Source organism: Theropithecus gelada, chromosome 5, assembly GCF_003255815.1.
Source record: "Theropithecus gelada isolate Dixy chromosome 5, Tgel_1.0, whole genome shotgun sequence".
In the NCBI taxonomy this organism is placed as follows: Eukaryota; Metazoa; Chordata; class Mammalia; order Primates; family Cercopithecidae; genus Theropithecus; species Theropithecus gelada.
This window is the reverse complement of record NC_037672.1, coordinates 100,239,642-100,383,820: the sequence shown is the minus strand read 5'-3', so window position 1 is coordinate 100,383,820 and position 144,179 is coordinate 100,239,642. Positions and strand designations below refer to the sequence as shown.

Sequence of the window (144,179 nt, the reverse complement as noted above, 5' to 3'; positions counted from 1 at the left end):
TTTGCCATAATGTTCCATATCAGAGGTAATGTTTCTACCATTATGTTGTTACTTTGCAACTCCATAGAAAATATGTTATATATTGGTATTTAATTCCCCAAAATTTTAAGGCAATTTCATGCCTAGATGATTAAACACAAAGAAGGAGGGTTAGCAAGAAATTTGCTTTATGTTATTAAAAATAATGTGGTAGAAGGTAACTAGGGAAAAAAACTTGTGGCCCAGTAAAGTCATTCTAAAACAATAACTTCAAAAGAACTCATTCTCTGACCTGGCAGGGGATGAGGAGTGAGGGAGAAAGAAACTTACTACTATCTGAATACCTACTATGTGCCAGGTGTTCTTTGCATTCTCATATTTAATTTTCACAACCGTCCAGTAAGATAAGTATTTTGTTCTTCATTTTACAACTAAGTAAGTAGAAGTTTAGAGAGTGTGAGTCATTTGTAAGTTCACTAGCCTCGTTGCAGCAAAAATAGAATTCAAACCCAGTTTGCTAGATTCCAACCCTGCTGTCAGTTCTACTATAACACAGTGCCCCCTGAATAGGGAGAACAATGAGAAGAAGGGCAAGAGATCCTAGAGACCCATAAGAAACCTTAATATTTTGTGTTGTCTTGTCACCAAGAACCACTGGTACATGGTACAGGCAACTAAGCAAAACTGGTTTCATTAGAAATCCTGGTGTTATTAGGGTAACATGAACACTCAAAAGAGATATTTGAATAGACGAACACTGAGAGGACAAGAGTGCAAAATCAGCCCAAAAATGTTTGCCTGCTGATTTGTCACTATTGTACTCTTCCTCCACATATATTTGCTAGGAAGAACATAGAACTGATGAGTAACTTATGAAAATTACTGAGTACTTTTTTTTTCTAATAGTCTAGTACTAGATTTTGTTTATTTTAAGAGAGCCATTTACATTATATATTAACTCCATTTAACGTTTTTCTTTATGCCCCATTTTTACCCCTAAATGCAGGCTGTGTTAGGTCCTCTGGCTCTAGAAACAGCAAGAGTCTCCGCACCCCACTTGGAACCATATTCGAAGGATGTGATGACAGTAGCATTTTTAGCCATCTTGATCACAGCTCCAAATGGAGCTCTACTTATGGGCATTCTGGGGCCTAAATTGCTTAGACGCCATTATGATCCAAGCAAAATAAAACTGCAATTGTCAACATTAGAGCATCATTAAAAAGTTTACCTGTCATCATCTGCCTGCTTCTTTTAATGATTTATTTCACATGACAGAAGAATTTTAAAGTAGAAATATGTGGGGACTGTACAGAGAATCCAGGATTTAGTAAATATGTGATTTCAGTACAGGGCTTTTCTTGGATTTTTTACTCCAAAGTTAATTTAATAAAAATAATATTAAATGGAATGCTCTCTTGGTATTTACACACTGTAAGAACAAATTAAATCTGTAAATACCCTAGGAAAGTTTAAAGTAATCCCTCAGGCTGAATTTTATATCATAACAAAAACTGAACTTAATATTAAGTTAAACAAACTTAATGGCAGAAAGAAAAAACTTTGAATATTGAACTTGGTAAGATAGCCTAAGTTTCCAAACAGGAGGAGTAGAACTCCCCATGATGTCCAGTAATTCAGTTAAAAAGATCACCACAAAAAGAAAAAAAAAAAAGGAATAAAACACATCAACTTAAAATGAGTTAACTAAATAGATTTTAAATTCTAGTTTTGGTGACTACCTGAATAAATAATATGTTAAGTAATACAACCAAGTTACTCTTTCCCTACTTCTGCCATGCCCTTAAAATGAAAGTCTGGTTTAGCAGTTTTTAGATGAAACACTATCTATATTTTTATTTATAGAAATAAAATTAAATCACAAATGGAAATAAACTGTATTTTTTCAATTAGTATTTTAAAATCTAGGCATAAAAGGCAGCCTCCAAAAATGAAAGATTTGGAGACTACTGTCATGTGGCAGTTTCTTCTCCTTAGTAATATTGAATTACCTTTTAATTCTGGCTGATTAAATCTGCCATGTTAATGTAGAACCCATCACAAGCAAAGTGAGTTTTAATTAACTCAAGACTCTTTATTTTAAAGTTATAAGAGTCATATAAAGTTAAAAGAGTCATTCTCAAATGGCCTTATTGAATGGCATCTTAGAAATTGTTTAGACTTCTTTGGCAAAACCTCAATGCAAGGACTGAATATTACTTTCGTTCCCCTTTTTTCCTCTTCTCCACAAGCAAGCTATTAAAATACCACAGAATATGAAATTTACACATAAATTTGCCAAGTGAAACAATTAAAATTTAAGGCAATCGAAACTATGTGTTATTCCATTAAGACTAAGGGCTTTCACAGAATATATCCCCAAAACTGCCAAAAGTTCTAAAACCCTCTGGAAAATAACTCTTTGAAAATACACTCTGGGAAAATAACTCTGGGTAAAGATAAAATAGCTACTGTTTTAGTGACATTTTCTCCTTGTAGTTTTACAACAAAGTACAGACTCCATTTTCAAATATTGTAATTCTAGTACTCAAATTCTAAAAATTTAAACTGTGCCAGTGTTTTGACTACTATTTAAATCATGAGGGCATCTCATTGTCACTTATAAGAAAATAAAAATATAGGCAGGGCGCTGTGGCTCATGCCTGTAATCACAGCACTTTGGGAGGCCGAGGCAGGCGGATCACAAGGCCAGGAGTTCGAGACCAACCTGACCAACATGGTGAAACCCTGTCTCTACTAAAAACACAAAAATTTGTCAGGTGTGGTGGCACGCACCTGGAATCCCAGCTACTCAGAAGGCTGAGGCAGGAGAATAGCTTGAACCCAGGAGGCCGAGGTTTCTGTGAGCTGAGATCACACCACTGCACTCCAGCCTGAGAGACAGAACAAGACTCTGTCTCAAAAAAATATATATATATGTATATATTTACATTTACAAGATAGTATTTTACATTCACAAGAGGATTAGATTTCAAAGTAGAAAGTTTATTTTAATAAAAGAGATACAAGAAATCATTTTCAAAATGAGGAATTGTGTTTTTGATTAGGAGGAAAATTGTTGTACCTATTCTTTTTATTCTTTATATAATGTTCTCTAAGTGTCTGTGATACATGTTTATTATACTGAAATAGTCTCCCTTTTAAGGTAGTGTTGCAGATGTTGTTATTTATTTGAAATTTTAAGTTTTTTATTTATAAAAAGTTTTCATAAAAATTTACTAATATAATTTAAAAATTACAACCAGTTAACCATGTGTATGATATTAGTGTTTATAGTATTTAAACAAATAAGGCTAGGCGCGGTGGCTCACACCATCCCAGCACATTGGGAAGCCAAGGCGGGTGAATCATGAGGTCAGGAGAGGGACACCATCCTGGCGAACATGGTGAAACCCTGTCTCTACTAAAAATGCAAAAAATTAGCCAGGCCTGGTGGCACACACCTGTAGTCCCAGCTATTCAGGAGGCTGAAGCAGGAGAATCACTTGAACCTGGGAGGCAGAGGTTGCAGTGAGCCAAGATCACGCCACTGCACTCCAACCTGGGTGACAGAGCCAGACTCCGTCTCAAAAAAATAAACTAAAATAAAATAAAAAAACAAATAAATACAATATTATTGTTTTTTATAAACTTTTTGTGTCTTTGCCTTTTTTTTTTTTTTTTTTTTTTTTGAGATGGATCTCACTCTGTCACCCAGGCTGGAGTGCAATGGCACGGTCTTGGCTCACTGCAACCTCTGACTCACTGCAACCTCTGCCTACCAGGTTCAAGTGATTCTCCTGCCTCAGCCTCCTGAGTAGCTGGGATTACAGGCGCCCACCACCATGCCCAGATAATTTTTGTATTTTTATTAGAGATGGGGTTTCACCAGGTTGGCCAGGTTGGTCTCGAACTCCTGACCTCAGGCGATCCAGCCGCCTCAGCCTCCCAAAGTGCTAGGGTTACAGGCATGAGCCACTGCGCCTGGCCTGTCTTTGCCTATTTTTTCACTGTTTAAGGAATTGTTATTAAAGCGAAATTTTATAATCCAAATTACCTTTCCTTGCTCAGTTATCAATTCTGTTACTTAAAACAGAAGTGACATTATGAGCTATTCCACACTAAAGAATTACAAAATTGAAGGAATGCTTTACATTTCTATACTTTGCTGAAAATTCTTTATCCCAGAGTCTGAAAAGCATTACAGTGTTTTAATATTTTATTTTGGGGGGATTTTTTGTTTTCAAATCAATAAGTAATCTAGGACTGTCATTGCATTTGTTAGATCTGACATTTGCTTGGTATGTAAGGTTCAAAGTTTCCTTTTTAAATTGACTTTATACTTCACAAATTTTTCCCATAGTATTTAAGGTTTTCGATATTGAGATACTTTTCTTCAGTGAAGCACAAGTTTCTTTCTGTGGTCCCTGATCAGTTTTAAACAACTGGAACACCAGTGGCACTCTTAACTGCTTTCTGGGCAGCCTGTTTAGCTTGGTGGTCTTGTAGTACAGCTATACCTTTGTCAGCCTTAGCACAGAGAGGCTCTGGAGATTCAAGCATACGAAGAAGTTCTGAATTACCAATCTCCAACAACATGCCAATGATTTTACCAGCACGACTAGGGCATGGCTTGAAGAAGAGGAAACAGCCATTCACTCGTTTGCTTTTGCTTTTGAGGAGGAGCAGATGCCATCATGGAAGTCAAAGGTTACTGACCTTGTACATGAACAGCAGGCTGCTGCATGGTACCTTGGGGCTGTACAAGAAAATGCCATTGAGGATTGTGAACTTCCATAGCATATTTATACTGTGAAATGGTGCAAACAGCAGGAGTATCTGTAGTAGCAGTAGCGGCAACTGCAGGATGTGCTCCTATTGTCTGTGTTGATGTGTTGTAACAGCTGTGTTGACATGATCATGGAAGCTGTGAAGAAGCTGGTCTCATACGGTTAAATGCAGTGATCTAGGAGTGGCTGGGCATATTTGTCAATGGATGAGGTCTGGCACCCTGAGCAATTTAGGGAGGATTTTATCTTAGTTGAGCAGTTTGGCTAGGAGAATACTTAGCAGCAGGAATCTCAGTCTGTGGGACAATTGCCATGAAGTAGATTGAAGAAAGTGCTGGCTGATAGGGGATGATTCCCAGGTTGAGCACAGTTTTTACACTTGCCACTCTTTGCACATACTGTACTGCTTAATCAGCTGAGCCTGGGGCTCTTCATTGCTCTTCTTCCCATTGAGTTAATACTACATACAATGGCTCAGTGCCCACAATTCTACCATTAATTTCTAAAAGTGCTTTAGTTGCTTCCTCTGGAGTGGAGAAACATAACACAAATCAAACCCTTTGTTGTGACTACCATCCTTCATAACCTTTGCATTAGTGATTGTACCAAGTGGAGAAAGTTCTTTCCAGAGACATTCATCAATACCATCAAGATTTTTTGCATAAATGTCAACACCTTGTTATCTGGTGATCCTACACTCTTTGAGCTTTTCAAATTTGCACACAAGTTCCATCTGCCATTCTACTTCTTTCTGAGCCTGACCAACATCAATTTGTTTTCCATTGAGCTTCTTTCTGTTCATCTCATCTGCGCATCTTTATGCCTCTCAAAGCTGACAAATCCAAAACCTTTGGGTTTTCCACTTTCATTAACCACTACTTTCACACTTAAGACAGATCCCAACTTGCCAAAGAGATCTTTAAGGCACTTACCACCCATATGTCTTCTCCGAAAATCTTCCTGTAAACATTGGTGAACTTTTTAACTCTGAGTTCTGCTTCTCATTGTTTACAAGACTTAATCCAACAAAGACTTTTCTATCATTTAGAAGCATCCATTTCATTTTTTAATAGACCTTTCAGCTGCTTCTGTGTCTCAAAATGTACAATGCCATCACCGTTGAAACCATTTTCACCACAAAGCACCTAATGTGAAAGTGATAGAGACAGGAGGCAGCCAAGGGTCCCCCGGTAAAACCCCACCTTCAAGACTAAAACAGCCTGAAGGCTGATAAACTGGACTGCAGGTCCTGGATAAAGCCGCCCTTGCCCCGCTGATTCTGAATGATGCCCACCTGCGCACTGGGATTACGGGGTGGAGCCTCGGGAAGTTTGTGCGGTGTGCTGTGGAGAGGAGTCTGGCCTCTCCTGTACCTATGTAGTGACCTGGGATTTAATCTATGAGGGGAGGAACCCACTAGCAGGACTTTCTCTCTTTGCTGAGAGTTATTTTTCCTTTTTCCTTTCTACTCCATAAATTCCGTTCCCCCTCACCCTTCAAGTGTTTGCATGCCTTTTCCTGGTCGTATGACAAGAACCGGGTTTTTTCTACAACAAGATGTTACCAAAAGCAGTAGATACATCGTGCAATGCTTTATAATCAATAGATTTGTCCAATTTTTTTATGAATATGTTGCTCACTCCATTTTTGCGAAGTGATAGATCATGCTGAGACCACTTAGTGTGTATTGGCTAGTCTTTTCTAACATCAAAATTCATTCCACATCCTGCGTTTCCCAAAGAGCGCCGGTAATCTGGTTCCTGTAGCCCGGGATGGAGAGGACCTGCCAGCAGGCTTGGTCACGTGCGGTGCGAGGACAAGGGATGGCGGGGGCGCTGGGCTCACCTCCACACCCGTCTGCCGGTAGGGCCACAGGCTGCGACCTTTGGGTTAAAGGAGAGTAAGGGCTGGGGCGGAAGCCTGAGCCAGCGCAGAGAGACAAAATCACCTGGAATCCAAAACTGCTCCACGGCCGAGGAACTGCGGCCCGCAGCGGGCTGGGACGAGGGTGGCGGTGTAGGGTCCAGGGTCCAGGCCTCGGGATCCTGTTCCTTCTTGAAGCTGCTTCGGCGCTGCGAGGGGGCGGGTGGATAGCTCTCGGCTGCCTCACCGGGTTATCTTCTACAAGAAGAAAAGGAAAATGTCTCTGGCAGTGAAGACAAGGATTTTTTTGTAAAGTGTTTTGCAGGGGTGGCGGGTGTTAAAACAGAAACCTTTTTTTTTTTTTTTTTTTTAAGTTTTTTTCACGGGATTTTTTCGGGAGAATGGATTTTTCAAGATAATGAATATGTGCTGATCCTGGAGAACACACTCCACACTCTCAGCACTAACCGCCTGGAAGAAGGGACCCATTAATGTTGAATTGTACCTTCTTTCGTGGCCTCATTTTTTCCCTTTTAATTATGAAACATTGGAGCCTACAGAAAGGTAGAAAAAATGGGCACCCACATAACCACCACCTAAATCCAATTAATTGTTGATATTTTGTCAGGTTTTCTTTATGTAATTTTTCAATTTGAATTAAAAGTAAATTATAGGCATCATGCTAAGTTGCCTCTGTATACTTAAGCCTGACTATTCAAAAACTAAAGCCATTTTCTTGCATAACCACAATTCCCTTATCCTTTCACACCAACTTATCAGTAATTCCTTAAAATTATTCAACTCCCAAATACTTTCAAATATAAACAGTCATGCCCCATGTAAAACATTTCAGTCAACTAGTCGACCATCTACACTGTGGTGGTCTCATAAGATTAAAATGGAGCATATATAGAAACTTGGTAAATGGGATATAGCCCTTGAAATTGGCATTGCAGATCAAGTAGAGGAAACGATTGATACTCAGTAGTGGTGCTGGAACATTTGATTTTCCTTATTAAAAATACATAAGTGAAAGTATACAGGGCCGGGTGTGGTGATTCATGCCTGTAATCCCAGCACTTTGGGAGGCCAAGGTGGGTGAATCATCTGAGATCAGGAGTTTGAGACCAGCCTGGTCAACACGGTGAAACCCCGTCTCTACTGAAAATATAAAAATTAGCCTGGTGCAGTGGCGGGTGCCTGTAATCCCAGCTACTTGGAGGCTGAGGCCAGAGAATCACTTGAACCTGGGAGGCAGAGGTTGCAGTGAGCCAAGACCATGCCATTAATTCCAGTCTGGGTGACAAGAGTGAAACTCCATCTCAAAAAAAAAAAAAAAAAAAAAATTAGCTGGGCCTGGTGGTGGGTGCCTGTAATCCCAGCTACTCAGGAGGCGGAGGCACGAGAATTGCTTGAACCTGGGAGGCTGAGGTTGCAGTGAGCTGAGATCTCACCCCATCCTGGGTGACACAGTGAGACTCTGTCTCAAAAATATACATATATATATACCTTCTAGGTTTGCATAATTACACCCTATGATTCACATTTTCTTAATTGTTCCCCAATTATAGCAATTTGTAAAAGCCCGGATCCAGTCGAGAACTGGACACTACATTTTGTTTTTGTTTGTCTCTTATTTTGTAATCCAGTACAATTTCTTCATACTCAAGCCCTTGCTAAATGGCATTGACTTTTTTTTTTTTTTTTTTTTTTTTGAGACGGAGTCTTGCCCTGTCACTGGGCTGGAGTGCGGTGGTGCAATCTCGGCTCACTGCAACCTCCGCCTCCTGGGTTCAAGGAGTAGCTCCCGAGTAGCTGGGATTACAGACGTGTGCCACCATGCCCGGCTAATTTTTTTGTATTTTTAGTAGAGATGAGGTTTCACTGTGTTAGCCAGAATGGTCTCGATCTCCTGACCTCATGATCCGCCCTCCTCAGCCTCCCAAAGTGCTGGGATTACAGGCGTGAGTCACCGCGCCCAGTCGGTATTGACATTTTAAAGGAACCATGCTAGTTGTCACGTAGAATATCTCACATTCTGAATTTGTGGGACTGTTCATGGTTTCATTTGGTTTATCTATCCCCTCAATTTTCTGAAATTTGAAGTTAAATTTAAGGACTTGGTTACATTCAGGTTAAAGTTTTTTGACCAGAATCATTCGAAGGTGATGTCGTATACTTCCAATAGCAGCACATGGGAAGTTTATGTCTGGTCGTCCCACTGCCGGTGATGCTAATTTTCATTCCTAAATTAAGGTGGTGATTGCCAGATGTCTATATTGTAATGGTATATTTTCCTCTGTAATTAGCCAGTGATCTCTGAGGTTAAACCTTGGTACCACATGAATAATCATTCTTCATCAGGTTTCTCAAAATTAGTAGACTTTGTTTTTAGAGCAATTTTAGGTTTACAGAAACAAATGAGCAGAAAGTACACAGAGTTCCCATGTACCACTACCTTCCCATCCTGCTCCCCACTCAAACCCTACCTCTGCACGCAATTTCCCTTATTATTAACACCACGTATTAATGTGGTACATTGGTTCCAATTGATACGTATTGGTACATTATTATAACTGAAGTCCATAGTTTACATTAGCATTCACTCTTTGTGTTGCATAGTTCTGTGAATTTTGACAACTGTATAATGACATATATCCACCAGTATCATACAGAATAGTTTCATCACCATAAAAATCCCCTGTGTTCCACCTATGTATCCCTCTTACTCTCCTCAAATTGCTGAAAACCGCTGATGTTTCTACATTATAGTATTGCCTTTTCCAGACTGTCATACACTTAGAACCATACTATACATAGCCTTCTCATGCTGGCTTCTTACTTAGCAGTATATATTTAAGTCTTCTCCATGTATTTTCTTACCTTAATACCTGATTTCTTAGTACTGCATAATATTCCCTTGTCTGGATGTAGCACAGTTTGTGTAGCCATTAATCTACTGAAGGACATCTTGGTTGCTTCCAAGTTTTAGCAGTTGTGAATACAACTGTTATAAACATCCATGCGCAGGTCTTTAAGGTTTTAACAAACCGTCACTGGCAGTTTCTGTTTTTCCTGACTTTTCAAGCCCATGGGCTATCTCCCAGTGCTGTTTGTTTTAATGTTCTGCAGAGTACTTAAGCATTACAGAATATAGAAGCTGGAAGATACTTGGCAGTCATTTAGTCCCTCATGTTCTAGATGAGAAAACTGAAGCCCTGATACCTTGTTATTTGTGCAGTGCCCCAATATGAATGTCAAATCCACCTCTCCCAGTTGTTTTCTGTTCAAATAACCCTGTGAACTTCAGTGACCCTCACTGACCACATCGTCATTATTCACCAATAGTTCCCCAATAGATCCACTCTACATCAGCTCATTTCAAATGTTCTTTTCCTTTCATGCACATACAATATAGTACTTAAAATTCTGTTGACAACAATCAATATGAATTCAAATTAAGTTCTTGCCCCAGGGATGTGACTTCTACTACACAGTTCCTTTTGGCCTGAGGGCAATTCCTAGGGAGTGAACTTAGTCATGTGCCCTCAACAGACAGCACTCTAAGGAAGCTGGGGAATGAGTGTCTCCATTCTGAAGGGAGTCCTGGACTACATACCACAGAACACACTACTCTGTCCATCCCTCGTGTCATTTGGATCCATGACTTCATATAACTTCTCTCCATCTAGGAACAGCTCCTCCAGGATTTTGGTTGGTTTCTTTTGCTGAGGAAACCTGAAAGTAACATTCATGGAGTGAACAATAGCTCCTTGGCTCTTCAACTGGTCTTTCACCCTAAACTGATCATCTCCCTTTCCTACTATACAGGTACTATCGGGTTTACATTCTTACACTCAGCTAGCACCTCCACTGGTCTAGGTCATTTACCTGGTAATAGGATTGCTCATTTAAATTGAGCAATCAAAATTTAGTAAGAGACTACTTAAACATCACTTGGCTGCCGAACACATTCCTGTCTCCTTCTATTGTGTAACAGCATTGAATTGCAGAGATAAGAAGCAAAAATTTCCCAAGTGAATCCCTGGGGGTGACGGTAAATAGTGCTACTCTTTCTTCAATCCATGGTCCTCTTTCTATTAGCGACGTGGGACCATATAATGATTATTGATCTAGGATATATGCTTGTATCGCATCCCTGCAGCTTCAAAGGGCTACTGGAGGCTGTTACATCACTGCATCAGTTTGACAGCTTCTAGTTTTTGTGATTTCATGATTTGTAATAGGATCACTAAATTGCATTTTCCTGTGTCCACCACTGCAACTACAGTGCTATAAAGTACATTCCCTTTATACAGTGCTATAAAGTACAATGCAAGGATGTGCAGGATTCCATATTAGAGGATTAAACATTCTGTCAGCCATTGGATAATGGTGCTGGTTGAGGCCGTGTAAGTAGGAAAGATAAATCCATACTCAGAATAAGTGTAGGTTCCAGCCAAGATGAATCACTACCCTTCCTGTGATGGAAAGAATTCAATGTATTCAGCTTGCCACCTTGTGGCTACTTGGTGTCCTTGAGGAATGATGCTATCTTGAGGCCTCAGTGTTGCTCTGTCTTTTTTTTTTTTTTTTTTTTTTTGAGGCGGAGTCTTGCTCTGTCGCCCAGGCTGGAGTGCAGTGGCGCGATCTCGGCTCACTGCAAGCTCCGCCTCCCGGGTTCCCGCCATTCTCCTGCCTCAGCCTCCCGAGCAGCTGGGACTACAGGCGCCGCCACCACGCCCGGCTAATTTTTTGTATTTTTAGTAGAGACGGGGTTTCACTGTGTTAGCCAGGATGGTCTCGATCTCCTGACCTCATGATCCGCCCGTCTCGGCCTCCCAAAGTGCTGGGATTACAGGCTTGAGCCACCGCGCCCGGCCTGCTCTGTCTTGATGACAAGCTTGACATTCAGAACAACAGTAGCTAGATAAGACTTAGTCAGTGGAGACTCTGCTGTTTGGGCCTCTGCATAGCCTCCATCCTTGTCACTACATTTATTCACCAATTGTGCCAGTACTGAGCTGGCCAATGGAAGAGGTTGGCTAACATCATCCAGCTGAGTCGCTTTTCTCCTTGGTTGTTGATAGATACCTCCTGTAGGTGTTAACATGGGAAACAAAGATCTTCATACTTTTTGTACATTCCCGTAAGTCCATCCATATGCCCTTTTCTCAGATATCTTTTTCTCCAGTCTTCCAAATGTTCTCCTTCCATCCCCCTGACCTGTAGCCAAGCCATTTGACCATGAGTCAGTACATTCTTACTTTGAGTCTCTTCTGTTTCCATGCAAAGTGAATGACAAGGTGCATGGTGCAAAGTTCTGCCAACTGAAATAATTTATTTTTTTATTTTTTATTTTTTTATTTTTTGAGACAGAGTCTCACTCACTCTGTCACCAGGCTGGAGTACAGTGGCACGATCTCGGCTCACTGCAAGCTCTGCCTCCTGGATTCACACCATTCTCCTGCCTAAGCCTCCCAAGTAGCTGGAACTACAGGCACCCGCCACCACACCCGGCTAATTTTTTTTGTATTTTTTAGTAGAGACGGGGTTTCACCATGTTAGCCAGAATGCTGTTAATCTCCTGACCTTGTGATCCGCCCACCTCGGCCTCCCAAAGTGCTGGGAGTACAGGTGTGAGCCACTGTGCCCAGCCAAGAATTTATTTTTGAGTTGACTTTTTAAATATTACAACTTTTTAAATATGCAAACAAAAATCGTATATATTTGTAGTGTACAACCTGATGTTTTGAAATATGGATACGTTGTGAAATGGCTAAATCAAGCTAATTAATACATGTATTACCTCACATACTTATCATTTCTTTTATGGTGAGAACACTAAAAATCTACTGTCCTAGCAATTTTCAAGTATGCAATACATTGTTATTAACTGTAGTCACCATGTTGTACAATAGGTCTCTTGAACTTGTTCTTCCTGCTTATCTTAATTTTTGTATCCTTTGACCAACATCTCCCTAGTGCTACCCTCCTCCCCTAGCCCCTAATAACCATTATTTTGTTTTCTGCTACTATGTGTTTGACTTTTTTAGATTCCACATATAAGTGAGATCACATGGCATTTGTCTCTCTGTGCCTGGCTTATTTCACTTAATATAATGTCCTCCAGTTTCATCCATGTTATTACAAAGGACAGGATTTCCTTCTTTAAGGTTGAACAGTATTTCATTGTGTATCTATACACCACATTTTCTTAAACTATTCATCTGTTAAAGGATACTTAGGTTGATTCCATATCTTGTCTATTATGAATAATGTTGCAATGAACATGAGGTACAGATTTTTCTTTGACATATTCAATCATTTTCTTTGGGTATATAAATAGTACTAGGATTGCTCGATCATATGGTAGTTTTATTTTTAATTTTCTGAGAAACCTCCATATTATTTTTCATAATGGCTGTACTAATTAACATTGCCGCCAACAGTATACAAAGGCTCCCTTTTCTCCACATCCTCGCCAACACATGTTATCTTTTGTCTTTTTCATAGTAGCCATTCTAAAAGGGATGAGTCATTGTGGTTTTGCTTTGCCTTTCCCTGATGACTGGTGATGTTGGTTATTTTTTCATATTCCTGTTGGCCATTTGTATGTCTTCTTTGGAAAAATGTTTATTCGGGTACTTTGCCCTTTTGTTAATCAGGTTATATGTTTTCGTGCTATTGAGTTGTATGAATTCTTTATATATTCTGGATATTAATCCTTTATCAGATGTATGGTTTACAAATATTTTCTCCCTTTTTGTAGGCTATCTCTTTACTCTGTTGATTGTTCCCTTTGCTCACCACAGCTCTTTAGTTTGATATAATCCCATTTGTCTAGTTTTGCTTTTGTTGCCTGTGCTTTTGGGGTCATATCCAGAAAATCATTGCCCAGACCAGTCTCATGGAGCTTTTCCTGTATGTTTTCTTCTAGTAGTTTTATGGTTTCAGGTTTTATATTTAAGTCTTTAGTCCATTTGCATTATATTGTTGTATATGGTGTGAGATAAGGGTCTAATTTCATTTCTCTGCATGTGGAATTCTCCCAACACCATTTATTGAAAAGATTGTCCTTTCCCCATTGTGTGTTCTTGGCGTATTTACTGAAAATCAATTGGCCATAAATGTGGATGTATTTTGAGGCTCTCTATTCTGTTCCATTGGTCTATTAGTCTGTTTGTTTGCCAATATCATGTTATATTTTTGATTACTATAGCATCATAGTATATTTTGAAACTGGATAATGTGATGCCTCCTACTTTGTTCTTTTTTCTCAAGATTTGCTATTTGGTTTTTTTTTTTTTTTTTTTTTGGTGGTTTCACATGAATTTGGAGACTTTTTTCTGTTTATGAAAAAAAATCATCAGAATTTTGATAGAGATTACACTGAGTCTGTAGATCATTTTGGGTACTAAGAACATTTTAACAATATGAATTCTTCAAATCCATGAACATGGGATATATTTCCATTTATTTGTGTCTTCTTCAATTTCTTTCACCAATGGTTTATAGTTTTGAGTGTACAGGTCTTTCACCTCCTTGGTTAAATTAATTCCTTATTATTTTTGTAGCTATTATAAATGAAATTGTTTTCTTGATTTCTTTTTCAGATAGTTCATTGTTAGTATATACAGACACTACTGGTTTTTTTATGTTGATTTTGCATCCTGCAACTTTACTGAATTAATTTATTAGTTCCAACAGTTTTTTTTGGTGGACTCTTTAGGGTTTTCTACATTTAAGATCATGTTGTCTGCAGAGACAATTTCACTTCTTCCTTTCTGACTTTAATGCCTTTTATTTCTTCTTCTTGCCTAATTGCTCTGGCTAGAACTTGAATAGAAGTGGTGAAAATGGGCATCCATCTTGTTTCTGATCTTAGAGAAAAAGCTTTCAACTTTTTATCATTCAGTATGATGTTAGCTGTGGGCCTGTCATATATGCCTTTATTGTGTTATGTGGACATTGATACCTAATTTGTTGAAAGTTTTTATCACAGAAAGATGTTGAATTTTGTCAATTGCTTTCTCTGCATCCATGGAGATATTCATATGGTTTTTGTCCTTCATTCTGTTAATGTGTAATATCACATTTATTGATTTGTATATGTTGAATCATCCTTGGGAGGATTTAATCTACTGCTATCTTTCCATAGCTGAAGTAGGCTGCTATCATTTTTTACTTACATCCACATCCTGAGTTGATCTTCCAATGAACAAGCTCAGCTTTTTTCCTCCTTTAGCAATATTGGAACTCCCACATAGCCAGAGTTGCCAGCTGAGGGAGGGAATCTAGTGTCACCATTTTTGATAATGTGGGGACCTGGATCACTTGATCATACTGCTTACTTGTGTCTTCTAGTCCTTCTCACACCCAATCCTTGATGTGATATGGTTTGGCTCTGTGTCCCCACAAAATCTCATCTCAAATTATAATCCCCACATGTAGAGAGAGGGACCTGGTGGGAGGTGACTGGATCATGGGGGCAGTTTCCCTCATGCTGTTCTCATTATAGTGAGTGCGTTCTCATGAGAGCTAATGGTTTAAAAGTGTTTGGCACATCCCCCCTTGCTCTCTGTCTCTCCTGCTGCCTTGTGAAGAAGGTGACTGCTTCACCTTTGCCTTTAGCCATAATTGTAAGTTTCCTGAGGCCTCTCCAGCCATATGGAACTGTGAGTCAATTAAACCTCTTTTGTTTATTAATTACCCAGTCTCAGGTAGTTCTTTATAGCAATGTGAAAATGGACTAATTCAATGTGCTACTTCTATTTTATTATGATTTGTTGCTGGGCCAGCCTGTCCTTATGATCTGGTAGATCTAACAAAGCCAAACTCATGGTGGGAACTTCTAGCCACATGGTCACTTAATATCTGTTGTCAGGTAGTCCATCTCTACCTAGGTGCAGTAGCATGCCAGGAGCTATTAAGGTATATAATTATGCTATATATTTATATAATATACAATTACTTGCAGATAGCATGACCGTGATAGTGAACCCCACAAGACTGTGTGTGAATCTTCTATTAGAGTTTGCTATAAACTCCACATGGTGTTTTTTCCAACTGCATATGCTCCCAATACCATAGGGCCTACTAGATTGTATGGCTCAAACAGTAGGGCTGCTTGCACTGGAGCCTGGACCTGCTGCAGAGCCTTTTCTGCCCTAAGCTTTTGTCAAAGGTGGCAGCCTTCTGTGTCACTCAGCAAATGTGTCATAACAGTATTCCTTAGTGTAGGGGGACCACTGGGCCCCCTAAAATCTTCTGCTGCTGATGTCGCAGGTCCTTAAATCTTCAAACGATTTTCTCTCTCAGGGATGCATGTGTCTCACCAGGCCATCCAACATGCTATTTCTTACCCAGTCTATTTTAACTGGTAAATATAATGGACAAATGTAACATTCTACAGAATGTCCAGACAGCTCAGGTCTCTGGACTATATTAGGACAGAGAGTCAAAGAACTAATATACATCTTGGACAAGTCTCTAAATGTATGCTGTTGTCCTTCCCATGAATGTGAATTGCTTCTGGTAAATTCACTCTAAGTACTGCTTCAGTTATTTTACATATATATTGATCTGTAATCTTTTCATTTTCATTTAATTTTAAGCATGTTCTAATTTTTATTGTAGTTTCTTCTTGCTTCCATGAATCATTTGGAAGCTGTTTTTAGTGTCTAAAATTCACAGATTACTTTTGGATAAGTTTTTGTTACTGATTTCTAATAGTGCTATTACACATTTGTTATACCAATGTAAATATTTAATACTACCTTTAGGCCTAATATCTGGTCAATTTTTGTAAATACTCCAAGTGTGCTTGAAAAGAATAGAAATTCTTTAACTGTTGATTAGCCTTACTAATTTTATGTTTATTTATTCAATTACTAAAAATGAATTGTTAAAATCTCTCACTGTGTTTGTGGATTTTGTATTGCTCTTTCCAATTCTAATTTTGGCTTTATGTATTTTGAGGCTACATTATTAGGTATTCACAACTTCATAAAAATTAAGAAAAAATTAGAAAAGGTTAGAAAAACATTAGGAAAATATAGAAAAAGATGTGACAGAAAGCACACATGGGCTTATCTGGACAATCTCTCGTCAGGTTTGTATCCTGGGGAAGGTCTTCACAGCAAGAGATGGACCAGAGGATTGAGGCAAGGGGGCCACCACTCAGAAGGAGAGGAGGGCAAAGGAACTCCTGAGGGAGGAAAGTATCAGAGAGGAGGCTTTCATGTCTCAGTGATATCACTCAGCAGCATGGCATGGAGTCTACAGTTCAGAGTTCCAAAGAGCAGAAGCAGCTTGGGGTCTTCACAGTCTAGAGTTTATCTGTGGCAAGCAGATTTTGGACATAGTTTCCCAGGGGATGTAAATCAGGCAGGCTCTAAATGCCTACAAATCTGCATGTCTGGACTTTGTTTAACACAATTGGATATTTAAAAATTTGAGTTTGGTGCCAGTTGACTTTTGAGCTAATGGGTCTCAGCCTGCTGTGAAGAAATAACCTAGGCGTCAATACACAGAGGCCATCCTTGTCTCATTTATGTAACATGTAGTGACTCTATCCTTTTTTGCTCACAATTGTTTTACTCCTTTCTTTTAGATTTGTTTACTTTACTGAGATTATTTGGTAGATAAGATTTCAGTTTATTGTAGTTTGCTAATTCATTATTCAAAGTGCTCTAATAAAAATTTTGCTCCATCCTTAGTCCCCATTTAAACAAAACTGCTGTGGGTAAAGTCATCAATGGCCTTCGTGTTATCAAATCTGTTTTGTTAACAAAATTTTTATGTTTAAAATTTTCTTATGTGTACACGTTTAATTTCTGTAATTTCAAAACGGGATATCATACATGAAATTTGGTAGTCTTCTTTCCTTTTTTGTTCACTTACTCTGTTTCTTAATGCTTTATTGTAACCCACATGGCAATGTCCCCAATATTTATTATGTATAACTGATACTCACATAAAACATATTTTGTCACTGTTATCTTTTGCCACATAGGTGTTCCTGTCTTTAGTCTTCTATTTTCTCTCTCTCCTGCTTCTCTCCCACCCTTCCTCTCTCCATTTATGTACATATTTAAATCATTTTAAAAATCATTTTATGTGTCACTTCAAAGCCTTCAGTGTAAATTGAGGGTCCAATTTTGTTTTCTTTGAATTGTTTATTTTCATATATTATTTTTTCATCTACATGTAGATTCTCGAGTTTTTACCACTCTTGCTTATTCTTAATTAATACAATTGTTTTTCTTAATTGATCATTTCCAGTAGTTCTATAGTAGGTGCTGATATCTGGTGACAAAATTTCCTCTCAATAGTCTTTTTTTTGGTACAATTTTCTGACTATTCTTCTACATGAACTTTAAGATAATTTAATCCAATTTTAAAATGCTTTTGTTATTCTAATGTGAATTTCATTGAATTTATATATAATTTTAGGAGATTTATGTTTTTACAAGAGTTTTGTTTGTTTTTTGAGACAGGGTCTCACTTTGTCACCCAGGCTGGGGTGCAGTGGTGGGATCTCAGCTCACTGAAGCCCCAGCCTCCCACCTCAGCCTCCCAAGAACCTGACTCTATAAGCATGCGACAAGCCCAACTAGTTTTTTGTTTTGTTTAGAGATAGAGTTTCACAATTTGCCCAAGTTGGTCTTGAACTCTTGGGCTCAAGCAGTCCACCTGCCTCAGCCTCCCAAAGTGCTGGGATTACAGGTATGAGCCACTGTGCCTGGTCTCATGTGTTTCTTATTCAATAGCTTTTGGTAACATTTTTATAGTTTTTTTCTTATAGATCTTCTACTTTTCTTGGTAAATTTATTTTACCTTTATTATTTTTGTTATTGTGAATATTTTTACCATTAGCATTTCAAGGTGCCTATTGCTAATATATTTTGTTTTATCATATTATTTCCAAATACCTTACCAATATTCCTCTTTAAAATATTTGAAAATTCTGTTTTTCCTAATCTCCATGATTTCCTAGGCATATAATCATATCCACAAAAAGTCTTCTATATACTTATACTGATTATTTCATTTAAAAATCTTGTTACATTCATGGATCCGCCAAGATAATCTTTAATAACAAATAATGACAGTAGCTATTCCTACTAGTTCCTTGTTTTAATTGAAACATTGTTTTATGATTTAAAATACTTGTTTTGTAGGTGTTTCATAAATAACAGTTATGTTTAGACACTTTCCTTCAATTTCTATTTTAGTAAAGAATCTTCATTAGGAGTGGATGTTTAATCTTGACAACAGCCCTCTCAGCATCTTTTGATATAATCACATTTTTCTCTTCTTTGATGTCATTTATGTAATTGTATTAATATACTTAACTGATATTGAAATACCCGTGAATTCCTGAAATACAATGCTCTTTGCCATAGTTTATTACTGTTTTTTGTTGTTGCAATTCTTGATAACAGTGCTGGGTTTTTATTTAGAATATTCATTCATATGTATAAGTCAGATTGGTCTATAGTTTTGGTTTTTTTGTTTTTTTGTTTTGAGACGGAGACTTGCTCTGTTGCCCAGGCTGGAGTGCAGTGGCGTGATCTCGGCTCACTGCAACCTCCGCCTCCTGGGTTCAAGCTGGGATTACAGACATGCACCATCACGCCAAGCTAATTTTTGTGTTTTTAGTAGAGAGGGGGTTTTGCCATATTGTCCAGGCTGGTCTCGAACTCCTGACCTTAAGTGATCCACCCGCCTTGGCTTCCCAAAGTGCTGGGATTACAGGTGTGAGCCACTGCACCTGGCCTGTAGTTTTGTTTTGTCTTATGTTTATCAGGTTTTCATATTAATGCTGCACTGCCTATGGAAAATGAATTGGTTTTTCTTTTTTAAAAAAATTTGGGATACTTTAAATAACATTGGAATTATCCTTGCAATCCTAGTACTTTCTAAATTAAGGATTTAAAAAATCACTTTACATTCTCCTCTTTGTAACTGGTCTATTAACATTTTAAATTTCTTCTCAGATTAGTTTTGGTCATTTATGTTTTTCCAGAAAATTACCCATTTTCTTTAGATTTTCCAATGTATTGCTATACAGTTGCATGCAGCATTTCAAAGAGAATCTTTCTTTCTTTCTTTTTTTTTTTTTTTTTGAGGTGGAGTCTTGCTCTGTGGCCCAGGCTGGAATGCAATGGCACAACCTTGGTGCACTGCAACCTCTGCCTCCCAGGGTCAAGTGATTCTTCCACCTCAGCCTCCCGAGTAGCTGGGATTACAGGCACCGCCATCATGCCCAGCTAATTCTTGTAGAGATGCGTTTTCACCATGTTGGCCAGGCTGGTCTTGAACTCCTGACCTTAGGTGATACACCCGCCTTGGCCTCCCAAAGTGCTGGAATTAATTACAGGTGTGGGCCACTGCAGCTGGCCCTCAAAGAGAATCTTTCTACCTTCATCTTATTTTACTTCTTGGTAGCATTCTGCAGAGTTGAAGATTGTACTTGTGAGTTTTGAGTTCCTTAATTTGTTGAATGGATGTGACTAATTTATATCCTTAGTGTGATCATGCAGAGAAATATATGAGGGATAGTGATAGAAAATTACAAGAAATCTGAAAATTTAATAAATTGTTTGTTGACATTTTTATTTTCTCACTAGTACAGGCTTCATCTCAGTAATTATGAAATATACTACCCTTTTCTCCTTTTCTATATTATTTTGGAAAATTACAGCCTTATAATAGAGATCAGAAATGTGTTAACATTATGGCTGATCTATCTGACAACAGGGTTCTAAGAAAACTATCACAAATATACTCTCTCACCATTAATTGTTCAAAATAGAAATTTTGTAAGCAAAGAATCAAGCATTTAAACCAAAGGAAAATTAGAGTGATGTCATCTCTGGTTGAAAAACATAGTCTTTCTGAACAGAATTTCAATATCCTTCAAGACCATAACTAATATAAAATTACACAATACAATGGCTAATAATATGAACTGTACACTTTTTATATTAAAATGATGCTTGCTACAACATGACTTTAATAAATTGGATTTCTGTAAGATAAAACTCACCAGGCATGGTTGCTCACGCCTGCGATCCCAGCACTTTGGGAGTGCTGACGCAGGGAGGATCACTTGAGTCCAGGACTTTGAGACCAGCCTGGGTAACATAGTGAGACTCTGTCTCTTAGAAAAGTAAAAAATTAGCTGGGCATGATGAAGCATGACTGTAGTCTCAGCTACTTGGGAGGCTGAAGTGGGAGGATCGCTTGAGCACAAGAGGCTGAGGCTGTGGTGAGCTCTGATCGTGCCCCTGCACTCCAGCCTGGGTGACAGGGCCAGACTTTGTCTCAAAATACATGAAAGTAGACAAAATTAGTTTACTTGCTGAACATGATCAAATATAGCACGTTTCCAGTAAAAGACTGTTAGGACAAACTATAACACAACCTCAGTTGATGCAGCATATTTAAAACAAAACAAAACAGCTTTGGGCATATTCTATAATCCAACCTCTGTGGTGCAAAGGGACTATATGGCCAACTAGGTGTTGGGGCAGTCACAGAACTGCTGCACATATGGTTTTGAATTCTCCCTAAAGTGGAAGAAGTCATCTAACAAAATTTATTATGGCTTAAATTGCTATTGCTTTAGTTTTCCTCAAATTTTAACAAAATAAATTATGTAGTAAATTATAGTCATTAAGCTTGAAAAATGTTTCAATTGAATGGGAAAACTTCCTGTGATAAAGCCTCCAATCATCAAGGAATAAGTCAATATATTTTATGCATAAATTTTCCAACATGTTAAGCGCTAAGCTTTTAACTAAATAGCTAAGGGGAAATTGTTACCACTGAATTCGACACATATCCTGCCTTTTTAAAATAACACATACTACTTATCTTGATTCTAATTCATCACTAAACATCACTTGTATAATTTGATCACAGTAATGTCCTCAGAGACGGTTGTATGCAGAATCCTATAAATTGTCTCAAGCTGCTCTGCTTTTAATGTCCACCTTAAATTTATTTTTGTTCCCCTGCCTTGCTGTCAACTGTCACATTTTATAGTTCATCCCTTCTGCAAGACCTTTTTGATACTTGTGATTTGTTAAGAAGCAGAAATCAGATAACCAAACTTGTTAGAATTCAATGTGAAGTAAGAATAAATGGACTCTGGGTAGCTGCTGCCACTACCATTAAAAATTTTTTAAAAAGAAGACTTTTCAATTACCATTTAATTTGAACTTGACTTACCTAGACTACTGTTAGTCAATATTAGTTTAACAGAGGGAAAATTGTTAATAAAGTGGATGTAGTATGTAAACACATACATCATTCCCTTGTTCTGGATCTATCAATGATTTCATACTTAGACTATATCTAAATTATCTGCTTTTCCTGGCCTTCAAAATGGTCTTTAATTCAGCCCTACTTTCCATGGGTTAAATTTCCCACAATGCTGAGATGTTTATATTGGTTTCCTCCTGTCCTATGAAGTTCGTACTGATTTCTGCCACAATACATTTGAGTCTTTTTTTTTAGAAAGGGGTTCACTCCTGTTGCCCAGGCTGGAGTGCAGTGGCACGATCTTGGCTCACTGCAACCTTAGCCTCCACAAGATTCTTGTGCCTCAGACTTCCAAGTAACTGGGACTATGGATGCACCACTGTGCATTGCTAATTTTTGTATTTTTTTGTACAGATGAGATCTCACCATGTTGCCCAGGCTGGTATGGTACTCCCGAGATCAAGTACTCCACCCACCTCAGCCTCCCAAAGTGTGAGATTACGGGTGTGTAGTCACTGCCCCAAACCAATGAGGCACTCACTTCTGAATAGAGTACAAGCATTAGTAACATCTCCCCTGTCTCTCCAGATTGGTTATGCTGCCACAGCTGAATTCTAAATGGGTGAAGTATTATAGTTAGTTAGGTTTCTTTGGCAGGTATCAAATAAAACATCCACCTAAATTCTTAAGAACCTTGTTAAATAGTGGAATTTATAAACTCTCTATACAGAGTCTGATAGCACATTTCTATTGGAAGACTATGGAATCACAATGAGGAAGGTAGAACTATATATATATAGATCAGCAGCTGGCGTAATTGGCTTCCTGTAACTTATTAACAAATTAGGTTACAAAATACAAAGGCAACTTAATGAATCATCCTATTTGGCATTGAACTCAAAGCTGAATTGTGTGAATTTTGAGGTGCTTTCCATAATTCAGCTTGCTTAATTACCCATATGAATGAATCATTCATACCTCAAGCCTGCTAACACTTTTGGATACCTGATGTTTATGTAATGGTGGTGCTCATTTGCTGAGTAAGGCATGAGTAGTTTCCTAGGTAAGCAGAAGCAGCCCTCAAAACAATCATAATGTGACACAGTAACAACAGGGCTGTATTTTGAAGGCTCTAGAAACCCAAGACATGTATTTCAAGAACCAAGTTACTTTTTTTTCTTTTACCACTTATCCTCAAGTTCTACAAGTTACTTATATTGTATCAGTTCAAATACATTTGGTTATTAGATGTCTGTTTCTTAAAGATGGACAAGATAAAATTGCGTAAATTTACAAGAAGTAATGGAAACTGATAATGCTTATTTGAAGGAGTTATTGAAGCAACAGCTTACTACCAACCCTAGGCTTCTGAAAAATTTGAACAGGTAGGAAAAGATGTGGGCATAGCTCTTAGCATATTTTAACAACTGAAAATGTGGCAGGGAAAAAGTCTTTATTCTAAGAGTATAACCATCTTACTTTTGGGGTATTAAAATGACCTTTTATGAGATAATTGATTTTCAATTTTTAAAATGTTAGTTGACAAAATTAAAAGTTAGTCATTCATTTTAGTCTCCTCGTTTTTAGTAAATTTACCTCCTGTGAAACCTAAGTTATGGGAACCACTAGAACATGTGTGAAAACAACTTGCTGTGAGATGCAGTGATAGATTTTACAAAAAGAAAACCATTTCATGACCACAGAGCAGGATATCCAACATTTTGGTGAGGTGGATTTTTTCCAGTCTTGTGACCAGCTGTGGAAAAATAATTGGTTAATCTGACAGTGAGGGCCCTTAAGAGTGTCGAAGAAAAGGTATCTGAAAAAATACCCAAATAAGTGAGAGTAATGCTGTATTTATCACCCACTGACATGTGAGGAAAGAACAACAATTTTGGACATACACCTTGCAAAACTTCTCAAAAACCAGACTACATTTCTAACTTTAAAATACATGCTGCTGGTCATGAAGAAGTTACGATCATATAATTGAACCTGACATTACATGTAATAAATGAAAAACCCAAGTACCATGCTTAGTGTAGTGTCTGGTACATACGAGTGCTCAATAACCATTAGTTTTATTTCTAGAAGGATTACCTCTGTCTGCCTCTTGTACCTTCTTATAAAAAGAAAGCAAAGTGAACTGAATGAATTGTATCTTAAATAGACTAAAGAAAAGCTTTTCTATTTGTCTTTTCTCAACTAAGCAGTTTCCATAGTGCCTAGCAAGGTCTCAGAAACACACTCAGTGAAGGGGGTTAAATGATAACTCTTTCAGAACAGAAAGGATTCCCTACAGAGCCCAGCAGAGGCTGAGTACTATGTTGCCCAGCCTGGCCTTGAACTCCTGGGCTCCTGCACTGCAGCTATCCTTCCACCTCAGTCTTCCCAGCAGTTGCGACTACAGGCCTGTGCCATGGCACCTGGCTAAGGATAGCTATTATGAGAGTAGTAATGTAAAATGAAACTGAAGACTCATAATAGTAGGATTAAAAAGTACAAACATTTTAAAGATTCTCCAGTACATTTATTGTGCAAACTTTTTTGTACAGTTGACCCTTACACGTGGGTTTGAACTGGGTGGGTACACTTATGTGCATACTTTCTTCAGTCAAAAGCAGGTGAGGTCACACAGATCAGCATTCATGCATGGGATGTGAAACTCCTGTGTATGGAGGGTCAATTGGAGGGCCAACTTTTCTACATATGGGTTCTGCAAGACTTTCTGTGGGAGTTGCGTATGGGCAGATTTTGGTATACGTGCGGCCCTGGAACCAGTCCCCAGCGTATACAAGGGATGACTGTATTTTAATGGTTTATAGTGTTAAAAAGAGAAAAATGTCCATGTAAGCACACAACACTGAACTATCATTTTAATATGAATTAATATGTCTTATGTTTATTACTAATTGATCTTCAAATTGCAGCAGCCCATGACTTTGGTTGTGAGTGTTCTTGCCATTCCACCCCAGCTGTCACTGAGTCAAATAGTTTAAAATATATACACACACACAGACACAAGCCTTTTGTAAAGTAAACAAATCTTTTATGCTGTAAATAACTGTTCCTCAATGGAACTTTTTATATCCAGTTTACTTCTTTTCTAAAGTTAGGATATTCATATTAAATACACAACAATCTCTATAAAGTAGAGTCTATCTCTGTGAAAACACAAGTAATTCTTGATGGCAATATTTTTCTTAATTCATCTAAACAAATGAAGTTTGGAAGGCCAAAAGAAGAAAAACACACTTCACATTATCAAAACCAAAAGAGATATAAAAAAAATATATTTAACAATGTAGGTGGGAATTTTAAATACAAGATCCTGTTGAAAATATTGATATTCAAAGAAACAAACAGCTTTGGATCCATAGCCACAATTTAGGTTTTCCTAAATTAAAATCAGAAGTGATTTTATTGTTGGAAGATACATTAATTCTTTGAAGTCAGAATAAGAGGCTTGACAATTTAATTTCTAATTAAGTGACTGAATATACAAAGGATCAAATACAAACAGTAGTGCAGTGCAGCAAGAAAATAAATTGGAAGAGATAATTGTTCAACCAGCAGTAATAATTAAGACCACCATTTTAAAATTTTCTATACACAAAGAATGAGAAAATATTGTTATAATATTATTATTATACTTCTTTCTTCTTCAGTATTAGTGGACCCACATTATCTCCTGTCAATTCATTGTGTTTATTATGTGAACCATCGCAGGCAGGAAACTAAAAAGAAAAGAATTACAAGTGTTATTTTTAAAATATGATTCATTAGGTAGAAACATTTGTGAAATGCTCTCAGAAAGAAAGCATATCACTTGCTAAAAAAATCAGATCATTTTCCTGAGTAATAGTTACATTCTATATCCAACTGAACCATATTCAAAATCTAACAATTTAAACAGTTACTTCATTATTTGGTTTAGATTTTAAATAAAAACCTGTGAATGATTCCATATGATTGACTAAAACAGACAATAGGTTTAAAAGGGAATCAAATAAGTTCTTGGTCATTTGTGGAGTTTAAATTTCGAGCTCACCTACTGCTTAATTTTAAAAAAATGGAATTTAATTCAAAATAAATTATAATTTTTTCTTGCTATAAAACTCATGCATACCACACAATTTTTGAAAACAAAAATATATTTTAGGCTGGGTGCAGTAGCTCACGCCTGTAATCCCAACACTTTGGGAGGCAGAGATGGACAAATCACTTGATGTCAGGAGTTCAAGACCAGTCTGGCCAACATGGCAAAAGCCCATCTCTAACTAAAAATACAAAAGTTAGCTGGGCATGGTGGTGTGTGCCTGTGTCTTGGATACCTAGGAGGCTGAGCTGGGAGAATTCCTTGAACCCAGGAGGTAGAGGTTGCAGTGAGCCGAGATCATGCCATTGCACTCCAGCCTGAGTGACAGAGCAAGACTCTGTCCCCCGCAAAAATAAATAAATAAAAATAAATTTTAAAAAATTTACTCATAACCCATCCAGATATAGGTAATAATAATTAACAGTTTGGTATATTTTTTCCTCTGCATTTACTGTGTGTATTGTTTTTTTCCTGTTTTTTGTGAGACAGAGTCTCGCCCTGTCGCCCAGGCTGCAGTGCAGTGGTGTGATCTCGGCTCACTGCAACCTCTGCCTCCCGGGTTCAAGCAATTCTCCTGCCTCAGCCTCCTGAGTAGCTGGGATTACAGGCACGTGCCACCATGCCTGGCTAATTTTTTTTGTATTTTTTAGTGGAGACGGGGTTTCACCATGCTAGTGAGACTGTTCTTGAAACCTTAACCTTGTGATCCGCCTGCCTCGGCCTCCCAAAGTGCTGGGATTATAGGTGTGAGCCACTGCGCCTGGCCTGTGTGTATTCATTTTTTAAACAAAATTGGGATCATACTGTAATATGCTTTCTTACTTATGTTATATCAGGATCTCATGTCATTATACATACTTTAAAAACATGATCGTTTCCCTTTTATCAGATATTTAGTTTATAGAAATTTTGCTATTACAAAGCTGTGATGAACAATACTGTACTTAAAACCTCAAATAATCTATGACCAAGTACAAGAAAACAGATTTTGTCAACTACTTACAGTACTTATCACTCCAAACTCCTTCCCACATTAAAAATCATCTATAATTGAGGCTATCATTTACTAACTCACATTATTAAAGCAGTTTACATACATCATCTCACTTCTCAAAAATATGTAATGTTGATGTATCAGGTTAAAACAAACTAACTCTGAAGATTAGAGATTAAAAATTAAGTAACTTGTCCAACCAAACTCATACTGTGACAAGTATCGTATTTGACCACTATTTACTATGACACCAAAGCTTTCTTCCACTAAACCTTATGTCATCTCTCAAACAATGTGTATTTTAAAATACGTGTTACTCTAGATAAATGCCAAACATTGTGAAAGCATGAGATTTTTATTTTTCTTTGCTGTTCCAACTTTTCTAATGCAGGCAGTATCTATCATGACATGAAAACTTCAATTTAGGAATATGGTCTTTCAGTATCAAATGTTACAGAAAATTCTTTCATTTTAAAGAACTTCAAAACTGGGAATTTAAGAGGCAAAACAATCCTAGCACTGCAAAATTTTCGTGTACATGTAAACAGACATCTTACCGTTTTAGAACGCCAACACCTGCAATAAGCTGCTTTAGCAAGACACAAATCCTCAATGTTTATTTCATTCACTACTTTCGGATTTTCCTTTTGTATTTTAAGATTAATCAAGCTATCCTTCTGTTGTTTTTTCTTCTGGAGGAATGGACGAACTGCAAGGTAGCCAAGAAGTGCGAGTACACCAAGGAAAGGCAATAACCGAAGCCATTCTGAAACTAAATATGTAGATTTGTCAGAATCTGCAGTGCTCTTGGAAAAGAATTCAAAATAGCATGTCTAGTTTCATCCTTGAGCTTATTCTTTATCTGTTACTTTTCACATTAATTCCTTTCTAATGGATCCATAAAACTGTGAATAACACAATAAAGCCAGTTCTACCAAAGACCACCTTATTTTATTTATAATTTGAGACCAGTGAAACCAGAAACCTAACTTTCAGAAATAGGTTCCGGCTGGGCGCTGTGGCTCAAGCCTGTAATCCCAGCACTTTGGGGGCCGAGACGGGCAGATCACGAGGTCAGGAAATCGAGACCATCCTGGCTAACACGGTGAAACCCCGTCTCTACTAAAAAATACAAAAAACTAGCCGGGCGTGGTGGCGGGCGCCTGTAGTCCCAGCTACTCGGGAGGCTGAGGCAGGAGACTGGCGTGAACCTGGGAGGCGGAGCTTGCAGTGAGGTGAGATCTGGCCACTGCACTCCAGCCTGGGCAACAGAGTGAGACTCCGTCTCAAAAAAAAAAGAAAAAAAAAAAAAAAGAAATAGGTTCCATTTCAAATATCCTATCTCATTGTCTACATCAAGTCTATTTGTGTTTGTCTATTTTTATTTTAGAAATTATGATTACTATAACTATAAACAAAATTCAATGTATGACATATTTTATAGGTTAAGAAAACATTTTAACTTTTATCTCCTTAATACTATATCTAAAATCATACTACAGAATATCTGCAAAATTTTTACCACTGATTCATATTATCAGAGAGAACATGTCCTCTGATGCTTTAAGGTACATTTTTGGTAAATGTTGCTAAAGAGCACTGAAATGTTGTGTAAAAGCTACTATTTTAAAGAATAAATTGAAGCTTTCTATGTTGAATGTTCTCATTTTAAGATACATCTCATTCCATAAACTTCACTTAAAGCCTTTTGGAGTACCCAGTCTGTCTTAAGGGGACAGGGAATATAAGTGATATAAATGCAGTAGTCCCTATGCCTATGCAATAGTTCCCCATACCAGGAAACCAAGATAAATGTTTCAACACACATTTATCAAATGTCTGCTAGCGCCCTGCCTCTGATGGGCTCCTTTCTGTTCTTATAGAATTATCAGTTAACTTCCTTCACTGAATGCCTATTTTGATACCTTGCTAGGCACTATGTAGAAATAGCTCAGTTGAGAAAAGAGAAAAATAGGAAATAATATGCTAACGCATGCTAATAAACATTAAAGATAAATGAACAGATTATGCTAAGAGTATAATGGCCCTAGCTCATTTAACACTATGTTAGCTTAAACAACTATATGTGGTAGGTATCATTATTATCCCCATTTTACATGTGAGAAAACTATAGCCTAAGCAGGTTTAGTCCAGGACAGCCTAAATCCAAAGCCTGTTGTCAGTTATCATGAATGAAACCCAATAGATCTAAAATTAAAATCTGTTCCTCTCTTGGTAAAACTACTCTCAAGAGATAATAGTACTATTTAACTATTGAAAGAAAGACTTAATATGAACCCTTCCAAAATGGAATTATTTTTGATATAACATCATGCCAAAGAAATCTAAATGAAAAAACCTATTTATCTACCATTTGCATAGATAGCAGCTGTAAGAGTGGCTGGCAAAGAAGACACAATAAATGGTAGCTTTTATTCAGAGATTATAGAGATTGGTGAGGAAGTACGAGCAACTTCTTTGGAAAAAATATTTTGCCAAATAACTTGACAATGCTATATGGCAAAAATCTTCGAGAATATAATCTTGTAGTTACCAGAATAAAACTCTGTAAAAGTATGAACTTCGTCTGCCATGTTGGCTGTTACATTCTCATAACCAAAGTGGAGACACCCAAATAGGTACTTTGAGTGAACTAAAGCTCTGGAGATGACACAGAACTGTTTTTTGGGGGAGAAGGGGGCCTATGTATAAGATCTGTGCTACTCAATATGGGCACCACTAGCCATACTGTTAGATTTGTACCCAATAGGCTTGTAGAAACTGTCTTGAAATAACAGTTTATTACTTATAGTTCCCAAGAGGAAGAGATACACTATGCAATGCAGGGCCACATGAGAAGGCACTAGGGTTGATCAGGAGGAAGAAAGTGGAAAGGGAAAAAGCATGGGCACAGGCCTTTATTGTGGTTTCCACAGAAAAGGCAAGGCAGGAAACTGTTTAGGGCTGGGTAGCTTGAATAATTTCAGTGGGTTCTGTAATGGTCCCTAGTTGTCTTCTACCTATCCCTGGGGTGATTTAGGACAGGAGAGATACTGACTTCATGTGTAAGGGATTAGATAAAGGAGGTGGTTGGGGGCATGGGTTTTGGATTGGTTGGTTTGCATATGAAAGGCATGCTCACAGGCAAGTTATTTAATATCTCTAGGAATTAAATAGTCTCCACAGCCAACAAGGCCCCTAAAAAATATTAAAGCATAATAAAATACAGAAAATTGAAAACGTGGTTAATATACACATATGGGCTGGGTGTGGTGGCTCACGCCTATAATCCCAACACTTTGGGAGGCTGAGGGTGGATCACAAGGTTAGGAGTTCGAGACCAGCCTGGCCAACATGGCAAAACCCCATCTCTAATAAAAATACAAAAAATTATCCGGGCGTGGTGGCAGGCGCCTGTAATTCCACCTACTTGGGAGGCCGAGGGAGGAGAATTGCTTGAACCCAGGAGGCAGAGGTTGCAGTGAGCCAAGATTGTGCCATCGCACTCTAGCCTGGGCAACAAGAGCAAGACTCCATCTCAAAAACAAAACAAAACCAAAAAAACCACGTGGCTATTCACATGTAAATAAACTAAAATTAAGTAAAATGTAAAACACTGTTTCTAAGACACACTGGTCACCTTTCAGAGGCTCAACAGCTAGCTACATGTGACTAGTGACTACCATATTGAACAGTACAGAGAACATTTCCGTTACCACAAAGTTTTACTGGACAGTGCTGCTACAGATCATTGGCTCTATAAAGTGCCATTTCCGCAGAATGGCAAGACTACCTTTCCAGCTTCAACTCCCACAAATATGGTCTCTTCGTGTACCTGAAGCCAGTCAGGGCTATTGTCTAGTAAGCAGCCTTTCTGAGTTCTCTGCACATGGAGTTCCTTCTGTTTTATCTGACTAATTTGCATAGACCCTTCAAGACTAGAGTCAAATATTACTTCCTCCTGAGGTCTTCCTCAATTTCACAAAGCAGAATCAATCACTTCCTCCTGTGTTTCCAAGCTGCATTCCTCATGTTTCTGCTACCACACTACTGTAATTACTTGTTTCTAAAGTTGTCTCTTCTATAAATCTATGAGAAAAGAAATTCTGTTCTACTCTTCATGGCACAAAGTAGATGCCTCATATATGTTTAATGACTGACTTACAGATGGAATGAACAAGCACAAATGTCACATACTTTCTCACTCACCATATTGTTCTGTAATTTGTATTTACACTTATCTTCTAGGCAATGAATGTCTTAGCTCGCATTTGGCCCCGGTATCCAGTATGTAACTTGAAACAGCAGTTTAAATGTTTGTTCAATGTGGAATAACATTAAGTATTATTGTATATATTACAATATTTTAGAAGTCATAAAAGCTTAAATTTATCAAAAAGCAAGCGAATGCAAATGTAAAGATGACAACCTTGTTTATTTATTTTTACTTTTTTTTTTCAAATTATTATTTCTTTATTATTTTTATGTATTTCAAAAGCCTTTATTCATTTTTGGTCAGAGAAAAGGACAATCTCAAGGTCAACTTTTCACTTAATTATACATTTGAACTTACAGGATTCACTGTCCTAGATACTGTACCTACTGACAACACAAAATGAACTCCCTCCTAGTCCCTAAAGTTGCATGTTGAAAGAATAAGCAGAGTCCCTTGCAATAGCCACACTGGTACTTATCCTAGGTATAAGGTGAAATAGAAAAACAGAAGCAAAAATGGCCAAGAGCATCGTAACTTGATAGCCCGCCAAGTACAAATATCACTGGAACAAACAAAGTTGTAGGCACTAAATTTTTTTAAAAAGTTCATAAGCATAAAAAAACTTAAACTGGTTGCACGAGATTAACTACTCTGCATGTGGACACGTGTGCCAATCCCAGTAGTTAACCTGGAGACAAACATCCTTAAATCCAATTAACTATACTGAATGCAAAATTCAAAGTTTGTGTTTACGCAGGTCCTCTAAAACCTAGATATGAAATTATTTCTTTTCAATGCACCAGGAAAATCTACTGTAATGACACGAGTCAGGCACACTTGGATCAACATTAACATACCTAAGACTTAACCTTTTCCACTATTCCTTCCAACGTCTGAATATGCAAATGCTTACCTACTCGAATTTATTCACTAACTACATTAAAATGATATTTACTATCATGACTTTTTCTAAACTCACATGGCATTTGCAGTTAACTGTATTATTTATTTATTTTTGAGACAGGGTTTCACTTCCATTGCCCAGGCTGGAGTGCAGTGGTGCACTCTTGGCTCACTGCAACCTCCACCTCCCAGGCTTAAGCTATCCTCCTGCCTCTGACTCCCAAGTAACTGAAACTACAGGAGCACACCACAGCGTCTGGCTAATTTTTGTATTTTTAGTAGAGATGGGGTTTCACTATGTTGGCCAGGCTGGTCTCAAACTCCTGACCTCAAGTGACCCGCCTGCCTCAGCCTCCCAAAGTCTTGGGATTACAGGCATAAGCCACCACGCTTGATTTTTTTGTACTGACTTTTGTACTGATACATAATAACTGTACATATTTATGGGGTACATGTGATATTTTGATACATGCATACAAAGTGTAATGATCAAATCAGTGTAATTGGGATATGTGTCACCTCATTTATCATTTATTTATATTGAGAACATTCCAGATTTTCTCTCCTAGCTATTCTGAAATATACACTAAAATTACTGGTAACAATAGTCACCCTATTATGCTGTTGAATACTAGAACTTTTCCTGGATAACTGTACTATAGTGCCCATTAACCAACCTCTCTTCATTTTCTGCTCCCTACCCTTCCTAGCCTCTGGTAACTACTATTTGACTATCTCCCTGAGATCAACTTTTTTAGCTCCCACATATGAATGAGTATGTAGAATATTTCTCTGTCAATTAAGGCTGATTTTATATGAAGAAAGATAAAATACAGAAAAATCAAGAAACTTTAAAAAAAATTTAAACTGTGCTAGTCTCATTGGATCTGTTTGATATATGTTCAGCTATTACAGATATTTTAGATACTTTGAAAGGAAAATATTACTAACTGTAAATAATGTGCAAAATAAAATAATTTTTTTTTTTTTTGAGACAGAGTCTCACTCTGTTGCCCAGGTTGGAGTGCAGTGTCAGCTCACTGCAACCTCCGCCACCCGGGTTCAAGCGATTCTTGTGCCTCAGTGACCTCCCGAGTAGCTGAGATTATAGGTGCATGCCACCACACCCGGCCAATTTTTGTATTTTAGTAGAGATGGCGTTTCACCCTGTTGCTCAGGTTGGTCTCAAGCTCCTGACCTCAGATGATCAGCCCACCTTGGCCTCTCAAAGTGCTGGGATTACAGGTGTGAGCCACCATGCCTGACCAAATAAAATAATTCAAAATAATTTGTTTGTTTGTTTGTTTTCTTAACGAGGCAGTCTCACTCTGTTACCCAGGCTGGAGTGCAGTGGCATGATCTTGGCTCACTGCAACCTCTGCCTCCTGGGTTCAAGCGATTCCTGTGCCTCAGCCACCCAAATAGCTGGGATTATAGATGTGCACCACCACACCAAGCAAATTTTTGTATAAAATGATGTATTTTATTCAGCATACATTTATTTTTGTTTTAGGATTATAAAAAATAACATTGATGTATTTATGTGGTAAACTTATCTCTTTTTCAGTATGTAAATACATAGGCTGTAAATGCTTTAAAAATAAGGTTATATTGTATTTTTTACTTAATGGTATGTCAGATTATTATATTATTTCCCCAATTTCTTAATATCAGTTGGAAACATAAATTTTAATGGCTGCATCTACCTATCATGTTCCCCGATCACAATATAAGAGATACAAGGGGGCCGGGTGTGGTAGCTCACGCCTGTAATCCCAGCACTTTGGGAGGCTGAGGTGGGCAGATCATTTGAAGTCAGGAGTTTGTGACGAGCCTGGCCAACATGGTGAAATCCCGTCTCTACTAAACATACAAAAAATTAGCTGGGCGTGGTGGCATGTGCCTATAATCCCAGCTACTCAGGAGGCTGCGGCAGGAGAATCACTTAAATCTCGGAAGCAGAGGTGGCAGTGAGGCCAGATCTCACCACTGCACTCCAGCCTGGGAGACAGAGAAGAGACTGTCTCCAAAAAAAAAAAAAAAAAAAAAGAAAAAAAAAAAAAAAAAAAAAAAAAAAAAAAAAAGAAAAAGAGAGATACAAGGGCAGGGACTTTATTTGTCTGATCACCTGTGTCCCCAGTGCCTATATAATGTCTGGCTCAATTTATTTAACTTACTTTTGTTTGAAGTGTAATTTACAGTTCACTTTATTGAGTTTTGTGGGGGGGTGTGTGTGTGTGTTTCTTTTTTGAGATGGAGTCTCACTCTGTTGTCCAGGCTGGAGTGCAGTGGCATGATCTTGGCTCACTGCAACCTCTGCCTCCCAGGTTCAAGCGATTCTCCTGACTCAGCCTCCCGAATCACTAGGATTACAGACGCCTGCCAAACGCCCTGCTAATTTTTGTATTTTTAGTAGAGATGGGGTTTCACATGTCGGCCAGACTCTCAAACTCCCATCTGCCTGCCTCAGCCTCCCAAAGTGCTGAGATTACAGGCATGAGCCACGGCACCTGGCCAAGCTCTGTGTTTGGTAAGCACTCAGTTTGATGAGTTTTGGAACGATATGGACCTATAAACACCACCTAAGACAAAATATATTTCCATTGCCCCAGAAAGTTTGCTCTTGTAGTACCTTTCCAGTCAATCCCCCCTTTCTGATTTTTATTAAGTGCTTACTAAACATTTTCTGAAAGAAGAAAACAATTTCTCGTTAAACAGTTTTTACTATATAATTATTACTATAAAATTAAATATTTACTATATAATTATTAAGTATCTACTAATATGGTTTGGCTCTGTGTCCCCTTCCAAATCTCATCTCAAATTGTAATCCCCATACTCCCCACATCAAGGGAGGAACCTGGTGGGTGGTGATTAGATAATCAAGGCAATCTCCGCCATGCTTTTTTCCTGATAGTGAGTTCTCATGAGATCTGGTTTTAAAATGGGCTCCTCCTGCTTTGCTCTTCACTCTTCTCTCCTGCCTCCTTGTGAAGAAGGTGCCCCTTCCACCATAATTGTAACTTTCCTGAGGTCTCCCTAGTCATGCGTAACTGTGAGTCAATTAAACTTCTTTCTTTTATAAATTACCCAGTTTGGGGTAGTATTTTTATGTTTTTATTTATTTTATAGCAGTGTGAAAATACAGTAAATTGCTACAACAGAGAGTTGGGTACTGCTATCAAGACACCCTAAAAATGTGGAAGCAATTTTGGAACTGGGTAACTGGCAGAGGTTGGAACACTTTGGAGTGCTCAGAAGACAGTAACATGTGGGAAGTTTGGAACTTCCTAGAGATTTGTTGAATGGTTTTGACCAAAATGCTGCTAGTGATATGCACAATAGCATCAAGGACGTCGTCTCAGATGGAGATGAGGAACTTATTGGGAAATGGAACAAAGGTCACTCTTGCTATGCTTTAGCAAACAGACTGGTGGCATTTTGTGCCTGCCCAAGAGAGTTATGAAACCTTTAACTTGAGGGAGAGATGATCTGAAATAGGAACTTAGGTTTAAAGGGAAGTAGAGCATAAAAGTTTGGAAAATTTGCAGCCTGACAATGCAACAGAAAAGAAAAACCCAGCTGGGTGCTGGTGGCTCACGCCTGTAATCCCAGCATTTTGGAAGGCTGAGAGGGTGAATCATGAGGTCAAAAGATCGAGACCATCCTGGCCAACATGGTAAAACCCCATCTCTACTAAAAATACAAAATGTGCCTGTAGTCCCACCTACTCGGGAGGCTGAGGCAGGAGAATCACCTGAACCCAGGAGGCGGAGGCTGCAGCGAGCTGAGATCGTGTCACTGCATTGCAGCCTAGGTGACAGTGGGAGACTCTGTCCCTCCCCTGCCAAAAAAAAAAAAAAAAAGAAAAACCCATTTTGTGGGGAGAAATTCAAGCTGGCTACAGAAATCTGCGTAAGTTACAAGGAGCCAAATATTAATTACCAAGACAATAGGGAAAATGTCTCCAGGGAATGTCAGAGGTCTTCACATCAGGCCCTTCCTTAACAGGCCCAGAGGCCTAGAAGGAAAAAATGGTTTTGTGGGTCTGGCCCAGGGCTTTGCTGCTTTGTGCAGTAGTGGGACTTGATGCCCTGTGTCCCAGCCATGGCTAAAAGAGGCCAACATACAGCTTGGGCCATTGCTTCAGAGGGTGCAAGCCCCAAGCCTTGGTGACTTCCATGTGGTGTTGGGCCTGCGGGTGCATAGAAGTCTAGAATTGAGGTTTGGGAACTTCACCCTAGATTTCAAAGGATGTATGAAAACACCTGGATGTCCAGGCAGAAGTCTACTGCAGGGATGGAGCCTTCATGGAGAACCTCTGCTAGGGCAGTGCAAAGGGGAAATGTGGGGTTGGAGCCCTCACACATAGTCCCCACTGGGTCACTGCCTAGTGGACCTGTGAGAAGGCAGCTACCTGCTCCAGACCCCAGAATGGTAGATCTAACAACAGCTTGCCCCATGCATCCAGAAAAGCTGCAGGCATTCAATGCCAGCCCATGAAGGAGCTGCCCAAGGCCATGGGAGCCTACCCTGGCATCAGTGTGCTCCAGATGTGACACGGGGTCAAGGGAGAACATTTTGGAACTTTATGATTTAATGACTACCCCACTGGATTTCAGACTTGCATGGGTCCTGTGGCCTCTTTGTTTTGGCCAATTTCGCCCATTTGGAATACGTGTTTTTACCCAATGCCTGTACTGCCATTGTATCTTAAAAGGAATTAACTTGTGTTTTATTTTACTGGCTCATAGGTGGAAGGGACTTGCCTTGTTTCAGATGAGGCTTTGTATTGTGAACTTTTGAGTTAATGATGAAATGAATTAAGACTCTGGAGGACTGTCAGGAAGGCATGATTGGTTTTGAAATGCAAAATGGATGTGAAATTTGGGAGGGGCCAGGGATGGAATAATATGGCTTGGCTCTGTGTCCCCACCGAAATCTCACCTCTTATAATCCCCATAATTTCCACATGTTGAGGGAGGAAACTGGTGAGAGGTGATTGGATCATGGGGGTGGTTTCTCCATGCTGTTCGCATGAGATCTGGTTTTATAAGGAGCTCTTGTCCTTTCACTCCTCACTCTTCTCTATCCAGCTGCCTTGTGAAGAAGGTGTCTGCATTCCCTTCCACCATGACTGTAAGTTTCCTAAGGCCTACCTACCCATGCAGAACTGTGAGTCAACTAAAACTCTTTCCTTTATAAATTACCCACTCTTGGTTATTATCTTTTTTTTTTTTTTTTTCAGATGGAGTCTCACTCTGTCACCAGGCTGGAGTGCAGTGGCGTGATCTTAGCTCACTGCAATCTCTGCCTCATGGGTTCAAGTGATTCTCCTGCCTCAGCCTCCTGAGTAGCTGGGATCACAGGTGTGCACCACCACACCCAGCTAATTTTTTTGTATTTTTAGTACAGACGGGGTTTCACCATGTTGACCAGGATGGTCTTGATCTCCTGACCTCGTGATCTGCCTACCTCGGCCTCTCAAAGTGCTGGGATTACAGGTGTGAGCCACAGCACCTGGCCTCTTGAGTAGTATCTTTATAGCAGTGTGAAAACAGACTAATACACCTACTATGTAGAGATACTGTGCTAACTGCAAATACAGTAGCTGTCTTATTTATCTCTATGTAACCAGTGCTTAGTAATTTGCACAGAATAGGACTTCAGTAAACAACTAATTCAGTTTATCTGTGGTGTAAATTCAGATTTTCATATACTTGGAACCAGGTTTCCTTTGTCTGTAAAGCAGGAATAACAAATGTAAGTTCATTTGTTCAACAGTATTTACTTAGTACCCACGACACTCCACCAACTGCACTATGTGGGGATACCAGCTAATAGTTAGATAAGGTCCCTTCTCTCATAGGGTATATATTTCAGAGGAGAGAGACAATAAACAAGTGAATAAACAAGATGATCACAGACTGTAGTAACTGTTATAAAGGAAATAAAGGATGACATAAGAGAAAAACTAACCTGAGGCAAAGCAGTAGGTTGGCTGCAATTTTAGGTAAGGGGTCAGGGAAGATTTCTGAAAAAAGAACCTTTAAGCAGAGACCAAAAGAATGAGAAGCCAGGAGCTCAAGCACTTGAGAACAGAATTTTCAAGGCACAGAGAAAAGTAAAGAGTCTCCTAACTTCATAGGATTGTTGGGAGAAATGAATGAAGTAGGAACCCACTCAGTAAAAACTACAGAACACAAATCAAACTATTTATGCATTCTGCCTTAAAACTATATAATTAGGTAAATATTTGTCTCTTCCCCAACTAAACAAAAAATTCCTAACTCCCTACCCTTTAACAGAGACTTACATAAACCAAGACTTCAGTAAGTTTTAGCCTAACTGAGTTTGTACTCCAACAAAAATTCCTACAAGGTCTGGACTTATTTGCCTTTGTTCATGGCTTATGAATAATAACAGTATAAGTTAAAATACAGGAAGACTACTTAAAATATTTAAGAAAAAAACTTTCAGCACTTTCTAAAATTGTAATACCTCACTCTCATGTGTCAAGTAATGGGACACATACTGAAGATACAAAAATTATAAAACACAGTCCCTATCAGAAAGGAGCTTGCCATTTAGAATGGAATACAGACCTATAAAAAACGATTATAGTACTGTGTAGTATGAGCAATCATACAGAAGCAACGCAGAGGTACAAGTTATTCACTCTTTACTGGGATGAGCAAAAACTGTACAGGTTTTGATACTTAAATAGGTTTCTGAAAGATGAAGAGTACAGAAGTTCATGGGTATATGGGAGGAGGAGCTTCATTCCATGCAGAGGAAGCTGCATAGGCAAAGGTACAGAGATATGACATACATTAAGTGTCTGGGAAACTAAGCACCACAGTACTACCAGAATTTAATGAAAGGGAACTGTAGAACTAAACAGGTGCCATATGATGACCATATGATGACAAGCTCTGATATTCAACAGGTAAGTAGGAATCTACCCTGTGCATTAACAGGAAACCACTGAAATATATGAATATTAACCTAACTAGGAAATTGTTCACCTATGAAGTCACTCTGATATCAGATGGAAGATGGATTAGAGAGCCACAGGAATAGCGGAGAGGGCTAGTGGAAGAAGACAAGGCAAGACAACCTGTTGGAAATCCATGGAAATAGTCTGGAAGAAAATAGTTTGAGATAAAACTAAGGCAGTGGCATTAAAGCAGAGAAGAGAGAATAAATGTGAGCAGTAGTCTCTACTAGGATTCCCTAAACTGCAGAGAACAATGTGTTTGTGCTTGCATTTTCGTTTTCTTTTTTAGCTTAAAACAACAGAAATGTATTCACTCACAGTTCTAGTGGCGACAAGTCAAAAATCAAGGTGTCAGCATAGCTGGTTCCTTCTGGAGGATCTGAGAGAGAAGCTGTGGTGTCCCTTAGCTTGTAGGCCTATCACCCCAATCGCTGCCTCCATCTTCACATGGTGTTCTCCCTTTGCGTGTGCCCAAATTTCCTTTTTAAAATATTTTAATATAATTTCGACTTTTATTTTAGGTTGAGGGGGTAAACGTGCAGGTTTGTCACGAGTATATTGTGTGATGCTGAGGTTGGGGGTATGACTGATCCTCTCACCTAGGTAGTGAGCATAGTACCCAATAGTTTCAACCCTGGCCTCCTGCTTCCCTCCCCTTTAGCAGTTCCCAGTGTCTACTATTGCCATCTTCATGTCCATGAATACTCAATGTTTAGCTCCCAGTTATAAGAGTACGTGTTATTTGGTTTTCTATTTCTCTGTTAATCTCCTTAGGATAATGGTCTCCAGCTGCATCCATATTGCTGCAAAGGATAAGATTTTGTTCTTTTTTCCGTTTTGCCAATTTTTTTTTTCTTTTTTTGAAGACAGAGTTTCACTCTGTTACCCAGGCTGGAGAGCAGTGGCACAATCTCAGCTCACTGCGACCTCGCCTCCTGGGTTCAAATGATTCTCCTGCCTTGGCCTCCTGAGAAGCTGAGAATACAAGTGTGCACTATCACACCCAGCTAATTTTTGTATTTTTAGTAGAGATGGGGTTTCACCATGTTGGCCAGGCTAGTCTCGAACTCCCAACCTCAAGTGATCTGCCTGCCTCAGTTTCCCAAAGTGGTGGGATTAAAGGCATGAGCCACTGTACCTGGCCTGTTTTGCCAGTTTTAAAATATGAGTTGTTCATCTTCTTATCAAGCTCAATACTGAGCAAGGACCTAATATTCATAATGACTTTTGGGTCCCATATAAAAAAAAAATTTTATTATTATACTTTAAGTTCTAGGGTACATGTGCACAATGTGCAGGTTTGTTACATATGTATACATCTGCCATGTTGGTGTGCTGCACCCATTAACTTGTCATTTACATTAGTTATATCTCCTAATGCTATCCAGTTTTTTCTAAGAGATGGTTTCGCTCTGCCACCTAGGCTAGAATGCAGTGCCACGACTCAAGCAATTATCTTGCCTCAGCCGTCCACGTATCCCACTATTAAGATAAATAACAGGACCAAAAAGGAAGAATGAAAGAACCAGCACCAACAGAGAAACAAAATCTAGGCCACATGCAGTGGCTCACACCTGTAATTCCAGCACTTTGGGAGGCTGAGGTGGGTGGATAGCTTGAGCTCAAGAGTTCAAGACCAGCCTGGGCAACATGGCAAAACCCCGCCTCTAAAAACAGATACAAAAAAATGAGGCAGATGTGGTGGCATGCACTTGTAGTACCAGCTACTCAAGAGGCTGAGGTGGGAGGATCGCTTGAGCTTGCAAAGTCGAGGCTGCAATGAGTGGGTCGAGATCATGCCACCTTCACTCCAGCCTAGGCAACAGAGTGAAACCCTTTTTCAAAAAAGAAAGCCAAAATCTAGTCAGAAAAGAAAATTTCAAAGCAACTTGAATAGCTAACTTGGTTAGGCTTTGTGTCCCCACTGAAATCTCATTTTGAATTCTAATCCCCACGTGTCAAGGGAAAGACCAGGTGGAGGTAATTGGATTATGGGTGTGGTTTCCCCCATGCTGTTCTTGTGATACTAAGTGAGTTCTCATGAGATCTGATGGTTTTATAAGGGGCTCTTCCTCCTTTGCTCGGCACTACTTCTTCCTGCCATGATGTGAAGAAAATGCCTTGTTTTCCCTTCACCTTCCTCCGTGATTGTATGTTTACTGAGGTCTCCCCAACCATGCTGAACTATGAGTGGATTAAATGTCTTTCATTTATAAATTATCCATTCTTGCACAGTTCTTTATAGCAGTATGAAAACGGACTAATATGGTAGCTAGCAATTTTAACATAAATTTTCTGAAAGTTTAGACACGGTTAAAACGAAGTATCTCCTTCGGGAAACAGAATTAGGTTTAACCTTTTATTATATATAATGATACAGGCTAGCTATAACACCTATTCAAGACATATAAATACTATTATTAAAACATTTTTTTAATGTACCCATAGACAAACTCGGATCTCAATGAGGAATTACATTCCATAAACCTAGAACAGAAATTTTCCATTTCAAATTTTCAAACATCTACATATAATATAGCCATATCATCTTATGATACCATAAAAATAACACTGGCAGCTTGGTTGCTGGTTATTTTATAACGTATTTTCTCATTTATCATTTGTAGCTAAACACAGAAATTATTTCTATTTATTAACTATTGAAAAGATAAAATACATTTAATGCATGGCTTTACTATTACCACTTAAAACCTAAGGTAGGGCTGGGCGCAGTGGCTCACACCTGTAATCTCAGCACTTTGGGCGGGTGAGGCAGGCGGATCACCTGAGGTCAGGAGTTTCAAGACGAGACTGGCCAACATGGTAAAACTCCATCTCTACTAAAAATACAAAAAATTAGCCAGGCATGGTGGCACACGCCTGTAGTCCCAGCTACTCAGGAGGCTGAGGCGTAAGAATTGCTTGAACCCAGGAGGCAGAGGTTGCAGTGAGCTGACACTGCACTCCAGCCTGGCAACAGAGACTCCCTCTCAAAAAACAAAACAAAACAAAACAAAACAAAAACCTAAATTAAACATAAATTAGATACTCACAATAATTTATCTTGAACGCCTCACTCTTGAAAATGTGACAAACAAAGACAGATAAGTTGTTTCTGATAGGTAAGAATTGCCTGTACTTAACTAGTATATGGTCATTAAAGATCTCCATGTGTTTTCTAAGAATGCAGAGTCATCATAAAAGAGTCAATTGCTTTAAAAAAAAAAAAAAAGCTAATTTCAATAGGGAAGGAAATGTAGGCAATAATAATGTGAACTCTATTGTTTTTTGCTCCAATTTTCATAAAAGAAAATGGAAATATTTTTTGGTCTCCTAGACACTTTAAACAATTGCTAAAAAGTTGTCTTCCAGGTTTTTATTTTAACAAAAGTCTACATTATGGATTCTACATGTAACTCATTTAAGAAAGCCAAATGTCATTAACTACTACAATCTATTCAGAATGGGAGACCAAGAGTCGAAAGTAGCCACTGAAATTTTTCTTCTAGAATACTCCAAAATAAACCCTGCAATTGTTTTGTCCAATCCAAAAAGGGCTATCTCTTTTTTCATAAACCAGTTATTACAGGTATGTTCATGTTTCCTAAACAAACCAGCAATAAAATGAGAACTATTACCTATAGCCACATTGTAATGGGACTTAAGTTAAATGTATGTTATTAAAATACTTCTCAGAATGGTCATTATTTCTGAGAATCAGTCTTCATATTAAATATTTAACAACTTTAAAGAGGAAGTTACTATATATTCTTGATTTAAGAGGGAAAAAGTTTTGGTTGAGTTTTCTTAATGTCTTTAATAGGAATTAAATATTTGTTGACACTAGGGATCCTCGAGAAAAGAAAGCACACTTCTAAAATCTAGCCATTAAATCTAGTTTCATACTTTCTAATTTTCTTCAATTATACTTGATTTACAGAAAATTGAAACTAATATAAATGCAGCCACCATCTGGAAAAAATATACGTAATTCATTGGACGTTTTCCTTTCTTGACCGTTAAAAACTCAACAGTTAACTTATGCAAATTAGTAAGAAGGTAAGTTGACAAAAGGGTACAAATGTCACAAAAACCAGGTCAATACCGTTTTGGCCTGGTATTGCTATTTAAGTGAAGACATCCAAAAGGGAGAAATATGACAACTGGTATTTGCTTACTTGCCAATGAACTATTACATAGTGAATATTAAAAAATAGAAACATTTCTAATTTCCAGTTGTAAGGGAATGAATAGTTAGGCCCATTGTGATGTTAAAATTAAAATCAGCATTTAGTTGTCAGGGAAAAAATGAGGATTACATTAAAATATGTAAGTTACTTAAGTAAAAGAAGTGGGGAAAGTCAAAATTGTATGGAATTGCTGCAATTCTGTCAGAGTAAACTGGTAGGATCAAAAGATTTTGATGTTTATGAACACTTGATGTGAAACGTTTTTCATTTTATTTTACTTTTGCATTGCTTCTGATGTTTAGATGTTCCTTTTTAATGTTTATTATTGTTACCATGCTTTCTATTCAATTGCATATTTTCTACTAAAACTCTTAATATTTAAAAAATATTAAAATCTCACAATCCACTCAACAGAGCGGCTGTCTGAGCATAATTCTATTGATCTCTAGATTTGGAAGAGAATTTGTCATCTAGTTTATCCCTTCTAAATCTATCGACCACCCACCACCAGAGTCTTTTTGTTTGTTTTCTTCATCTTTGAGAGGGGCTATTACCAAAGCACCACATTTGTTTGGGGAAAGCATTCTTTAATTAAAAAAAAAAATCTTCCTTAAACTGAAATTCACCTCCCAATAACCTTCACTAATTTGGTTAATTTGGTATCAGTTCTATATTTTAGTCTACACAAATCTTATTTTTCTTCTACCAGACATTGGTGCGATTGCTGTATTTTAGGTCAGGTACTATGGATCTTTAGAACGTTCGCGGCGAAGCAACCCTATTTACCTCAGAATTATCTTAATTAATGTTTGCACTCCCTGATAACCTAGGACACAGGAGTTCAATACTTGTTCATGTCTTCACCATCAGTCTGAGTTCCGTTTAGAAATATCCCCCTTACAACCAAACTCGGTCTGAGTTCAGTTTAGAAATATCCCTCTTAACAATGAAATGCTTGTAACTCAACACCATCTCCCGAGTGCTGACTGCATTCTGGAGATTTTCATCCTTTAGATGTGAAATCCTCATGAGTTCTGTGGGTTAAGTGAGGGCCCTTAAGTATAGAACGTTACATATATTCACTAAAATTCATTTTCTAAGATTTCACCCCCATACCGGCCTTCGAATACTTTCTTGGGTAAGGTACCTTTCTTCCAACTTAAGTTCCCTCAGCAGGCCCCGGGACCTAGAAACGGAGGTGACCTCAAATACCCCCATGATAGGTCAATTCTAACCTGAGGGAATGGAGGTTATCTCCTAATTTCGTAACTAAATAAAACGGTCATATACGTGTTACGTGTAAGTCTATATTTCTCTCCCACACACTCCCACCCAACCCACACGCTGAGGCTACAACCCAGCCGATAGCTGGGGCTGCCTGTTACATGAGGCCTTAGATAACGACGACTTATCTCGCTTTAAAATAAACAAGTACGCTACAGAGAGCGATGAGCAGGGCAGGAGATGAAAGAGACTGGCCTGCTCCCAACTCAGCACCTTCTAGCACCTTCTCTGCAAAAACCTGGTATCTTGCCACGGAATGACACCGGAGACAACTCCGAGGACAAAAGACTCTGGCAATTCAAGAACCTGGAGGCAGCCTCACAGGCGTTCCCCAGACAGCTGCGCCTGCGCGCGCCCACCTTCCTCTGCGCGCGGGGATCACGTGCCAAGCGCCGAACTCCGTTCCGCCCCTTGGCCCTAGGATTTTTACGCCTCCTTCCCCCGCTTGGCGAGCGTGCAAGGATGGGGACTGGCTGATCGGGGAGGATTACCTGTGAGCCTAGCGAACCCGGTAATGCTTTCAGGAACTGGGAGCCGCTTCAGATATGCGGGGAGCTGCACCTTCACGATGCGGGCCACGCTCTCCAGCACCATCCTGGCCAGCGGCGTCCACTCCTCTCCTAAGCCCCCTCAGTTCTGGCCAAGCTGCAGCGCCTGCGCCGAGAGCGGAAGCGGCCAGCGGGCACTCGCGGCCTGGGCCTGGGCGGCGGGCGGGGCGGCGGGCCCTGGGAGGAGAGGTGACCTGCCGGGCGCCGATTGGCGGAGGGCGAGTGACGTACGCTCGCGGCGGACTGCCGAGCCGCGGGAACCGGCGGGTAGCTAGGCCGTCCTCGGAATCTTGTATGAAGGTGGCCACCCTGTTGGGCCTTTAACGTCTGTAGATGCTGGAGACCCGCAGAAAGGATACTGTGTACGATGAGTTAAGCATGTGAGAGTGCTTTCTAACCGGAAAGTGCCTTTCAAAAGTGAGTCTCTTGCTGTCTCCACTTCGTCCCCTCTCGCCCCGCCTCTTCCCCTACAGTTTGGGTTCTGTGGCCCTAGGGTTGCATACTCGTCCTTGAGTATCCTCGCCCTACCCAGACCCCTGTGCCTAAGTTTACTCTTTCACCCCAAAAGCCAGGCTTAAAAAAATAAAAATTAAAATATTTTAACTAAACCAGGAACTGCTTACATCTCTGCCCCTTGGCAACTTAACTGCAGTCCTGGCTCCAAAACCTTTTCTGGTTTTTGCCACTCAGAGAAGATTCGTAGTAAGCCGATCGGGCGTGGTGACTCACGCCTGTAATCCCAGCACTTTGGGAGGCCGAGGCGGGTGGATCACGAGGTCAGGAGTTCGAGGCCAGCCAGGCCAAGATGGTGACACCCCGTCTCTACTAAAAATACAAAAATTAGCCGGGCGCGGTGGCGGGTGCCTGTCACAGCTACTCGGGAGGCTGAGGCAGGAGAATCGCTTGAACCAGGGAGGCGGAGGTTGCAGTGAGCCGAGAATGTGCCACTGCACTCTAGCCTGAGCGACAGAGCAAGACTCCGTCTCAAAAAAGAAAAACAAAACAAAGAGTCTAAAGTCTCATGTACTGTTTTCTTTATGTTGCAAGGCTTCTGCTAAAGTCTAGAGCAGGGGGTCCAATGTTATGGCTTCCCTAGGCCACACTGGAAGAAGAAGAATTGTCTTGGGCCACACATAAAATACACTAACACTAATAGTAGCTAATGAGCTTTTTAAAAAGAATCTCATAATGTTTTAAGAAAGTTTACAAATTTGCATTGAGTGGCATTCAAAGCCATCCTGTTGGGCAAGCTTGATCTAAAGTATTCCTGAAGGTTTTAATTTTTTTGTTGTTGTTACAAGGTCGCGCTCTATCGCCCACGCTGTAGTGCAGTGGTGAGATCATAGCTCATTGCAGCCTCTAACTCCTGCTTAAAGGATCCTTCTGCCTCAGCCTTCCAAGTAGCTGGGTCTGCAGGTGTGTGCTACCACACCCAACTAATTTTTAAAAATTTTGTGTGTATGTAGATGGAGTCCCATTATATCCACCCAGGCTGGATAGTTGTTTTTATTAATATCTCTAAAAGATTTGAAGGGTAGGAGGAGAAAATTTCAGTCCCTTGAAATAACTTTCTTGCTATGACTTTGTTTCATATTTTGGCTGAAGTCAAAATGTCTGAAGTCGTGCACTTGCTGATTGGATAATGTTTGTGATATCTTAATAACGTGCCTCATTATTTACAGTTCTACACTTAACTAACAACATGTAATAACGAACTGCTCATGGTCCAGTGTTTCATTGTGTATGACAGTGTAACAGCCAGTTATAATAAATACTTTTTATTTTTCCCCTTGGTATTTTTATTTTACAGTGAGAAAAGGAAGAAATTTTTTAAAGCAATCTTTTAGTCTCTGGACTGTATAAATTTAGTGTTTGTGATTGTCCTTCACTAAAAAAGAATAACTGTCAGGGCCGGGCGCGGTGGCTCACGCCTGTAATCCCAGCACTTTGGGAGGCCGAGGCGGGCGGATCACAAGGTCAGGAGATCGAGACCACAGTGAAACCCCGTCTCTACTAAAAATACAAAAAATTAGCCGGGCGCGGTGGTGGGCGCCTGTAGTCCCAGCTACTCAGGAGGCTGAGGCAGGAGAATGGCGTGAACCCGGGAGGCGGAGCTTGCAGTGAGCCCAGATCGCGCCACTGCACTCCAGCCTGGGCGACAGCTCGAGACTCCGTCTCAAAAAAAAAAAAAGAATAACTGTCAGTAATAGAGTTGACCGAAATCTAGATTAAATAATTTTCTATCATTATAACATGTTCAAAATTGTTAAAGTAAAATTTACAATGGAAATGCTACAAAGATGTTTAGATACATGTTCATGTTTTTGAGCTAGGGCAGTACAGAAGATGATATATACAAAGTGATGTTTAAAAGGTCGATGGATTTCCTTTAGAGAGCTTTAAGTTTGGGGGTAAACCCTGGAGCTTTTTTATCCTGAAGATGATGGAACTTGAATATCCTTGTCCTCTGGACTATTCTGTTAGCTGTTATCTTTAATCTCTGTGGATCTAATGTAGAAGCACCTTTGGGTACAACTGGATACCCTAGTTGAGGTAGGGGTAGGTTGGAAGTGGGGTGCATTAGGGGAAGAAAATCTTGGAAAAGGCCATTACCTATTCGTTTCTTCTCTTAGAGGATCTGTCATCTTGACAAGGGCAAGACGTGCTGTGTTGAGTTCATTTTTCCCCTTGGTATTTTAAACTGAGAAAAGGAATTTTTTAAAGCAACTTTACATTCTCTGGACTGTATAATTTTAATGTTTGTGATTGTTGTGCGTTAAGAATAAGACTTCCAAGCAGTTTTTCTTTAAAGAATTAAAAAATACATACCTCAATGGTATAACATAGTAAAATGCTCAAGTGCCAAATGTACAGTTCCAGGTAACCAACATCCACATCAATACATAGAATGTTCAACAGAGGCGTTTTTAAAAAGTGCCCCTTCTAACCACATCGACCACCATTACTATTATTCTGTATTGCTGTGCATGTTTTTGACCCTCACATAGAAGTAATTTTACAGTACGTAATTTTTTATGGCTGGCTTCCTTCCTCTTAGCAGTTTATTTGAATAGCTGGTTTGTTATTTTCAAGTAGAAAAAATGTAGTGAATGCAAGTCTATACGGATAAAACTTTTTTGGGAGGCCTTGAAATTCAGAGAACAGGTGTGGATCATATATTAGGTATTCTGATGCATTACATGAGCTATGCAAATGTATAAAAGGAGATAATTCCTAACTCCACCAATTTAAAAAATCTTATTATCCACTTAAAAGGAATATTTTCTTAAATTCCCTTTACTTAAAATTTAACTCCTGTTTTCATTTATATTTGTATTTAATTTCTACAACCCTGCCTTCTTGGCTGCACATGAAACATGGTCTAAAGATAACATTGCTCTAAATAGAAGTAATAGGCTTATCTGATCACCTTATGAGATAGTGTTTTTAGACTCCATCTTTAAAAGACATAAACTGTGGTCAGAAAAGTCAAGATAAAGTAAATACGTAAATACAGTTAAAGGAGTCATTATTTACTCTCAAGCACTTGAGTGAGGATCACTAATCCTCTGCCTGTCCTAGCTAGGCCCAAGACTTTTATTTCTTTCATGCTTTTATCCCATTAGGTCATCCAGTGCCCCAAATTCAAATATGATCATTAAGTTGATATAGCCCAAATCTCTATTTCCAGCCCAGATTTCTTTAGGCAATCTCAATTCTAGGAGTCTAATTCCAAATGCCTACTAGACTTCTCTTGACATCTTTGCCCACTGTGCTACTGGTTTGTTCATCAGTTTCACTGGTACATGTTTTCTGGAAAATACTACCTTGTTGGTTACATTCGTTGCTTATCTCTTCCTGTTGCTTATCTTCTAGTGAATATCTTTTTGTTTTTTTGTTTTTGTTTTTTTTTTTTGAGACAGTCTCTGTTGCCTAGGCTGGAGTGCAGTGGCGTGATCTCAGCTCACTGCAACCTCCACCTCCCAGGTTCAAGTGATTCTCCTGCCTCAGCCTTTGGTGTAGCTGGGACTACAGGTGCCCGCCACAACACCTGACTAATTTTTGTATTTTCAGTAGAGATGAGGTTTCACCATATTGGCCAGGCTGGTCTTGAAGTCCTGACCTCATGATCCACCTGCCTCTGCCTCCCAAAGTGCTGGGATTACAGGCGTGAGCCACCGTGCCTGGCCATGTATGTCTTTTTTTTATACTGAAATTTGTTTGGGTGTAGCCAAATTTATTCGTCTCTTTCTTTATAATTTGTGTTCTGGGAGTCTTGTTTAAGAAATCTTTTTCTACCCCTAAATCACAACGTATTCATCTGTGTTTTTGCTAAAACTTTTAAACTTATAGTCTTCATATTAGGGCTTTACTCTACCCAGTATTTACTTTTTGTGCTTGAGAAAGGGGTCTACTCTCATTTGTTATTATTTTACATACAAACAACTAATTGTTCTGGCACCATTTATTGAAGAGTTAAACTTGTTTTTGTGGTTTGTAATGTCACTTATCTCAAATCAGGTTTCTAAACATCCCTGGGTTGCTTATTCTCTTCCATTGCTGTATTTGTATAACCTCTATAACAATACCTTACTGTCATAATTACTACAACTATGTAAGTGTTAATATCTAGCAAGATAAGCTTCCCCACCTGTTTTCTTCAAATTGCATTGAGAATGTCTGACCCTTTTACTACTCTATGAATTTGAGTCCTCTTGTCAAGTTGTATGAAAAACTTAACTTTTTACTGAAAATTAATTAGGGCCTCAGTTTTCTTCTCTGTGATATGGTGATACCAGTGGTTATGACTAGATACAATTAATTTTGTAATATACTCAATGAATGGTTATTATCATTATCGTCTTTACCATCAATGAATGACCCTTTACTCTGGCTTTGAGACCCTAAATTCAGAAATTTTACCTCTGACCACAATCTCACATTCTGGTACATTTTTACTGCCACTAAACATTGATTTAGTTTTGAAATCCTCTCTTTTTCTATTCTGTTAGCCCATTCCTGGATTTATTTATTTTTCTCATTCCTCACAAAAGTTGTTCAAATCTTCACTATTCTACATTAATAATTATGTCTTCTATTAACATTACCAGGCTTATTTTGAACTCAGATGACCTTGATTTTTAGTTACCAGAGAAGCTTTTTTCACCATCATCTCTACTTGGTCATAATCCCTTCTATACTTAGCTTTTGTTCTGTTCTCCAAATCTAACTGCTCCCTGTATTCTAGAGCTGAATCCCTTTAAGACCTTGCTCCATCAGTTACTTCTCAAATTTTCATTTTTTTGTTCTTTACTGGCCCTATAAATTGTTGATTTCCAGGCTTTTAGATTTCATCAGCCAATAAATTTTTAAATTGGGAAGCCAAGATAGGTTTAGCAATTTTTTATTTGGTCAAGAAAGGGCATTTAATAACAATATAACAAAACACTACTACCGTCTACTTAGTGCAAGGAATTACATACAGCATTATAGTTAAGACTGTAGACTCTTGGAGCCACACTGTTTGGACTACAATTCTGATTCTACTAGGATAAATTATATAACTTGTAAAAATGTAGGTAATACCTACATCTTAAGGATGTATTGTGTATATGCACTGAATTAAGACATAGATAGCAATTAAAACAGCAGCTGGCACATATACATGCATAGTTAGTATGATATTTCATCTTTTTTTTTTTACCTCATTAAAAACTCATCTTTTTTATTATTAGCTGCACCTTGTTTTTTTCACAGTGGTTGGTCTAGATCTACATGATCAATGTAATTATGTAATGTGTCAATGCTAATAACATGGATATTGAGTATGTCAGATTGTTATTAATATAAAATGCTTAAAGGAACCCCATGCAGATTTCTGGAGCTCTTTCTCTAGATGGTTTTTTGACCCCTCCAAGTCTCATATTGAAATTTGATCCCAGCTGGGCACGGTGACTCACGTCTGTAATCCCAGCACTTTGGGAGGCTGAGCCGGGCAGATCACTTGAGACCAGGAGTTCAAGAGCAGCCTGGCCAATATGGTGAAACTCCGTCTCTACTAAAAATACAAAAATTACCCAGGTGTGGTGGCATACACCTGTAACCCCAGGTGGCTGAGGCACGAGAATCACTTGAACCCAGGAGATGGAGGTTGCAGTGAGCTTGTAACACTGCAACCAGCCTGGGTCACAGAGTGAGACTGTCTCAAAAAGGAAGAAGAAATTTGATCCCCAGTGTTGTAAGTAGGGCCTAGTGGGAGGTGTTTGGGTCATGGGGGTGGTTCCCTCCTGAATGCTTTGGTACAGTCTTTGTGATAATTAGTCCTTACTCTGTTTGCTCCTGTGAGAGGTGGTGGTTAAAAACAGCCTGGGGTCAGGCGCGGTGGCTCACATCTGTAATCCCAGCACTTTGGGAGACCAAGGTGAGCGGATCACCTGAGGTCAGGAGTTCAAGACCTGACTGGCCAACATAGTGAAACCCTGTCTCTACTAAAAATACAAAAATTAGCTCAGTGTGGTAGCACATGCCTGTAATCAGTCCCAGCTACTCGGGAGGCTAAGGCAGGAGAATCGCTTGAACCTGGGAGATGGAGGTTGCTATGAGCCGAGATTGTGCCACTGCACTCCAGCATGGGCAACAGAGTAAGACTGTCTCAAAGAAAGAAAGAAAGAAACAAACAAAAAACAAAGAGCCTGGGCACCCCCATACCGCTAACTCCTGGCCTTTCTCTCTTGCAATGTGAACTGTGTATTCATGGGCTCCTCTTGCCTTCTGCCCTCAGTGTAAGCGGTCTGAAGATTTCACAAGAAGCAGATACTGGCATCATGCTTCTTGTACAGCCTGCAGAACCATGAGCCAAATCTCTTATTTAAATAAATGACCCAACCTCAGGTATTCCTTTACAGCAACTCAAACAGACTTGAGACACATACTACAAAAGTTAAATGTACTGGATTTCTTAATAGTACCTCTGGAAGTTAAAGGGCAATTCTTAAAATATCTGAATAAAAATTACCTATAATTTAGATTTCTATACCAATCCAAACTAAGAACCCATTGTGAAACTATAAAAAAGTCATTTTCAAACCTAAAAGATTTTAAAAATACACAATCTACACATTCTCTTCTCAAAAGGCTAATGGAGGATGTGTTCCACCTAAATGAGGAATAAACTAAGAAAAAGTAGGACATTTGATCAAGGTATAAGAAACCCAAAATAAGAGAAAGGTAAAAGGAATCACAGATTGATAGATTGGAAAAGTAGATGAAATTAATGGAATAACTAATATGCTTTAACAAATTAAGAGGATACTTACAGTGGACTATAGGTTGGGGTTAATGATTATATGAGAAGCTAATCAATTTTTTAAAAAAAGAATTATTAAATCTGTCTATTCAACATTTTAAAGAGATAAACTTTTTTATTAGAACATTTTGATTTTGGTGTTTGGTGTTCTTACTTTCCCTTTGTGTATAAGGAACTACATTTGGAACTGCCTTGCCTTAACCCCACAGTTTTAAGAGGAAGTCCAGCAAACTAGAAATAAATAGAAAACTAAAGAAACAAAACTGGGATCTGGAAATTAATAACATGGCGAAACTATTTTGAAATCACCTACCATAACACTTTGTGGTACTAAAAACTAGCAGTGTATAGAATTATCTATATAACCAAGGTGGGAGGATCACCTGAGGCCAGAAGTTCAAGGTTACAGTGAGGTATGGTTATGCCTCTGCACCCCGGCCTGAGCAACAGAGCAAGACCCTGTCAGTCAATCCATAATAAATAAATAAACAAGCAAACACAGGATAGAATAGAGTGAGCTCTGAAGAAACCTTTTCTTTCCTATAATTCTATAAGTATATACTGACATACCACTTTTGCAGTCATTGACTAGACGAAGATTATGGTTACAAAGCAAATACATGATATACATAATTGTATATGCATATGTGCATAATTAAAAGCTTAATTCCATAGATCTTTGAAGTTTCTTTTTCTATTTTGGAAGCCATCTTTTTTGCCTTAGAAATTTCATGGTTACTATAATCTGCATATATAGTCATTAAATAATAAAATAAGACAGATTCTTACTTACCTCAGAAGTTTATGGAACTAGCTACTCCAAGCACTGATGAACTAGGCATTAAGCAGGAACCTGTATAATGCTTTGAGATATTGTAGTTGTGCACGGAATAAATGTGAGATTTAATAATGTTACCTTATATATTTAACTGTTTTGTTTTTATTTTGCCTCTGAGCTAGTAAACTCAGAGATAGCATTTTGTGTGAAATAATACTATTCAGATAAAAGGCACCCTGACTGACATCAGCAAGTTGGTGGATTAGTAGGTTCCAGCCCTCAAACCCTGCAGAAATACCAAATACCGCTTGGGAGCCTGGGAGATCTGCTAAGAGGTTCTAGCACCCCAGTAGAATGAAAAACTCAAGAATAGACACACTGAAGAGGGTAAGAAGCAGAGTTTCACTTTACCTACATCCTTCTCCTCCAAGGCAGCAGAGTTGGCCCATGAGTTCTCCCAGGAAGGAAAGTAAGAGTCAAGTGAGTGCCCAGCTTCCCTAGCCTTGCATGGTGCCACCCAAAAGGCTCACTTCTGTTTTTCCCTATCCAGAATACTGAGGGACTCTTCACAGATGAATAGTCTAGGAATAGCTAGGAAAAGGGAAAAGAAGCAGAGGCTCATAGCAACCAACACATGATTCTTCAGAGCCAGATGTGGAGTCTACTAACTGGCTTGCAGACTCCACCATAGGCTCACCCATGAGCCCTACAGGACACTTCACCTGCAGAACCCCTCAACTAGCTGACAGGCACACCCAACACTCCATGCACCCATCCACTAGCCAGCAGCCCACCCTCCCCTGCAGATAGTGTATGCAGGCCCCGGCAGGTAGTACACAGATATCAGCAACTGGCTCCTACTGGATTGGAAGAAGGCACACAACCTTGAACACTCTGGGGCACTGCACTAGAGAAAATAAAAGGAGGTTCTCAGCACCTAGTCTAGCTTTGTGAGATTGAAAGAAATCACACAATCCTAAGACTTCCCCTCCCAAGATAGAACAAGAGGAGTGGAGTGGGCATATCCATAGAAAAGGTCTGAGAGACCTTCAGAATCTCTAGTCAGGCTGACTGGTGAATGTCTTTCCCTTCTGAAGCTAGTCAGTAAAGACAGGAGGAAGTGATTATTTCTTCAAATGCAAAGGTAGAAGGCAAGGCTTAAAGGATCACGCACACGCCAAGAAAACATGACAACCAAAGGAAGAAATTAAAGTTCTAGCAGTTGACCCCAAATAAACAAAGACCTATACATTACCTGATAGAGAATTATTCAGAACACTCATCTTGAATCTCAGTGAGCTAAATAAAATCAGGAAAACAATACATGAACAAATGAGAATTTCAACAAAGAAACCATTGAAAAATCTAATTCTGGCTGGGCACGGTGGCTCACGCCTGTAATCCCAGCACTTTGGGAGGCCAAGGCAGGCAGATCATGAGGTCAGGAGATTGAGACCATCCTGGCTAACACGGCGAAACCCCGTCTCTACTAAAAATACAAAAAAATTAGCCAGGCGTGGTGGTGGGTGCCTGTAGTCCCAGCTACTTGGGAGGCTGAGGCAGGAGAATGGCGTGAACCCAGGAGGTGGAGCTTGCAGTGAGCTGAGATCGCGCCACTGCACTCCAGCCTGGGCGACAGAGTGAGACTCCATCTCAAAAAAAAAATCAAATTTTGGAACTAAAGAACACAATAACTGAACTGAAAAATTCAAAAGTGAGCTTCAGTGGCAGATTCAGTCAAGCAGAAGGAAGAATCAGTGAACTTGAAGACAGACCATTTGAAATTATCCAGTCAAAGGAACAAAAAGAAAAAAGAATGAAGTAAGCCTACAGGACTCTAAACCAATATGCACATTATAGAAAGCAGAGAAAGAGAAAGGAGGCAGATAGCTTATTTAAAGAAATAATAGCAGAAAACTGCCCAAATCTGGGGAGGAAAATGAACATCCAGATCCATGATTCCCAAAGAATTCCATGTAGATTGAACATAAAGGTGTCTTCACTGATCTTTTTTGTGGTTCATAAGCATGATGATTGGGTTTTCATGCCATTGTGTGAGATATGCCTTTCTCAGACCTTGCTAAAACACTGGCACAGTACCTATCTGATATGAACAATTTTTCACTGAGACACATTATAATCAAATTGTCAAAAGTTAAAGAATTTTGAAAGCAGCAAGAGGAAAGCAACTTGTCATGTACAAGGGAGCTCCTATAAGACTTTCACTGGGTTTTTCAGCAAACCTTGCAAGCCAGAAGAGAATGGGATGATATAGTCAAAATATTGAAAGAAAAAAAAGCCTGCCAACTAAGAATAATTTACCAACAAAGCTGTCATTCAGAAAAGGAAAGATGAAGACTTTTCCAGAAAAACAAAAGCTGAGGGAGTTCATCACCACTAGACCTGCCTCACAAAAAATGCTTAAATTGAAACTAAAGTTGAAGTACTTCAAGTGGAAACTAAAGGACGCTAATTAGCAACATGAAAATGCGAAAGTGTAAAACTCCCTGGTAAAGGGAAGGATAGAGTTACATTCAGAATATTCTTAATACTGTAATGTAATGGTGGTACATAAAATCATTTTAAATTCTGAGTTAAAAGTATTAAAAACAACTATAGCTACAGTAATTTATTAATTGATGCACAATATGAAAATGTACATTTTGACATAACAATGTGGGAGAGGATAGATGAGTTAAAGTGTAGAGTTTTTGTATGAGATCTAAGTTGTCATTAGCATAACTGATTAGAATGTATCCCCAAACTAATTGTATTATATACAATATATACAGCTTTACATGTCAACCATACCTTAATAAAGTAGTTACTTTTTAAAATTACCATGCTCTTTCCAGAACCATTACTGTATGATTTATAGTGAGTAACTTGGAAGCTTTTACTACATTATCAATGGATATAAATAGAATATTTTTTAAAATTGAAAATGAACTCACCTTGTGTAGTTTCTGAACATCTTCATTTGATACTCCTAGAGATGCCAAACCTATTTCTTGTGAAAATTGAGCAAGGAAATACCAGGATCCACAAGTAGTGGAACACGTCCCAAGAGTTCAGCACACGTGTCTCTGACCAGAAAAACATCACAAAGAACCATTATACAAGAAGCCTTAAACTACCTCTGGTGGTAGAACAAAATTTAAAATCCCAAATATAACCTTGTTACTATAATAACAATACTTTTAAGTCTGAATTTCAGATTCATCTTATAATCAGCATTTTGAGCTGTATGATACACACTATTTTAATAAAATAGCCACTACTATTTTCAGTTGCTTACTATATGCCAAATCATGGTGTTTCATTATGTACATTATGTGTTTTAATAAAGACAAACTTAAAGAATTAAAGTAACTTATTAGTGCAAGATCCTATAGAGCAGACCACTGCCTATTTTTGTAAATAAATTTTTATTGGAATATGGATACACTAACAAAAGAGATTAAAGGCATCCAGTAATAACTTGGTAATGGCTGATCTTTTAAGAAAATACAGGCCGGGTGCAGTGGCTCACACCTGTAATCCCAGCACTTTGGGAGGCCAAGGCGGGCAGATCATGAGGTCAGGAGTTCGAGATCAGCCTGGCCAATGTGGTGAAACCCCATTCTCTACTAAATACAAAAAAATTAGCCAGGTGTGGTGGTGCACGCCTGTAATCCTAGCTACTCAGGAGGCTGAGGCAGAAGAATTGCTTGCACCCGGGCAGCAGAGGTTGTAATGAGCTGAGATCGCACCACTGCACTCCAGCCTGGGCGAGGGAGTGATATTCCGTCACACACACACAAAAAAATAAAATTGAATTAAAAGTGTATATATATATATATAACAGAAATCTGGAAATAAGAACATAAATAAAACAATACAGTACATGCATTTCCTGGTCCCTCTGTGTCATGTTAACTTTAAAAAATATATATATTCAGCATGTTATGGCTATTAGCATCTTTTCAGCCACATTTGCTTTTGTTCTCATAATTTTTATGCATATTTTTTCCTGCTTTTGATTTTTGACACATGATTTCTTTATATTAGAAACTATAAATTCCACTCAGTAATTTTTAATGTGAAATTTTCTTAGGTATTAGCAAACCTATTCAAAGTAATTTTATTTGCTACCATAGTATTGCCTTTAATTATTTTATGTTTGGACCATAACAACAGTCTACCAAATATGTGACCTCTAGCCTCCAACTTTAAAATATCCTCTACAAAGCTTTAAGAATAGTTTTTCTAAAGGAAGTTTTTTTCAAAGACTTTCTAGAGAATAGCTTTAAATTTACAGAAGAATAGGGCAGAAAATACAGATTCCTGTATGTCACCCTCTGTAACCCAAACACACACCATTTCTCCTATTAATATCCCGCATTATTATGGTACATTTGTCACAACTGATGAACCAATACTGCTACATTATTAACTAAAATCCATAGTTAACCTTAGGGGTCACTCTTTGTGCTGTATAGTTTTATCAGTTTTGACAACTGCATAATGTCATGTATCCACCATAATAGTACCACACATAATCATTTTATTACCCTATAAATGCCCTATGCTCCACCTATTTACCCTTATCTACCTTATACCCCTGGGTAACCAATTATCTTTTGTCTCTGTAGTTTTGCCTTCTAAATAAAATTTTTCCTGATATTTAAAACCTCAGTCTCTGGAGTAGGGCCATATGTGTGAATGAAGAAAGCAAATTGTAGAAAGTATATATAGTATCCTATTTATAAATTTTAAAAGTTACATGTATTTGATTATACATAGAACATTTCGGGAAGGATACCTAGAAAAATGATAACTTCTGAGGAAAGGAGGAGAGGCAGTGGATGAGGCCTTTTACTTTCTATTATCCTATTTTGTTTGAATTTCTTTCCATATACGAATATTACAATTTAAAATATTTTAATTATCAACCTAAAAATATCTCTGGATAAAAAGGTTTTTTTCAAAGCATGAAAGCACTAGAAAGCACAAAGGAAAAGTTCTAGAGATTTTAACTGCACAAAAATAATAAAATTCTGTACCTCAAAAGCATCATAAAATCCGATCCATCTGCTATTTATGATGTTCTTTATTGTTTTATTTTTTATTTATTATTATTTTTGAGACAGTCTTGCTCTGTTGCGAGGTGGGGGTGCAGTGGCGCAATTTCAGCTCTATGCAGCCTCTGCCTCCCAGTTTCAAGAAATTTTCGGTGCCTCAGCCTTCCGAGTAGCTGAGATCACAGGCTTGCACCACCATGCCTGGCTAATTTTTGTATTTTTAGTAGAGACAGGGTTTTGCCATGTTGGCCAGGCTGGTCTCGAACTCCTGGGCTTGAGTGATTTGCCTGCCTTGGCCTCTCACAGTGCTGGCAGTACAGGCGTGAGCCACCACCCGGCTATGTTACTTATTTTAGCTCATATTTTTCCACACCTAATAATCTCACATGACTTTATGATTTCTTGTTCACTCTTCACATATTACCAACCTCACTGCAACCCTGCATCTTTTTGGCTCTAATTTTAGGATGGGTTTCATTTTAAAATGGCAACCCTTTCATCAATCCCAATCTACCTACTCTGCATTGTTTTTGTAGTAAATATTACTTTCTAAAATTGTTTATTATTTAGTTATTTGTATGTTTTTGTCTCTGTCCCCCTTGCCATGTCCCACATGAACAAAATTTTTCACCTATCTTTTTCACTGATGAATCCTTAGTACCTGACACTTGGTAGGTATTCAGTAAAAAATTGTTAAATGGGCTGGGCACAGTGGCTTATGCTTGTAATCACATCACTTTGGGAGGCCAAGGCAGGATGACTGCTTGAGGCCAGGGGTTTGAAGCAGCCTGGGAAACGTTGCAAGACCTCCTCTCTATAAACAAATTCTAAAAATTAGGTGGGTGTGGTGGCACACACCTGTAATCCCAGCTAGCAAGGAGGCTGAAGCAGGAGGATTGCTTGAGCCCAAGAGTTCAAGGCTGCATGAAGTGAACTATGATTCCTCCAGCTTGGGCAACAGAGTGAGACCCTGTATCTTTACAAATTGTGTTGAATGAATAATTGAGTTATTAAAATTATTGGTATATCCTATTCTACTTCTGTTGGTATATGTTGTGAAATTTGTTGTGTTTGATGGTGATCATACTCCTTAGGTGTCTAGATATTTTGGTTCATGAGCCGTGTTCTCCTAGTGTTATCTACTACCCCTTCTAATAATGGATACAAAGGTAGAACAAAATGGCAGACCCTAGTTTTTATCCCTTCCCACAGGTTTAAGGAGCAGAAAGCAAGAGCTCTAGACACCACAGAACTGATGCTCTCTCTTTGCTACTATTTCTTTAGTAAGGATCTGTGTTGAAATCCACAATCCAGCAGCAGAAGGCTGTTATAATTTATCAAAATTCTGGCAGCAGGGAAGGAGTAGAGAGGTGAATGCCCCAATATTCTATAGTATCTGGTCAGCCCCACTTTTTCATTGGCAACTCACTTCAACAGACCCTTTATCTAATCCTACAGGAAGCCTGATCTGTTGCCGGTGATTTCTGTAGCAATCAGTAGTTTGGCACTGATTGTCCCACATAGCAAAGTGAGGCATGGCAAAACAGTATTTCAGAACTTACTCCTAACACTAACTATGGTTTCCTCTTAGTTTTTTATCTTATTCCTCAAGCTTTTGCTTCTTTCTTCTTTCTGTCATTACCCAGGGTTGATTTGGAGGGAGGAAGACAACAGCCTTTACTAGTTTTTCATTTTTTCAGGAACCATATGTAAGAAACTCACTTTAAATATAAAGACATAGACAAGTTAAAAGTAACTGAAGAAAAATCTGCCATGCTAAAACTAATAAAAAGAAAGCTGGAATTGCTATATTGTCAGACAAAGCAGATTTCACAAAAAGGAAAACTGTCAGGGATAGAGAGAAGCATTACATAAGGATAAAGAGGTAAATTCTCCAAAAAGATATAACAATCTTTAACATATATGCACCTAACAGCATTAAAATGTATAAGGCAAAAACTGATAGAACCACAAAGAGAAATAGACAAATCTTGTATCACAGAGACTTCAATATCTCTCTCTCAGTAATTCATCCAGCAGGCAGAAAATCAGTAAAAACTGAACTGTAGTATCATTAATCTACTGGATCTAGTTGACATTTATAGAATATTTCATGTAAGAACAGCAGAATATACATTATCCTCAAAAATATACATATTTGTCAATATAAAAATAAACTTTGTTTGCAAAAAACATCTAAACGAAATTAATAGATACACAACAAATTTAGAAAAATATTTGCAAGGAGGTTTAATCAGGGAACTCAGGAATTACATCAAGGGAACAGGCAATTCAACAGAAGAATAGATGGGCAAATAATATTAATTCAGAGAATAAATCCAAATGTGAAAAGAGGCTCAGAATCAGGAGAAATCAGGAAAATGCAAATTAAAATAAGATGCCAATTAGTCTAACAAACTGACAATTTTTTTTAAATTCAACTAAAACTTACTGAGTGCCTAATATGGGACAGACACTGAGCCAAGCACACCTCTAGTGTTCAGAAAGTACTGTGAAGTGGATCTTACCCCTTTTATTCAGTCGATGGAAGTAAGGATCATAAAACTCACATAGGGGAAATTGAATTCACTTTATAGGAGCTATTTTTCTTTTCTTTTTGAATAGTTCATTCAAATAGTGTATGTGCAGAGAGAGGTTTTGAGTTTCAGTCTTCCCTGTGATCTCCTGTTCACCAATTTCTCCTGCCAACACCACTTATCCCATTACTACTTTTATTAGTTTCTTGCATACCTTCCCAGAGATTTTATAGAAAAATACAAATTTATATTATTCTCCATTTTAAAAATAAAGATAACAATATATACACTGTCCTACATATGTTAGTTTACAATATATCTTAGAATTTTATGTAACTCCATAATGAGTTTCCTTATCTTTTAATGGCTGCTTAGTATTCCACTACATGAATGCCAGAACAGATTTATTTTACTAGCCCTTATGATGGACCTGGGCATTGTTTTCAGTCTTCAGCTTTTAAAAGCAGTATCATTGAATAATAATGTACATAATTTTGTCTCACACGTTCAAGATATCTGCTGGATAAATTCAGAAAAGAGATTGCTAAGTTAAAGATGTGTGTTTGTGTGTGTATAATTTTGACAGATATTGCCAAATTTCTCTCCGTAGGTGCTGTATAAACAGATGAGAGTGCCCCCACAGCATTGTTATTAGAGTATGTTATTCAAACTGTTGGATTCAGGGCTAATAAGTGGAAATGTTTAATCTCAGTAAAATTTTACTATTTTTTCTCCTGTCACAAGTGAGGTGAAACATCTTTTCAGACTGGGAAAAATGTTAAATGACCAATAGCAACTATGGCTGGTGAGGGGTCCAAGTAAAAGAGTATTGTTATAGATAGCTGGCATAAATGTGAAATTTTTCAACCTATTTGTAAAACAGTCTGGCAACCTGTATTAAAATTTTTTAAGCTACAAATATCTTTTGTCCTTGCTATACCATTCTTGGGAATCTGTCCTATAGAAATAAAATACATAAGGTTCTATTCACAAAAATACTCATAGTGGAAAAAAGGGTAACAAAGTGAAAGCTATCAGTAGGAAAATGGCAGAATAAATTACAACTCCTGCATCCTATAAAATATTATATAGCTATCAAAAGGAATGAATTCAAGTTGAATGAGTTGTCATTTCCAGATATTGCTAAATGAGAAAAAAGATGGAGAAAAGTGTAGGATCTCAATCTGTAAAACAAAATATATCATCAATACATATACAGATGTTCACATATCTGTGTGTGCACATACAGATATTTCTATTTGTAGAGGTATATATATATATGAACATATATATGAGGGAATGTGAAAAACACATATTACTTGCGATTATAGGTTTGCTTGCTCTCAGGTCAAAACAGTAATGATATAAGATGTAAATTTCTTTTTCTCTCATAGTCCAAGGATAATCAGTTCATGACTGATAGAGCAGCTCTGTATATTAGGTACTCAAGCTACTTGTAGCTTTTTAATCTGATTTACTCAATATGTGGCTTCTATTTCATGGCTAAGATGGTAGTTCCACCTCCTGCCATGATACATTTGAGAATAGGAAACAGAAAAAGAGTATACTTCTTCTTTCTAAGGGCATATTACAGAAGTTGGAGCCACCATTTCCACTTACAACCCATGGGCCACAATCTAGTTATGTGGCCAAACTTTCAAGAGAGTTAGGAAATTATAGTCAGTATCCGTGTAGCAATGTACCCAGCTAACATATGGTGGTTCTGCCAGGCATGGTGGCTCATGTCTGTAATCCTAGCACTTTGGGAGTCTGAGGCGGGTGGATCACCTGAGGTCAGGAGTTCGAGACCAGCCTGACCAATATGGAGAAACGCCGTCTCAGTGAAACCCCATCTCTACTAAAAATACAAAAAAATGGTGGTGTGCACCCGTAGTCCCAGCTACTCAGGAGGCTGAGACGGGAGAATTGCTTGAACTCCGGCAGCGGAGGTTTCAGTGAGCCGAGATCGCGCCATTGCACTCCAGCCTGGGCGAAGAGCAAGACTCCGTCTCAAAAAAATCCAAAAAAACCAAAACAAAACATATGAGGGTTCTAATATAAAAGGAAGAGGAGGAGAAAGGACATTGGGAAATAATAGTATTCTCTGCCACAACAGAGTAAATAGGTGAGCTAGGTAATGGAAAAGGGACTCTTTCCCAAAAGTTATCTTTTTCTGCATTACACATGCATTCCAAAACAGTGGCTTAAAACAGTGATTTATTATCTCTCACTACATTGATTTGGCCAGAAAGTTCTGTTAGTCTTCCCTGTGTTCACTCATGTGGCTCCCTTTACACTGTTTTTCACTCCCAGACTTAAAACATAGTGGTCTCAGTGCAGTGTTCCAAACGGTGAAAAAAGAAGTTGTACAAAGTCACATCTATTTGCATTCTATGGTCAAAGAAAGTCACAAAGATAGCTAGATTCAAGGGCTGAGGAAATAAACCCTTTGATGGGAAAGTGGCAAAGGCACGTTGCAAAGATGTATGAACAAAGTAGGCATGATTTATTGAGGGCAAACATTTTAACAATCCCATAAATTACACATTTTACATTTTTAAAAATCTTTATTTCAATAATTTGTGAGAAACATGTGGGTTTTGGTTACATGGATAAGTTCTTTAGTGGTGATTTCTGAGATTCTGGTGCACCTGTCACCTGAGCAATGAACACTGTAGCCAATGTGTAGCCTTTTATCCCTCACCCCCGTCACCCTCCCCCCACAAAGTTCCCAAAGTCCACTGTATCATTCTTATGACTTTGCATCCTCGTAGCCTAGCTCCTACTTATAAGTGAGAACATATGATGTTTGGTTTTCCATTCCTGAGTTACTTCACTTAGAATAATGGTCTCCAACTCCATCCAAGTTGCTGTGAATGCCATTATTTCATTTCTTTTTATGGCTGAGTAGTTTTCCATGGTATAAAAGCTATATATTTACATTTAATATATGTATATAGATTAAATTTAATATATGTATATAAATGTTCATATTTGTTGGTTAAACTTGCGGTGGGTAGATACAAGTCTGACCAAGTCACTCTTCTGCTTTTTATTGCCACACAGATTTATTGAGGGCAAATATTGTAACAATCCCATAAATTACACATTTTACATTTTTAAAAATTTTTATTTCAGGCCGGGCGCGGTGGCTCAAGCCTGTAATCCCAGCACTTTGGGAGGCCGAGACGGGCGGATCACGAGGTCAGGAGATCGAGACCATCCTGGCTAACACGGTGAAACCCCGTCTCTACTAAAAAATACAAAAAACTAGCCGGGCGAGGTGGCGGGCGCCTGTAGTCCCAGCTACTCGGGAGGCTGAGGCAGGAGAATGGCATAAACCCGGGAGGCGGAGCTTGCAGTGAGCTGAGATGCGGCCACTGTACTCCAGCCTGGGCGACAGAGCGAGACTCCGTCTCAAAAAAAAAAAAAAAAAAAAAAAATTTTATTTCAATAGTTTGTGAGAAGTCCAAGTTCCTTAGCCTATACTATTTCTACTATATTACACTACCTCCCAGAGAACATGGTATAAAAACCAGGAAGAAAGAGAAATTGCTTCTGGCTGAAGTGGTTGGGAAAGGCTTCATGTAAGATGTGGGATCTGAACTGGAATAAATATTTGAACTGATGGAGAGGGGCAAGGCGGTAAACCCTAATTCGTAATATTTTAAGGACCACCCTTTTAAAAATTGTAATATAGCATATATGCAAAAATGAGTGATTTATCACAAAGAATATCCCTGTATCCAGCACCCAGGAAATAGAAACCTTCTTATGAGAGACCCCAATAACTATCCTGTCACTCTTCCCCAAATGTAACCACTCTTCTAATTTCTAACTATACATCATTTTTGCCTAGTTTTGAATCTTACATGAATGAAATTATATGTGTATTTTCACCATTATATTTCTGAAAATGATCTGTGGTGTTTATAGTTTGTTCATATTCACTTCTATATTAAATGGATAAACAAAATATATCCATTTTATTGTTGATATTTCAGTGGGCTGTTTCCACTTTAAAGCTATTAACCAATTATGGTGCATTCTTCTATATGTCTCTTCACATGCAAGTGAAGACATTTCTGTTGAGTATATACTTAGGATTAAACTTGCTTAGTCATTGAGGTATTTTCAAATTTTGTAAAGAATGACAGTTTTCCAAAGTTTATGGAAACTTCTAGCCAATCCCCATCCCCCTGTCCCCCATCACTGCCCCACAACAGTGTGTCAGAGTTTCACTTTCTCCATACTGTGGTCAACACATGGTACTGTCAATCTTTTTAATTTGATCATTCTGATGGGAATGTAGTGGTATCTCATTTTGATATTAACCTTTTACTTGATGACCACTGAAGTTGAGCACCATTTTATACTACTTAACATTTGGAGATCTTTAAGTTTTTGTTTGACAAAAATGGCCTTCAGAGACATTTTGGAGATCTTTTCTGTAGTGCCTGTTTAAGTCACTTGCCCACATTTCTGTTGGGTTGTCAGTCTTTTTCTTATTGATTTTTAGGAATCATTTATATATTCTGGATATGAGTTCTTGGTCAAATATATATGTGGCCAGTATCTTTTCTTACAATTTGGTTTGTCTTTTTGTAATGGTGCCTTGATAAACAGAATTAGTAATGTAATACATTGTAACAGTATCTTTCCTTTTTTTTTTTTTTTTTTTTTTTGAGACGGGGTCTCTCTCTGTCACCCAAGCTGCAGTGTAGTGGCACAACCAGGGCTCACTGTAGCCTCAACCTCCTGGGGTCAGGTGATCCTCCTACCTTAGCCTCCCAAGTAGCTGGGACTACAGATGTGTGCCACCACACCCAGCTAGTTTTTTTGTACTTCTTGTAGAAATGGGGTTTTGCCATGTTGTCCCAGCTAGTCTCAAACTCCTGGGCTTGCCTCAGCTTCTCAAAGTGCTGGGATTACATGCATGAGCCACCATGCCCAGCCTTCTTAAATTATTTTTAATCTGTCCTCTATTTCCTCTTAAGACTCTAAAGATACGGTAATGTGCAACAGAAATTATTACAGGAAATGGACCCTCAAGTAAGATTTTGAGATTGGATTGGATACACACACACACACACACATGCACACATAAAATCAATCAGGGGAATAACCTCGTTGCTATAAGCAAAGAGACTACAGACTACAGGTAATCCATGGCTTACAGTATTTTAGTTTTTTTGTGTGACCATAGCTCACTGTAGCCTCAACCTCTTAGGCTCAAGCAATCCTCCTGCCTCAGCCTCCTGAGTAGCTGGGGCTATAGGTGTGCACTACCATACCCAGCCAATTTATATTTTATTTATTTATTTATAAGATGGAGTTTTGCTCTTGTCACCCAGGCTTCAGTGCAATGGTGTGATCTTGGCTCACTGCATCCTCCGCCTCCCGGGTTCATGCGATTCTCCTGTCTCAGCCTCCCCAGTAACTGGGATTATAGGCACCCGCCACCACGCCCAGCTAATTTTTGTATTTTTAGTAGAGACAGAGTTTTACCATGTTGGCCAGGCTGGTCTTGAACTCCTGACCTCAGGTGATCCACCCGCCTCAACCTCCCAAAGTGCTGAGATTACAGGTGTGAGCCACCGTGCTCGGCCTGTTTTTATTTTTTTGTAGAGACAGTCTCACTATATTGCCTAGGCTGGTCTTGAACTCCTGAGCTCCAGTGATCCTCCCGCCTTTGCCTCCCAAAGTGCTGGGATTACAGGAAGGAGTCACTGCACTCAGCCAGTTTGCAGTAGTATTATGATTAACAGTAACAACATGAAATTAAGTGAAGCGGGTAAGGGGTGTATCACCATGGTAACCATAGTAATTATAAAGATTATAGATCCATCTGGCTTTTCTTATGGTCCGAAACAGAAAGTACTTAACCCGTTTATGTCAGAGATTGCAATTTTTTGAATTTTTGCATGAGTGAAAACTCAGACCTTGGCGATGACCTTTAGCAGTAGGCTATAAATAATTCCCACATGCTTAGCATTCCAATAATGGAGCACTAGGCATAAGTGGGTTAAGGGGCATGGTGGCTCATACCTGTAGTCCCCTATCTGGGAGGCTGCAGTGGGAGGATCTCTTGAGGCCAGGAGTTTGAGACGAACCTGGGCAACACTGCAAAACCCCATTTCTAAAAAAATTTTTTTAATTAGCTGGGCATGGTAGCACACACCTATTGTCCCAGCAACTCAGGAGGCTGAGGCAGGAGGGTTGTCTAAGCCCAAGAGTTTGAGGCTGCAGTGAGCTATGATCATGCCACTGCACTAAAGCCTGGGTGATAGAGGGGGACCCTATCTCTAAGAAAAAGAAAAGAAAAATACATAAGAAAAACATAAAAACTACAATTAAGACTGTATGTTGTGACCAGGCGCAGTGGCTCACACCTGTAATCCCAGCACTTTGGGAGGCTGAGGTGGGTGGATCACTTGAGGCCAGGAGTTCAAGACCAGCCTAGTTAACATGGTAAAACCCCATCTCTACGAAAAAATACAAAAATTAGCTGAGTGTGGTGGCGCATGCCTGTAGTCCTAGCTACTTGGGAAGCTGAGGCATGAGAATCACTTGAACCCACAAACAACAACAACAACAAAAAGAAAATGACTCTATGTGGAGCATCAAAACTCCACTACAGGTCTGAAGGAATTGATTATCTTCTGTAATCACTGGGCAGATATGGTAGATTTGTAGTATCAATTACATGCTTAATTCTTCCCCTTTCCTATTCTAACGTTGGAACATTGGTGGGGGGAGTGGGGTCCTAAGACATAGGATAGGGATGTTTGAGCAGAGAAAAATGAAGCTGAAAACTCTGAACATCCATCTTCCCCTAAATCTCTTTCTGAGGAAACCAGCCTCCTATGCATAGAGGCTTCCAGTGATTGCACTTGGGCAAGCTCCTTCACAAGCTGATACATGCTCTCCTCAGAACTTACCAGCTGGGGCTAGGCACGGTAGCTCAGGCCTGTAATCCCAGTCTTTGGGAGGCTGAGGTGGGAGGACTGCTTGAGCCCAGGAGTTCAAGACTAGCCTAGGCAACACAGCAAGGCTCTGTCTCTAAAAAAAAATTTTTTAATTAGCCATGCATGGTGGTTTGTGCCTGTAGTCCCAGCTACTCAGAAGGTTGAGCCCAGGCGTTCAAAGTTGCAATGAGCCATGATCACACCATTGCACTCCAGTCTGAACAACAAAGCAAGACCCTTCCTGTCTCCAAAAAGTAATAATAAAATAAAGAATTTACCCTTACTACCTATTAGTGCCTCCAGTTATATCCCAACATAGCCTAGTCAGAGAAGTATGAGGCCTTCTCTGGACAGAGAAAGCCTACCTAGGAGAACTAAAGGCCTTGCCATTTTAATCAGTGGGAACTTAGACAGCATATATGGGAATACATTTAAGGTTAGATCATGGCAAATTTATTGGCATGGGTGCACTTACCTAAGAATCAAGAGTTAATATTTTGGCATTAATAATTTGGTAGGATAAGGCTTAAATTCAGTAATAGCCTATAAATAAGATGGCCAAAATGCCAGAAATTCCTGGGCATATTGTAGAGGAGAAAACACAAAGGCTCCTTAGCCACTGTTAATTTTCACCATGTCATTAAGGAATGCAGTGATGATGGAAGCACTACCATTTCACAAGGAGCTCTAAAGTAGCTGTCTTTGTTGTCAAGAGATGATGGTGGTGAACACTGTAGTGGAACTGGGTTTGCTGATCTTAGTGGGAACATTAGAATCCCAAGGCAATAGAGGACACATAATAGCATATAAATATCAGACACAGGCTGGACACAGTGGCTGACGTCTGTAATCCCAGCACTTTGGGAGGCCGACGCAGGCAGATCACTTGAGGCCAGGAGTTCGAGACCAGCCTGACCAACATGGTGAAACTTCATCTCTAGTAAAAATACAAAAATTAGCTGGGTGTGGTAATGCATGCCTGTGGTCTCAGCTACTCAGGAGGCTGAGGCAAGAGAATGGCTTGAGCCTTGGAGGTGGAGGTTGCAGTGAGCTGAGATCATGCCACTGCACTCCAGCCTGGGCAACAGAGCAAGACTCTGTCTCAAAAAATATATATATATACACACACACACACACACATATATACACACACACATATATATCTCTCTGAGACAAAGTAGGCACAATTACCAAAATAAGTCAGAGGAGAGAACGTTAACCAGAGTATTTTGACCCACAGGGAAAAGTGATAATGGCTAAATGATCATGAGGTCCCTGGAAATAAAATACATTAAGTAACCTACCAAGGTGCTGCTTGTTATATAGGTGGAAAAATTCTTGTGTTTTTGTAGTAAAATTTGAAGCATCTCATCTAGCTCCCAGACTTGGTACTCCTTCACTGATGGAAAGAGACTGGATCCTTTGACGAAAGGGGCAATGCAATCACAGCTGTATACCATGAATTGTTCCCTAATCCAGTGGGGTTCCCAAACTTGTCTGCACATTAGAACACCTTAGGATTCTAAAGCCCAGGCCACAACCCAGACTAATTAAATAATAATCTTGGGGAAGACCCAGGCAGTATTTTTTCAAGTTCCCCAGATACTTCCAGTGAGCAGACATATTGGGAGAATCATTGCTCTAAGCCTTTTCCATAGGGACCAGTGACCATTCACTAGAGAAAGGTAAATATCCAAAAATCTTTTTTTTTTTTTTTTTTTTGAGACAAGGTCTTGCTCTGTTGTCACCCAGGCTGGACTGCAGTGGCATAATCTCAGCTCACTGCAACCTCTGCCTCCCGAATAGCTGGGACTACAGGCGTGCACCACCTCTCCCAGTTAGTTTTCTGTATTTTTGGTAGAGATGGGGTTTCGGCATCTTGGCCAGGCTGGCTAAAATTCTTAAGGCACTGTCTCTTAACTTGTACTAATACTAGAAACCCAAAACTCTACCTTGGACGACTAGTCAGAATAGGGGACCTACGGAAGTCAAGTGATGGAATCTTGGCCTGGCTGTGGCTGACGGTGGATCCAGAAGGACCCATACTGTGGTTACTTCTCAAGTCCTAGATGTGTAGTAGTGATATATATCTTTTAATAACAATCTTTATTTTGGTTTCCTGATCCATGGAGAGATTGCTATTATGGTGGAAAGCGCTACACAGCAGCTTAGGTCTGCCTTCTACCACTCCTCATTAAGATAGTGAAGGAAAAGCAGGGATATACCCTGAAGAAATGGCAGAGATTGGCCAAGCACAGTGGCTCATGCCTGTAACGCCAGTACTTAGGGAGGCCAAGGCAGGAGGATTACTTGACCCCAGGAGTTTGAGACCAGCCTATATAACATGGCAAGACTCCATTTCTACAAAACATAAAAAGCAAAATAGAAAAACCAAAAGAAATTGTAGAGATTAGTGCCACCATGCTGCTATGGTGATTCATACCACATTCCCATTTAAATTTTCTGTGGCCACCAGATGCATCATAGAGAATGAAAGTATAAAAACCAGATGGCTAGTGAAGAATGACAGTGGACTGCAAACTTTAATTAGGTAGGGATGCCAATTATGGTTGCTGTTCTAGGTGTGGTATCTTCTTTGGAAGAAATTAATATACATCTTGACATGATACTGATATTGATCTGGAAATGTCCCCCCACCCCAATTCTAATTATAAGGAGAATCAGAAACAGACTAAATTTAAATAGGAGGAACAACAGTAAGTCCTTACTGTCTTGTCTCAGGCTACATCAACTCTCCTGTTCTCTATATTGTATGAAGGGACCTTGATGGTCTTGCTATTCCATAGAACATCACACTGATTTATTAGAGTAATGAAATTATATTAAATAAAACTGATGAGCAGAAGTAGGCAGCATTCTACATGCTTTGGTAAGACATACGCATGCTAGAAGGTGCAAGATGAACCTTGAAAAACTTCCAGGACTTGTCACAGGTTTCTAGGGGTCCAATGGCCAGAGAGATGTTTGGATATCCACAATATCCATACTTTTTTCTCTTCGTTAACTGATCAGAGGGAACTCCTTATGATGACAGTTTATGTGGGTTGAGGGAGAAGTGCTGAAGGATTAGAGGCAGGTACTATAGGAGTCTGAGTCACCTGCTCATTCATGGTTCCAGTCCCATATGTAGTGCACTGCTCCTGTGCTCATCCAGTTGTACAGTTTGGTTGAGTCAAATAACAAGAAGTCATGATGGGCAGTTTGATTCACACAGTCACTTGATGTCCCATGGTCGGGTGTTACATCTCTTCCAGGTACCAGTAGCAAATCAAGGGGTGCTTTTCAAAGAAAAAACAAAATGAATCAAAACCATGGCTAAGGAAGATACGGTCTTACTCCTAAACCTTAAATTAAGGTCTATGTTATAATTCTTGTACTGAAACTTGCCAGAGGCTTCATATAACATCTCTCCTACATTAACTTCCAATACCATTGAGTCTACAGGATCATAAAGCCTAAGTCTGAGCCCTACCCCACGCAAAACTGGTAATTTTTTTGGAGACGGAGTCTCACTCTGTTGCCCACACTGAAATGCAGTGGCAAGATATCAGCTCACTGCAACCTCTGCCTCCCAGGTTCAAGCGCTTCTCCTGCCTCAGCCTCCTGAGTAGCTGGGATTACAAGCATGCACCACCACTTCCAGCTATTTTTTTTATTTTTAGTAGAGACGGAATTTCACCACGTTGGGCAGGCTGGCCTTGAACTCCTGACTTCAGGTGATTCACCCACCTCGACCTCCCAAAGTGCTGGGATTACAGGCGTAAGCCACCATGCCTGGCCAAAACTGGTAGTCTTATAGTTACAGTTAAGCCTCTGAGAACAGCTTACTCAATTGTACTGTGTTTTGTTGTCTCCAAATCTAAAGATGCCTGCCACATGTTTTGCCTTTTTCTTTGTTGTGATAGTGGAAAATATAACTTGTCACTAACAAGTGCCTTTAAATAGGGGTGGGTGTTTGGTTTTGGTCTAGCTTTTCTAGTTGTTCACAGCAGAAGTATGATCAAAACCACTGAGTTCTTAATTATCAGAAGCGAAACTTGAGGGTTTTTTTTGTATTTTTTTTTTTAAGACACTTTCTGTTGCTCAGGCTGGAGTGCACTGGCCTCATCATAGCTCACTGCAGCTTTGAAATCCTGGCCTCAATTGATTCTCCCACCTCAGCCTCCTTGAGTAGCTGAGATTACAGGCTTGTACCACCATGCCCGGCATTTTTTTGTTTTGTTTTGTTTTTTTCTGGTAGAAACAGGGTCTCACTATGTTGCCTAGGCTGGTCTCAAACTCCTGGTCTCAAGTGATTCTCCTGCTTTGGCATCCCAAAGCACTGCGATTACAGACATGAGGCACCTCACCCAGCAAAGAGGACTCTTTTTTTTTTTAATATCAAAAACTTTACTCCCTCAGTCAAAATACACAAGGTAGCTGTTGTGCATATATGTAGTCTATAGATAATGCTTGGTACATAAATATCTAGGTCTATGGCAATAACTGTCACTTAGGGACTCAAAGTAGGTTTGAGTCCCTCAAAGAAGCTCAAAGAAGGTTAACACTGCTAAAAGCAAAGGCATACTCTTAGAAAAGTAAAGGTATGTTCCAAAGAATATGATCACAGTTCAGTAAGCGATACCCTGTATAAAAGCAGAGATAAAGTTTTTCTCCTCTATACAACAGGACATGATTGAAAAGTTCTTATTGTGCTATATTATAATGAAAGCTGTGTTTAATTTAATGGTGATCTGCAAGATAGTCTGGAGAAGGAAAAGCAGAGGCAGAGAAGCCCACTATGAATTTATAGTAATGAACCAAATATGAGTTGAGAGGCATCATAGTATAATGAAAAGAATGTTTACATTAGAATCATAGGACTGGTAATAATGACTGATCCTGTTACCTTGGGCAAGTCATTTAACCTGTCTGATTCTGCATCCTTATTTATATGTCACTCACCTTGTAGTGACCTTGTAGGCCCTCAATACTTGAGTGATGAAATGTTAATCACTTCTGCTTAACTCAGAGTGATTATATAATGATGAAAATCTTTTAAAATGTATAAACTTATACAATTTAAGGTGTAATATGCATTGAAGGCCTAAATAAGTAGAAAGGGACACTTATAAGGAAAGGGAAGGATGAAAGATAAAGATGACTCCAATATACTGAATCTCAGTCTTGGTGACTGGAAAAGTATATTCACTTAAGTAGACTGGTTAGGAGAGTAACTGAGTTTTGGAAATCTGGACAAGGTTAGGGAAAAAATAGTGATTTATTTAAATTGTCAAGATGTTCAGCAGTAACTAAAAACTGAACAACGAAGTTATTCTTAATATATGTAATAGCTTCCTATTACATACATTAGTTTCATATATTCTTAGGTATTTTTCATATGAGAATATTCTCTCTCCTCCATAAAACTTTATGTTCTTAGAGAAAGAGGTTATCTCCTGGGGAATCTGTATTCCCTCATTTAAAAGTAAACCACCTATATCCACTAAAGTTCCCTCTGTTCTGTCCAATTTATTGGTAAACAAATTACATAGGGCATTGACTGGTTTAAAGATTATTTGTTAGTTCCTTTGGTCCTTCCAGTTTAATACCAAATTGCTATACTTTTTTTTTTTTTTTAAGAGTCTTGTTCTGTCACCCAGACTGGAGTGCAGTGGCACGATCTCAGCTCACTGCAGCAACCTCTGCCTCTTGGGTTCAAGCAATTCTCCTGCCTCAGCCTCCCAAGTAGCTGGGACTACAGGTGCCTGCCACCATGCCTGGCTAATTTTTGTACCAAACTGCTATACTTTTTAAAAACAAAATGATATATAATAGTTTACATATTTATGAGGTATATGAGCTATTTTGTTACCTTGACTGTATACATCACCTCGAATATTTCTCATTTCTAAGGGCTGGGAACATTTCAAGTCTTCTCTCCTAGCTATTTTAAAATATAAAAAGCATTCACTGTTACTAACTATAGTTACCCTACTCTGCTGTTAAACATTCCTTTGTTCCATAGCTCACTGTATGTTTGTACCTATTCACCAACCTCTCTTCATCTCCCCCCACCCAGACACCTTTCCCAGCTTCTGGCAACCATCATTCTACTCTCTGCCTCCATGAGATCAACATGTTTAGCTTCCACATGAGTGAGAGAACATGTGATATTTGTCATTGTGTGCCTGGCTTATTTCACTTAACACAATAACCTCCAGTGCCTTCCATGTTTCTGCAGAGGAAATGATTTCCTTCTTTTTTATGGCCAAATAGTATTCATCATGTATAATATAGGTAACACATTTTCTTTATCCATTCATGTGTTGATGGGCACTTAGGTTGATTCTGTTCTTTGCTACTGTGAATAGTGCTACATTGAACTGATTTATTTTCCTTTGAATAAATACACAATAGTGGGATTGACAGATCATATGGCAGTTCTTTCAGTTTTTTGGGAAATACTATGTTTCCATAGAGGCTGTACTAATTTACATTCCCACTGACAGTGTAAAAGAATTTTCTTCTGCATCCTTACCAGCATCTGTTATTTTCTGTCTTTTTAGTAATAACCACTCTGTCATAGGTGATACCTTATTATGGTTTTCATTTACATCTTTCTGATGATTAGTGATATTAAGCATTTTTCATATACTTATTGGGCATTTATGTCTTCTTCTGAGAAATGTTTATTCATATCCCTTGCCCACTTTTAATGCGTTTTTTTTTTAACTGTTAAGTTCCTTGTATATTCTTGACATTAGTCCCTTGTTGGATTAATAGTTTGTAAATATTTTCTTCCATACAACAGGTTATCTCTTTACTCTGCTGTTTTCTTTGCTGAGCTTTTTAGTTTAATATAATCCAATTTGGCTATTTTTGTCTTTGCTTTTTGTGCTTTTGAGGTCTTAGCCATAAAATCTTTGCCTAGACCCAATGTCCTGAAGTGGTTTTCCTGTTTTCTTCTAGTAGTTTTATAGCTTCAGGTCTTACATTTATGTCTGAACTCTTCTTTATGTGCATCACTCTAAACAGTTTTTACTACTAGCACCTTGTAAAGCATAAAGCAAATGCCTTATTCAAAATCATATGAGGCCAGGTGCGGTAACTCACACTGTAATCGTGGCACTTTGGGAAGCCGAGGCGGGCAGATTGCTTGATCCCAGGAGTTCAAGACAAGCCTGGGCAATATGGTGAAACCCTGTTTCTACAAAAGATAAAAAAAAAAAAAATTAGCAGGATGTGGTGGCAAGTGCCTGTAGTCCCAGCTCCTTGGTGGGGGTGGCTGAGGTGGGAGGATCACTTGAGCCTGGGAGGTTGAGGCTGCAGTGAGCCATGATGGCGCCACTGCACTCCAGCCTAGGTGACAGAGTGAGACCCTGTCTCAAAAAAGAAAGAAGAAAGTGATATGATACATTTCTTTCTTTTACATTTTAAATGTATATGCCTTTCATTTAGACCCTAAAGTATAAGACAGTTTATATTCCATATAAAATCCTTAGTTTCTCCCAGTTTTTAAAAAATGTAATTATAACAGCCATTCAACCTTAGCGTAGATTTATCTTTTATACTAAGAATTTCCCTTCCCTCCCTCTCCCCGCAAGTTTATTTGGCTTTCTCTGGACTGCTACAGTATTTTACTGAATCTGTCTGGGAACTTAAATTCCTAACAACATCCAGAAGCTTCAGTAACTCTGGACAAAAAGAGCTTCATCCATTAAAAAGCTGATTTGGGCGTCAGAAAAAAACTCTCCTCTTGTATCGTCTTTTGCTCCCTCACGTGAATAGAATTTTGGTTAGATAGAGCTATTTGCCTTTCCTTTTTTTTTTTTTTTTTTTTGCCCAGCACAGTTTTGTTTAGCATCCTTTCTAGTTCTACTTCAAATGTAACATTTTATGCTTTTACTTGAGACCACAGAACTACTGTATTAGTATCCCCCCTTATCCAGTAGTCAGACTTTGCCTTTCTCTACCTTAGAGAATTTGGAAGTAAGGAAAACATTGAACACCAAGAAAACTAGGTGTTACAAGCTTTATTCTGTAACAAAAATATTTCTTTTTGAGAGTTAAGTGTCTCACAAAGGTAAACTCTCCATCTAACTGATGCCTCGATTATTCATTACTGCTGACAGAAGTCAGTCAACTTGAAGGGTCATGTCATCACAAGTGTGCTGGTAAAAAAATGTTTAACAACTAGCCTGAATAAGGGAGCAGCAGGCAGAGATCTGATCTGTGGTGTTTGCAAATTTCCCTAGGGTAAGTACTCCTATGTGGTACTGTGTCATGTTGCCAAAGAACATCACTGAACACAGAGCTGGGAAGAGGTGCACACTATCAAACTGTAATACTTCCACCATGCAGATACAATAGACATAACCACAAAAACACGGAACATAGTCAAAGGTATAGCATACCTCAGAGATACTGTGGATTTAGTTCTTGTGAATTTTTCCATTTCCTAGTGCATATGAAAATTACATTTATGCTATATTAAATGTGCAATAGCATTATGTCTAACACGACTGTACAAACATTTTTTTTGAGATGGACTATCGCTCTGTCACCAGGTTGGAGTGCAGTGGCAAGATCATGGCTCACAGCAGCCTCAACCTCCCAGGTTCCAGCAATCCTCCCACCTCAGCCTCCCAAATATCTAGGACTACAGCTATTATAGAAAATTTTAGAAAAAATATTTTTTTTTTTGAGATGGAGCCTCTCTGTCACCCAGGCTGGAGTGCAGTGGTACGATCTCGGCTCACTGCAAGATCACTGCTCCACCTCCCAGGTTCATGCCATTCTCCTGCCTCAGCCACCCGAGTACCTGGGACTACAGGCGCCCGCCACCACGCCTGGCTAATTTTTTTGTATTTTTAGTAGAGATGGGGTTTCACCGTATTAGCCAGGATGGTCTCGATCTCCTGACCTTGTGATCTGCCTGCCTCAGCCTCCCAAAGTGCTGGCATTACAGGTGTGAGCCACTGCGCCCTGCCGAAAAATTCTTTTTTTTTTTTTTTTTTTGAGACAGAATCTTGCTCTGTCGCCCAGGCTGGGGTGCAGTGGCCGGATCTCAGCTCACTGCAAGCTCCGCCTCCCGGGTTTAGACCATTCTCCTGCCTCAGCCTCCCGAGTAGCTGGGACTACAGGCGCCCGCCACCTCGCCCGGCTAGTTTTTTGTATTTTTTAGTAGAGACGGGGTTTCACCGTGTTAGCCAGGATGGTCTCGATCTCCGGACCTCGTGATCTGCCCGTCTCGGCCTCCCAAAGTGCTGGGATTACAGGCTTGAGCCACCGCGCCCGGCCCGAAAAATTCTTTGTAGAGACAGGATCACTGTGTTGCCTAAGCCTGTCTCAAACTCCTGGACCCAAGCGATCCTCCCACCTCAGCCTCCCAAAATGCTGGGATTACAGGCACGAGCCATTGCACCTGGCCTGTACATACTTTAACTAAAAAATACTTTATTGCTAAAACATAGTAACAAAGTGAGCACATGCTGTTGGAAAAATGGCACCACAAATTTGCTCAATATGGGCTGCCACAAACTTGCAATTTGTAAAATACACCATATCCATGAAGTTCAATAAAATGAGGTATGTCTGTAGTAGAATAACTAGGAAGTGAGTTTTGAGTATTATTGAGCTTTATTTAATAGATTTTAATATAATTGTCAGTTTCTATAATTAATTTTTAATAATGGTTGTGTTTAACAATGAGCCTGCAAAATTCCTAAAATTTTAAAATTGACCCTTGTAAGCTGTTCCAAGCCAGCTCTATCACACTACTGCCTATACTCTTAATTGTGGAGGTCACTTAGGGACTAGTCAATATGGGTTGAGGTGGTTCTGCTAGCTAATAATTTAAAAAATAGATATAGTGTGACTGTTCTTTTAGAAGCTGTCTAGCAGGTTTCACTCAAAAACTCACACACAAAAAATTGACCTAATACTCAGATTTATATAGTGAAACCTTAAATTTTGCTATCTCGCAAAGTAAAGTTTGTCATGCTTTTTCATATTCCTCCAGGTATATGTTACCTTGTTATGACTTTATTAGTTAAAAAAAATTTAATGCCACTCCCATATGTGTCACCTGTAAATAAATACTGGCAAAAGGAATACAATAAACAATGGGGAAAAAAAACAGACAGACATTTCAGCAAAGAAGACATGTGGATGACAAAGAAACAAAGCAGCACATGAAAAGATGCCAATATCATTAGTCACTAGGAAAATGCAAATTAAAATGACAATGAAATACCACTACACACCTATTACAATGGCCAAAATTGAAAAGACTAATCCTAACCAGTCAGGAGAAATTGGAACACTCATATATAGCTTGTGGGACCATAAAGTGGTAAAAAAACACTTGGGAAAGCAGTTTGGCAGTTTCTTAAAAAGTTAAACACATATCTACCATATGATCTAGCTATTCCACTCCTAAGCTACTTACTCAAGAGAAATTAAAACATATGCCCATATAAACACTTATACAGAATGTTCGTAGTAGCCCTATGTGTAATAAGACAAAAATTGGAACAGGCTGGGTGGAGTGCCTCACTCCTGTAATCCCAGCACTTGAAGAGGCCGAGCTGAGCGGATAACCTGAGGTCAGGAGTTCGAGACCAGCCTGGCCAACATGGTGAAACCCCATCTCTACTAAAAAATAAAAAAATTAGCTGACATGGTGGCGGGCGCCTATAGTCCCAGCTACTCAGGAGGCTGAGACAGGAGAATCACTTGAACCCGGGAAGCGGAGGTTACAGTAAGCCAAGATTGCGCCACTGCACTCCAGCCTGGGTGACAGTAAGATTCAGTCTCAAAAAAAAAAAAAAAAACTGGAAACAAACCAAATGTCCACTGACTGGTGAATGGATAAATTGTGGCAAATACATACAATGGAACATTATTTAGCAATAAGAGAATGAGCTACTGAGAGACAACAATATAGGTCTCAAAATAATTATGCTAAGTGAAAAAAGGCAGACAAGAAGGTGTATTGTGATTCAACTTCAATAAAGTTCTAGAAAATGCAAACTAATCTACCATGACAGAAAACAGATCAGAGGTGTCCTGTGGATAAGAAGACAGAGGGGTGGGGGAAGAACAAGAGAAAGGATTTATAAAAGAGCGTAATGAAACTTGTGGTGAAGTTCATTATCTTGATTTTGGTGAGCTTCATGGGTATATATGTATGTCAGCTTATCAAACTGTTTATTTAGGTATGTATAATTTATTGTATGTCAATTATATTTCAATAAAGCTGTTAAAAATATAACAATGTAGCTGTGGTCTGACTGGTAGAATGAGGAAAAGGTAACTGCTTTATGGCTAGACAACATAGTTCCTTTCTTTCAGGGTTAAACTGAAATAGGTTCTTTGGGCAGCTAACAAGCACATATCTGGCTTACATTGAGATGTCAGGCAACTGAAATTCTCATGTTTTTATTACATGTCTGCTGGTAAGCCAGATTCTCTTCCTCTGAGTGCCTGTCTTTATATGTTTATCCCTAATATACTTCATATTATAGTCATCCTCCGGTATCCATGAGGGATTGTTTCCAGAACCACTCCCAGATACCAAAATCCAAGGATGCTTAAATCCATGATATAAAATGCCATAATATTTGCATATAACTTATACACATCCTGCTTAGATTGCTTATAATACTTAGTACAATGTAAACACTCTGTAAATATACTGTATTGTTTAGGCAACAGTAACAAGAAAAAAGTATGTATGTTCAGAAAATATGCAATTAAAAATGTGTATTTTGGATCCGCGGTTGGTTGAATCCATGGATGTGGAACTCACAGATCTGGAGGGCTGATTGTATTTGTTTTACATGTTACTATTACTCATAATGAAGTTTCCTCATTGTAATTTAAGATATTTTATATTTGTTAGAATGCTGATTCTGCAGACTGTGATAAGTGAACACTAAGGATACCCACAGAGCCATCAGGGTATCCTGAGAGAGTGGGATTGGAGATGGATGGAAAAGGAGAAAGAATCTGAGTAGGCAAGTTCAAAAATTAGCCAGGCCTAGTGGCATATGCCTATAGTCTCAGCTACTTGGGAAGCTGAGGTGGGAGGACTGCTTGAGCCCTGGAGGCAGAGGCTTCAGTGAGCCAGGATGGTGCTACTGCACTCCAACTTGGGTAATGGAGAGACCCTGTTTCAAAACAAACAAGAGACAAGACAAAAAAAAATAGTTGAATCTTCGGTTTTTTTGTTTTGTTTTGTTTCAGACAGGGTCTCACTCTGTCATCCAGGCTCAAGTGCGGTGGCCTGATCACAGGTCACTGCAGCCTTGACCTCCTGGGCTCAAGTAATCCTCCCATCTCAGCCTCCCTAGTATCTGGGACTACTGGTGCACACCACGCCATGCTGATTTTTTATTTTCTGTACAGATGGGTTTTGCCATGTTGCCCAAGATGGTCTCTAACTCCTGGGTTTAAGCAATCCACCCTGCCTTGGCCTCCGAAAGTGCTGGGATTACAGCTATGCACCACCACACCGGGCCCTCAATCTTGTGACCTTTTCTATTGGGTCTAATTTGTTAGGTAGGGGCTGGGGGCTGAAGTGGTGGTGGGAGGGAAACCAGGATCAAATGAGCTTTTTAACCCTTTACCCATGGTTTCCCTGCTAGCTGCTTGCTTATAATCATATATAAACACTAAAGTCATACTTGCAGAAATAAAAATCCTTATGGAAACTTAACAGGGTACATATTTATTTTAGGAACAAAAGTATAAGAAAAGTTGAATCTTGTGAAACTGCTCTTCTCCATAGAAAAGGAGGGGAAAGAGTTTACTGGTTTCCGTTAGGAAGCAATTGATAATGGCAGTGGAAAGGAATGTAAATTAATGGATTTGGCACTAAAAAAGAAAGGTATCCCAGCACTAACCCAAAACATACAGTGACACTCAAGAAGGCTGAATGTACAGATTCCTTAACCACCATTCTCCAACTTTCCAAAGCTTTCATCCAACCACTCAAAACGTGATTTTACCCTCAGTCAATTCTACCTATTTGGCTTCAGTACTTGCCCTGAGCCACAGGAATTCTGATGGGCAGAGGGGTAGGTCGGTCCTCCTGTATCAATCTGGAATTCTATGGAGCATTTTCTCATAAGTGTAATATATAAAGGGAGGGTGGGGTTTAAAGCCTTTTGTAGATTGACCTGCAGGCACAACTACTTTTCTATAAGAAATTATGTCCTGAGTTCCAGAATGGGAATGAACCTTAAAATGCTTCTAACCTCTTTAAAGCCCTTTTACTTCCATGTCAGAATCAGATTTATTAATTTATCTGTTCTACCTGCCTAGCATTTATTGACTTGAAAGTCACAAGGTCAAACTTAACAAATTCCACTTTAGGTATGTGACAAAAGGATTTTTATAATCTCTATCTACATCAAACTAAATTTTTTGAATTCTCTACATGAACTTTTTTCCATTTTGTGATTTTAGTAATCTATAATTACTGTAAGCACAGTCCCAGTCACCTTCATTCCCACTTATACTAAGTACTGCCATGTGATTTTAGAGCCTGTGTTTTATTTACGTTTATGATCTTGTTGACAACACATAACAGTATTTTGTCTTAGGCAGATGGAACAGAAATAGATAATAAATTCTTTTTTCTGGCCACATGAAAACCAAATGATATCAGTCAATGAATGAACAAAAGTCTCCCAAAGGTTCTAGTAAAGTGGTAAGAGAACGGAGACACAGATCACAGCAGTTAGTACAGACATGGCCAAATTCAAAAGAAATGAAATGTGGCAGTTAGTCCTACATTTGAGCTTCAAGAGGAGATTTGATTTGCAAAAAAAAAAAAAAAAATGTAGCACGTGTTTCCACTGTAAACTTTAGTTTCATAGTTCTTTAAGAGCTAAACACATAGGAAGTTCATACTATTATGTTTCAAGTTATTTTATTAGAATATCATATTTTGTTTTTTTTCTATAAACTTTTTTTTTTTTTTTTTGAGACAGGGTCTCACTTTCACCGAGGCTAGAGTGCAATGGTGCGATCATGGCTCACTGCAGCCTTGATCTTCTGGGCTCAAGGGATCCTCCCACCTCAGCTTCCAGAGTAGCTGGGAACACAGGCGCATGCCACTATGCCTAATTTTTTTGTAGAGACACAGTTTCATCATGTTGCACAGGCCAGGCTGATCTCAAACTCTTGGACTCAAGCGATCCTCCTGCTTTGGCCTCCCAAAGTGCTGGAATTACAGACATAAGCCACTGTGCCTGGTTTGATTTTATTGTAACATTCTAATAAAAGTAACTGGAGGGAGAATCCCCCCCAAAATATTTTTTAGGCAAGCTTGACCCAGTAAATAAACTAAATTTACTTCCTGTACTGAGAATCCCTCCCGAAATATTTTTTAGGCAAGCTCGACCCAGTAAATAAACTAAATTTATTTCCTGTACTATCTCTTCTTAGTGCAACTATTTCAGATCTTTCTCACATTTCTTCTGGATTATTTCATTGACATCCTGTTTTTCTTGCCTCTAGTCTCCATCCCAATACATACTTTGGGCACATGCTTCAACACTGCTATCACAGTTATTTTTTTGCCATCAAAATCTGATCAAGCCATTTTTGTTAAAAATTCAATTCCTCCATCCCATCCCATCCCCTTCGGAATAAAAGGCCCTCAAGATCTCCAGTCAAGTCTTTCAAATCTGTCTTGTACCCTCACCTTTTCTGTCTTCTCATTCTCTCCTTGCCGCTCCCCCCGCCATCTCAACCTCCCAATACTGCAGCCAAAGTTTTTCTAGTTTCAAAAACTTACCAAGTCAACTCTGAGACTTTGCATGCTGTTTCCCCTGCCTAGGAGCCTCCCTCACAATTTTTTTTCCAACTTTGCCTTGCTCCCTTTTTTTCATTTAATACAACTCTCTTCCTCAGAGAAACTTTCCCTGACCACCCCCAGCTGAGTTCAGTACATTAATACTGCTCGCCCAGACTGGAGTGCAGTGGTGTGATCTCGGCCCACCGCAACCTCTGCCTTCCAGGCTCAAGCGATTCTCCCGCCTCAGCCTCCCGAGCAGCTGGGATTACAGGCGCCTGCCACCACACCCAGCTAATTTTTATATTTTTAGTAGAGATGGGGTTTCATCATGTTGGCCAGGCTGGTCTCGAACTCCTGACCTCATATGATCCACCCGTCTCAGCCTTCCCAAAGTGTGGGATTACTAGGCGTGGCCATTATTACTACTATACATTTGTTTCACACTATGGCCAGTTAATGTCTGTCTGGTTACTTTAATAACTGACATTTATACAACACTGTAGAGGCTACAGTATCCTTTCACATATATTATGATACTTAAACCCCACAATCACCCTATGAGAAAGGATAGTTATTATTACTTACTTTGGCGGTGAAGAAACGGGGTCAGAAAATAACCAGGCCAGTATCAAACAAATGGGAAGCAATAACAAATCTGGGTTCCTCCCTCCACCTTCATGCCTAGTCCTGTGCTTTTAGTATATTTGGCTAGCTAGGAGAGAAAACATAGATTATTCAGGGAGGAGGGAGGGGCCAGAGGTGAGCCTCAAGAGCAGTTAGGCCATGAGGTAAGCACTTCAGGGCGTTGCTACTCACGGGGTGGTTCAGACTAGAAAAATCTGTATCACCTGGGCGCTAGTTAGAAATGTAGGCGCTCAGGCTCCACCTCTGCCCTACCAAATCAAAGCCGCATTTTCAACAAAACCCCAGGTGGTTCCTGTGGACGTTAGTTTGAGAAGCACTGCTTCACTAGTGACACTACATAGCCACTTGAACAGTATACATTAGACCACTTATATTCATCATTGTTGACGTGTTGTTTTTATTAGGTAAAACTTTCTGCAACAGTTTTCAAATTAAGTGTATTTTTTAAAACAAGTTTATTTTTCCATGTGATTGAAGATCTCCACTTCGATAACTGGGGTCATTAAGGAATGTTAGAAAACCTTAAGCTGGTCAGTGCTTACCCACCTTTAAATTTCTCATAAAAATAAGGTCTTTCTTTTGCCTGAAGGATACACTAGAGAGCATAACTGCCCTCTCTATACTTTAAACCCTTGACTAAAACAGGCCAGTCCTATTCATGTAAATCCCACCTCCCAACTTGGATATTTCAGGAAGTATTGTATTGTTTTTCTGACTCTAAACTCTACCTAATTTCTTAATTAGTCTCAACACTTTCTGGCTCAAGAACTGAAACACAGCAACAGAAGCTAAAGGTTGAGAATTTAAGCTTGTTCCCATATCTACACGTTGGCGGATGGCAGCGACTGATTACGGAGACGAGTGAAAACGCTGCCCCTAACACTCTCTGCCCTAGCCTCATCCACTCAATTGAGCCTGAGTCAGCCCGATCCCTGCTCTTCTCTGTACTGCTCCTTCAGTGTCAGAGAGACACTAGACCTCAGCACGTGGGAGCGCTGATGAGCGGCCATCCTGGGTCTATTTAAAACTACTATTCCCATCTTGAGGGGCGCCTACTCCCATAGAATAACCAGCCCAGGAAGGCAGGCGAGTAAATACTGCTCACCTGTTCCACCGGAAACCTCAAAATCCCGGCCCAACCTAGACTAAAGGTATCTGGTAATTAATCCTTGGCACCTCCCACCACACACTCCTGATTGGGCGCGTGAGAGAGGGCTGTGTCTGCGCGCGCTCTTACCAGTCCGGGGAATTCCATTTCCTCTTCCAACCACCGGTATAAGCATTCAGGGGCGGTGCTTTCCTGGCAGTGGCCCGCCCCAGTTCGAGCCGGTGCCTTACTGCGTCTCGCGAGATCTTGTACATTTTGGGGGCGGAACCCCGTCAAGAAGAGCGCACAAAACTGCTCTTAAGTCATTGCAGAGGTACTGCTTCGGTTAGCCAGCCACGAAGTTCTCGCGAGAGTCGTCTCCTCAATACCAAGTGAGGAAACTGGGGGACGCTGTGGGGAGGGGCGTGGGGCTGGATCGCGCAGCGGCAGCTTCCTTTACCTTCCTCCCATGGTCTCCTTCCGGTTCTCGATGCTTCTCTGAGCCTAAGGGTTTCCGCCACTCGTCTACCCTCCCCCAGCCCATGATCCGCCTCCCTCCCCCGCCCTTCTGGTCCAATCTCCGATCTGTTTAGTAAGAAGGTGCTGTTCCGAGAAGGAGAAGGAAAAGGGCTTGGCACGTATTCACTCGGCCCCGGACGTGGGAAGCAAGCCGTCTGGCTTCGGCCTCACATCGGTCCTGTGCTCGCGACGGCAGCGTTGGCGGACTGATCCGCGGCGGTGAAGAGGCAGGAGGAGGGGGAGGGGCGGAGCGTGGCAGCTGGCAGTAGTTCCGTCAGAGCGGACATCTTGTGGCTGTGTCGTGCGCGTGAGCCCCGTAGGGCCGGGGAGGCACCAGCTGCCGCGCGGGGAGGAGGCCGAGGCCGCAGCTTGAGGGAGGCCCCGGCCCCTCTGTACGCGTGGGTGTGGACGGCTAGGGCAGGGAAGGGAGGCCGGCCCAGTGGCCGGCCGGGTAAGAGGGGTAGTGCGGGCCCTGGGCGGCTTGAGCGGCCAGCCTATTGGGTGCGGTGGGGTAGGGTGGGAAGGCTGGAAAAGCCGCGGCCTCTCCTGCTGGAGGAGGGGGGGGGAATGGGCGCGTCCTCGCGCCTAAGCCGGAGCCTCAGGGACAGCACGGGCGCGTGGTGGAGGTGGCTGGGCGGGCGCGCGCGGGAGCGCGCTGGAAGGCGGAGTGAGTGTACGGTGGCGTCAGGGGCGACACAGAATAGCTCGCTGCGAGGACAGCAACACACATCAAGCCTCCCTTCCTTTATTTCCTTCCCCTACCCGGCCGCACCTTTGGGCAGAAACCAAAAGCAGCCCGGCGTCCGTCCGGAGTCTTCTGCTTCCCCCTCCCCCCTTGCCTTTCTTTGCCCTAGTGACGCCGGTATAGCGCCGACTAGGCCCCGGCTCCTCCTCTGCTGGGCTCCGGACCCTGCCCCGCACCCACCCCTTTCTCCTACGCCTCTTCCTCTCCCACCCGGGTCTCTTCCTTTCTAGAGGCCGGGAAGTTAAACTTGTAGCCACCACCTCCGCTCTTCCCGTCACCCTCGCCCCCACTTCGGGCCGAAAACACAGTACTGAGGCTGTTGGTGGCTTTGCCACGCCACCCCACCCACCCCGGATCGCGGCCGCCTTAAGGGACCTGGATTCATCAGGGGCTCTCCGGGGCCTGTGCGAGTGCTGATCTGCTCCGTTTTTGCAAAAGGCGCCTGTGTCTGGCAGAGCCGCTGTGAGACGAGACAATCCTGCCCCGCCGCCGGGATAATCAAGAGTTTTGGCCGGACCTTTGAGCATACACCGAGTGAGTGAGGAGCCAGACGACAAGCACACACTATGGCGCTGAAACGGATTAATAAGGTAACCCGCGGGGATAAGGGAATTGGGGTGGTAGTAGAAAAGGAAGGCTCGGGCCAAGAGGAAAGCGTGGGGGTGGAAAAGAAGAATAATTCTGAAAATACTAGTTGGATCACTTCTTCCATTGGGGGGGGGATGGAGAACGCGGGATGTACTTCTTGAAGAAATGAAGGTTAAAGTTAGGGAACGGAGAACACTTGTGGCAAGTGAGATGTTATGAGTGTGCTTCAGTGGAATCGGTGCAAATTAGGGGTGGAGGAGAGTGACTTAAGGCGCCTTTATTATTTTATTTTTTTGCTGCTTAAGAGTTCTTCTGGGGGTCCGAATTGCGGAGAGACGCTCCAGCAGATGTCATGGCGCTTCCTATTCTTGGTGCTTGAAAACTTACTTTAGTTGTGAGATCAAGGTTATCTAGGTCTTTTAGCGGGGAGAAAGAAAACTCGGAGGAGAGAAAAAAAATCTGGGGAGTCCGGAACTTGACTGAGGGTCGGGTAGAAGTCTCGCGTATTGAAGGACAGTGAGTGAGTCTAGTAGAAACTCTTCGTCGACTGTGGGCAGGTTACACTGAATAAGTGGGTTTGGGAGGAGATGGAATGACACAGTGTTGCCACTTCCTGTATTTTGTAGTTGCGGCTTTTCACCCGAAGCTATTTATCCGAGGGACACCGGGAACTGATGTAAAAGGTCTTCTGGAAGCTCCCTTTTCCTTTTGGCTGGGGAGTGGGGGTGGATAAGGGGTGCGATGGCAGTAAGGGAAAGCTAGATGTACCTATTTTTGCCTCATTCTATTTAATAACACTGCTGGGGAAGATTCTTTCGTTACTTGAGTGGTTTGATAGTATATTATCGATTTAAGTTGGAAAAAAACTAGGGTTTTTCATAGCTCTGGGAGTGAGCGGAACCTCCACCTCCGGTGGTTTAGTCTCATTTTCTTGCTCTAACTTCTATCCCGCATTTTAAGATGGCGGCTGCTTTAACTGGTTCAGGCTCTTTTCCGGCGTCTCCTTTCGTAATAATGTGAAATAATATGCTTTATTAAATGTTAACTTTTGTATAGGGTTGTGCACTGCTCTAAGACCCTCTGCTCAAAACTTATCTAAATTCAAACTCTTAGGTTGTATTTCCCTTTTTTGTGACTTGTGTTTGTGTGGTGTGTTTGATTGTTGCACAATCGAGGAGGGTGGAGTATTTACAGCTAACTTGAAAAAAATGTCATGGAATAAATTCAGCCTTACTAGAAAAATGGTGGGGGGGCGGTGAGTGTTAGAAACTTTGGTTTTAATAGATTACTTTTTAAAGAAGAGTTCTGAGAGGAATGGCAAGAACTTGCCTTTACTAAAATAGACCTGATACTACTACATTTGCATTTATTTAATTATGACTGAAGTTTATTTGGCAAGATTGGTGTTTCATGAAAGAGGAAGGTTTAAATCTTCACTCTTAATATATATTGATATGAAATCTTGAATTTTGTTTTAGGCCTTCATTACATCGTCATTTTGGGTTATGCGAAATACAAATTTAAATCTTTGTATTTGCGAAATGAAAGAAAAGAGGAAGAAAAGCTTTTTAGGAGTTAAGAATTAAAGTAAAATATATTATTTTGAAATAATATCCTCTTCCTGTGACCACTTTAAAGGCCAGGAACATATTGGAGAAGCCTAGTTGTATGTTATAGTGTAGTTTACGCAACGAGCATAACATTCAGTACAAATAAAAGTCTATTCTGTTGGAATTAGTTTAGGCCACTAAAATGTGGAGTCGTTCCAGATCCATAGCTTTTTGTGCATGTGGAACAGAACACGTTAAAGGAAGGTCTCACTGATTTTTTTTCTCTTACAGGTCATACCCAGCTGCTGTGACACCAGTTAAATGATTTAAAAGCTTTAGAGAGGCAATGTAACAGTGGCTAAGAGTGTTAACATTGGAGCAGAAATGCTCCAGTTAGAATTCGAGGTCTGGGCAAGTTCTTGTGCCTTTACAAGAAGGGTATCTGTTGTAGTATGAACAATAAATGGCTGTTTGCCTAATATGTACCAGGCACTGTTTTAGACATTGGGTTGGCAGCAGTGAACAAAACAAATTTTAAGTTCGTAGATTTGTTTTGAGGATTAAATGGATTAATATGCAGATTTGAACAGGCCCTTGATATATGACACTCATAGTTATTACTGCTATTTTAATGTCACAATTTATAATTCTTAACCGTTTTTGTTTAAGAAATTTGATTTCTAGTTTAATACTCTTAGTTAATATCAGGTTGTCTTCTGGTATTTTAAAAATAATTAATATTCGAAATAATATTTTGAAGATTTATGTAATATAGACACAACATAAAAACTTGGCAGATAGGAAAAACCAGTGTTTATGTGAACATTATTGATTTAACTTACAGAAACTTTGACATGTGCATGTGGTTTGGTTTTTCAGCTGTTAATGTTAGAATCACATGAGGCAACCTTCAAACATTCCACATCCAAACAATTTTAGTGAGTGTACTCTGAACTGGAATGCTCTTCGGTTTAGGCACCTGTTCTAGAAATACAGGGTCAAGTAGTCGTTGATGTCAGTATGGTATCCTTGTGTTAGGTACCTATTTCGAGTTTATTCTTGTCTGAAGATTCCACATTTCAAATATTAAGATATATCTGTATTCGTCATTAATATTTTACTGAAATGATTATTGGAATGCTTTTAACCTTCAGTCCATTTGATCGAGCCTTTGAATTTATACTTTGCTTCAGTTATGTTCTTGGAGTAAGTTTTTTGACTACTAGACCAATCAACTTTTTTCCTGTATTTATTTGAACGAGCTGTAATGTAGTCTTAAATAGGGCTGTTAAACAACAGGAGTTAAAAGTGGCACTCACAAGTTGATTGGTATTGAGGGCCATAGACAATTTTACCACTTCCATAAACAGGGACTACAGTATATGTGTTTTAGGGACATTTGAAGATAAATATAACGTGAACCAAGCCTAAAAGAATAGCTCATGTTCTCATTGTATACACCCTGTTAAGTTTTCATAAGGATTCTTATTTCTGCAAGTATGACTTTAATGTTATAAGCAAGCAACTAGCAGGGAAACCATGGGTAAGGGGTTAGAAAACTCTAATTTGATTCTGGTTCCCCTCCTACCACCACTTCCGCTGAGATAATTTCAAGATTATCTCCATCTTGAAATTGAAAACCTAAGGCACAGAGGTTAAGAAGATGATCCGGGTTCATGTTGTGACAGTTGGCATTAGAACCCAGGCAGCCTGGTCCAGAGTATGTGTTCTTAACCACTATACTTTGATATCATCTTTTAGGGTTTTCATATAGTATTGCCTGTTACTAACAATAGTTAAGACTTAATGCAGTCTCATCTAAACCGTAACTCATTTAATCTTCAAGATAACTATGTGGCATAGATGTGAGAATTTTATAGATGAAGTGACAGGCCCAGAGAAATAGTTGTCTAGTCACACAACTAGTCAGTAACTGAGATTGAAATCAGATAGTGAGGCACCCAGGCTGGACTGCAGTGGCACCATCTCAGCTCACTGCTAGCTCCACCTCCCGGGTTTCCGCCATTCTTCTGCCTCAGACTCCCGAGTAGCTGGGACTACAGGTGCCCACCACCACGCCCAGCTAATTTTTTTATATTTTTAGTAGAGACAGGGTTTTACCGTGTTAGCCAGGGTGGTCTTGATCTCCTGACCTTGTGATCCGCCTGCCTCGGCCTGCCAAAGTGCTGGGATTACAGGTGTATGCCACCGCGCCCGGCCCTTCAATTCCTATTTTATAATGTATGTGGTTTTAGTTTGTTATCTGAAATAAGCTGCTTTGCTCTCCCACTTCCACATCTAAGTAATTGGGATTTAGCTTTACTCTTAGATTATAGCTAATTTGTGAGTTAAGATTTTAGCTAATATGTTTTGAAAGTGGAAGTGGATTTAATTCTTTTGGGGTAGTCTCTTCAAGCACTGAAAACTAACATGTGCCAGTTAACTGCTTAGGAGGTCTTAAGAGTGAACAAAATATACTTATTGTCCCCAACTAGTATATAGGCTGGGTAAACTGTCTGGCATGTGTTTCATATATGATCCTCAAGGCTTGTCTATAGCCAGCTGACTTCCTGTGTGGGATAGTTGTGTCTGAAGGATGATGATAATATGACCTCAGTATTTATTTAGTTTGAAAAAGGGTGCGTGACTGACACGGCATACTTTTCTTTCATCATGCTCATCTGCAGTGTTGATTCTAGTTTTTGTTATTTACACAGATAAAAAGTTGAATGCTCCCTCAATGGGATGAACTACTGTGTCACCAGATTGCTGTGTCAAGCTTTGCCCCTGAGTTGAGGTGACCCTTTTTATCCAAGACAGGCAATCTTTGAGGATTCTCCACAACGTGTTGCTATAATCTTTCTATTAAAAAAGAAACTAGGTTCTTAATACTGAGATAAAAAGTTTCAGATTAATATCTCAAACTTAGGTTGGTTTTTGCATTCTTTTTTTAAATAGTGATTTTCTTATATCTGTTAGCGTATGGAAGAGCTGACTGAATATTATATATTGTTGGGTTGGACATAAATTACATTTATATTCCAGAACATTTGGAGTTTTTAAAAAATTTTTTGTGGGTATATAGTTGGTGTATATATTTATGGATTACATGAAATATTTTGATACAAGCATGCAATGCTTAATCACATCAGGTTAAAGCAGGTAAAAAAACTAGCATTTATCCTTTGTGTTGCAATCCAATTATACTCGTTTAGTTATTTTTAAATGTCAAATTGTTTATAGAGTTTTTAAAAAAATACAGATACTTGGGGGTCTTAGACTTACTAAATCATTTTCCCTGGAAACACGTAATTTTGAAATTTTTCTAGGTAATTCTGAAGCTCCTCTCTGATTAAGAACCACAGATACAGGGGAATAAAGGTCCTAATCTGCATTAGACATAGTATTCTAGTCCTAGGGAATAAATGAGGAAGATTTACCTATGGTAAACCTTACCTATGGTACTCTCTGTGTTCAATGGTGAAAATAAGCATGTAAACACATGAATAGTTTGTCACTTTGTACATTTACCTTTCAAGAATATTAGATCTAGTAGGGGAGGTATTTAAAATAAATTTTCTATATTTTTTACACTAGTATTGTTACAGTGTGGTTTTTCTTTTATTATTTCTTTAATTTCTTTAATTCTGCTTGCCAAAACCAGTATTTTGAAATTAGTGAAATTAAACTCTTCATTCTTGGAAATGTTGTGGTCTTGAGCTTGCTACCGTAGCAATGTTATTTCATAATTAAAAATGAATGCATTCAGATATCTAACTGTCCAGTTTTCCTTATTAAAGATTTATTCAGAATTGTATCCTCAACCTTGTTATGTAGGGAAGGGAAAAGTTTAGGGAAGTATTTTTATACTTTGTTGAAACATCTGGTTTTTATCGCCTAACTATACTTTCAACATAATCTGTTGTAAAAGAGACTTTCAACTTTTGATAGCTGAATTTGTCATATTTAAATGTTTCTCAATTGTGAGTCATGATTTCTTGGCTACATTTTTCAGTATGAAATACTTACATTAATGGTAACCTTGCTGTAATTTCTTGGCTAATGTATAATTGAATGTTTTCTACCACTGGGCAGCTGTTAATCTTTGTATTTTGTTCTTTGTTTTTAATGTCCATAAAATACCTTATTTGCTTTCATGGAGCAGAGCTTCAAATCTAAATTTGGGTTTCTTTGCCCATTTTTAAATAATGCTTACAAAAGAATGGCTTCGAATAATGTTAAGTGACTTTACCTTCAGTGGTGATCGAAAGAAAATTATAGTAATATTCATTCAGTCCATTCTTAGTACCTTGTGTAATGAACACGCATGCTTGTTTCACCTATAATTGCAACTAAACAGGAAGTTAATACCTTGTCAGTGATGTAATGAGATACTATGCAGTGCCTACCTGTTAATCCTTAAGATAAAAAAGGATTTCTCGGAAGAAATTTCAAATTAAAATGTGTTTTAAAGGGACTATTTGGAGTTCTGTGAAATTGTTCGTATCTTTTTGCCAAGCATCCTTCTCTTGAAATAATCATACATTTCTGAAAAGTTTGTTGTTCCCTTCCTTGACATTCGTATCTAAATATTTTATACAGACATTTCATAACGTTAAAGTTAACAAAACGTTTTACTTTGTAGTAAACCAGATCTTTATATGAACAATTACGTTAGTTATTGTCTGCCTGATGGGCAGCTAATTGCACTGCATTTTGACCTCTATTGTTGGTTCTCACCTTTGTATTTTTCTATGTTGGTTGTAGTCTCCTTGAGGAGGATTCTTACAATTTCTTAAGACACTTACTCCCTTTGCTTCCCACCTCATTTTGTCATCTTGTCCAGTCCCCAAAGTAGTGTTTTGTGTTGCTCAGTATAGGTTTTTGAGGCAAGGGCTGTTTTTATAGTGCTGATTCACAGTCATACAAATCTTGTCTTTGAGTCATGTAAATCTTGTGTTTAGTACTGAAAGAAATAGACTCTTAAATAGAATACAATAAATTAACTTTTAGTTGTGGCATAAGCTTTTGAGTTTTCTTAAAAGTGCTGAGAGGAAATGTATCTGTACTACTACATTCTGTCCTCTGTATGACCTTTATGTGATGACATGCAGAATAGATGGTAGAGATTGGGATAACAAATGATTTGTGGAACATCGAGATACTTTTACTGTCTTAAAGGTAGAATCCATGAACTCGGCCCTGCCACTATATAGGCTTTTAAATTTTGACAAACCTTGGGGGATGAAACCTAGAATAAGTTATTTATGGTGTTATGCTTTAGTAGGGTTGACATTTAAAACTTTGTTTTCATAAAGGGTACCTTTTGGTTATGTTGATCTGATGATCAGATACTGGCTGTCATTGAAAGACAGTTAACCGAATGTTCAGATACTGGGCTCCTGGAACATGGCTGCTCTGTAGCTTCATAAATATTTATAATCATAAATATTTGTGAATAAGTATTTTTAGTATTGTATGCAAATATTTTTAGTATTTCCAATTTATAAGCTCTTTGAAGGGAGGGCTTCCTTCCCCCGCCCCGAGATGAGTCCTGGTCAGCTGCCCAGGGTAGAGTGCAGTGGCGCAACCTTGGCTCACTGCAACCACAGTCTCCCAGGTTCAAGCAATTCGCCTGTCTCAGCCTCCCAAGTAGCTGAGATTACAGGCACCTACCATCATGCCCGGCTAATTTTTGTATTTTAGTAGAGATGGGGTTTCACCATGTTGACCAGGCTGGTCTTGTACTCCTGACCTCAGGTGATCCGCCTGCCTCAGCTTCCCAAAGTGCTAGGATTACAGATGTGAGCCACCATGCCCGGCAGGGGAGGGAACATTCTTATATTTCTCCTAGCATGCTTTCAGGCCTTTAATGTTTTCAGTACCTTGGCCTACTGTTCTTTGTAGCCTGTGGTTGGTCACCACTGCTAGTGCCACTCATCATTGAATGAGGAAGATAGAGAATAGAGAAGCAGAAAGCATAGTTTAGCATCTCCAACAATCATCTATTAAATCCCATATCCCATAGTGACTACAGTAAAGGTCTTCCTCAAAATAAACCATTTGTAGGCTTTGTATTAAAAATCTCGTGTAAGGAATGTTTCAGAATAAAAAAAAAAATAGTGGCCAAACCCATTGCTGCTTAATCATGTACTTCAGGTGAGAACACTCACGAGTGGCTTAAGCTGTAACCTGTTGGTTGCCTTTTAGAGAGATTTTTTTGGTGAAAAGATCCTCTGAATCCTGCCCTGTTTTCTACCATGGTGCCCACCAGGTCTTCAGAAAATAGGCAAAAAATTCAGTTGTGTGGAGTCTGTTGCTATCTCAAATTTCTTTGTAGTGTTTTAACCTAATGAGGTGAAGTAGACCATGTGAGAGCTTTGAGAGGATCTCGCTTACCTAGCTTAGAAGGCAGAGGGGTCTCCTTGACTTCTTTTCCTACAGGTTTTTTACAGCTTTTAAATACAAGTATTCTTTTCAGTGAGAAGGTCTGGATTCTCACACTAGCCAAGTGTGCAGAAAGTTTGAGAAGCAGCTCAGAGGAAGATGATACTAAAAGGAGAGTTTCCTAAAAGAGCACTCCGTGGGAAAGAAATGTCCAAACTTTTGTTCTTTTTATAACTAGTACAGTTTCTTAGTGTTTTACCTTGATTGTGTGTACTTGATCCATCTTAGTGTCCCTTCAACATGAGTGGATCCTTGAGCAATTCCTAAAGTATGTCAGTGTCCACAGCCAAACATTTGCCTGTTTCAGTGGTCTTAAGAGTTGAGTAATGCTGTTCCCCTTAGGTGAGGGGTAGTCAGCACAATTTAAAAAAATTTTACAGGTGCCTTGTGAGAGCTGTTCTTTCTGGTTCTTGGCACCGTTCTGTTCCTCTTCCTCTAGACTACTAGGAAGCAATAAACTGAAAATTTCAATTGTGTCATTTTTTACATTGTTTTTGTCCTGGAAGCCTGTGAAACTTTAGGATCTAAAATCATTTTTTTAGATGACTATCATAGACAAAATTACTTTTAAAAACGCTGAGTATGTGCGTCATTGGAAATTGATTTCCAGTCCAGTAAATAGTCTTGCCATGGGATAGAATCATTTTCTCAGGCCATGTAACTTGAAAAGTAGTACTGGATTCACACTACTTATAATAAGATAAAGACTGACAGTGGATAGTTATGGGGAAACAAATCCTAAGGAAAACGTGAGTTTTCCATATCATGTTCATTCTGGAGCATTGAGTGATAGTTGGGTTCAGTTGAGATTTTTTTCCCCTCAATTTGCCAAACATCAGATTATCTTTGCAAGGACACCCTATTGAGAAAGGAACCTTTTTGAAACTTACCCCTAGTCCTAATTTTTAAGTTGTTACGAGGTACACTTAGTTCACCTATCCTAAAGCTGAACATGTTCTGTGCTTGAATGTAATCATTTCTTTTCCCCCTCTTAAGGGACTCGAATGTAAAACAGAGATGAGCCCTATTTCTGTAAAGTGGTTAGAAGAGTACAGTTGAACACTTGTGGTGTACAACTGCTGGTATATTTAAAAATCAAAACTCATTTGTCTTCTGTTTCTAAACCGTTAATGACTTCCCGTTGCCTTTGGAATAGTCTGACTAAATTCAAGGGCTCTTTTAAAAGATCAACCCATAACCTGCCTTTCTAGCTAGATCTACCACTCTCCGATTGTATTCTGTCTGGTATACCAAACTCTGCAGTATTTGTTCTGGCAAATTTTTATACCATGTGTTCTTTGACACTCCTGACTTTGAGTTTCTCTACTTATAATGCTTCTCTTACTTCTTTTTCTTGGTAAATGCCTGCTTATTTTTCCGTCAAGACCCAGCTCAAATGTCACTCTTCTAAACACAGGAAAAGTTAGTGGTTGGTTTTTCAGGATTCACAGAGCATTTGAATCTCTCTATTTTAAGCATGTAGGTTGTTGAAGTATGATTTTTGTTTTGTCTTGCACCTGCAAGACTTTCTGTTAGCTGAGTCTGAGGAGGCATTTCTATCTTAATTATCTTGGTGTTTTATATCTAACATGAATGGCACCAAAAAGGCAGTGTTCGTATGAATGAATGAATGTTTTGATGGTGAAATGAACATTACGTTTTCATTTTAGAAATGGATTTAAATTAACCTCCAGTGTTAAAGTTAACCTTGTTACTCTTAATTCAATTTTGGGACTTAGCTTCATTTAGATTTCTTACAAGTCTTTCAGCAAAGCTCAAACACTAAATTGTGTTTTAAGTGGGATAAAATCTACATATTTGGTATTCAGAATTGGTCTCTCCCTACTGCTGTATATATTTTTTAACTCCTTAATGTAATCCAGATTAAATAAGGGATTTATTAGAAGGAAACTGGGATGGATAGTTAACAGTGAATGGAATTAGGTGTAGGAACCAGAGCAAGCTACAGCCTCAGGAACCTAAATTGCACATCTGTATGGAAAGTCAGCTCTTTGTTATTGCTGCTATTGAATATGGTCTCTTTAGCTTTTGACTTCACCGTGTAAGTCCATGACACATGCCTGTCGACAGCTGTGGGTCCCATTCTTATAGCTCTTGATTATGGAAGGAGGAATGTCCCTTTGATTTGGAAAATCTTGAGTTGGGATGGACAGTGGACTAATAGTTGGGTCCCAACTGAGGAAACAAAATTCTGTGGTTAGTCATGTCCAAATAATTGGTTAATGATGGCTGACCCAGTCACATGATTTGGAGTAAGGGAAAAGGAATTCATGAGTAAGATCGTTTATTGAATAGACAGAATGTCTGCTAGCTACAAAGAGCATCTGCTATGACTTACTCTTTTCTCACATTTTTTCCCTAAGATACTGTCTTGCTCATTCTGTGGGCACATAATGTTACAAAAATTATTTGATAGCTCAAAGGTAAGTGCTTATACATGGTTTTGTTACTATTGGGTACTAAGTAGTACTTTAGTACTTTTAGATACTGTTTACAGAGCAAGAAAGAAAATGATGAAATAAGAACAGCTTTTTTATCTTTAAAAAAGACCTTTGTTTTGATTGTTAAAATACTTAGGTCATTTTTCTGTATTGAATTTAAAGTAGGTAAGCTTATTGGCCTGATTTTGTATCTTTGATTATTACTAAAGAGATGTCTTGGTGATGGAGTACTTGGAAAATAGGGCATTTAGAAGTGATACAAGAGTAACAAGAACCTGAAATTATGGGAGTGAAGAGCCAAAACCCAGTGTTAACTAGCTGAAATTACACCTTCACTCTAAAAGGATAATAATGCTAACATTTAAAGACTTAGTGATGGATAAATATCAGTGTGCTGAAAACTCATTCTCTAAGAAATACTTTCTTACTTTCTTTGTAATTCAAATGTATAACATTCAAGTAGTACGGTGTTTATATTCTACGTCAACTTTATAGTTTTCTGACCTTTAGTTTTATTTATAATGAAGTATTCCAACATTATTGGGTATTTTGTTTAGAGCGACCATGATAACATTGATTTTTATTTTAAAATTAAAATACTTTATCTTAATATTTATGCTAGCTAGGCATGGTGACTCACGTGTGTAATCCCAGCACTTTGGGAGGCCAAAGTGATCACCTGAGGTCAGGAGTTGGATACCAGCGTGGCCAGCATGGTGAAACCCCATCTCTACTAAAAATACAAAAAATTAGCCGGGTGTGGTGGTATGCACCTCTAGTCCAGTTACTCGGGAGGCTGAGGCAGGAGAATCCCTTGAACCCAGGAGGCAGAGGTTGCAGTGAGCCAAGATCGCGCCATTGTACTCCATCCTGGTTGACAAGAGTGAAACTCTTAAAAAGAAAAAATTACGCTAAATATTTTTGTTCAGACATTTTAACACGTATTAAATGCAAAATCTAGTATGTTTACTGAGGTAATTATGAGTAAATGTAAAACTTGGATTGTGTTGTCAGTTTCTTAAACTCTTATTTCAGTGTTAGGTATATTCAGATACTTACAAAGACATTTAGACAACTAAGCATCAGGATTTATCACATAGGTCAAAAATTTAAGTAAACAAGGGGTTATATTATGTGGCCCATGTATGGAGCAGTTTTGCTTTTGTTCGATAACAGATGAATTAAGAGCCTTGCCCAGGGATCTTGGTTCAGGATGGCTGGTCTACACATGGTCTGCTTGTTAAGTACCTAGTACATTATGTGCCAGGTAGTGATTCCTATTTCAGAGATGAGAACCCAGAGAAAAAGTAGGCCTGAGTAAGATTAAAAGTAAGACTGCAGGCCTGGTGCAGTGGCTCACGCCTGTACTTCTAGCACTTTGGGAGTCTGAGGCAGGCAGATCACTTGAGGTCAGGATTTCAAGATCAGCCTGGCCACGTCTGTGAAACCCCATCTCTGGTAAAACCAAACTACAAAAAAAAAAAAAAGTTAGCCAGGTGTGGTGCCTTTGCCTGTAATCCCAGCTACTCAGGAGGCTGAGGCAGTAGAATCACTTGAACCCAGGAAGCGGAGGTTGCAGTGAACCGAGATCACGCCACTGCACTCCAGCCTGGATGACAGAGTGAAACTCCATCTCAAAAAAAAAAAAAAAAAAAGCGTCTTTGAAATACTGATTTGGTTTAGTTAATGTTTTCTGTTAAAAATTTTTTGAAGGTCAAAAGCCACGTAGGTTTTGGTTTTTGTTTTTTTTTTTGTTTTTTTTTTTTTATAGATTGTTGAACTGTGATACAAATTTTTATAATTCCCACTGATCAGAATCAATGTATTTGGAATGAATTTTCTTCCTTTCCTGAATATGTGGAAGATACGAGGGTATATCTATATAGGCAAGCATATAAAGGGTGTGTGGTATACCCTTATCTTTAAATTGTGAATCTTGGGATCTCTGGCAACCTTGTAAGCAGTTGTGATGAGTTTCAAAAGTGAATTGGCACAGTATATCAGGACAGTTCTCCTTGTCTACTCTATTTTTGTTATTTTTTGTGACAAGTTGTTTTTTGTGCCGTGTTGTTTATTGTGACAAGGCCTTTCTTCGCGTTCAGTATTTCTTTTAACTTCTCAGGTTACTGGCCAAGATTCCCTTTCTTAGCATTAAATTAGTCCAGTGTTCACTCCTAGGACCTTCTGTTATTGGAGTGCTCTCACCAAGTTTAATGGCCATAAACATCATCTGTTTATTAATGATAATTTGTATTTGTTCCCAGCCTGTTCTCAACTTGTATATATACTTTTCTAATTGAGTCTTTACTTACATTATCTTACTTTACTTGCTTTATCTCTACATCTGCCCACAGACTTCACCTGTAAGTTGACCATTTTACTTAATGCCTACCTCATGCTTTGCTCAGGCCAAAAATCTTAGCATTCCTTTTTCTTCCTACATGGAATCAATCAGCAAAATTCATTGTTGCATTTTACAGTTAAAAAAAAAATGTGCATTTATTGTTCAACAAATTGCTGTACGTAGTGATGCGTACCTGCAACTCCAGCTACTTAAGAGGCTGAGGCAGGAGGATCCCTTGAGCCCAGGAGTTCTGGGCTGTAGTGCCTTATGATTGTGATTGCGCCTGGGAATAGCCACTGTATTCCAGCCTGGGCAACATAGTGAGATTCCCATCTCTTTTTTAAAGGGGGAGAGGATTGGTGGACTTACTAAACAGTTTTAATCAAAACTTAATTTTTAAAAAAGACACATTAGAGCAGTTAAAACTTTGTGTTGATCATCTTAACATTTTTAAAGGTAGTGTAATTAATCTTAGTCCATATTTGTGTACTCTAGTTTCCTAGCCCTGTCTCTCAATGCTGTTTTGCTGATATCTCTAATAGTCTTATTTTAATCTTGTCAAAAGGAGCACTTTTGAGGTTAAGGTTTAAATTAATAACCCCCATTGACTCTAGTCTACAATACTATAATTTTTTAAATGGCAAAATACCCTATGGGAACTAAGGTGTCTTAAAAGCTTAGAACAAATCCTGTTAAATGGGACTAAGTCTCAATTCTTTTTTAACAAGACAAAAACACTTTATGTAGTCTCTTTTCCTTTTCAGTGTTTCTCAAAATTTCAATTTTATTCCATTCTGGTACAGAATACAAACTTACCCAATAAAAATAGCTCCATTGAAAGAGCTTTCCCACAAATTGACATATTTAAAGCACAGATACAGGCTTGTGTGCTGTTGAAGCATACATTGATTGATTTGTTCAGTTCCTCAGTTTTGTAGGAAAAGATGTCAGCATTATCTGATTTTCAAGCTATGTATTCAGTGATTCTAATTTTCTAAAAGCCTCGAAAGCTGAGCTGTTTTTTGTTCTGACCCCTCAGTTTGTTGAGAGCCTAGTTTAAAGATTTCCAATAGATATAACAAAATGAACAAAATTTAGAGGACTCATTTATTTCCCCCAAGCAAGTCAGTGCCACAGTGGGACCCTAACATAAATTTATCAAAGTGTTTAAATTCCATGTAGTGAATGAAAGTAAATCATCTGAAACTGGTATAAAATAGGCATTAAACATTGTCCAAGCTAGAGTGCAGTGGCTATCCACCAGCATGATCATTTAACACACAGAAGCCTGAAACACCTGGGCTTAATCCTGCCTCAGCCTTCTGAGTAGCTGGGACTACAGGCACATGCCACTATGCCTTGTTAAATTAAGGTGTTTAGCTCTTCTTCCCATTCCCTGCACCCTTCTGAGAGAGCTTATACTGAAAACTCTGCATTTTGTGTCCTTGACTTTGCACAGGGAGGCAAAAGATCACAGTTGAGGAAAGAAAGTGCATGTACCCACTTTGGAAATCTGTTTCCATTTTTAAATTCCTGCAGTTATGGATGCCTTGATATTGTGGTAGACAGTTGATAGTGGCCAGATTGTTCTGTATTGTAATTTTTTTTTTCTTTTTATGGAGAATGGGGTCTCCCTATGTTATCCAAGCTGGTCTCGAACTCCTGCGCTCAAGCTATCCTCTCACGTCTGCTTCTCTATCATATCTTTTTTATTTAGGCATCTTTTCTTCTGCTTTCCAGTACTGGGTCTTTTGTTTATGAGTACATTCAGCTTTTCTGGGTTTTTTGTTGTTGTTGTTTTTGAGACAAAGTCTCACTGTTTCCCCTAGGCTGGAGTAGTGCAGTGGTGCGATCTGCAGCCTCTACCTCCCAGATTCAAGTGATTCTCCTGCGTCAGCCTCCCGAGTAGCTGGGATTACTGGCGTGCGCCCCTATGCCTGGCTAAGTTTTGTGGTGTTAGTAGAGACGGGATTTTACCATGTTAGCCACACTGGTCTTGAACCCCTGACCTTAGGTGATCCGCCCTCCTCAGCCTCCCAAAGTGCACTGCGCCCAGCCTTGCTTTATTGGTCTTGTATTTTGTTTCTGGGACAGGGTTTTGTGTTTTTGTCTCAGACAGCTCTGTTGCCCAGACTGGAGTGCAGTGCCATGATCACAGCTCACTGCAGCCTTGATCTCTTGGGCTCAAGTGATCCTCCCACCTCAGTCTTCTGAGTAGCTAGGACCCCAGACGTGCACCACCATGCCTAGCTAACGTTTTTGAAGACGGGGGGATCTGTCTTTGTTGTTCTCTCTTGTGTCAAACTTCTGGGCTCAAGCGATCCCTGTCTTTGCCTCCCAAGGTATTAGGATTACAGGCATGAGTCATGTACCTAGTGGTTTTCTGCTGTTCAGATGGAATCCTAAACCTTACCCTTCATTGTTATTTCCATGTTTATATGAGAAAGATATAGTAGTCCCTAGACTTAAGGGGTAGCCCTTACTGACTTATGCCATAGACTGAAGAGAAACTGTTAGTTTGAAAATGTTGAAGGCAGTAGTGTATTAACATTGGTTCTATTTATTGTCTTTTTTTAACTTTTGATTATTAGACATTGGCTATATCATTGGTAAGATGGAGCTGTACCATCTTAAAAATATTTTAATAAACTATATTTTCATAGTAGATAATTCATATTGTTATGCACAAGTCATGGAATGGTGAACTACATACTTGTTGGAAATAAATCGTTCATGTGGAATTGTGCAGACTGTATGTTAAGAGCAAACATCTTTCTACTTACTGAAGTATGCTCTCAGGGTCAGAATTTCAATCATGAGGTCAGGAGATTGAGACCATCCTGGCTAAGACGGTGAAATCCCATCTGTACTAAAAATATAAAAAATTAGCTGAGTGTGGTGGCAGGCGCCTGTAGTCCCAGCTACTTGGAAAACTGAGGCAGGAGAATGGCATGAACTTGGGAGGCAGAGCTTGCAGTGAGCTGAGATGGCACCACTGCACTCCAGCCTGGGTGAGAGCAAGACTCCATCTGAAAAAAAAAAAAAAGAATTTCAATAGTTAAAAATTGATGTTGAGTGGGGCGTGGTGGCTCACGCCTGTAATCCCAGCACTTTGGGAGGCCGAGGCGGGCGGATCACGAGGTCAGGAGATCGAGACCATCCTGGCTAACATGGTGAAACCCCGTCTCTACTAAAAATACAAAAAAAATTAGCCAGGCGTGGTGGCGGGCGCCTGTAGTCCTAGCTACTCCAGAGGCTGAGGCAGGAGAATGGCGTGAACCCAGGAGGCAGAGCTTGGAGTGAGCTGAGATTGCGCCACTGCACTCAAGCCTGAGCGACAGAGCGAGACTCCCTCTCAAAAAAAGAATAAAAGGATGTTGAGTTAAAAAAAAAAAAAAAAAAAAAAAGAGTTGAGAGAATAAGGAGATTAGAAAACAAGAAGGGTACTTAGCCCCATGAGAGTGTTTTTGGTTTTCAGGTGGAAAATAGAGTTAGTGGATTGGGGAGGAAGGATGGTTCAGGAAGAACAAAGAATTTTTTTTTTTTTAATTTAAGTTCTAGGGTACATGTGCACAATGTGAAGGTTTGTTACATGTATATACCTGCGCCATGTTGGTGTGCTGCACCCATTAACTTGTCATTTACATTAGGTACATCTCCTAATGCTATCCCTCCCCCTTCCCCCCACGCCACAACAGGCCCCGGTGTGTGGTGTTCCCCTTCCTGTGTCCAAGTGTTCTCATTAGAACAAAGAATTTAAGACAGTTGAGGGCCTCTGAAAGTGGTCTTGGAAGTTCAACAAATAACATGAATGTTGAGCTCTCCCTGGTCTAAGCTCTTAAACTGTGATAATATCTAATTATAGCTATTTTGGTTTGTAAGAGGTCGGCTTTTGTTTATGCAAATAAAAAATTTCGTATCAATGTGTGTGCATACATATTTTTATGAACTCTAGCTTTAAAGATGATTGTCTCAGCATATGTTCAGGCATGTTTTCTCTCTCCTAATGAACTATATTATTTATGTGAATTGTGATGGAGTGTGCCCTTAAAAATAGGGTGAAAGTGGCTGAAAGCAATGGACTCGCTTATGTTTTCTTAAATTAAGCTTGTGTGACTCACCCATTTTCTGTCTTGGTATAGGAACTTAGTGATTTGGCCCGTGACCCTCCAGCACAATGTTCTGCAGGTCCAGTTGGGGATGATAGTAAGTAACTTTCAAGTTGATTTTTATGCCTAATTTTTTTTAAGCTTGTGCATTTTTAGATAATCAGAGATTTTTTTTCTTTTTCTAGTGTTTCATTGGCAAGCCACAATTATGGGACCTGTAAGTATTAATAATTTATAAATTTAGTTTTAAGTGAAAATCCAGCATTGATTTGGTTGTAATTTTTAACTTGGTCTGTAGGTTTATCATGTAGTTAATTCTATTTTGGATATTCCATAGTTGTACTGCATTTGAAAGAAACAACATAATGAGTTAGTCATTGGTTACGTGTACTTTGTGTCTATCCCTGTGTTCACATTCTAGAGTATAGCCATCTCTGTGACCTACCAAACATCTCTATATCTCAGTTCAGTTTTTCTTCATAGCACTGTGTAAAGCATTGTCGTGGAACTTCCTGTTATTTATAGAGACAAAGTTACTGGCTCTGATCCTGCCATGAGTTGTGTTACTCAGAGAGTCTTATTACTGTAGCTGCCAATAATGTAGCTTAATTGTATTTTGATATTTGATTCTTTATAGAATTTCACTTTATGCAAAATTTGAATATATTTAGGCAGAAAGTGATATTTTGAATATAGCAAAATTCCTTTCTATCCTGGGTAGATAAGCAACTATATGCTGGATAATTGAATATTCAGAATTATGGATACCATCTAAGAATTTCAGAGAATTAGAGCGCACTAAAACATCCTGGGGTAAGACTGTATCTTACACAAATACTTACCTTTTTTTTTTTTTTTTTAAACTTGGTAAGGAGCTTAAAGATTTGTTTTCTAAGTTACTTGTGTATCTTACTGAAAATTTTCTTCCCTTTTTGGTGGTTTTATAAGTAACATAAAGAGCAATAATATAGATGAGACAGTGGTCAGTAATATTTACAATTCTAAAGGAATAAATGCTCTTAGAGTTAGTAGATGGGTTGAATCAACATTATTTAGTAATTCTGATTCTAACTTTAGTCATTTTTCTGTCTCAAATGTGAGTACATACTGTGTGCCAGGTAATAAGGATACAAATGAACATAACAGACATCCCTGTCAATCTTATAGGGAACTTACACTCTACTAGAGGAGACAGATACCTAAACAAGTGCCGAAGTATGATAAGATGGAAAATAAGTGACTGGTGAATGAAGTGCTGAGTAGGAGAAATTAATGGGAAATCATAGCAGGGAGGATTAATTTAGAGTAATTGAAATGTTAGTGCCCTAAAGGGAGAGAAACTAAATCAAAGTAAGACATGGCAGGGGTACAGATACTAAGTTTAATACTTAAATGTCCTGGATCGTTTTAATAAACTACAAAGCTGGGATTGTACGTTTCGTTATTACAGGACGACTTTTACTGTTATAAATATTATTTTGTTTTACAAGTACTTTTATCTAATTTGGTAGCAAAATTGTGTAATTTTAATACACGCAGTTAAATGTCGACTTACGCAGTTTGGCCCACACAGTGTTTTTGAAAGTTGGCAGTCTTCAAATAAAAGCCTTCTGAGTAGGCCCACATTCCATAAGCAGTAATGACTTGGGATGGAATGACAGCTGCCTCCCTTTTTTAGATGGGATATGTGTTTACCACAATGCCTACTAGGTCAATTCCATGTTATCTACCTAGTGTTTTGTAAAACAGTTGCTTTTGCAACCTCTAGAATTTTCCCATTTTGGATTACCAATTTTCAAAGAATTCAATAAAATGCCTTAAAATAAAGCTCATCTTTGATTCAGGGGGTAGTTGATAGTTTGATTGTAAAAACTGTCAATACTTAGAAAGCACAGAAGCGTTGGTAATTAAGACTTGTAATTGGATGGTGTGCAGAATAAACCAACTCCTTAAAACTAGTTGGTTTTTCTGCTTGACAGTTTAGACTTTGTTGTTTTGAACAACACACTAGTTTTTCCCAAAAGGCAAGGAGCATACCTATAGACAATCAAAAGGAAACATGAAAAATGAGTGTATGGTAGTAATTTTTTTAGAGAATGATGTTGCTTATTCTGACAGATTTTTTTTAGCAGTTTAATTTGCTTTTAATTTTCAGAAAACATTTACCTTTTTTCATTTTTTAAATATATCAAATGATGGCTGTTCCTTGCTGAATTCTTTTAATATAATGACTAGCAGCTTTCTGCTTTTACAAACAGAAGCATGTGATTTTCAGAACTATTTTAAATATTAACGTGATCAACCGCAACTACTGGGTTTTACTTTGGTAGCAGTACTCGCTGAAATATGTTTTCAGTTAAAAAGGTTAGTTCTCACTGTTGGCTGGGTAATTTCCAGAAGGAGTCAAAGGTTATAAAAATCCACCCAAAGTATGGGTATTGTCTTGTACATAAGTAAGCACATAATTTAGATGCCAGCTTTAAATAGTTAACTATATGCTTACGGTGGAGTGCACCAATGAAACAACTCATTTTGTTCTTTTGGCTTCTGAATACTACTTTGTGACAAAACATCACTGTATAAGATAAATAGTAGCTTATTTTGTGAGTGTGGTTACTCTGTGTAGCAAGCAATTGAGACCCAAAGCAACCCGTAAATTACAGATTTAGTGGGAGAACTAGATAGACAGTTAACAACGTCACTTTTGCTTTGGACTACTACCTAGGTCCCTTAAGGTGGTGCCAGTGCCACCGAACTGAAGATTCCTGACTTTCTAGTGAATATACCATCTAATTTTAAGTTTCAATAGAGTAACTTTGGTTTTAGTGAATTGTTGGGAAATCCTTTAGATCTTTTAGTTATATAGCAAAATTGCTTGGTTTTAATAATCAAATGTACTGGCTTATTCTTTCTGAAGGTAAACTACTTCGGAAGCACAACTATTGACTAAAAACTAAACCTTTGAAAGAAATGACAGCATTGCTAGTTTTTTGTGTGTATGGTTTTTTTGGGGTGGGAGCCGGGGGTACTATGTTACGGTTAGTTTCCAACAAGAATTGATGCAGTTAGACATTACTATGTTATGGTTAGTTTGCAACAAGAATTGATGCAATTGGAAGACATTGACTTCTTTACCTATTGCCTCTGATATTTACTTGCTTAATTTTTTTTTTTATTGGAAATGCAGTTGGCAGAAAAAGATAGATTTAGAGAACAATAACTTCCACCTAATCTATGACAGAGATGTAGAAGAGAGTACCTGCGAAAAATGTGAAAGTAGCTGAAAAATGTAACCTTTGGCAGCCTGAGCATAATCAACCAGAAAAACTATCTGAATTAAAATAATTGGCCTATAGGTACTATTTTATTTGGTCCATAAGGGTTATTTTTTCAACTTTCATTTCAAGTGTATTATGTCATTTCCCACATAGGTTACTGATACCTGAAGACTTTTTCCATCTTTACCTTACTCATTCAGGAGCTTTGTAGTCTAATAAAAGAGAAATATAACTAAATGTTAGATATATGGGTGGGTAATGGTAACTATGTGCTTAAAGAGGTATAAAAGAAGGGTAGGGAGCAGACAAGACAAAGGAAGGGCTATATTATAAGGAAGAATATTCCAAGTAGGGGAGAGGAAAAGATGTGTTATCCATGTAATATTTTATGTGCAGTAGAGAGCATGTTCTATAGAAGAAACAAGATGAAACTAGATTGATGGGCACCCAGATCATAAAGCACCGTATGTACTTAGGAGTTGGAGTTATATCTTAAAAACTATGGTAGATTTCAAGCAGGGGAGAAACATTTTTAAAAGACCACTTTATCATTAGGATGGAGGGATAATCAGTAGTAAGCTATTGCCATAATCTATGCTGAAGATGACATCGTGAACTAAGATAGTAGTGACAGTGGCATAAAGGAGAGGTATGGTCAAGAAATTTTAAAGATCTTTTGATAACTATCTTGACTCTGATGAGATGAGAGAGGAAGAAGTCGATGATGAGATCCTGGTTTGTGGCTTTCAGTTATGGCTTGCTATTAATAAACAGGAAAAAAGGAATTGAGGAGACAAAGAGTTTGTTTTGGACACATGAGATGAGATATCCAAGTAGAAATACCAGTAGGCATTTGAATATATGCCCTGGAGTGAATAACTGCACCAGAGATGTATTTTGCAACTCAAATTGTTATGGGTCGGCAGTTAAGAGTGGAAAATCAACCTATAAGAATACCAACATTTTTAGCTGGGTGTAGTGGTGCATGCCTGTAATCTCAGCTTCTTTGGAGGCTGAGGCCCGTGAATTTACTTGAACCTGGGGAGGTGGAGGTTGCAGTGAACCAAGATCACGCCACTGCACTCCAGCCTGGGCGACAGCACCACTTCAGAAAAAAAAAGAAAAAAAAAAAAAAAGAATACCAACATTTTATTGCCACGAAAGAGCTGAGGCACTGTGAGGAAGCAACTTTGCCCTGATGAGAGCAAAACAGGTAGAAGGTTTCTGAAGAAATCTAATATAAATTCTGGACTTGTAAGATTTTAGTCGATTTGCTGATCACGGTGTTCCTTATTCTTCGGGGTTTTGTTTCTTTTGGTGTAGTTTGCTGCTGATCCATAATAGAATTTAAATATCATAGGGTCTCATTTTTTTATATGGCCTAGTTTCATTATCTCTGAACCTTGTAGTTCTTCCTCTTTGGTATGGCAGAACTTTAGTGTTAAATTGTAACATTGAAATATTTTGCCTTCTTTATAAAGTTCTTTCTTTGAACAAACAAAATGAAATTTGGCTTTGCCTAAATCCCATCAGCAGATTGCCTTTATTTCAGAAGCATCGTAGACAGCATTTGATTTTATGAAAATTGAAATGAAAGCTTACAAAGAACTTCTGGAATTGGGTTATTAAAACTTCAGTGTTTGGGGCCAGGGGTGGTGGCTCACAACTGTAATCCCAAAACTTTGGGAGGCCAAGGTGGGTGGATCACTGGAGCTCAGCAGTTTGAGACCATCCTCTCAACTAAAAAGACAAAAAAAACTCCATCTCTACTAAAAAGACAAAAACAATTAGAAGCATCTATTCAAAGTTAATATAACTGTATTTAACAAAGATACATTAATCTAATAAACTCAGGTCACATTCTAAGTGACTGGAGTGGTTTTCTAGTTCCATATTTTACAGAAAATATGAAAAGGGGCTGGGCACGGTGGCTTATACCTGTAATCCCAGCACTTTGGGAGGCTGAGGCAGGCAGATCACCTGGGGTCAGGAGTTACAGTTCAGCCAACATGGTGAAACCGCATCTCTACTAAAAATAAAAAATTAGCTGGGCATGTTGGTGCACCTGTAATCCAAGCTACCGAGGTGGCTGAGGCAGAAGAGTCACTTGAACCTGGGAGGCAAAGCTTGCAGTGAGCTGAGGTTGTGCCATTTTACTCAAGCTTGGGCAACACAAACACAGCAAGACAATAATCTGTGTCTCGTTTGTCCCCCGCCCCATTCCCATTCCCCCCCTGCACCCCCACCAAAAAAAAGAAGGGAAAACTTGGGAGTTGGAGGAGGACTCAATTTAAATAGAAGCTCTGGCTGGGCATGGTGGCTCATGTCTATAATCTCTACATTTTGGGAGACCGAGACAGGTGGATCACAAGATCAGGAGGCTACAAGACCAGCCTGGTCAACACGGTGAAACCCAGTCTCTACTAAAAAGACAAAAATTAGCTGGGTGTGGTGATGCATGCCTGTAATCCCAGCTACTAGGGAGACTAAGGTAGGAGAGTTGCTTGAACCCAGGAGGCAGAGGTTTCAGTGAGCCGAGATTGCGCCACTGCACTTAAACCTGGGCGACAGAGTGAGACTCCGTCTCAGACAAACAAACAAAAGCTCTTCCATTTACTAGTTGTGTGTTTCTTTGAACCTGATTCTTCATTAATAAATTGACCTTTCTTCTTTGAACTCCACATGTCCCTTGTTCATATTTCATGATACCTATAATATTTCATTGCAGTTACTTTACATGTCTATCAGAGTTTAAGCTCATAAAGATAAAAAAAAAAAAAAAAAAGCTCTTTGGATCCCTTACACATATACAGCGTATAGCAAGGGGTTAGATTAATTGAATTAATGTTTAATTATTTTACAGAAGGGTAGGAATTAGATGAGCTGTGTTAGTGTCAGGCCTATTTTTTATGTGCTTGACATCCAGGATGGGCATAGTGAAAGGCTCATATAGCTGTATATACAAAGCCTTTCTAATAGAGGGGAATGAGTGTTGGTAAAAACCCAGTTCATGTAAGTTTTAAAACATGTCTTTGGATTGGTTCTTTGCATACTCAGAGGCAGTTAGGCATTCCACATTTTAGCTTCAAATTCCCAAGTAGGTCAGTATCTGGTCATTAAGTGGTCTTCAAAAGAATTGTGTTTGAATCTTGGTTCTATCATTTACCATTTGTACACTAGACTTAAGTTCTTTAAGCCTCATTTTTCTCATGCATAAAATAGGGACAGTGTATCTATTTTCTGGTATTGATGAAAAATGAGAAGCTTAGGCTTTTCTCTGTTCTCCTCTTGAAGGTGTGTGTTAGTTACCTGGGATAGCTTACATTTGGTTTGCCAGTGGGCAGAATGCACTGTTGTAAAGCCATTTGTACACATTTGACTATTGGAAGAAATAATCTACACATGTAAAATTTTATTTACAGATTATTCTGAAAGGTGATGATGTAGGCTTTATTGCTATGTGTACTTTTTCCTCTGAGAATTGAGATCTAGAATACTTGTGTTTCTTGATAACTTTTTAAAAAATCATTTTGGTGACCTGTGTAAGTTTTAAGTGTTTTTTTTTTCTATTACTATAGACTGAATTTTCATGGACTGTTTATTACAGTGTAAATAAGTGATTTTGGTTCATTATTAGAGAAATGCTTGGAAACAAACGTTACAGAATATTTAGCAATAATATTTTAAATTTCAGTTAAGCATACTTTTCTTTTTACAGAATGACAGCCCATATCAAGGCGGTGTATTCTTTTTGACAATTCATTTTCCTACAGACTACCCCTTCAAACCACCTAAGGCAAGTATTTTCCCTCACAGTCTGTTAGTATAGATTTATGGTTTATTTCAAAGGAATAGAGCACTCTTGGACGATAGGGTTCTGCCTAGGCTGAATATATATGTTGAATTGAGGCACTGATGTATAGATGCTGACTCTTAAACTTTGGTTTAAAGAGCTAGACCTCAGTTTGAACTTTGTAAATAGGGATAAGGTTTGCCTTTTCCTTAATGTTGCAAGATTCAGACCATGTGGAAGCTCCCCCCTCATCTGTATTATTGTTACACAGATTCTGATTTTGGGCTTTTGTCGTCTTGTAGGCATCAAATGTCCAACTTCAATTTATATTTGCATGTATTGTTACAACATATGCTTATTATGCTTATAGTTTTGTATACGTAAGTATAAATTTATGAAAACTTGGAGTTGCTTAGTGCACTGAGTTGATTGGTTTATAAGTATTAAAAGCATATTATCCTTGACTTTCAGTCATTAACATAAATTCAACCTGTATGAGTAATTAGAGAAGGTAATATACAAAGGTCATAAACATGTCACTATAACAGTCTTTAGTAATGTTACAGGTGCAATTTGTGATGGTTTCCATTTTTGTGATTCAAGTTTCTGTTTTATGTACGGTGGAAATGAAGACTCATGCGTACCTGTGTAACTTAATGAAACTTTAAATGAGATGGTCTACAAATTTTGGTTACATGCAAAAGTTAGGGCTGTTTTAAATGAATGTGTTAAATACATTTAAATTGCCCTTTGATTCATGACGTGGTAGGGCCAAAGTAGCCTTTAGAACTTTACATCACATGAGTAATGAAATTTTTATCCAAAAGTTCAGGTTTCTATTTTAAAGAGAGGAGGCAGGGGGGGGTTATGGTCAGATTGTAAAAATCAGTTTCTATGATATTTAGAACTTGTATGCTAATGGATGACATTTTTAACATTGTGACTTGATTATTTTAAGTTTTGCTTTAAAAGATATTTGTTTTTATTTGAATAAAATACTTAAAAGTTTTTGTTTTAGGTTGCATTTACAACAAGAATTTATCATCCAAATATTAACAGTAATGGCAGCATTTGTCTCGATATTCTAAGATCACAGTGGTCGCCTGCTTTAACAATTTCTAAAGGTAAAAATACTTCTAGTGAAACAGTCTTAAATTGTTCTCATTTTCTAATAAAATTTCATTCTTAGATCTACTTATCTGAGTATTTTTATTATGCCAGCTTTTTGGTAAGAGATGGGGAAGCAATAAAGTTATTTTTATCATTTTTGTTCTTCTAGGTGGTGGTGATTCTTAAAGATACTTTGTAAGAAGTTGTTAAAATTCAAATTGGGGTGGGTAGGCATTATTTGCCTAATGAGTTACCTTCATCTCATCTTATAATAGCAAAATTTGTTTTAATTGACTTCTGTATTTTTCAATCCCAAACCACTTGGACGTCTCACACTAACTTTTGTTGCCTTTTTACCAAGAATGGTATAATATACCTAAACTTAATAGAGCTTTTGAATCCTGAGGTTTCTACTCTAGGAAAAATCTGATTTTGCTTTCCTGGGTTAATTTTTACACAAATCTTTAGTCATGTGTTATGTAACCATGATAGGTTGTTTCTACCTAATGACAGTCTAAAGTTGTATAATCTTAGATCTGTAGATCAATTCTGGTCTCCTACTTTTAATAGGCATCCGTTATATGTAACAGGCTGTCCAGTCTTTGCATGAATATCCTAGGTGGAGTTGTAATAATAGTATTTCACCATTAATTGTTTTATGATTTTATGAGTTCAGTAAGTACAAAACAGCTTTTTCAAAAGGCAAAGCATTGTATAAAAGTTTAATCTGCTTATATACTGCACTTGAATCTCATGGAGGGACTACTCTGTTAGCAGCAGCATTTCCCAGACTTTATTGAGTAGAATCATTTAAGGGAGAAAAAGAAACAACTTGGGCAGATGCTGCCATAATTCAAGTGTTTTTAAAATTTTAAACCTGTTTTTCACCCTCTTGGATGCTTTCCAATTTCTTTTCAAACCATGTTTCGTACCTGAATATCAGCTTCCAAGTTTTTCTACTGCTGGGAATGTACTGTAACACTGAAAACTGTTTCTGTAAAGGCAGATTGAATTGGTATTGTTTTGTCATTAAAACAACTTGCTTTTTTGGCAGCCATACTTTGCTAACTTATTAAACTAGCAGTCAGTCACAACTGAAGCTACCTTTTTTCTGTGAGTTATTATATAGCCAGGTCTCCTATGTTAGATAATTTTATATTTGTTCTGCTGTATCTGGGTTTGAAATTAAATTTGCTATAGTCAGTAAATATTTATGTGACAGTGTTGTCTTTTTTATACTATTGCTTTTTTTAAAAAAAATCGGTCAGAACCATTTCAAGCGTTTATATCTTAACATTTTATAACAGCACCATATACAGTGACTGGCACTAACAGGCACTCAAAGTGAATGCAGTCTATATTCCTTAATGCTTGACATCTTATACATCAGTATGTTGAACTGGTTAAAGTAAGAAGTAGAGCTGGTGACTCACTTAGTACTAAAGAGATTTTGGCATTGTTGTATTTAACTAGTACTCTTGGGAATATAGTTTCTTGCTTACAAGTTCAAGGAGACAAAACATTTAGTGGAGTACTTGAAGGTTTTTCTCAGAAATTCCCAAGACAATGGCAAAGAATGGATTTTTCGTCATTCCTAACAGCTGTGAATGTGGCATGAGTGTTACCTGCATATTCTTGCTAAAGTCCCCCCACACCCACCCACACAGAGTACCAACAAACTCCCTAAGTTCTAATATCATTTATGCCTATTTTAAAAATATATATATAAATATGGCATCAGTTGCCTATCTTAAACTATTTTTATGGCTAGTCAGCAGTGAATCTGATGCCACAAAACCTTGTTTTTAGCACTTCTTGCTTACCAGGAGCTTGTCGTCTATGAAACAAAATCTTTGTAAAACTATGTCTCATTGAAATAGAGATACAAACTAATAAGTCTTTTGAGGATTGAGGTTTGTAATACACCGTTTAGAGAGATTTATTTATCCAAACTCCTGAAACTGGGTAACAGCCATTTTTGTTTTCTTGCAGTTCTTTTATCCATTTGTTCACTGCTATGTGATCCAAACCCAGATGACCCCCTAGTGCCAGAGATTGCACGGATCTATAAAACAGACAGAGATAAGTAAGTATGTTTAAAAGTTACTATAAAAGTGGTTTTACTTAATGAGTTAGGCTTATACTTTGCTTCTGACAATGCCAAGAAGACTTGATATTTAGTAAGATAACAGTTAAAATATGCAGAAAGCTATTAAAATGTGGTTTTTGAAAAAAACTAGGCTTTAGTTTACGTGACAGTGAATACTCCCCTCTAAAGTGTTTTTTTCTTTTTTTTTTTTTCCTAGCGTGTTACAGTATCACTTTATTTCTCAAATTTTGGGAAAGAAAGCAAATTTTTCTTTACCCCAAGCATGTTTTTCCAAAAAATGTTAGTACTGTTGTAAAAATTTGGTCTAAATTTCTCAAATATTTGAATCATATTTATGTTCAACTTAACCATTATAACTTTCATATGTTATAATTAATGCTAAGTGTACTTGTTCAATTAGGTACAATAGGTTAGCAAGAGAGTGGACAGAGAAATACGCTATGTTGTAGGGTAAGAGGATCTGCACTCTTATGGTGCGCTTATTCATGGTACTGCCAGCACTTGAGTGCTGCATGCGTTAAGGCACTGTATTAACTAACAAAAGGTAACAGATGTGGTAGTCTTCTGAAAACTGTACATTTAACTGCTTGATCTCTGTTTAACGTGAAAGTAAATATCTGGTAGTCGTTATTGCTTGAAAGTATTGCATGGCAAAGCAGTTATATAGCACTAGTAAGAAATGGGAATTTATGTAGTATCTTTTTCTTTCAAACTACCATGGTGTTTAAATTCTAGCTTAAGACTTTGTACCAATCCTATACAGAATGTGGTGGTTTAGTTCAAATTTTGCCAGGAGATAGTATATAAGGGAAAAACACTTTTAAGCCTAAGCATCTAAACTAAGTGTTCATTACTGACAAGCATGCATTAGCGTCAACTGTACTTTGTGGCTCCCTGTATGCTAAATAAAGCCTTTGTTTTAAACTGCTGGCTTTTTGAGAGAGTATCCTTAGGAGATGACAATGAATTGGTAGATAACTTTTTTAAAAGTTTAGGAAAGTTTTTGGACCATTTTGGTTCTTGGTTTGAAATAAAGCTAGCTAATATTTAAACTATATAAAAATTTTCCTGTGCGCATATATATATATATATATATATTCATTTCTTAAGGTTATCACTATTTTTTGTTGGGGTAAGTAGTCTGTGGCATGAATATAATCCAGTGGGAAGCTGATAGTATTTATCAATGTTAGTAGTCTTCCTGAGTAATAACCTTGCTTGTGTGTGAATTACCTGTTGATCTTTTTAAACAAAGATGCCCTTGCACTCAACAGGTCTCGGTGGTGCTTATTAGCCTCAGTTACCACACTTATTAAAAGTAACACATGATTCTGATGAGCACAACCACTCACACACCCGTTTTGGAAATTACTGCCCTTTGTCATTCTGCCCAGTGTCATCTTCCCCTTCTGCCTCTACCTAAGTCCCAAAGCCATTTCTTCTTACAATATCCAGGAGAAAGTAATTTCTCAAACTCTAGGATTCAAATAAAATTGTTTTACTAAAAGCCTGGTTCTGGCTTTGGTGGAAATTTCTGTGGATAGATACAATGTGTATACTATTTTAACATTTGTCCATAATGAACTGTAAAAATTTTTTCATGTTAAAATTAGAGCATGAGCTCGGTAGTAGAGAGAAAGGGTCTTTTGATTTTTGTCAGCCTCCCAATTTTCAGTGCTGCTTTCTTAGTTGTATTAAAATACTGCTTTCAGAGCATCAGGCTCTCATTTCCCACATTGCTTTGAGTACCAATGCTATTTCTCCCTTGTTGGCTTTTATTCTAATCATAGTCAGTAGAGATGACTTCATGATGGGTCTGAAGATGATAAAATGGAAATCTTTCCTTTCCATTTAAAGTATTAGGAATTCTTTCACTTTATTTTAACTTTTAAAAATAACATCTTTATTTACAGGTACAACAGAATATCTCGGGAATGGACTCAGAAGTATGCCATGTGATGCTACCTTAAAGTCAGAATAACCTGCATTATAGCTGGAATAAACTTTAAATTACTGTTCCTTTTTTGATTTTCTTATCCGGCTGCTCCCCTGTCAGACCTCATCTTTTTTAATTTTATTTTTTGTTTACCTCCCTCCATTCATTCACATGCTCATCTGAGAAGACTTAAGTTCTTCCAGCTTTGGACAATAACTGCTTTTAGAAACTGTAAAGTAGTTACAAGAGAACAGTTGCCCAAGACTCAGAATTAAAAAAAAAAAAAAAATGGAGCATGTGTATTATGTGGCCAATGTCTTCACTCTAACTTGGTTATGAGACTAAAACCATTCCTCACTGCTCTAACATGCTGAAGAAATCATCTGAGGGGGAGGGAGATGGATGCTCAGTTGTCACATCAAAGGATACAGCATTATTCTAGCAGCATCCATTCTTGTTTAAGCCTTCCACTGTTAGAGATTTGAGGTTACATGATATACTTTATGCTCATAACTGATGTGGCTGGAGAATTGGTATTGAATTTATAGCATCAGCAGAACAGAAAATGTGATGTATTTTATGCATGTCAATAAAGGAATGACCTGTTCTTGTTCTACAGAGAATGGAAATTGGAAGTCAAACACCCTTTGTATTCCAAAATAGGGTCTCAAACATTTTGTAATTTTCATTTAAATTGTTAGGAGGCTTGGAGCTATTAGTTAATCTATCTTCCAATACACTGTTTAATATAGCACTGAATAAATGATGCAAGTTGTCAATGGATGAGTGATCAACTAATAGCTCTGCTAGTAATTGATTTATTTTTCTTCAATAAAGTTGCATAAACCAATGAGTTAGCTGCCTGGATTAATCAGTATGGGAAACAATCTTTTGTAAATGCAAAGCTGTTTTTTGTATATACTGTTGGGATTTGCTTCATTGTTTGACATCAAATGATGATGTAAAGTTCGAAAGAGTGGATATTTTGCCATGTTCAGTTAAAGTGCACAGTCTGTTACAGGTTGACACATTGCTTGACCTGATTTATGCAGAATTAATAAGCTATTTGGATAGTGTAGCTTTAATGTGCTGCACATGATACTGGCAGCCCTAGAGTTCATAGATGGACTTCTGGGACCCAGCAGTTTTGAAATGTGTTTATGGAGTTTAAGAAATTTATTTTCCAGGTGCAGCCCCTGTCTAACTGAAATTTCTCTTCACCTTGTACACTTGACAGCTGAAAAAAAAAAAACCATAACATGGGAGTAATAATGGGTCAAAATTTGCAAAATAAAGTACTGTTTTGGTGTGGGAGTTGTCATGAGGCTGTGTTGAAGTGACTTATCTATGTGGGATATTGAGTATCCATTGAAATGGATTTGTTCAGCCATTTACATTAATGAGCATTTAAATGCAACAGATATCATTTCAGGTGACTTAACATGAATGAATAAAAGTCAATGCTATTGGATTGTTTTTTGTTTGACAAGTGCTATCTGTGCCACTAATTTAACTTCTGTAGTAACAAGGGCATTACCATTCTTCACCTTTCCTAATTCTGATCCCATAGTTTTACATGTTTCCTGGTTATTTTGATTTTGTCCACTGCTTTATTTCTTAAAGTTCTAGCACATCTGTGACTCCTCCACTTCCACATTTTTGCACTGCTTACACTTATGTGCAATCTTATTCCTTGTCTGCACACAGATGTGGAAAGCTAGAAATAAATGTTAAAACTTACTTTTTATAAACATTTTAATATGTAGTTTGGACATGATTTATTGACTTGAGGTTCTTCTCTAAACTGGAAGTGAAATGCATGCCTTCTGAAGATGTTCTGGCTTTGTTAATTCTGTAATCATTTCATTGGGAAAAAAACCAGCTACGCAGTTTTTCCAATGAGTGAATTTTTTCATTTTGTCTTTTGCTTAAAATGGCTCCTTCAGGGTAGATGTCATACTGCATAACTTTTTTGGATTCAAATTATGAATGAGAAATATTAGTTACATTCTGCTCCGCAAGGTAAGAAAAACTGCTCTTTGGCTCTGTTTTCAAAATTACTTCTGAGATGCATATACTCTAAAAATAACAGCTTTAGTAGGCATATCACTTCTTGAAAGCCAAACATGAGTGTAAAACACTTTTATGGAACACAGTGGATCCCTAATTGGCTTTCAGATTGACCTTTATAGCCTTAGACAACCCTTAGGTATTTACAGAGATGACTTCTTTGATTGTCGTAACAATTAGTGGATGTGTCCAGTTCTCTGTATCTTTGACTTGATGCTTTATACATCATTTCATTTGTTGCTTCTAAGGGAATAAGCCATAGAGGCTTCTCCAGGTTTAAAAGAACAGTAAAGTACCTGGAAAACCATTTTTGAATGTATGGATACTGGACATGAAATCATGTACAATGAAATCTTCAAAAGAATCTAAGAATTTGCCCTTTCCCCCACTCCACCCAATAATTTGACATTACTAGTGCCATGTATAGGACCCAACTGAGTATTAGAATCATTTTTGACAATGTCTTTGTATTTCCTAGATCTTTTAATGCGTAAACTCTTAAGAATTAAGGTCCAGTTGGCCTGTTAATGGTAAATTTACATTTTAAGTGACAATTTGTTTTTCCTGGGCGAGTTTGCAATGTGATAATCAGATTTTTTAAAGCTGATTAATTTGCTTTCTTGTGTGGGTGTACTCACATTTTAAAGTATGAACCACAGTTAACTAGTGGTCTCAGGGGTAGTGAAACACTCACTTTTTTTGGGGTTTGTTTTTTTTTTTTTTTTTTTTTTGGTTTTTTTTTTTTTGAAATGGCTTAGTTGAAGTATACTTAAAGGGACTGATCATGCTGTGTTAGTGATTTGGGTGGGGAGGGGGGTAACTCAAATTAGCCATGTTTTGTGTTGGCATAACAAAACTGTTAATGATTGTTGATTACACTTTTAAGTGAATTTGTCTTTTATGAGGAACCCAGTGCAAGTCACTAAATATTGTCTAATAGTGACATGTGCATAAGACTTGTAATAGCTAAAGTTAATTGAGCTTAAAGGAATTGTTACCATTAAAGTCTGTGTTTAAAGACACTTTGGTCTTACTTGGTAATTCCAGCTAACATGAAATCCACACTTGAGCTTAATGTTGCGTGTGAGCTCGATTTTGAATTTTATACAGTTTATGAAGAAATTAAGGTGATGATTCTCAAAATGTCTCTTGAGATATCAATCTCAGCATCATTTGGGAAATTCTTTGTAATGTAAGTTATCAGGCCCCACCCCAGTCCTGAATCAAACTGTGGCGGGGAGCCCAGTCACCTATATTAAAACACCCTCCAGGTGATTCTGATGAATGGTGAAGATTGAGAACCATTTTCAGAAGTCTGTTCATAGCATTTCCTTGTAACAGACTACAACCAGTAATCCTTTGACTCTACAGCTATTTTTTTTATAGCTGTTTTTGGCTATAGAGAATGTGTTTAAGTATTACATTTCTGATAACTGATAATTTCCTAGTACTTTGAATTGTAATACAGTACATTGATTTCCACATTTACACTTGGAATATTAAAATACATTAACATCTTACAGTTGGCTAATTTGAGTAACCATACAGGCATAGAATTCAGCCAATCATCAAGTATTTAAAAGTAATCAGGTGCAAAGATTTACCTAAGTATTGTGTTAGCTAGCTGAACAAATCTGAACCCAGATCCCATTATGTGGCCTGACACTAAGCAATTTTTCCAAGTGGAAATGATGCCATGTTAAGGGTGTTTGCAGTGTTTGACAAATACTAAATGTTCCCGAAGGTGGCTATTAAGATTTCTCGTGCTGTCCCATTGTAATGGAAAAATAAAAGGTATTTGGAAGTGGCTTCAAAATACGACAGTGCCCCCTCCAAGAAAGAAAAAACTGGAGGAACCATCTTAACAAAAAGACTTAAATATATTGAAGTTGGCTGAATGTCTTAAGTCCCTAGAAATTATTACTCTGTTGCATTATTTTGTGCTACCTTATAACTACTTGCTCATTTCTGGCCTCAGGTTTGAAAAATTTTATATGATTCAGGTATACAAGATGTTTCTGACAATTGTTCTTTTACTTGGGATGCTTCAGTTAAAATCCCACTGTCAATATCTAGCTCTTCCCAAACTGTATGCTATTTATAAATGAGATTTTTTAAGAGCCCTCTTTTCTGTATTGTAAAAAATGTTTTTATGAAATTTACATTTTTGTGTACTACTGTCTGATCCTCTGTAGAACTTGATTTCTCATTTACCATATCAAGTTTGTAGTCAAGGCTGAACAATGAACTTTCATGCCATACTGGCTTAGGAGCCCAGTTAACCACTGTCATTTACTAACCTTCCAGCTATTTCTCCTGAGCTCCCATATAACTTCTATTCATCCACATGACAGTCTAAAGGGCATCTTTTAAAATGTCTAAAACTAGCCATATGTCTACAAAGACATAAACATACACATATACTATTACCCCATGCTCAGTAAATATCAACATTGAATTGCACTGGCCTAAAACCTAGGCACCAACTTTGACTTCTCACATTCCACCTTCAATCAGACTTAGCAGCAGCCTTTAGAATCTGCCCATTTACCATGCTCACTGTTAGCACCATGATCTAAAGCTGTATCATTTCTTATTTGGATTATTGCAATAGCCTCCTGAGTGATCTCCCGCCTTGCAGCAATCTGTCCCCCACACTCAACCCCTTTAAACCATATCAGATGTCATGGCTTTTCTCCAAACCTAATGGTTTCCCATCTCATTTGGAGTAAAAACACAAAGTATTAAAAGTAATGTACAAGGTTGTAGATAACTTTCTTGCCCACTCTTGCCTCAGCTTAATCCCCAATTCCTTGCTTCCCTTACCACCATTCCAACTCCCTCAGCTCAGTTACGTGGGCCTGCTGAGACTTGCAAATATGTGTGAAGATGTTTACTCTTCCTCTTACCTTTGCCTAGGATGATCTTACCCCACATACCATACAGCTTCCTTTTCCCTAACTAGGTCTCTTGAAATACCTTATCAGAGTAGTATTTCTTGACCATTCTATATAATAACGCCAACGCAGCATCACCTCTATAGAGTACATCATGACACATTCAGTATTATGTATCTTACAGGTAATAATTGCCTCACCGTCAGGCCCACCCCAGTTCTATGAGGGCAGATTTTTCTCTCATCAATTACTAGATGACTACTTGGCATATTTTAGGTGGTCAGATATTTAACACACAAATGACTGAGCCAAATGGTAGTCTGTCAAAGGTACACATACTTGCCATTTGTATTCTTGGGGAAAATGTTTAATTTGCTTGCTTCATTTCTAACTCCAAACGAACAAAGAAAACTAATATACTATTAAAAAGTTATTAATCAGACCTTCTTTATTCTCTATTGTAAGTAAAATAATGCAATTCAGATTCTGTCAGCCTGGATGATTACCCTGATCAATCCTGTGAAAAATCAACCAGTTGCTAGGGGAAAACCTTTTTTTTTTTCCAGTGTGTCAGTGTTCTATCAAGAAAGGAAGGCGTACTCTCAGACCAGAACCAAACTGAAGCCAAGAACCCAGAGGAAAACAGAACATACCCAGAACCAGCTTGCATTTTGAATGAAGTAACCCAAGTGAACTTTTTTCACTTTTTCTTTTTTTTTCTTCGAGACAGGGTCTTGCCCTGTCACCCAGGCTGGAGTGCAGTGGCACACCCCTCGACCTCCTGGACTCAAGCAATTCTCTCACCTCAGCCTCCTGAGTAGTTGGGGCTACTCACCATGTTACCCAGGCTGGTCTTGAACTCCTGGGCTTAAGCAGTCCATTTGCTGCGGCCTCCCAAAGTGCTGGGGTTACAGGTGTGAACCACCGTGCCCAGCTGACCTTTAATTTTCATGACTCTGGCAAAGCCCAGAATGCACCCAAAAGTGGTGTCAAATAGGAGAAACCCATTGCTAGTACAACTAGGACTCTACCTATCTTGAAAGTTGGTGCTCTGTGGCAGGAGAATATTGCGAGAATTTGTAATAACAGTTTGGGCTTTGTAAAGATTTGCAGCCTTAGGTGGTTCCAGAAAATTCAAGCAAGGGATTTAATTTTTAGAGTGATTCCAAATTAGAAGAACAGCCAGCTACTGGCAGAAGCAAACACTGTAGGAATTCTGTAGTAGCTCACATTTTAAAACCAGCAAGAAAAAGTACAAGGTAATGTAGCACCATGAGTTGCCAACCAATTTGCAAGAATCAAAACAAAAACTTTCTAGTTTTTAAAATAGTCAAATTGGAAAGGAAGAAGACTATATTAATAAGTGACATCTTGTATATGGAAAATCCTACATAATTCATAAAAACCACTTAGAGCTAATAGAATTAGGCAAATTTACAGGATACAAGATTGGCACACAGAAGTCAGTTGTATTTCTTTAAATATTGTTTGTAAGCAATCCATAAATTAAGAAAACTCCATGTGCAATATCAAAAAGAATAGGGGCCCAGTGCGGTGGCTAACACCTATAATCCCAGCAGTTTGGGAGGTCGAGGTGCACACATCACTTGAGATCAGCAGTTTGAGACCATCCTTGCCAACTTGGTGAAACCCCATCTCCGCTAAAAATACAAAAAAAAAAAAAAAAAAAAAGCTGGATGTGGTGACATGCACTGCGGTTGCAGTGAGTCGAGATAATGCCACTGCACTCCAGCCTGGGTGACGGAGTGAGACAAAAAAAGAAAAAGTAAGAATAAATGTAATCAAGGAAGTGCAAAAACATGTACACTGAGAACTATCAAACTTCTGAAAGAGAAGTCCTGAATAAATGAAAAGACATCCTGTATTCATGAATTTGAAGATTTAATAACGCTGAAATGACTGATTCTCACAGCAATCTACACATTCAGTGCAACTCCTATCAAAATTCCAATGACTGTTTTACAGAAATGATAGATTTAAGAATTCATACGGAATTGCAAAGAGCTAAACAATCTAAAAAGAATGAAATTAAGGAACTCATACTTCCTTATTTCAAAAGTTAATACAAAGCTACAGTAATCAAAATAGCATACACAGGAACACATAGACTCATGGAATAGAATTGAGGGTCCAGAAATAAGCCCATACACTTACGGTCAGTTGATGTTTGGCAAAGATGACAAGACCATTCAATGGGAAAGAATAGTCTTTTAAACAATATGGTGTGGAGACAACCAGGTGTCTACATGCAAAATGATGAATTTGGACCCCTACCTCACATCCTGTACAAAAATTAAAATGGATCAAAGTCACAAAGGTAAGAGCTAAAACCATAAAACTTAGAAGAAAATGAGTGTATCTTTGTGTTCTTAGATTTGGCAATACTTAGAGATGACACCAAAAGCACAAACAACCAAAGAAAAAAAAGAGAAATTGGACTTCATTAAGATTATAAACTTGTGTGTGTCAAAAGACATTATAAAAATGAGCCTGGGTGCAGTGACTCAAGCCTGTAATCCTAGCACTTTGGGAGGCCAAGACAGGCAGATCACGAGGTCAGGAGATTGAGACCATCCTGGCTAACACGGTGAAACCCCGTCTCTACTAAAAAATACAAAAAACTAGCCGGGTGAGGTGGCGGGTGCCTGTAGTCCCAGCTACTCGGGAGGCTGAGGCAGGAGAATGGCATAAATCTGGCAGGTGTAGCTTGCAGTGAGCTGAGATCGGGCCACTGCACTCCAGCCTGGGCAACAGAGCAAGACTCCATCTCAAAAAAAAAAAAAAAAAAAAAAAAAAAAAGGATAACCTACAGAATGGACAAAAATTTTCAAATAATCTATCTGATTAGGCTCTAGTATTCAGAATATATAAAGAATTCTTAAAACTCAACAAGAAGACAACGACCCTATTTAAAAACAGGCAAAAGATTTAAACATTTTCCCAAAGAAGATATACAAATGGCCAGTAAGTATATGAAAAGATGTTCAACATACTAGAGAAATGCAAATCCAAACCACAATGATGTATCACTTTACCCCATAGAATAGCTATAAAATTTTAAAATAGAAAATGTGTTGGTGAGGATTTTGTGAAACTGGAACCCTTGCACGTTGCTGGTGGGAATGTAAGATGGTGCAGCTTCTGTGGAAAGCAGTTTGGCAGTTCCCCAAAACGTTGAACATATACAATTACTATATGACTCAGCAATTTCATTCCTAGTTATATACCCAAAACAACTGAAAATAGGTATTCAAACAAATACTTGTAAATGAATGTTCATAGCAGCACTCACTATTCACAGTAGCCAAAAGATAGAAACAATGAATGAATAAACAAATTGTGGTATTTCCATACAATGGTATATTATTCAGCCACATGAAAGATTGTAGTATTGATGCATGCTGTAATGTGGATGGACCTTAAAAACATTTTGCTAAAAGAAGCAAAACATAAAAGGTTACATATTGTATAATTTCATTTATATGAATATCCAGAATAGTTCTATAGAGACAGAAAGCAGATTCAGCTACTAGGAAGATAAGGAAATGGGGAGTGACTGCTTGATGGGTATGTAGTCTCTTGTGGGTGATGAAAATGTCTTGGAACTAGAGGTTATTATGGCTATATAACATTGTGAACACAAGAAATTACACTGAATTGTGCATTTTAAAATAGTTAATGATATGTGAATTTCACCTTAAAAATAATGAGCTGCAAAAGATAGTAATAACCACACTTACGTAATACTTTTAAGTGTCAAGCACTTCTCTAAATTCTTTAGACACACACGCACAAATTTTTTTTTTTTTTAATTTTTTGAGATGGAGTTTCCCTGTTGTTGCCCAGGCTGGAGTGCAATGGTATGATCGCGGCTCACTGCAACCTCTGCCTCCCAAGTTCAAGCGATTCTCCTGCCTCAGCCTCCCAAGTAGCTGGGATTACAGGTGCTTGCCGCCACACCTGGCTAATTTTTTTATATTTTTAGTAGAAATGGGGTTTCACCATGTTAGCCAGGCTGCTCTCGAACTCCTGACCTCAGGTGATATGCCCCCCTCGGCCTCCCGAAGTGCTGGGATTACAGGCGTTAGCCACTGCACCCGGCCAATTCTTTACATATATTAACTCTTAATTCTCATAACAAACTTGTATACTTACCATTTAAATGCTTATATTATTATTTCTATTTTATAGATGAGGCAACTGAGGAAAAGAGGTTATGATTTGCCCAAAGTTACTTATCTAATGGTAGGGGTTGGAATTTCAATCTAGATAATCAGATTCCAGAACTTTACCTCTCTATCATTGTGGGAGAAATAAAATAAGTTTAAAATATGAATGAAAAGCAAGAGGCTATTAAAATGATCAATCAGATTTGAAAAATAACCAAAAGCAGTGCTTCCAGGATTTAGAAAACAGAAGGATAGGTTTAATAGCCTAGTTGACACAGCTAAATAAAGAATTAGAGGAGCGAAATATATGAAAAAATCATTCTGAATGTAGCATGAAGATGAAAGTAACAGCTTAAGAAGCATGGAAAAATAACTTGGTCTAACACATGGCTAATTGGAGCTTGAATTCAATTTACTGCTTCCAGGCTCCAAATGCACCTTTCAATAAAGTAGTTCCTCATTATCCTCAGGAGATACGTTCCAAGACCCCTAGTAGATAATTGAAACTACAGATAGTACTAAACCCACTATACACTATGTTTTTTCCTATATATATATATATATATGATAAAGTTTATAAGTTAGCCACAGAGATTAATAATAAGTAATAATAAAATACAACAATTATAACTATACTGTAATAAGATATGAATGTGAACTCTCAATACATCTTATTGTACTGTACTAACCCTTCTTGTGATTATATGAGATAAAATGCCTAAATGAAGTGAATGACGTAGGCATTATGACATAAATGAACACTTCCAGAAATAAACAATTCATGTTTGAAATTGCACTGTGTTCTCAGTAACATGATGAAATCTCATGCCATCCCAATCCTTCCTGCTCAAATTTCTGTTAGTCACTTAGTAGCCATCTTGGTAATCACATGGACTGTCACAGTATTATAGTGCTGTGTTCAAATAACTCTTTTTTTACTTAATAATGTTCCCAAAGCACAAGAGTAGAGATGTAATATTTTCAGACCATGGTGAATCATGGGTAAGAAAAACTGCAGAAAATGAAACCATAGATAAAGGGATACTACAGATGGTGTTTGACTTAGAATGGTTCAACTTACAATTTTTTGACTTCATGGTGATGCAAAATAATGCGCATTCAGTAAAAGCTGTACTTTGAGTACGCATACAATTTTTGTGTTTTTTACTTTTTCTTTTTTTTCTTTTTTGAGACACTCTGTCACCCAGACTGGAGTGCAGTGGTGCGATCATGGCTCACTGCAGACTTGACCTCCCAGGCTCAAGCAGTCTTCCCACCTCACCCTCCCGAGTAGCCAGGACCACAAGCACATGCACTGCACCCAACTAATTTTTGTTTTTATATTTTTTGTAGAGACAGGGTCTCCCAGTGTTGCCCAGGCTGGTCTTGAACTCCTGGGCTCAAACAAGTCTCCTGCCTCAGTCTCCAAAAGTGCTGGGATTACAGGTGTGAGCCACAGCACCCGGCCCTTTTTCCATTTTCAATGTAGTCGATAAATTACATGAGGCAGTCAACACTTTAAAATGGCCTACAGTAATTATAAAATAATCTAAAACAAGTCTAACGTAAGTGTTCAGAGCGCACTAAAAGTAGGTTAGGCTAAGCTCTGATGTTTGGTAAGTTAAGTGTATTAAATGCATTTTTGACTTATGATATTTTGTATTTACAGTGAGTTCATTGGAATGTAACCCCATCATAAGTCAAGGACCATCTGTTACTGTGTATCTTCTGTGATAGGCAACTGAATTTTTTTTAAGAATCCCTCCTTTAACGTGGGCACGATGTTAAGCTTTCTCAGTAAAGGGCATTAGAGGAATACCACAGAGGAAGAGGTTCTCCTGCTATTCCTGTTACGGGCTGAGGGTTGGCTAGTGTGGGTATGAAGACAACCAGTAAATATCCACAGGCCCAAAACACAATCAGTCTGTGACCTTGCAACTTTGACCTGCTGATAACATTTTTGCACCCCTCTTGACAAGGAAACCAAAGCTCTTGCATGGCCTGCACTTGACTGCTTGTGGCCTGGAGACTCACACATCTGAAGTCACTCTTTTTACCAGCGTCTGCACAACCTGTGCATAGCTCACCTGTGGCCCAGTGGTCTACACAGATCTACCACTCCCTCTGTAACTTCCTGTGCAGCCTAAATGCTCTGGATGCATTCCACCCCATGAGTGGTAGATTATTTAATAATATTATTTCAGTGTTGGTTAATTAGATTTGATTATTCTTCTATGAATATGTAATATGTTGATATTAGGGGAATCTGGTCGGCGTGTATGGAGGAAATTTCTGTACTAATTTTGTGGATGCTTCTATAAGTCCAAAATTATCTCAAAATAAAAAGCCTTTTATTTTTATAAACACGAAAAAGTAGAAAAGGTGCATAATTTACAAATTAGAAGAGAAGAAATAAATGGACAAAGGAGAAAGAAAGGCAAATGAGAGAGACCCAGAGATGGCAGGACAAATAGAAGGCACAATATGGTAGGTAAAATTCCAAATTGTATAAGTAATTATTCAAAAAGTAATTGGGGCCGGGTGTGGTGGCTCACGCCTGTAATCCCAGCACTTTGGAAGTCTGAGACTGGAGGATTGCTTAAGCCCAGGAGTTTGAGACAAGCCTGGGCAACATAGAGAAACTCCATCTCTACAAAAAATACAGAAATATTAGCCAGACTTGGTGGCATGCACCTGTGGTCCCAGCTACTTGGGCTGAAGTGGGAGGATCACCTGAACCTGGGGAGATTGAGGCTGCAGTCAGTCATGATTGCACTTCTGCACTCCAGCCTGGGTGACAGAGTGAGACCCTGCCAATAAATAAATACACAAACAAGCAAACAATAAATAAATGTAACTGGGTTAAATTAGCCAATCAAAGTACAAAGATTTTCAGACTGAGTAAAAATTCAGAATACAGCTCTATGTTGTTTTTTAAGTAAATAAAATATAAGTAGACAGAAAAGTCGAGGCCCAAGGGGAGAGGGATTTTTCTCTTGCTTTGTTTACTGCTGAATCTCTATTGCCTACAACTATGCTTTCCAGTATGAGAGTCACTAGCCTTATATGGCTACTGAGCACTTGAAATGTGGCTAATGTCACATTTTAAAATTTAAAAACTGAAGAAAAGTAGCATGTTTTCCATTAAACACAACTTTATTGTTTGGTTAGGGCAACATTTCACTTTAACCATTGCATCATATAAGACATTGTTATAGAGTACATGTTGAGCATGTAGGTCAACTCTAGTATTACATGTAAATATATCATCAATCTTGTCAGTTACAAACAGGTTTTTCAATTTGGATGGTTTGTTCCTATGCACTGATTTACTTAAATATTTTTGCAAACAGTAAAAGTTACAAACATATAAATTTTAATTGGTAATAAAATTTAAATACTTATTTTAATTATATAATCAAATTATTTTCTCTAGCTTAAAAAATAGGTCAGGCGTGGTGGCTCACCCCTGTAATCCCAACACCTTGGGAGGCCAAGGCGGGCAAATCACCTAAGGTCAGGAGTTCGAGAGCAGCCTGGCCAACATCTACTAAAAATAAAAAAATTAGCCAGGTGTGGTGGCACATGCCTGTAGTCCCAGCTACTAGGGAGGCTGAGGCAGGAGACTTGCTTGAACCTGGGAGGCAGAGGTTGCAGTGAGCCAAGAGCATGCCATTGCACTCCAGCCTGGACGACACGCTGAGACTCTGTCTCCAAAATATAATAATAATACGAAGAAGGGGAAGGGGCAGAGGAGGAAGAAGAGGAGGAGGAGGAGGAGAAGAACAAGGAGAAGGAGGAGGAGGAGGAGGAGAAGAAGAAGAAGAAGAAGAAAGAAGGAAGAAGAAAGAAGAACAGGTTGGGCGTGGTGGCTCACGCCTGTAATCCCAGCACTTTGGGAGGCCATGGCAGGCGGATCACCTGAGGTCAGGAGTTCAAGACCAGCCTGCCCAACATGGCGAAACCCTGTCTCTACTAAAAATACAAAAAAAGTAGCAGGGCGTGGTGTTGGCCGTCTGTAATCCCAGCTACTCAGGAGGCTGAGGCGGGAGAATCGCTTGAACCCGGGAGGCGGAGGTTGCAGTGAGCTGACATCGCACCACCGCACTCCAGCCTGGGTGACAAGAGTGAAAATCTGTCTCATAAAAAAAAAAAGAAGAACAAATTTTTACATTTAAATTGTATTCCGTGGAGATGTCAAAGGTACTGCTATGACTGGAACGAAAAAAGAGTCTGAAAGAAAGTATGTTACAAAATTCACAATGAATGGAAATTACAATTTATTAGGGCAGAGAAAAATGAAAAGACCTTTTATCTATTGTATAAAAATTTAAGATTATAAAACACACAGTAATGGGAGACATTTTTAGCAAAATCATAATAAATATCATAAGAACTTCCCCCTCAACAGTCAAAAAGAATTGATCAAATTAATTGCCTGAATTCAGAATTAAAAGTACAATGAAAAAATTTAAATGATATTTGACAGGATCCAAGTTTGTAAATATGGCCAGTTATAAAAGGTCTTGAATTCTTTTACACACACACACACACACACACACACACACACACACCCCCTCTAACAATTTTTTTTTGATGGAGAGATTGTAAAAGAAACTGTTATATCATTTATGGAAATGTTAGAAAATTATGAAGAAATGGCTAAAAACAATATTTTTAAAAAGTAACAGATTTTCAATTAAATTACAAAACAAGTGCCTGTAGAATGCAGTATCTTTTTAACAATATCAAAAATCAATTGATCCAAAATTTAAAATGTTGGAAATAATTTTCTTTAGCTATAGACAAATGAGGTAATATAAGAAATACTGCCCATATTTGGGTATGTTGTGTCTCAAAGAACTTCCAAATTTACAGAAAAATATCCATTCATGGCCTAAGAATCAAACTCATGATGTGGTTTGTTGGTTGGTTGGTTTGTTTTTGAGATGGAGTCTTACTCTGTTGCCTAAAGTGCAGTGGTGGGATCTTGGCATACTACAACCTCTGCCTCCCAGGTTCAAGCAATTCTCCCGTCTCAGCCTCCCGAGTAGCTGGGACTACAGGCACGCACCACTACGCCCAGCTAAGTTTTTTATTTTTAGTAGAGATGGGGTTTCACCATGTTGGCCAGGCTGATCTCGAACTCCTGACCTCAAGTGATCTGCCACCTCTGCCTCCCAAAGTGCTGGAATTACAGGCGTAAGCCACCGCACCCAGCTAATTCTTTTTTTTTTTTTTTTTTTACAGTTGTTGGAAAATAATTTCAAGGAAAAAAAAAGTTAGTTTATATCATCAAAGTTCTAGCTATGTTAGGTCAAAATCCAAATTTATTGGCATTTTGAAATAAGTGACTCATGATTTCTTATTGCTTCATTCCACTGTATGATAGATATTAAAAATATCCGGGCTCACTTTTCTGAAGCAAACTCTATGAAGAGGTAATGGATATAGTTATTTAAATTATTCAGTGTATCCATGCAAATTCTGTGAATCATTGCCAGTTTACAAAACAATTGAAAGAAATAGAAGAGAATGAATTTAGCTATCTTGTGTTCTTTCTCAATATTCATTAGTTGAGTTATGGAAGAGTTCTATAAACATTACAAAGTTGTACAAATATTCGATAATCAAAGAGAAAAATACAGCCGTGTGATTTATGCTTCCTTACCAATATCACAGTGCATGTGAACAAACTAAATTTGAAACTCCAAGAAAATGACAAACTTGTGACCTATTTAGACAAGTAAAAGGATTTATATTGAAATTTAAACTTTTGGTAATACAAATCAATAGTAATGATTTTACACAATTTTAAAAGAGTTTACATTTTCTAACACAAATCAGTATGCAGGAGATTTTAATTAAATCAAAAGTATTATATAAATTAACAGAACTACAAGAAAAATTTGAACTCTATTGGTATTGAGAGAAATTTCAAGTTGCTTTTCAATTTATGAAATACTTTTTTTGAATTCATTGTCAATACCACTGAGTCAACATACGATTTAGTGAATGTCCTTAACTTGAAGAGAGATAGAGTTTTGAAATTGATACGCTTTTGCTTTCAAAGTCAAATCAATTATTTTGTAAAAAATATGAGGCAGTTTTCTTTTCGTTTTTAATGTGGATGTGACTTAAACAAAAGTGATTTTTTTTCTGGTACTCAATTTAGGTTACTGGAAAAGTTTCAAGTATTTTTGTGTGAAGAACTGTAAGTGGTCTGAGATTGTACCCTGCTTGTAAGATAAATCAACCGTCCACAGTTTTGTAGATACTGATAAAAAAGCACAGAACCCCTAGGTTCAAGACAAAGGAGTATATTAATCATAGCAATAGCAATAGTCAGATAATCAGTATTTCTTTGAACCAATTTCTGCCTGATTCCTACAGAGCAATACGAAGAGGGCCAGATGGCATCTGTATACACAGCTGATTGTTTTATAGGTAAGGAATTCTGAGTTCGGGAAACCTAAATATTTTACAATGGTGGTAAACAATGCAAAGCAGCTTCACTGTACACTGGTTACCAACTTACCTGAGTTAAGAAATAACACACTCACATGCCATAAGTTACGTGAAATGATTTATTTATTGCAAATAGACAGCAAGAGACAAAAGCCCAGGATCCACTGTGAGCCAGTCCCTGAAAGCTCTATTTACCTAGGGCAAACAGAGTCTCAACGATGTGTGCCCTACTTGCACCACAGCTGAGGGACCCCAAAAGGCAGCCCACCTTGGGTTATATGACTTGGTTATATGACATAACACACAAGGCTGGAGCTTTGAAGGACATCCTGTTCTGTGGGGTAGGGGAGGAGACACTATAATAGAGCCTACACAGTCCCTCCTCATCTTAGAGTGTTATATTCCCAGTACATTCTACAGTAACTTTTTGAGGACTACAAGCCAGAAAGGAGGAGCAACGGAGTGGCATAATGCTACCTGGGGAGCTGTCCTACAAGCACAGCTGCACATTAACTTTATAATCTGGACAATAAGCATACCTACCCCATGCTTCAGAGGGAGACACTATGTCAATCTTCCAAGACTATTTGATATACAGATATCCTTTAAAGATAGTTCAGAACAAAGACAACCAGTGCCTCTGCTCACAAGATGTTCAGAAATATGAAAGACCCATGGAGATTTGTTTCCCAATATTTTGGAACAACTTGGGAATGTGAATCTTTTTTATTGTAAAATTTATGAAATCTAATATAAATCAAGTATTTCCAATGAAAAGTTAACATTCAAATTGAGACATGCTGTAAGTATAAAATTCACAATAGAGTTTGAAACCTTAACATAAAAAAGCATATAAACTATTTCATCATTAGTTATATTAAATACATGTTGAAATGACAACATATTAGGTATATTGATTTAAGTAAAAATAATTTCACCTGTTTACTTTTTAAAATGTGACTACTAGAAATTTTAAAATTTTATATGACACTCATATTGTTTCTATTGAACAGCTCAGGCTCAGGCTGTCTAATTTTTACTGGACAGTCATAGAATGATTGAATGACCAAAGATTAGAAGTTGGAAGAGGCCTTTGCCTGAGTCCCCTAGAAAATAGAGACTCAAACAAAGCTTAATTGTTAACATTTTGGGGGGTGAGGTTTCATTCCAGAATAATAAGAGTGTAAGAAAAGGAAAGTGAGGCTGAGAAAGAGGGGAAGAACATTTGGGCAGTTACTGGAAAAGCCCGATCCCATTTACTGTGGCATGGAACTTCATCTGAGATTAGAAGTGATGATAGGAGCCCAAATCACAATGGGACTGATTGAGTTAGGCCTACGTTCTAGAGGGACTGAGGCTGTTGTCATGGTGGATTGTCTTGGATTGTGGTTACTGTAATTGCCCGATGACAGTTAACACTGGGCATGGAAATGGTAAGAGATGCTCCACTGACTCCCTTGGGTTCCATACATACCCTCCTGGCCTTCATTAGGTAGTAGCAACTCTAGCTTCACTTGGTAATCAGAGTTCATTACCCCAGGCAGTGCATTAACTCCATTTTTCACCTGCTTGCTCAATAGAGTCAGTAACCCAAAGTGACTCCACTTATTACACTGATTAGTCATAACTTCTAGTTGGGTGGAACTCTGTACCTCCTAACCTAGCATAGTCAGCAGTTTCAGGGTCAGGATTATCTACAGCAGTATCAGATTTGCTTGATGTCATGACACAAGTGTTTGAACAGCTTGCATGATTGTCACGACCTGCTTGTAGTTCTGGTCCCCACTCAAAGCTGGCAGCCTTTCGGGTACCCAATGGGTAAGAGTAGTATTTCCAAATATAGTATATGCTTTCTCCAAAATCCAAAGAAACCCAGAAACCATTATGCATCTTTCTTTTTCTTTCTTTCCCTCCCCTCCTCCCTCTCATCCTCCTCTCCCCCTCCCCTCCTCTTCTTCCCTTTCCTTCTTTCTTTTTTTTGAGACAGGGTCTTGCTTTGTCACCCAGGCTGGAGTGCAAGTACAATCACATCTCACTGCTCACTGCAGCCTACACTTCCCAGGCTCAAGCAATCCTCCCACCTCAGCCTCCCAAGTACCTGGGACTACAGGTGCACACCACCATGCCTGGCAAATTTTTGTATTTTTTGTGGAGGCAGAGTTTTGCCATGTTGTCCAGGCTAGTCTCGAACTCCTAGGCTCAAGTGATCCTCCAGCCTTGGCCTCCCAAAGTGCTGGGATTACAGGTGTGAGCCACCATGCTTGGCCTATGCCTCTTTATTTATCATAGATGGCACAATATTCTACCACCTGTCTTTACCTTATAACACATGTATTGGATTGCTGGATTCTTCAAAATTTCAACAATATGGTAGGCCTCTGAATCTCTATGGAATTATTTCTCACTATGTACTTACTTGGGCATGTAGGGTATTTGCCACTTCTTGCTCATAAGTCACATTAGCATCATGCCACTCATGTAGTCGACCAGAATTATGTTTTGCAGAATATGAAAATGAAGTTACCTGCAAATGATGACAGAACAAGAGAAGGAGAAAGCAGCCGGGATCACATATCAGCTTTGGCCTGCCTCTTTCCTGTTCTATGGCTGTGGCCTGTACCCTTCCTGAACCCTCCTTGGAAGGAACAACTTGGTTAACCTAATTAATGCTTAGCTGCCAAAAGATTGAGTTCTCAATGAAAATCATATGGTAATTTTAGTAATACCTTTGTGTATGACCTTGAAAAATACAGACACAAATTTCTAATGCATCCGAGGTAGTAATAAAGTTTAAAAGGGGTGGAGGGTGCGGGAAGGAAGCAGCTTTTCTTATCTGAAACTTGGCTGTCAATGATACAGAAGGGCTGGGCTCCCAGCTAAACCCCAACCGTATGCCTGAAAACGCGGCCCCAAGTGAAAACAGCTGACCCTGTTTTTCTGCCCAAATGTTAACTTTTTGGCCTGCCATGCTCCTATCCTGTGCCCATAGAAGACTTCAGCTGGCAGAGCAACACAAGCGACTGAGCAGCAAGCAGAGAAGCAACTGAGCGTTAGAGACTATGGATAGATGTGACTTACTTCAGACAGTGTGGCATCAGAGAGGGGCAACTGGGCCTCAGGAAGAGAGAGATCACTTTCCCAACCCCTTTCCAGTCTCCCTTTCCACTGAGAGCCACCCACTGCTCAATAAAGTCTTCTGCATTCATCACCTCTCAAACAATTCCTGTGACTTCATTCTTCCTGGATGCCGGACAAGAGCCTGGGTGCCGAGAGGTCAGAGGCTGCCACCCTGACCCTCCAGTGAGCTGGTTGGCACTTGCCTGTCCCTGGACGGCTCAGCTGACAGAGCATTGGTCATAACAAGCTTGGACTCTGGCCGGTTCCAGTGTTTGTTCGCTTCAGTTCCTGCACTTGCTTGCTCACACCCTCCCTCCTGTGAGGAGGAGTGGCCAGCGGCGGACTGAGTGAAACAAGCCATTCCAGTTCCTGCCTGCGAAGGGGGTCAACAAAGTATCCCATCGCATCAAGATACCTCTGAATATGAACAGCTAGGAATCTGACGGCTGCAAAGATGACTATTACCCAAATTGTGAAGAAGAGAAAGAGAAGGAGAACCAGAACCTTGACGATATACAAAATTATTATGTGCAAGTAGCCAATGACATGGGGCAGCAGGGGTTTGATACTTTTGATACTGAGGCATACCAGTGATCATCATCCCAACCTAACAGGAGTTCAAGGGCATCCAAAACAAGTACATAGCCATATTAGTCTTAATGCTACTATAGGAAATTATATAGGGAAGAAAAATATTTTCAATAAATGGTGCTGGAAAAACTAGATGGACATATGGAAAAAGACTAGTCTCAATCCTTACCTCATGCTACACAAAAATTAATTTTGAGATGCATCATGGACTTAAAAGCTAAAACTAAAAGGCTTCTAGAAAAAAACAGATGAATATCTTCAGGACTGTGGGGTTAGCAAAGATTGTTTCCCTGGGACCAAAAAGTACCAACCTTAAAAAAACTAACACATTGGATTTAATCAAAATGTAAAACCATAAGAGACACCATTAAGCAAATGAATAAACAAGCCAGGAGCAAAAGAAAGTATTTGTAATACATACATCTGACAAAGGATGTGTATCTAGGGGATGTAAAGAATTCTTACAACTCAGTAATCAACTCAGTTTTAAAATTTGCCAAGAGACATTTATAAGCAAAAAAAAGAAGCTCAACTTAAAACTCATACTTTATACAAAAATTAACTCAAATGATATTATGAACTTACATGTAAAATATAAAACCATAAAAAGTTTAGGAAGAAAAAGGAGAAATTTCAGGACTTAGGACTAGCAAAGAATTCTTTGATGTGACATACATCTTCCTCTTACGCAATCTGTAAAAGACAAAATTGACAAATTGAATCTCACTGTAAATGAGAAAGAGACTTAGGCAAACATTTTAGAAAAGAAAAAAATACAAATGACCAAAAAGCACATGAAATGGTAGTTACACAAGTACGTACATTTGCTAAAACTCATCAAACTGTACACTTAAGATGTGTGAATTTCAATGTATGTAAACTATTCTTCAATAAAATTTTATAAAGCATATTTTTAGAAGTTGAACAGAAGCAATATTCATGTTGATAAAGAGCAATTATTTCCCTTCCTACCTTACACTCACTTAAAAAAAAGAAAATATGAAGGAAGGAAGGAAGGAAAGAAGAAAGGAAGGAAAGCAAGGAAGGAAGGAAGGAAGGAAGGAAGGAAAGAAAAGTAAACAAAGAAAGGGGAAAAAAAGCAGACATCTCATCAGCCATAATGAAAGCTAGAATATAGTAGGGTAAAGGTCTTGGATTAAAAAAAAAAGTTCCTCTTATTATTTACTCAAACTATCAACAAAGTGTAGTGTCAAAATCAATTCATTTTAAGACATAAAGGGATCCCTGAAATATATCTTACTTGTAATTTAAAATAATTTTTTTCAAATTAAGATATAATTCACATACCATGAAGTCTACCATTTTAAAGGGTACAATTCAGTCGATGTTAATATATTCACGAGGTTGAGCAATCATCTCCAATATCTCTTTCCAAAACATTTCATCACATTATAAACACCATACCAACTAGCAGCCACTCCCATTCCTCCAATACCCAACCACTGGCAAGCACTTATTTCTTTTCTGTTTCTATGGATTTGCTTATTCTGTACATTTTCTATAAATGGAATCACACAATATGATGTCATTATCAGCATTCTATTTATTTCCATGGCTGAATAATATTCCATTGCATGCATATATCACATTTTGTTTATACATTAATCAATTAATAGACATTTGGGCTGTTTCTACTTTTTGGCTATTATAAATGATACTGCTATGAAGATCTGTATACAACTTGTCGTGTGAACCTGTATGTTTAATTCTTTTGGGCATATATGTAGGATTGAAAGTTCTGAGTCATATAGTAACTCCACATTTAATTTTTTGAGGAACCACTGACCTCTTTTGCACAGAAGGCATACCATTTTACATTTCCACCAGTGATGTACAAGAATTCCAGTTTTTCTACATCCTCGCAAACACCTGTTATTGTCCGTATTTTTTGTTATAGCCATCCTAGTGGATGTGAAATGGTATGTCGTTTTGGTTTTGATTTGCATTTCCCTAATGTTATGGTCTACTCCCACTCCCTGACCCCAATATTAATATGTTAAGATTCTAACACCCAAGGTGATATTATTAGGGGTTGGAGCCTTTGAGATATGATTAGGTTATGAGGGCTCTGCCCTCACCAATGGTAATAGCGCCCTTGTACAGGAAGCCTGAGAAGTGCTCCTTTGTCCCCTCCATCATGTGAGGAAACCATAAGAAGGTGCCATCGATGAAGCAGAAAGTGGGCTTTCACCACCCACTGAATCTGCTGGTGCCTTGATCTTAGACTTCCCACACTCCAGAACTGTGAAAAATAAATTTCTTTTGTTTATAAGCTATCCAGTTTATGGTATTTTGTTATAGCAGCCTGAATGGATCAAGGAACCTAGTAACTAATAATGTTGAGCATCTTTTTATGTGCTTAGTAGCCATGTAAATGTTTTCTTTGGATAAATGTTTATCCAAATCGTTTGCTCATTTAAAAAAATAGACTTTATTTTCTAGATCAATCTTAGATTCCCAGCAAAACTGAGTGGAAAGTACATAGTTCCAGTACACACCCTGCTCAGCACATGCAGACTCTGGCCCCCCCCCGCCCCCTGCTTCTTAATTGACATCCTTACCAGAGTGGCTTTTGTTACAATTTATGAACCTGCATTGACATATCATTATCACCCAAAGTCCATAGTTTATGTTAGGTTTCTCTCTTGGTGTTTTACATTCTATGGATTTTGACAAATTATAATGACATATATCCACCATTCTAGTATCACAGAGTATTTTCACTTCCCTAAAAATCCTCTGTGGTCAGCCTGTTCATCCCTTCCTGCCTGCAATTTTTGTTAACCACTGATGTTTTCACTGTCTCCTATAGTTTTTCCTTTCTCAGATTGTCACATAGTTGGAATCATACAGTATGGAGACTTTCAGATAGGCTGCTTTCACCTAGTAATATGCACTTAAAGCTGGAGTGTAGTGGTGCAATCTTGGCTCACTGCAACCTCTCCCTCCCAGGTTCAAGTAGTTCTCCCACCTCAGCTTCCCAAGTAGCTGCAACTACAGGCATGGGCCACCACGCCAAGATAGCCCCTTTCTTTTGTTTTCCTTTTCTTTTCTTTTTTCTTTTTCTATTTTTTTTTTTTTTGAGATGGAGTCTTGCTCTGTTGCCCAGGCTGGAGTACAGTGGCACAATCTCGGCTTACTGCAACCTTCGTCTCACGGGTTCAAGCAATTCTTCTGTCTTAGCCTTCCAAGTAGCTGGGATTACAGGATTCATCACCACACCTGGCTAATTTTTGTATTTTTAGTAGAGATGAGGTTTCACCATGTTGGTCAGATTGGTCTCGAACTCCTGACCTCAGGTGATCTGCCTGTCTTGGCCTCCCAAAGTGCTGGGATTACAGGTGTGAGCTGCTGCGCCCAGCCAGGATAGCCCTTTTTTTTTTTTTTTTTGAGACGGAGTCTTGCTCTGTCGCCCAGGCTGGAGTGCTGTGGCCGGATCTCAGCTCACTGCAAGCTCCGCCTCCCGGGTTCCCGCCATTCTCCTGCCTCAGCCTCCCGAGTAGCTGGGACTACAGGCGCCTGCCACCTCGCCCGGCTAGTTTTTTGTATTTTTTAGTAGAGACGGGGTTTCACCATGTTAGCCAGGATGGTCTCGATCTCCTGACCTCGTGATCCGCCCGTCTCGGCCTCCCAAAGTGCTGAGATTACAGGCTTGAGCCACCGCGCCCGGCAGGATAGCCCATTTTTAAAGTGATGAATAATATTCCATTGTCTGGATGTACTGCAGTTTATCCATTCACCTACTGAAGGAAATCTTGGTTGCTTCCGGGTTTTGGCAGTTATGGCTAAAGCTCTTATAAACATCCATGTGCAGGTTTTTGGATGGATATATGTTTTCAGCTCCTTTGTGTAAATACCAAGGAATGCAAATGCTGGATCATATGGTATATTAGTCAAGATTCTCCAGAGAAACAGAACCAATAGGATGTATATACATTATAAAGAGATTTATTATAAGAAAATAGCTCACACAATTACAGAGGTGGTAAGCCCAAAATCTGCAGAGCTAATGTTCCAGTTTGAGTCCAAAGGCTGGCAGGCTGCTGTAGAACCAGGAAGAGACAGTATTCCAGTCTGAAGCCTGACAGGCAGAAAAGTTGTCTTTTCCTTCAGGGAGAGTCAATCTTTTGCTCTATTCAGGTCTTCAACCGATTGAAGACCTGTCCACATTATGGAGGGCAATCTGCTTTACTTGTTCTACCAATTTAAATAGTACCCTCATCCAAAAACACCTTCACAGAAACACCCAGAATAATGTTTGACTAAGTATCTGGTCAACCCATGACCGAGTCAAGTTGATACATAAAACTAATGATCACATGTGCTAAGAGTATGCTTAGGTTTTGTAAAGAAGTGCCAAACTGTCTTCCGAAGTGGCTGTATCATTTGGCATTCCCACCAGCAATGAATGAGAGTTTCTGTTCCTCCACAACCTCACCAGCATTTGGTGTTGACAGCCTTTGGGATAATGGCCTTTCTAATAGGTATGTAGTGGTATCTTATTTTATTTTAATTTGCAGTTTCTCTTATGGTGTATGCTTGTTTTTATGTAATTATTTGCCACCTGTATATCTTCTTTAGTGAGGTGTCTATTGAGTTTTTTTGTCCATTTTTAAATTGGGTTGTTCATTTTCTTATGGCTTAGTTTTAAGGGTTCTTTGTGTATTTTGTAGACTAGTGGCTCATAAACACTGTAGACTCAGGATATATTAAATTTATAAAAAATATTTTTGTTTCTTCAATAATAAATTGACCTTGGTTTACTGTAACATTTTAACTTTATAAATGTTTTAATTTTTCAACTTGTTGACTCTCTTGTAAATAACCATTAGCTTAAAACACACATTGTATAGCTATACAAAAATATTTTCTTTAAATTCTTATTCTATACACTATTTTCTGTTTTTAAAATTTTTGTTTTATTTTTTCTTTTTAAACATTTTATTTAAAACTAAGACACAAACACAAGCATTAACCTACCAAGTTAGTTCTACATAGTTCTAGTCTACATAGGGCTAGTATCATTGATATCACTGTCTACCACCTCCACATCTTGTTCCACTGTAAGGTCTTCAAGGACAATAACACACATGGAGCTGTCATCTCCTGTAATAACAATGCCTTCTTTTGGAATACCTCCTGAAGGACCTGCCTGGGACTGTTTTATAGTTAACTTTCTTTAAAAACGTAAGTAGAAGTAGTATACTGTAAAATAATTATAAAAAGTATAGTATAGCAAATACATAAACCAATAGCATAGTCACTTATTATTAAGTATTATGCACTGTATATAACTGTGTGCTATACTTTTATATGCATGGCAGCACAGTAGGTCTGTTTACACCGGCATCACCATAAACATGAGTAATGTGTTGCACTATGACATTACAATGGCTACAACCTCACTAGGCAATAGGAGTTTTTCTTCCCCATTGTAATTTTATGGAACCACCATTGTATATGTGATCTGTCATTGACCAAAATGCTGTCATGTGGCATATGACTGTATTTCCTTTCCTAGTCTTTGTGCATTAGCTAGGGTTTCCAGTACAATGGTGAAAAGGAGTTGTAATAGGACACATTCTTGCCTTGTTTGTGATCTTAGCAATAAAGTTTTCTAGCTTCTCATCGTTAATATGTTAGTTGTAGTTTTTTTATTTTACATTTTTGTAATGAAGTTGAGGGGGTTCACTTCCATTTCTAGTTTGCTGAGAGTTTTTTTTTTTTTTTTATCATGAATGGCTGTTGGATTTTGTCAAATGCTTTTTCTTCATTTTCTTCATCTATTGATATGATCGTGTGTTTTTTTTTCTTCCTTAGTCTGTTGGTGTGATGCTTACATGAGTTGATTTTCAGATGTTGAACCAGCCTTGTATACCCAGAATGAATCCCACTTGGTCATAGCGTATAATTCTTTTTACATATTGTTGGATTCAATTTGCTAATTTTTTTGTTGAGAAATTTTTCATGTATGTTCCTGAGAGATATTGCTCAGGGTGAGTCTGTAGTTTTATTTTCTTGTAATGTCTTTGTTTTATAATATGAGGTAATATTGGCCCCATAGAATGAGTTAGCAAGTATTGCCACTGCTTCTATCTTCTGGAAGAAATTGTAGAGAATTGGTATAATTTCTTCCTTAAATGTTTGGTAGAATTGTCTAGCAAAACCATCTGGCCTGGTGCTTTCTGTTTTGCAAGATTATTGATTACTGGCTCAATTTCTTTAATAGATCTAGGCCTACTAAGATTGTCTATTTCTTCTTTTGTAAATTTTCAGTAGCCTGTATCTTTCAAGGAATTGGCCATTTCATCTATGCTATCAAATTTGTGAACATAAATTTGCTCATAGTATTTCTTTTTTATCCTTTTAATGTCTGATTGGGATCTGTAGTGATGTTCCCTCTTTCATTTGTTATATAAATAATTTGTGTCTTCTCTCTTATTTTCTTAGCCTGGCTAGAGGCTTATCAATTTTACTGATCTTTTAAAAAAAGGCAGCATTTGGTTTTGTTGATTTTCTCTACTGATTTCCTGTTTTCTTGTAAAATTTTTTATTGAGGTAAAATATACATATGTAATTTACCATCTTTACCATTTTTAAGTGCAAAAGTCAGTAGCAATAAATGCATTCATATTTTTTTCTAACCCCCTCCTTCCTGACACCTCTTTTCAATTTCATTATTTCTGTTTTAATTTTTATTATTCCTTTCCTTCTGCTTACTTTGGATTTAATTAGTCTTCTTTTCTAGCTTCCTAAGATGAAAGTTTTGACTACTGATTTTAGATCTTTCTTTTTTCTTAATACAAGACTTGAATGCTGTAAATTTCTAAGCACTGCTTTGTGGGTCCCACACATTTTGATAAAATTGTTTTTTAATTAATGTTTTAAAAATTTTTAAATTTATCTTGAGATTTCTTTGTTGACTTGTGTGTTATTTGGAAGTGTGCTGTTTAATCATCCAGTCGTTTGAGGTTTTCCAGCTTTCATTCTGTTATTGCTTTCTAGTTTAATTCCACTGTGGTCTGAGAGTGTACATTTTGTAATTCACATTCTTTTAAATTTGCTAAGGTGTAATTTATGGCCCAAAGTATGGTTTATTTCAGTGAATGTTCTATGTGACCTAGAGAAGAATGTGTATTCTGTTGTTGTTGGATGAAATGGTCTATAGCTGTCAACTATACCCAGTTGATTGATGGTATTGTTGAGTTCAACTATGTCTTTACTGATTTCTTTTGCCTGCTAGATCTGTCTATTACTGACGAAGGGCTGTTGAAGTCTCCAAGTATATTATTAGATTTATCTTTATCTTCTTACAGTTCTATCTGTTTTTGATTAATGTATTTTGATGTTCTGTTATTAATTAAGCACATACGCATTCCGGATTGTAAGGTCTTTTGGGAGAACTGACCCACTTATCATTATGTATTGTCCCTCTGTATCCTGATAATTTTCTTTGCTCTGAAATGTGCTTTCTCTGAAATTAATATATCTACTCACTTTTTAAAAAATTAATGTAAGTGTGGTATATCTTTGTCCTTCTTTTAAGTTTTAATCTGGATGTGTCTTTATAATTAAAAGAGGTCACTTATAGAAAACAGATAGCTGGGTCTTATTGTTTTTATCTACTCTGAAAATTGTCCTTTAACTGGCATATTTAGACCATTGATAGAGTTGGATTAATATCTATAACATCTGACAATAACCATATTTGTTACTGTCTTTTTATTTCAATAGCTTTTGGGGAACAGGTGATTTTTGGTTATATGGATAAGTTCTCTGTGAGATTTTGGTGCAACCATCACCCTGTTACTCTTTTCTGTTTGTTGCCCTTATTCTTTGTTCCTATCTTTGTCTTCCACTCTTCTTCTGCCTTTTGTGGTTTTAACTGAACATTTTATATAATTCTATTTCTTAGCACATCAGTTGCATTCCTTTAAATTTTTTTTTTCACTGGTTGCCCTAGAGTTTGCAGTATACGTTTAGAGTGAATCCAAGTTCACTTAAACACATTTTTCCACTTTTATTTTAGACTCAGGAGGTATATGTGCAGGTTTGTTACAAGGGTATACTGTGTGATGTTGAGGTTTGGGCTTCTATTGATCCCATCACCCAGATAGTGAGCATAGTATCCAACAGGAAGTTTTTCAACCCTTGATACCCTCCCTTCTTCCCTCATTTTGGATTCTGCACTGTCTATTATTCCCATCTTAATGTCTGTGTGAACTCAAGACTTAGCTCCCACTTACAAATGAGAACATGTAACATTTGGTTTCCTGTTTCTGCATGAATTCACTTAGAATAACTGCCTCCAACTGTATCCAAGTACTGCAAAGGACATGATTTCATTTTTTTTTTTTATGGCCGCATAGTATTCCATGGTATATATATCACGTTTTCTTTTTTTTTGACAGGGTCTTACTCTGTTACCCAGGCTGGAGTGTAGTGACGTGATCTCGGTTCACTGCAACTTCTGCCACTCAAGCTCAAGCGATCTGCCCACCTCAGCCTCTCAAGTAGCTGGGACTACAGGCACACACCACTATGCCCGGCTAATTAAAACAATTGTTTGTTTGTTTGTTTGTTTGTTTTTTGTAGAGATTGGGTTTTACTATGTTCCCCAGGCTGGTCTCAAACTCCTGAGCTCAAGCGATCAACCCGCCTCAACCTCCCAAAGTGCTGGGGTCACAGGCGTGAGCCACAGCACCCAGCCTTATGTACCACATTTTCTTTATCCAATCCACTATTGGTGGGCACTGTTGATGTTGATGGACATTGATTCCATGTCTCTGCTATTGTGAATAGTGCTGGAATGAACATACGAGTGCATGTGTCTTTTTGGTAGAAAACTTTGTTTTCCTTTGGGTATATACTCAGTAATGGAATTATTGGGTCAAATGGTAGTTCTATTTTTAGTTCTTTGAGACATCTCCAAACAGCTTTCCACAGAGGCTGCACTAATTTGCAATCCCTCCAACAGTGTATAAGCATTGACTTTTCTCTGCCTCCTCACCGACATCTGTTAGTTTTTGACTTTTTAATAATAGCCATTCTGATTGGTGTGAGATGATATCTCATTGTGGTTTTGATTTGCATCTTTCTGGTGATTAGGTATGTTCAGCATTTTTTCATTTTTCTTGGCCACTTTTATGTCTTCTTTTGAGAAGTGCATGTCCACGTTCTTTGCTCACTTTTTAATGGGGTTTTTTGTTTTCTTGTTGATTTGTTTAAATTCCTTATAGACTCCGGATATTAGTCCTTTTCAGAGACATAGTTTGCAAATTTTTTTTTTTTTTCTAATTTTGTAGGCTATTTGTTTAGTCTGTTGAGAGTTTCTTTTGCTGAAGTTCTTCATTTTAATTAAGTCTAATTTGTCTATTTTTAAATTTTGTTACATTTGCTTTTGGGGTCTTCATCATAGATTATTTGCCAGGACCAATGTCTAGAAGAGTATTTTCTAGGCCTTCTTCTAGCATTTTTTTTTTTTTTAATAGACACG

At 38.5% G+C, this 144,179-nt stretch overlaps 4 protein-coding genes and 1 non-coding gene across 16 annotated transcripts in view; 3 read left to right on the top strand and 2 right to left on the bottom strand.

The window, feature by feature from the left end:
• SLC9B1 (solute carrier family 9 member B1) overlaps positions 1-1,359 on the top strand; it is a 127,142-nt gene extending 125,783 nt beyond the window's left edge. For both annotated transcript variants that reach the window (XM_025384949.1, XM_025384948.1), the window contains exon 12: positions 986-1,359. In XM_025384949.1, coding sequence (XP_025240734.1) covers positions 986-1,201 — 216 coding nt within the window. In that variant the 3' untranslated portion in view covers positions 1,202-1,359. The remainder of the gene's footprint in view (positions 1-985) is intronic.
• Positions 1,360-24,416: 23,057 nt separating this feature from the next.
• CISD2 (CDGSH iron sulfur domain 2) lies at positions 24,417-45,320 on the bottom strand. 2 transcript variants are annotated; one of them, XM_025384966.1, is made up of 3 exons: positions 45,086-45,320; positions 27,559-27,773; positions 24,417-25,645 (listed from the first exon to the last, which is right to left on the bottom strand). In XM_025384966.1, the coding sequence occupies exons 1-3, from the start codon at positions 45,186-45,188 to the stop codon at positions 25,556-25,558; spliced, it is 408 nt and encodes a 135-aa protein (XP_025240751.1). In that variant the 5' UTR covers positions 45,189-45,320; the 3' UTR covers positions 24,417-25,555. The 2 variants fall into 2 exon arrangements, with proteins under 2 accessions (XP_025240751.1, XP_025240750.1); XM_025384965.1 differs by lacking the exon at positions 24,417-25,645 and having other exon boundaries at positions 27,363-27,773; positions 45,086-45,295.
• Positions 45,321-45,376: 56 nt separating this feature from the next.
• On the top strand, positions 45,377-118,421 carry UBE2D3 (ubiquitin conjugating enzyme E2 D3). Of its 10 annotated transcripts, none has more exons than XM_025384956.1 (8): positions 84,524-84,730; positions 86,041-86,192; positions 103,136-103,199; positions 103,288-103,319; positions 110,099-110,176; positions 111,192-111,297; positions 113,276-113,369; positions 115,307-118,421. In XM_025384956.1, the coding sequence occupies exons 2-8, from the start codon at positions 86,169-86,171 to the stop codon at positions 115,350-115,352; spliced, it is 444 nt and encodes a 147-aa protein (XP_025240741.1). In that variant the 5' UTR covers positions 84,524-84,730; positions 86,041-86,168; the 3' UTR covers positions 115,353-118,421. The 10 variants fall into 10 exon arrangements, with proteins under 10 accessions (XP_025240748.1, XP_025240741.1, XP_025240746.1 ...); XM_025384961.1 differs by having other exon boundaries at positions 84,546-84,730; positions 113,276-113,373; positions 115,307-115,486; XM_025384955.1 differs by lacking the exon at positions 84,524-84,730 and adding an exon at positions 84,774-85,084.
• Positions 55,232-55,336, top strand: LOC112625643. The gene has a single exon (XR_003119723.1). It is a non-coding gene; the product is annotated as a small nucleolar RNA U13 (small nucleolar RNA).
• Positions 84,930-86,187, bottom strand: LOC112624441. Its single transcript, XM_025384953.1, has 2 exons — positions 85,640-86,187; positions 84,930-85,084 (listed from the first exon to the last, which is right to left on the bottom strand). Exons 1-2 carry the CDS (start codon positions 86,127-86,129, stop codon positions 84,981-84,983), a joined length of 594 nt encoding a protein of 197 aa, XP_025240738.1. The 5' UTR covers positions 86,130-86,187; the 3' UTR covers positions 84,930-84,980.
• Positions 118,422-144,179: the final 25,758 nt, after the last annotated feature.

Excerpts from the sequence above, each read along its gene's own strand:
- CISD2 (XM_025384965.1), bottom strand. The coding sequence starts at position 45,188 with ATGGTGCTGGAGAGCGTGGCCCGCATCGTGAAGGTGCAGCTCCCCGCA. Across the intron at positions 27,774-45,085 it reads CGGGTTCGCTAGGCTCACAG|TTTCAGAATGGCTTCGGTTA; the intron begins GTAATCCTCCCC and ends CTACATATTTAG.
- LOC112624441 (XM_025384953.1), bottom strand. The coding sequence starts at position 86,129 with ATGCTCAAAGGTCCGGCCAAAACTCTTGATTATCCCGGCGGCGGGGCA. Across the intron at positions 85,085-85,639 it reads CGCCGGGCTGCTTTTGGTTT|CTCTTCACCGCCGCGGATCA; the intron begins CTGCCCAAAGGT and ends CCCTCCTCCTGC.
- UBE2D3 (XM_025384956.1), top strand. The coding sequence starts at position 86,169 with ATGGCGCTGAAACGGATTAATAAG. Across the intron at positions 86,193-103,135 it reads CGCTGAAACGGATTAATAAG|GAACTTAGTGATTTGGCCCG; the intron begins GTAACCCGCGGG and ends GTCTTGGTATAG. Across the intron at positions 111,298-113,275 it reads TGCTTTAACAATTTCTAAAG|TTCTTTTATCCATTTGTTCA; the intron begins GTAAAAATACTT and ends GTTTTCTTGCAG.